This window comes from Poecilia formosa, unplaced genomic scaffold (assembly GCF_000485575.1).
Source record: "Poecilia formosa unplaced genomic scaffold, Poecilia_formosa-5.1.2 Scaffold140, whole genome shotgun sequence".
NCBI classification, from domain to species: domain Eukaryota; kingdom Metazoa; phylum Chordata; class Actinopteri; order Cyprinodontiformes; family Poeciliidae; genus Poecilia; species Poecilia formosa.
In genome coordinates, this window is record NW_006800079.1 from 1 (window position 1) to 144,179 (window position 144,179).

The 144,179-nt window shown below is 37.4% G+C and overlaps 5 protein-coding genes across 6 annotated transcripts; all 5 read left to right on the plus strand.

Moving 5' to 3' along the window:
* Nucleotides 1-5,000: 5,000 nt before the first annotated feature.
* On the plus strand, nucleotides 5,001-83,663 carry stxbp5l (syntaxin binding protein 5L; the record flags this gene model as incomplete). The annotated part of the gene is made up of 28 exons (XM_016676711.1): nucleotides 5,001-5,096; nucleotides 10,193-10,293; nucleotides 16,879-17,013; nucleotides 24,740-24,803; nucleotides 31,207-31,290; nucleotides 32,725-32,848; nucleotides 36,579-36,654; nucleotides 36,877-37,031; nucleotides 37,465-37,537; nucleotides 38,379-38,526; nucleotides 39,261-39,328; nucleotides 39,977-40,017; nucleotides 40,341-40,555; nucleotides 40,715-40,890; nucleotides 41,160-41,285; nucleotides 43,843-43,994; nucleotides 47,129-47,197; nucleotides 50,982-51,047; nucleotides 57,331-57,435; nucleotides 62,430-62,483; nucleotides 65,537-65,716; nucleotides 73,381-73,482; nucleotides 75,076-75,315; nucleotides 76,324-76,687; nucleotides 78,030-78,195; nucleotides 78,623-78,734; nucleotides 78,912-79,132; nucleotides 80,388-83,663. Coding segments are annotated over 28 exons (3,555 nt in total), but the record flags the coding sequence as incomplete, so codon positions are not given.
* A 1,305-nt stretch (nucleotides 83,664-84,968) lies between these two features.
* poglut2 (protein O-glucosyltransferase 2) lies at nucleotides 84,969-97,484 on the plus strand. 2 transcript variants are annotated; one of them, XM_016676722.1, is made up of 10 exons: nucleotides 84,969-85,431; nucleotides 86,487-86,692; nucleotides 86,814-87,019; nucleotides 87,679-87,756; nucleotides 87,914-88,086; nucleotides 88,999-89,236; nucleotides 89,835-90,044; nucleotides 90,800-90,889; nucleotides 90,997-91,182; nucleotides 97,474-97,484. In XM_016676722.1, exons 1-9 carry the CDS (start codon nucleotides 85,244-85,246, stop codon nucleotides 91,162-91,164), a joined length of 1,557 nt encoding a protein of 518 aa, XP_016532208.1. In that variant the 5' UTR covers nucleotides 84,969-85,243; the 3' UTR covers nucleotides 91,165-91,182; nucleotides 97,474-97,484. The 2 variants fall into 2 exon arrangements, with proteins under 2 accessions (XP_016532208.1, XP_007562750.1); XM_007562688.2 differs by lacking the exon at nucleotides 97,474-97,484 and adding an exon at nucleotides 91,518-91,661 and having other exon boundaries at nucleotides 84,970-85,431; nucleotides 90,997-91,101.
* tex30 (testis expressed 30) lies at nucleotides 91,757-94,407 on the plus strand. The gene is made up of 5 exons (XM_007562690.2): nucleotides 91,757-92,074; nucleotides 92,243-92,479; nucleotides 92,995-93,046; nucleotides 93,154-93,368; nucleotides 94,185-94,407. The coding sequence occupies exons 1-5, from the start codon at nucleotides 92,006-92,008 to the stop codon at nucleotides 94,353-94,355; spliced, it is 744 nt and encodes a 247-aa protein (XP_007562752.2). The 5' UTR covers nucleotides 91,757-92,005; the 3' UTR covers nucleotides 94,356-94,407.
* Nucleotides 95,216-100,400, plus strand: rmp64 (ribonuclease MRP subunit p64). The gene is made up of 9 exons (XM_007562692.2): nucleotides 95,216-95,436; nucleotides 95,571-95,725; nucleotides 95,876-95,964; nucleotides 96,358-96,486; nucleotides 96,624-96,701; nucleotides 98,273-98,565; nucleotides 98,692-98,732; nucleotides 99,269-99,480; nucleotides 99,579-100,400. The coding sequence occupies exons 1-9, from the start codon at nucleotides 95,349-95,351 to the stop codon at nucleotides 99,910-99,912; spliced, it is 1,419 nt and encodes a 472-aa protein (XP_007562754.1). The 5' UTR covers nucleotides 95,216-95,348; the 3' UTR covers nucleotides 99,913-100,400.
* Nucleotides 100,401-101,958: 1,558 nt separating this feature from the next.
* On the plus strand, nucleotides 101,959-116,559 carry ralba (v-ral simian leukemia viral oncogene homolog Ba (ras related)). Its single transcript, XM_007562693.2, has 5 exons — nucleotides 101,959-102,081; nucleotides 111,731-111,944; nucleotides 112,786-112,994; nucleotides 113,448-113,625; nucleotides 115,100-116,559. Exons 2-5 carry the CDS (start codon nucleotides 111,831-111,833, stop codon nucleotides 115,220-115,222), a joined length of 624 nt encoding a protein of 207 aa, XP_007562755.1. The 5' UTR covers nucleotides 101,959-102,081; nucleotides 111,731-111,830; the 3' UTR covers nucleotides 115,223-116,559.
* The last annotated feature ends 27,620 nt before the right edge of the window (nucleotides 116,560-144,179 follow it).

Consider the following 144,179-nt stretch of genomic DNA (forward strand, 5'->3'; position numbering starts at 1 on the left):
ACGACAACGTATGGGCAGATGGTTTTCAGTGCTTTTCACAATTATATATGATATGGTGCCTTCAAAATCAGAACCACATCTGTCAATACTTTTTAGGAGTGTTTCCCATTTTTTAGCATTAGGTCTGTGGTCAGTATCTTGGCTTGTGTTATAAATTTTGAGACTGAATTTTCAATAGCTCAGTAAAAAGGGATTGCACATTTCCAAGTTTTAAAACTGATTCTCAATTGGATTTGCACTTTGACTGGACCACTCTTTGAAACACTTGAAAAGGATTTGCTGTAAACTCTCGTGTCCCTGGTTTTATACTTAAGGTTTCTTACTGAAGGGTGAGCCTCTGATTTGGTTGCACGTTTTTTTTTTTGCAGCCTCTTATACATTTCTTCCAGGATTGTCTCGTGTTTGGCTCCATTCATCTTCCTGTGCAGCACACTCGGTCTATAACTCATACATATTTGGTGTAAGGAGAGACACACAAGTTCAAGTTTTCAAGGGCATAGTTTTCAGACAATGTCATCAGCATATCTACTGTCTGCCACAGACAAATAAAATATGTACATTTTATAATTAAGATGTGGCAGTGAGATATTTAACTGAATTCTAACCATTGTATAACATAAGAAGTACCCATAAATTATATTAATAAATTATGGCAAAAACTAACCATTACCTGCATACTGATATGCAAAGAATCCTATAGGACCTGTTTTTAAATGGATACAAGCCAACCAATAAATTATTGATTGATGTTGGGTAATTGTTATGTTAATGGGCGAAGGTAGTTTATCAGATACAGTATCACTAATTTCTTACTTTAAGACCTGTGAGTAGTCCAAGCACCTTTTTTCTGTGCTTCCTCCTTCCCCCATATGCACACACAGTCTTGCTCTCTGTCTCTCTCCCCCCCTCTCTCTGTGCTGAGCACATCAGTATCTTGCCCAAGGACACATCCTCATGCACAGCGAGAAGTCAGAGATCAAACCACTGACCTTTTAATCAGTGGACCATCGCTCCGTCTCCTGGGACACACCCACCAAAGGCATGAATCCTGACTGTAACCTGAAATTGCAGGCTGTATTTTGAACCTTGAATGGTCGGAGAACATCCTCTCCGGTGCACTTGCAATCTGTTGTCTGGTTCAGCAGTTAAGCATATCTTAGGCAATGGCTGCTGCTGGTGGAGATATGATATAGTGGAGGATTCTGGCCCGTTGACTTTAGATCACATTGTAAAAGTGTGGCAAGGTGTACATTCTGCTCCTTCGACCTTATTTTATGGCTGTATGCTGATAATGCGTTACACTGAAGCTTGAGACATTTAGCTGGACAAAAGTACATAGTTTCATCACTTATAACTAGTAAATATTGCTGAAACAGGCACATTAGCATTAGAAAATCATTTCCAGAGCAATACAGGGGCTACATTTCCTTCTGGTGTTGAATAAATCTGCCTTTTCCCAATATTCCTGCTTTCTTTTAGCAGAAAGCATTTTCCTAGAGTAAGTTTTTTTTTTTTTTTAATACATAATATATTTTTTACCCTGTCAGTCAAGTGAGCATATATTTGATTACAGCTCAGACAATCACCTTGCCTTGAGCCATTTGAAAGGTGTAATAGGCATCCAGTGATGTTAAACAAGGTTGACAGAAATCTCTTTGGGAAAAAGGGGAGGGTGAGTCGACCAGCCACATCATTCAGCGTGTTTTGTAATAGAACACTACAGTTCATACGCTCACAAAATAACAGGGCACAAAACTAATATTCTGTCCTGCTCATAAAATGAGAAAACAATTTGGGTTTCTTTATAAATGGAAAAAGATGGATAATTGCCAACACATTATTTGGGATGAAATTAAAATGCCACCACATTTCTTGTCAAAGTGAAGTCAGTCTTATGAAGTGCCACCTATACCTAAATGAATAATATTTGGTTCATTACTTCTTTGTTGTAATAATCTTGTATGTCTTTCAAAAGTCTGTTTATTTATTTTTATTATTTTGTAAGGAAAATACATTAGTAGGTTGAGCAGCACAGTTGAGTACGTGGGTTGCATCCATGAAAAAAAAAAAAATCAAGTCTAACTGCAATCAGATTAAGAAAAAGAAAATTAAGATTTTAGTCTGCAAACTACAATTTTAATCATGTATTCAAATTATGTTTTGTTCCAGTGATTGAATAAAATAAGAACCAAGTACAGTCAATTGCAAGTAGTTGTTTGAAAGTGATTTGTCGTTCTTATTCAAAAATAATGAATGCCTAAAAATGTTGGTTGCCAGGTGTAGTTTGTGTGTCGCTGCTCTTGAGTGAGATCCAACAAGCCCAGTTTTCATATTATGTCGTTTTCTCCTGCTGATTTTCACCTGTTTTGAAATATGTTTGTTGAAACATCGAGAACTTCCTCTAGTCTCCAGTGGTCTATCCAGGATAAATTTAATCCAATTTTGTTTGTCCCTCAAAAATCTTTTTAAACACATTTAGTGAATATAGCATTCTTCTTTCATATACGATGTCACTTCACATACTAGAAAAATAAGTCAAATAATAATAGAAAATGTGAAAAGGCCTGAAAACATATTGTAGTAATTGTAATGCTGAAAGTATTAATATATTGTTTTGTGTCGATGCAACAACTATACAACAAAGAAGATTTTGGATGATTACGTTTTATTTTAAAAAGTTGTGGACTGGTTTGATGCAAACCTACAAAGTTAGTGTGCATTCACACCAGCCCTGATTGGTCCACTTGAATCAAACTGTGGTTCTGTTGCCTACAAACTAGCTCATTTGGGGAGGTTTGAATGCATAATTGGACTCTAATGTGGACCAAAAAGCGACATCTGGTCCTGCCTAAAATCCTAGGTCTCACTCTGGTGTGGTACATATGTAAGCTTGGCACATATATATGTGAATGCCAAGTATGCAAGAGACTTCTGGAAAAGCAGGAAGCAGAATATAGTGCAGGGCTTTCTGGGTAAACAACCAAAACAAATGCAAGAATTTAGCGCTAGTAGGACAAATGGCTCATGGTGTTTTAAAAAAGAGACATTTTACACTGACAACACTCCATTTTCGCTTACATTTTGTGATGAAGGAAGTTGAGCTCAAGTCTTCCGCAGAGGTTTTCATGTTGTTTCCTTCAGTGATTCCTGGTGCAATGCCCCCACAGGCGTTGGGGTAAATACATTTTGCAAAGGGTTTGTTTGACGGTGTGAAAGCAAATCACACCAGCTGAAAATGTAACAAATGTGACAATTTTGGTTTCCAATAAACCAAGCTGTAAAAACACTCTGGGTTGCACTATTTAGGGAGGTCAGGGAAAATGGCCTGAATACATATACAAACTTTGCCACACAGATTTTCAGATTTTTTTCCACAATCATGTGCTACTCTGTGTTAGTCTCTTCAATAAAATACATTACAAGTCAAAGCTGTGAAGGTGGAATTTAAAAACAAAGTAACAAAGACATCTGCCTCAACACAAGTTCAAGTCCGTCTATTTCACTCAAAGGTTTCACAAGCAGCCTTTTGTTGAGGGCCCCATTATCTGTGCAGCTGTAATGTTAAGCAGGGATGAATCACAGCTTCAAAAGCACAATGTTTAACCCTCATTTTCTTAAATTAAAGGCTTTTTCAATGCACAGCCCAGAATTGCCAGAATGACAGGAACAAAGTGTACCTTTAGTGTCCCGGGTGCAGCAGAGAGGGAGGAACATGTTGCTTTTTCTCTTTGCTCTTGCAACCAGTTCTGCTCTTTTTACTGCACAATATCAAATCATGTTTCTTTTTTTTTCTGATCTAGGTGGTATAGAAAAATGCATGGCTTCAATTTGATTTAAAAAATATATATTTAAGATGAATAAAAAGCTTCTCAAAATAATTTGACAATTTAATTTGACAGTTCATATGGCCAGCGATGCAAATTAAGAAAGATATCACATATAATTTGATATTTCTTTTCAAAACTGTAAGATTTAAGAATATTGCCAACACAGGGAAGGGTCATAATTCTTGTTTTAGCTTTTGTGAAAGATGTTGGAGCTGAAAAATAGAATCGGTTAATATTTTTTCTCATTACAAGAAAAGACTAGAACGCCTTTTCCAACAATAAAGCCAGAAATTACAACCACATTTTGGTGCTGCTTCATATCAACTAATGGCACAGAAAGGCCAACAGTTCTAAGCTTCAGACCTAAAACTAAATGTGTATGTACTGTCAGGGTGTGCAGACACAGGTTCCTGTATTTGAGTGAAACTAAAAAAAGGAATCAATCTAATATTTTGTTCTCGGTGAACCAGACAGACGGCAGGAGCACACAGAGAGCAGGTGCAGGTAAAACGTTCCCATACATCATACTATAATATTTCCCTTCCAACATGCATCACAGTTTGATGTATTTTTCCTTTCTGAATTAAGGTTTCTGAGACATCCCCAACCCCCCGAGCTAATAGATGAGGCTCAGGTTTTTATCTGGCCTAGATTATCTCCTCATGAGAAAATATGGTTGTTATCAGACTATTGTTTGCCTTGGACTGTTGCAGCCTCATTGGACAATAAAGTCTAAAGAACATCTTTTCTAAGAAATGGAGGAAGGAACACTTTAAACTTTTAAGAAGGTTTAAAATGTGAAATACAGAAAATGGAGGATCAGTTGGCAAACAAAAAGCCTCAAATATGGATAATTCCTGCAAGTTGTTTCCTTAAAGGTAATTATCATCTATAAAATTCAGTTTTTTGCAAACAGCTGTGAGTTTACTGTGAATACAAAAATGTACTGTTTGAAAACAAAACATTGTAAAAAGCCAGAGCAACTTTCAGGAAACGGCATTCTCTCAACACAGCTATGGTGTACCTCCATATGAAAATTTGTTACAATTTACATGTGAAGTGCTTTAATCAGTAAAGCTGATTTTGTCTTTTCTTCTTTTTTTTTTGTGGAAGTGCTGAAACAGGCTTCTGTCATTTCTTAAGCGAATATTACAACATAATAGTCCTTGACTCTTTGGTGCCGTCAGACTGGGCCGACCAGGGGTGGACTGCTACTGTCAACATGAGAGCGGAGCAGCTGTTCTTCAACTTCAGTTCCTCATCAATGAGGTAAGCCTGAATCTGTGAGAATGTATTCAAAAATTTATGATTTTTAGTCATTTTTTCTTACAAACATATGATACAAGCCGTGAGTCCTATTTGTCTTATCCATAAACCTCAAGGTGTGTGTGGACAGTATTCATTTTGTTGGCACACAAACGTGAGCAGAATACTTCAGGTGGGTTTGGTGTGAAACCTTATTAGAGAGCCTGAAAAAAGCATAATTTAGAAAAATGCTTCATTTGAAAGGAAATGTTGGTAATATTCGTTGATGAATAATAGCAATCCCTTTCACCACTGAGTTTCTGTTTTGCACAGCACTAGCATGAGTTTTTTTTTTGTTGTTTTTTTTCTTTTTACCATGCTGCATGAACAGATTCAAAATTTTGAATGTGACGCATCAGGTTCTTCAGTTGCCATTGAGTCTTTGGAGCCATAGTTTGACAGACGTATCTGGAATGTAAAATAAAAACGTCCTTGCTCTAAGCCAAGTTTATGCAGACGACATTTTAAGTGATAATTCATGAAACTGTTCTACAGATGAGCTGGTGTGGGATGATACATTCTACTGAGCTTGGTTTTGTTTTTGCAAAGCGCTGTTGCAATGTTATGAATGATGATGCGTTTTTCTTACAACTTATTTTCTTTTCTAGAAAAGGGCGTGGTGTACTAGCAGTAGATTCTTTAAATCCTTTAAGTTTAATGTTTCTTGGTTGTCCATCAGGCCACCACCTAAAACTTGTTGTGCTCCCCAGGAAACACCTGAACCATTTTTGCTTTGTTATCCAACTAAAAGTGTTTAAACACCACATGCATCAGTAGACAGTCATCCTGCCGTCGGTTCATAGCTGTTCTTCCATTTGGACCACTTTTGATGAACCTCATCCACTGCAGACTGGGAACACCACTTAAACACTGATGTTATAGAACGACTCTGATTCGTTCTTCTTCCAATCACAGTTTTGTACTCAAGCGTATATCCACCCCAGCAGGAGCAGGAATAAAGAGATAAATAGTGTTACTCACTTGCCTTGTGGGTAGTCACATTGTTATGCCAGATCTGTGTACAATGAACTAGCCTTCAAAAGAATCATATTGACAAACATTTGCTCAAAAGCAGAACAATCTGCCGTAAGCTCGTTAAGGACAATTCTTGTTCAGTAACAATCAGATTCTGGTTTGTACGTAAAATGTATCTCTATTTTTTTCTGCTTTTTCATTCTGCTGTAATCTTCACCCTTTCTTTATAGAGGGTATATTTTGCCTTCTCCTTCATCACTCACTGGCCTGCTTGTGATGCGTCTGTGGCAAATTGAAATGGATGGTAAAAGAAGAGAGAGTAGTTTGTGTGCTCTCTGACAGGTAGTGACTTTGGATGTGGGTGTGACATTGCGTGTGAAAATCTAAGCACTCAAGTCTGTGGAGAAGAGCAACGGAGCACGTCTTGTTGAAACAATGCACATAGACCAGCATTTTGGTCTCAGGTGGATTTAAGAAATGCTACCATATACACAAACTTTCCTTACCATGCTGTGTCATACTGTTTCCTTCCACCCAACTTTCTGTTAGGATAGAGCACACTGTGACCTTTAGAAGCTCTCTCTCAATCCATGAAGTCAGCCGTTTGACACAAGATGGTGTAGGCCATCATAAATACACATACAGTATATATAAGCTGTATAGTTTTCTGGTTTTGCTGCTCATTATAATATTGCTGTAAGCATACATGCACCATCCATGTAGCTGCTCACCTTTCTTTTTGTTGCCATCACAATAATTACACACTGGCAGTCAGGTAGATTGTGCCCTGTCAGCTGCTCATGTTCTTGTTCTCCTGCCTGACATATTTTCTTTGTGAGATGGTTTTGCACCTTCTTCAAATCCATACACTCTTGTCTTCTTTGCATAATGTGGTTATGGCTCACAGGAACATTTCAAAGATTAATTCTGAATATACTGATTAAATGTATTGAGACCGGGAATCGCTGAGAATCAATATGTTGGCTAAACATCTAAAAAGGAGTGCATTGAAACTAGAACTCTTTTCCAAAAGTAATTTGGATCATTCCTAATGTCGAACCACATTGCAGGATGTTGATTTGACTGTATGCATTCAAAATTTTCCTAAGAAAAGTACACCTCAAGCAGACCCTCAGCTATGCGGATAATGCCACTCGAAAGACATTTTCTCTCTGAAAGTTTGCACATCCATTTGACAAATCCATTCTGCCGTAATTGGAAATGACTAATTCCTTCAATGCAGAACAGCTTTAATCCAACCCCAGGGGAGCAATTACATGAGATGCAGAAAAGAAAATGAGTCGCTTTGAATGGAAAGCTGTTGGTAAGGTAAAGTTATACAAACAAGTTAATTTTCTGAACTTGCTAGCATCCAAATCATTCTGTATATAGAAAAAAGGGAAGGCTATTTTCTATAACCTTAGTTGTATTTCACAAAAATCTTTGAAAGAACTATGAACACCAGGAAAAAACAAAGTAAACAGTCAGGAGGGAAAGACGTTCAGTACTGTAGTAGTACTTGTATTTTTGGAGGATAGGTGTAAATAATCTTCTTAAAAACAATTTTAACAAGTTATTGTTAAACTTCTTTTCTGCTTCCCATACAATAATGGATTTGGAGAATCAGTGGGATATGTCACCAATGTGGAAATCAGTTGGAAGCAGTCCATGCAACATTACAGTCCTTAATCCTGTGATTAGGTTTGTAATCTAAAGCTAATTCTCCCTGGGCTCCAGTCTTTACGGCGATGCTCTGCAGGCACAGCCTCAGTGGGAATTCAACTGTAATCTCAATTTTCTTCAAATGTTGGGCTGACACCAGTGTTTTCTCCAGTATGATGTGTCATTTCACTTCTTTGCTTAGTGCAGATCCTGTAAATATTTGCTGGCCTAATTGCATTTTTCTTTTTTTTTACTCTTGAATGCAGTGGAGTCAAACAAATCCATGCCAGCTCCCAAAGGGAAATTTTTATTGTAATTGCAAATATAATATACATGATTAGAAGAAACAGGACAAGGAAACTGGATTGTGCATTTCCTCTGTAGAATTAAAAAGGAAATTAATGCAGAGTGGTATTACCTCCAACGTTCTTGATGTAGCAGAGCTGAAGGATGTGGCAGGTATTGCGGTCCATTATGCTGAGCAGCTTGGACACCACTCTTATTTATATAACCAGAACTACAGGTTGTGGGGGAGTACCAATGACAAAGCAAGCTGTTTTTGTCTGTTTGTTCTGTTTCTTTGAGCAACGATGCAGACCCAAAAGATTAGGGGTAAAAAATAAAAATAAAAATAAAAATCTCTCTACCGGGGACTGATAAGAGATGAGTTATAAAAAATAAAATAAAATAAAAGAAGACTCTGCTCTTTGCCTTCATGCTTCATATCTTGGCGATAACGTTTTCTTTTAAGATCAAATATGTGTTTTGATTCTTTTCATTCCCTCTAAAATGTGACTGACTGCAAAGTCATTTGAGTATTTCTGTAGCTGAAAGAACTCAAAGTTGTGCTGGATATCTTATTTCTGTGGTCTGAGGAGAAACTGTTGCATATGCGGTGCTGCTGTTTTCTCATTTGCACAACTTTTGGACACCACAAACTGTGATCTGTCAGAAAAACAATAATCTAGATGTTCTGGAGATACTAGCTGCATTATTTGGATCTTTTCTCATTGCAGGTTATATATATTATCTTAAAAAACACTAGAGTCACTGATCTTTAAATGTGCTGCACATTTCCTTAGTGTTACTTTTAGCATCCTGTAGCAGTCTTTTTTTGTTTGTTTGTTTTGAAAGGTGAGTGTGAATGAATTAACTATCATATAAAGCTAAACACCAACAACCTAAGCATGAGCTCTTGAAGCACAGTTTCTTTGTTTCATGTGAAAAATTTCAAAAGGAAAATTCTGGGAACCGTTTTTGCAAAACGAAATTTGGACAACACTGAGCTAGTAACAGTTACTGCTGGGTGTCATGCCATGCTCCATTATAGGGTTGGAGCTTGGAGCTGTGAATGACATCCAAAAAAATGTTAAAATTTGTTCCAGTTCCAGGTTTAAAGGCTGTCAGGATTTTCTGATATGATGTTTACTACCTGAGAAGAGAGCACTAAGTGATGATTTACTGTGATGCAAATCTAAATTAAAGGGGAATCTGTTTTTTTTTGTTTGTTTGTTTTTTACATTGTGGTAACCAGGAGTTTTTTATTGCTTTGTAGCTTTATTACATTTTGAGATCACAATCTTAGTGAATCATTAGTGTTTATGCAAAATTATCTTTTTGCATGTTTTTGCATTTCCATCTGATCTCTAATGCTTCTAGAAACAGTCCAAATGCTAAACATAAGGTATGCACCATCATAGTATCTATGGAGCCACAAACACTCATGTTGGCTACCTCTGCCAGCTATCAATCTGTCTCATCAGTTTTCTTTAGGTGGTCAGCGGAGCAAAGTTCAAACAGGGACCCTCAAATCCAGGGCTTGAGGTCCGGCTTTCTGCAGCTTTTAGATGCGCCCCTGGTTCAGCTTTCTTAAATCAAATGGCTTAATTAGCTCCTCAGTATGCAGTCAAGTTCTCCAGAGTCCTGCTAATGACCTCATTATAGGACTCAGGTTTGTTGAAGCTGAGACCCATCTAGAAGCTGTAAGACCCCTGGATTCTAGATTCCTGTACTTTTACAGGTTTTGGAGTTGTTTAGAAGTAACCCCAAGAGACCAACAATCAGATACCAACTCAAGGTTGCATAGATACTCAACCTGGGTTGGAGCAATCAAATGGATACATATTTAACAATGGTGAACGTTTAGATGGCTGGTAGTTACTGACACAGCATTGCATCCCATAAATACAAACATTTCCAGCTTTAGCTTAAATCTTTAAACTGGGCTAAACATCATGTCCATCTGACATCCTTTCACCTTGAGGATTTCTTCACTTTTCCACTTATATCAAAGTAGCATTGTGTCTACTACAATTATTGGAATTATTACTCATAATGACTAACAGAACCTCACTTCAAGCAAACCAAATTCTTTCATAAGTCAAATTTCTTTTCTGCTAAAATGTCTTCTCTTTTTCTTTCAGGGGGCGCTGGTCACAGCCTGTGCAGACGACACACTACACCTGTGGAATCTGCGCCAGAGACGACCGGCAGTCTTGCATTCACTCAAATTCAACAGAGAGAGGTACGCAAAAATTCAGCTGGATTGACAGACACCTGATCTGCACACACAGATACCAACACTGAGTGAACACACACGCCACACCTTACACTTTGTGAAAAAGGAACGTACCTGTCTGAGTAATTCAGTCCAGTGGCCAAAGACTTCTTCTGATCTGACTCCCATTACACAGCTGACCTGTCCGTACCCATCATGCTGTACCAGAAGATTATTCTACCAGTCTTGCTGCTGTGGCCAAATGAATGATTTTAGGTTTGACTCTATGAGAGATATGGCCCATACAGGTATGGTAGTGACAAAACCCCAGAGTTGTTTTTGCATTTTAACCCTGGAACCACATGAAACCATTTTTACCTGAGTGCTGCACACTGCCTTCATGTAGGAGAGATTGTAGAGCAAAAACCAAACAAAAAAATATATATTGGTAATGGCAGCCTGGTCATTCTGTGCATGGTGGTGCATGACTTCAATTTGATTTATTATTAAGGGTCAAATGTGCAACTTTGTAAACGTGGTGGTTCTGCCAGGGATTTTTTTTCGCTGTGTGATGGAACTGAGTGGCTTTCTCCTCCTACAGAGGAGCAAAGTTTTGCCCTAAAGTTCCTGTAAGAGTTTATTTCAGATGCTGTTATGCCTGATATCTCTGCAGGGTCATGAGGGTAATAGAGAGAGGATGTTGCTGCTGTGTTACTTTTACCCAAGATATAAGGTTACACATGTAATGCTAAAATACAAAACCATTGCAGAATCCTTACAGATTAGTCAAAACGATCAAAACCTTTTTATGATTTAAATTTAAAGAAGGCATACAAGTAAAGCTTTTACTGTGACCTACTTTGTTTGTCTTTAAATAACTTTGGTTTTTCTTCATCTGAGATGAAGTTTCTAAAACCTGCTCACCTTGCATCTAAAGCAAACGTGTCTTTCAAGATTTAAATGTCAAACCTCCTCTCACCTTCTGAATATGAAGTATCCTCTCATGTGAAAGTCAATATGCACGGGATTTAATCCCTGATTTTTTTTTTTATGAGTCAGTCAATTTATAGCAGCTTAATGTGAGCACTCTCCGCCTTCACCTTACGGTAGCAGCCTGGTCTCTGTTCCCACTGTTAAACATTAACTCAATTCTCTTTTCATAATCTTTTATCATCCAAGGTTTTCATCTACAAACATAAAATTAACCCACTTGAAACTACAAAACATCCAACAGCCTCCAATTATCAAGCTGTTCTCATTGTTTTGTGTAAGCGTTTTACGGTCTCCTAAATATCATAATAGGACGGCACAATAAAAATAAAAACTGTTCAGCCTGTCGTTTAGTCCATGGAGGGTCTGGTTTAGGTCTTCTTGGGTGAATATCAACTCTGATCCTAAAGGCCACACTACCCTAGGTGTCAAATTGACATTGACCAATTTGTGATAATCCATGATCTTATTTGAAAGTTCTTTACTCAAAAATTTGGTAGAAGTTTATATAAATTAGATTTATTGGAAAGAAAAGTGTGGAATTGGTGGCAATGCTTTGCAGGGAAGCTGAGGTGAAAAACAGAATTAATTGGTAACTTTATGCTACAGCCTTCACAACCAGTAAAACCACAAGGAGCTTAAAAGTAAAAGTAAAGACTTAGAAGGAGAAGGATAACGGGGAAGAAAATGTGTAGATGGTGAGGAAACGGCTTTGGACGTACCGACACCGGAGCATTGTTGGAGGATGACCGGTGAAGCAGCAAAAAGATTACAGGGTAGTCTTGATCTGGTGAAAGAGGAACCGATGAAATGGGTTATGAAACATGTTTACTTAACCAAGCTAAAAAAGCAACTCAGTTATGCAGGAAAATGTTGGTGATAACATTCTGGGATAGTGCAGCTTTTATGCACTAATGTTGTTGTTTTTTTCTGACTTTTTTCAGTTCCAGAGACCTTTTGATGTCTTTGAAATGCTGCTGTATGTCCTTGTGTCAGAGGAAAGGACATTTAATGAAAATGGTGCTGAATTTGTCGAACAGTGGATGCAATTTTTTTTTCAACAGAGTGCAGGGTCACAAAGTCACTGTGGGTGTTGAATTTCTTTCAGCAAAGAAATCTGCTCTCAAAATCCAATAACTCTTAACAGCAGTTTGCTGATTATTGGAATTATTTTAAAATAGGTGACCTTTAGAAAGATGTGCTGCAAAAATTTTTTAGCATTGAGCAAAGAAAATGAATGGCCAACATATTCAGTGGGTTTTTTTTCCCAGTGTTTTTTGTACTTATTTGTGGCTTTTTTTATTTTTATTTTACCAAATTCCCAACCTGGACACACAACAGAATATGTTATAGGTCAACAGAGAACAAAATATGAAACTTTTTCATTCTGAAAGTCAACCAACTTTCTCACTGAGTAGTTCTCTCCTGGATAGACACATCCATTTTCAGTTCATGATGCCACTTTCATGATGCTCTTGAAGACTGAGACTGTGTTGAGAGTCAAAGTCATCACTGACTCTGCCAACAGTGCTTACAGGGGTGCAATGGTTCATGTTTTCATACCTAACCGTCATGGTCCATAAATTACCCAAGCATATCTGAATTTTCTATCTTTGATAGATTGTCTAAATCTATCTTCATACCTTCATACCTTATTATGAAGGTAGAGAAATAACATTTCTAAAGTTCTCAACAATAACAGCGATGCAAAAATAACTCATAATGATGACATGCATTATGAGTTATTTTTGTGATTAGCAGTCCACAAACTTTTTCTGGCACTACAGCATAATATGTGGAAGTATGGCAAGCCATTGCATCATATATTTTTTTCAATTTCCAATGCTAAATAGGTAGCATATCTCTGTTATTAGATCATAAGGAAAAACCTATAATTTGGTCTATGCTTTTTTTTCTGTTCTACAAAAACATCACATTAAAATTGAGGTAATCAATATTTGTGTGTACTATGACACCTCTATTTGAAAGGTAACCGGGGCATGGCTTTTTAGGAAGTACAGTACAAGGAAGCTGGTCAGAGTTAATGGGAAGATGACTTGAGCCAAATAATCAGCGATCCTTCAGGAAAACATGTTATTGGCTACAAAAATTTGAAACTTGGTCAGAGAATAACCTTCCATGAAGATAATGGCAAGTCCAGATTAAAAGATGAATGGCGAGGATCTGCTTTAATTTGTGAAAAACAATTTAGGGATCATCTGTGTAGATATGTAATACATATAAGCTACCTTCTCTAATACAGTGGTAAATATTTTCTGAAGTGATTTCCATCAAATCAGACGTCTTTGACCTGGCTCTGGTGCAAAATGGTAGGAGGCAGAGCCACTTGCTCACAGCGGAGGTGCACTGAATCACCATCTAAGACAAAAGAAGGGAAAAGGCATCATGAGTCACCCACTAGAGGCAGAGCAGCGCCTCTCCAGTTAGCTCTGTGTCTCTGGGCTGAACCTCTGACAATTAGCACCCTAGCACCCTACTGGGACCCAAAACAATAATGTCTGAAGAATTGTTTTGTGACAACTGTCTGCCAGCAGCTTGTGCCTGGCAATCTCCAGTGACTGGCATGCTGCTGTCAAAAAAAAAAAAGAAAACGCAACTGAGCACAATCCACACAAAATTGACTTTTGCAATACATGACACACAGGACAGTTTCTATTGTGTTCCTCTCGGCAAAAATGAGCTGTTTTAGCTGATGTAGTCATCATCATGGCACATGTCTGTTGGTTAATGATACAGTAAGTCTTTGTGGGATTCCTTTAGCAGTTGTCACAAGTCACGCAGAGCAGATGGCAAGGTTGCCAATTCCCTGGGTGATGCAACCAAACCACTTAATCTCTACATCTGTTTACTCCATTAAGGGTATTTGCTTCTCAACTGGTCTCACAGAGCCTAGTCAAAAGGCAGCTGTCTTCTTTGGTTGTTATTAACCCAGTTGTGGTACCTTGTTCCTCTACTTTGTGTCTTTTACTAGCACAAGTGAGTTGCTTGATATTTTGGATTATTATCTTACTGAAAGTTTCAGTGATGACCCATTTTCAGTTTTCTTCAAGATAACACCATTTTTTTTTTAACTTAAAATCTATTCTAACAAAATGTCCAAGTTTGTTGGAAGAGACGCATCATCACATCTCTCCCACAGTACTTTACAATGACCAACTGCCACTTTTTCACATGTACCTTGAGTGTGTGTTAATGAAACCTTCAGCCTTTAGTGTGTTTTCTGATATACCAGCGTATTAGAAAAACAGATCATTATGTAATACTAAATATATGAAAAATTCAGGTTTGATTTCTCAGAAATTGTGTGTATATGTCTATGCTAGTACAATAAAACATTTTGGAGGTGTTACACAGTGAGGACAACATTGTAGGAGAGTTAATGATCTATGTGGTTAACTATAGGATGTAGTGAACAGAGCCAACAAGGCCTCACCTGAACCCACAGCCAAGGTGAGAACCATAGAAATGTTATTTATATTAATATTGTTCCCATTCCAAGGTAAATGCCTGTTTATTTGCCACGTTAGAAACAGTAAAGTTTAAAAGTCTTGATACTTTTGGAAGTGTCCCCTCTGGCTTGTTTTTATGTAACAGGATTACTCAAAATAATTCAAGAACACCATGAAAAATCTTTTTAAAGTAAGTAAGAAATTTGTATTTTCTAGAAGGCATAAGATTGTCTAATCCTCTGTTTTGTAAAAGGAAATTCTGCTCCCCCCCCCTGCCAGTTCTGATATTGTCATCACCTTAAGCTCCTAAAATCCTTATTGAATTGTCTGCCATCTCATTTGTCTTTTATCAAATAATCCGACTGCTCACAGGGTGAGTGGATGTTGGGCTGAAGCCCAATGAGCATCCCTCCCACCCCCTTTCTGCTACCACACGCACGTACACACACACACACACACACACACACTCCACCCCTAGGCTTCTGTAAAGTAATCAGCATAGACATGTATAACCGTCTGCTGATCTTTTTTTATATGGGGAAGATGATACAACTCATTGGCAGAATAACTGTTTTATCAACTCTGTTTGATAAACATAGTAATCAAAAACATAAGCAACAAAGGCCTGTGTCTGAGTTTATATGATCCCAATAGAATGTATATGGAAGTCATGATGCAAAACCCATGACTGCAGGTTTCCAAATTATCATAGACCACTGGGATCCATTATAACTGACTGAGGGCAATTGTCAAAGTAAACATGGGGAGGAAAGTTCTGGCCTTTGCAAAATCCTATATTTCCAAACTCCATCCTCATGGTGAAACATGTTGACGGCATCATGCTGTTGGAATATCGATGCTTCTTTTTAATGGGGACAGGTAAGCTGGTGAGAGCCAGAGGGAAGATATATGAAAGAAGAAAGATAACCTGTTGGAGGCTGTGAAATACTTAAACCCGGGTGACGGTTCACACTTACTTCACCTATGGAGCCACAGCTACATTAGTGATTGTTATAAGAGCTAAACCCATTGAAATGGTCAAATATTTGTGAAGTCTATTTCTTTTTAAATCTAAAACTAAACTCTTTGAGAAAATTACTTGTGGAGCAGTTGGTGTCTCTGAAATGAAGAGTAACATACAATTTTAACAAATGCATGTAGAGAGGTGCATGTAACGTATAAATGTTGAAAGACTGTACTGCTTTTATGGCATAAGACATCCTCAGTAGGAGTGACAACATATAGAGGAGGAAAAGCAGCGTCTGGCAATGAAACTTGTATTCTAAATAAAACCTTGATACAGAATGACTCATGGTTTGGCTTGTGGAAATGAGTCATCGTAAGATGTGTTTGAATGATATAGATAAAGTTAAGTTTAACTTTTTTTTAAATTCAGTAGTTGTTTCTTTGATTAAATAGACCTAGAGGTTTGGCAACTTTTTTTTGTTTGTTTGTTTTGTTCCTTTGTTCAAGCTTGTAGCTTTGAGCTCCAGAATTGTGCATCCTTGACTGAAATCAGGAAATTTGAGGGGGGGAAAAAAAGCATGGAAGACAAAAACTGCCAGCACAAGGTCACTGAAAAGGCAGGTGAAAGATACCATTTAATGATGTCCAGCTGGAAATGTCAAACTCTGGCATCAGTGTAGCATACACCAGGACTAAAGTAGTGAATTGAGAAGTCTCCAGCTCAAGTCTGAGTTCGTTTAGTGCAGATCAGCTAACATGTTGTACAGACAAAAGACACTTGTACTGCATTTGTACTTTCACAGAATTCAGCAACAGTTCCTTCCCAGATGGTCTTTGTAGAAAATGTGCTCAGTCACTTCTTTTGTTTTTAATCCAACAAAAAACTAAACAGATTTTTAATTGCATGGTTTTTTTTAATGGTTTTTAAAAAATGTTTAATCTACTTTGAAAATAATGAAAGTGATAATAATTTACCTTTAAAGGCTGATTTGTTTAATTTAGTTTTTATTTGAAAGGAAATGGGTTAAACTTGCTTTTTTGTGGGTTCTTATAGATGTAATTACAATAAAGACCAACAAAACTGGACCAGTAAAAACTACTGTCAGTCATGTTATTGACTTACAGACTTTTACCCTTCTGTCTGATTTTCTGACCCTTGGTCAATGTCCCACCCTTTGTTCCCCAGGATCACCTTTTGCCACCTGCCCTTTCAGAGTAAATGGCTGTACGTGGGGACGGAGCGTGGAAACACACACATCGTCAACATTGAGTCTTTTATTTTGTCTGGATATGTCATCATGTGGAACAAGGCCATAGAACTGTAAGTATCAAGCGTTTCAAACACCACCGTTAACGGTGATAACATTGTTATTATGGTGTCAGCAGAGATTTTTTAATTGTTAGGATAATGATACATGTGGAGCTGGAGACAGTAATGGTTAAGGTGGTTTGTTGGTTGCTAAGTATTGATTGTAAATGACAATATTTTTGCTTTTGGCTTTAAAAAAAAAACAGGCAGCCATTCAAGACCTTTAAATTTAGCTAAATTGCTGTTGAGCATCTTGTGACATAAAATTACTTTTTAAAATTAGGAGCTGTTACTGGTGACTGCATACTGGGCAGTTAAGTGACCACACAGAGTTATGAAAATAATTATTAAAAATAGCAGTTATAATATTAACCTCTTTTTCTAACTCATCTCACTTTACATATCTCATACACCCACAGAATAAGTACACCATGAATATACAAACCAGCCTAAAGTGCACTCATTATTAAGTACATTTTTCTTAAACTAATATTTAATAATCTTGTGAGTCATCGTTACTTAAAATGCAAGGGTTTACTCATCTGACATTTACTTTTGTTTGTGTACGGCTGGCTGTGCAGACTGGCAGCCTACATGCAGTAAGCTGCAGATTGACAACTAAAAGCACAAGAAAACAACTGGCGCTCAGTTGCATTGTACGCCCATTTTTTTCTTGGCTTCACCCACCTATGTGCCACTCTTCTGGTGTTACCCTGACAAGTCACCCTGCCGCAGTGTCAGTCATAAGTCTTTTTACAAACCATGTTGTATGTCAGCCCAAACTAAAGTGAGCAGTTTTAACACTGATGTGTTTGTGTGGGAGGCCTGACTGCCAATCAGTTTGCAGGGCTGGGGTGTTAGACGCCGAGTGTTGTTAATCTGTTCTTTTGTAGATCTGGAAGAAACAAAGCAAAAATAATTTCTTTTCAAACAGTTCAAGTTTGTGGTTGGATGACTGACCCCATCAGGATTTTCTGTCCCTGGCCATAATTAAGTCGAGTCAAGTTTATTTGTATAGTACAAAACATTTTATTTTTAATTCAGATATATGTATTAAGAAACCTTGAACCATTATCTTAATGCTTTATGATTATGCACAACTTTGCATTATTAAAAAAAAATCAGTTAAAAAAATTATGTTTATGGTTGTAATATGATGTGAAAAAGTTCAAGGTGTGCAATTACTTATTTTGCAATAAGTAATTGCAAAATTACTTATTGCAAAATAAGTAATTTTGCAATACTTTGGTGGTTTAAAAAAAACTTTAAACCACCAGCTATCAAAATACTCAGTAAGGCGTTGTTCAACTGTGGGGATGCAAACATATTTAACGATTATGGACACATCATAAATAAATAAAAACCCAAAGACAGTTTTTAAAGAACAACAGATTTGACAATGTCACTAGTTTGTTTATTGTTCCTCATGAGGCAGCAGGGCATTCATCCACCTCAGTGGAGAATCATTTTCTCTTTATTAAACATAAACTAATCTATTCTATATTTTACATTTCCCAGCACTTTCTAAGCTAGAGTTCATGAGAAGTATAACCAGAAGATAATCATTCTTCTCCTATCAGTATACAGAGGGACTTGGGAAATTCATTGTTTGTAATGGAACGCTTTCCACAAAACATGAATAAGGATGAGCCAGGGCTTTGTTTTTTTTCAACTGTGGATCATTTAGTGAGCAGGAGAGAAATTGTTCAGACTTTTTCAAATAAGTGTGAGTAACATGTACATGTTACTCACACTTTTGTGTGTTGTCTGTGCGCTCGGAGTGTTTGTTTGTGTAACACCCGTTCACAGATGGATTAATTTAATTCAAACTGAAGTGTGCACTCTTGAAAAGAGTCTGTTATAGCAACAATCCAACAGGGACTGCGGCGCCAAAATGGGAGGACCTGGCTCTCATTGAAATTCAAATAGCTTTGCAACATATTTAATGCCCAATTTCATCTCCAGGAAATTCGTTCCAAAATGAGATGTAAAAAATTAGATGCAGGGAGGAATGGGAGAACACAGCAGCCCACTCGGCTACATGTTATAGATCCTAATAATAAGTGGAATTGTGTTTACGCCTTGCATTGTGTAATCAACACTGGCATGTCTAGCTTTGTGCTGCAAGGATAGTGAAAACAAACAATAGGCTTTCAGCAACTTCCTGATGCTGTAATAAAGAGAAAGAAAGTGGTCATGCCACATAAAATATAATTCATGTCAGGTTGAGGGTGTAGAAAGATTACTGTCTTGACTGGGTTTTTAAAGATAAAGCGTCAAATCATGCACTTTGCAAAGGTCTAAGTACATTTCTTTTTGCATCAATTCTTATGAAAAAGTATGATGTCTGTCATTTTTTTCTGTGATGTTTTGAGTTGAGTTTAATGGTTATTATTCTACCACGACTTCCTGCACAGTGACTGTCTAACGCTATTCTTTTTACAAAATCCCTCTCAATCTAAATAAATCAAAACATCTATAACCATAAACAGTGTTTTCCTCTAAAATAAATGATCTATTTTCAGCCATTTCATCCAAATCTGAATGCTTTAGATATACGTCACATGCTGGGCAACCTGAAGCGAAGCCTTCTCACATGGGATATAAAATAAATATATGTGGTTGTGTGAATGTATTGTGTTCTTGACATGTTTGCTGCTGACTATTTCCTGCCCTGTCTAGCTCCCTTTCAGCTGTCATTTTGATTATTTACCCTCATCTAACCATGATTGGTTGCCATGGTTCCGCCGGACCTGGTGGAGATAAACATGTCCTTGCATGACATTTGTTTGAAAATAATTGAATACTTACAATATCTATTTAAATCCACTCCTTTCCTCTCACTTTCCAGCATGTGCTGGGGCATGCTTTATTTCCATTTTTTGATTCCCAAGGCCACAAAATGCTGCATTGTTTAACAGTTGCTGGTTTCTTTGGCAACACCATTTCTCAACAGACACTGGGACACCAGCAGCGTTCTTAAAAGCTTTTAGGAGGACTGATATGGTAATCTGTTCATTAGACAAAGCCATCTGGACAAATTTAGTTCTTACACAATACATTGCCAGAAATTAAATCAAAATTTTAAATTTTTATGTTAATTTATTCTATTTAAGGCTTCTGGCTATGCAGTACGACGAGTCAGAAGGCTGGCTGGTTAAACAAGGTGTCAAAAAGTATAAACGGACATTTCTGTGGTTAAGAATCAGTCAGTAAGTCAGTCAGTAAATTAATTTAAATTTATTTGAAGAGAACATTTTATTCAAATGAGTGTAAGACATGAGTTTTGTATGTATTATAAAGATACTGACATCCTATTCGCACACATGGAATCACCAAGTTAAGCACATTTGAAACAAAAATCAAAAAAGTAAAATACTAGACAAGTTGTGACAACACAATAAAATGAAACATGGAAATGTGAAAACAAAAACATTAAAAAGACCAAACTAAATGTAAAATAACCATTACAAAATAGATCATAATATTTAACTTGTAAAGGCTGATAAATAATAAGTTATTTATCAGCTAAAAAATTTATTATTTATTATGCTATTAATTGAGCATATAAGGCTCAATTAAAAACGTAACTAATATATGTTAAAGTTCATCTATAATACAGTAGCTTCATTAGCTGGTTGTTTCATGTTTTTTTATATATCTTTAACTAGGGGATTTTAGAGATTATTTTTAATTGGGTACATGGAGGAATTATTGTGGCCTTAGATCCTCTCCACTTCTGAAAACAAACATAACAAAACAATTACAAATTAATGTTGGAGCTTAGCAATACTGTCTCATGCTGAAATTAAATGAGTGTTGACAACCAAAGCCACTATGTAACATTTAATTGTTTTCATTAATTTATGTGATAAACTTTAGCTGGGAAAAAAAGGAAAATCACTCCTGTGTATGTTGAGGTACCATCACATCATGGCCTTCAGTTTATGTTATGATTTTTCATACAATAAACCGCTACTCTTTTCCTACGCTTTGAACCATGCGGCTTATAGCCCGGTGCGGCTTTTCTGTGATTTTTTTTCTTCAACCGCCAGGGGGCGCATGAGCAGGAAGTGAATCATTGGAAGTCAACATTGGAAATCAAAGAAGAGAGTGCTGATTTTCATTTAGAACAAGCACATGCTAGGATCGGGCACAACGATGTTTTCAAACTCATACCCCCCTCATCATGGGAACAACACGAAGAAGTTCATATGATGCCGCTTTTAAGTTGAAGGCTATCGATCTGGCAGTACAGGAGGGGAAATAGAGCCACTGCATGTAAGTTTGGCGTGAACGAACCCATGGTTCGGCGTTGGCAATGTAAGGCTGCGTCCTTAATAGCAGATTTATTAAGGACGCAGCCCTCCGCTTTGCAGCCCTCTGCTGCATCCTTGTGGAAAACCGAGAGCAGCGGAGATACCACAGGCTTATAGCCCAGTGCGGCTTTAGATATGTAGTTTAAACTTTGTGGGTGTAGCTTATAGTGAGGTGCGCTCTATAGTCTGGAAAATACGGTACCCCTCCCATTGTCAAGGCACTCCACAGGGTGCCGTCAGATGAGACAATTCCTGTAATAAACAGCAATAGTTGGTTGCAGGGCCCAATTATATATTAAGTAGTGACAAAGTGTTATACATATAAAAATATATTAATTTAAGAAATAAAAAAGGAAAATTTTAAGAAAAAGGGTGAAAAATTAAAAAAGTGAAATGAAAGGAGGACACTCGCAGAACTAAAAACCTGTAAAACGAATGCTTGTTGTTACTCTGAAATCATAAATTGTGACTTCTAAATCAGAATTGCCAACCTGAACAACTCCTGAAGTCTGAGGTTTGGTTTGGACAGTTAGCAGACCTTGAACTGCCTAAGTTATGTAGGTAAGATGAACAAAAACAACACTTGTTCACTTATTCTTCAAATGGCCCCAATGCCAGCAAACTCTGCAAGTGAGCAGAGAGATTACCTTTTACAAAGATGTTTGTTTTGTTCCTGTATGACAGACACTTGCTGAGCTAGCAAACTGAAGAGTAGCAAAAATATCTGTTATAAAGCATTTCTACTGTCTCAGTGTCCTCTTATCAGATGAAGTGGGCCAGTATGCTTTGACTTAAAAGTGTTTTTCAAAGTAAGTTATTTGCTTGTATCACTTACAGTAATTAGCCTGAATGCTGACCACAACAATTAGCAAATCCCATTGGTTTTCTCACGTACAGCTGCACCATGGCTGAGGCAGAAGTGACAGTCTGAATGCACTAAGGGAGATGAACAGGGGCAAGTGTGATGGATACTAAATGGAAGCAGGTGTGGGGGTAAAAATGCAGAACAATGGAAACAAAGTCAGTAACAGAGCAAACAAAGTTAAAACACCAAAGGAACTAAGCACAAACTATGAGGACTATTTCAGTCCCCCAGATTGAGAAGATTCCCCTTAAATGTCTACATTTAAAACTCCATGATCACATCAGGATTCACACACACCTACATGATTAAAGACTCTTGTCTGTTAGAGCCAAATCAACATGTTTTTAAAGAAATTCTCAACCTTTTAGCCTGTTGTTTATCCTCTTCATAGTTGTATTCAGCAAGCATTTTTTCATAAATCTAATCTTTTTTTTTTTTATCTTTTGGCTTATTATCTGCTGCTTTACTTTTGTACAAATTTCAAAGCTTGGCCTTGGCAGTTGTCGGAAAAAACTTAATCACAAAGTCACTAATTTCTTGGCAACCCACCTGAAATTCTCATATCCGACTCTTCAGTGTGAAGGCTTTCAGCAGCCAAAGAGCACAGCCTTCTGTATACAAAAGCAAGCATTAGTCCTGAGTCATGGCCATGGAAAATCCAATAAGTACAGAGAACATTTTTTCCTCTGCGTCAATATTTTTTCATAAATAAACTCTAAGATAACTTTGTATCATCAGTTGACCCTAATGGATGTCTATCTGTGAGCAGGTAGTTATGGCAGGTGATTTACTTAGCCTTTATGAAAAGGTGTAGATCAGTATATAGTAAGTATTTCAATTTATGTGTTTTTGTTGTGGAGCACTTGTGTAGTGGGATTATGAGCAAATAGTTAATTTAATGTAAACTCAGTACTTTTCCTCTTAAGGCCTTGGAAGTTTGTCAGAGATTGTTGGTGAAAAACAATATGAAGACTAAATAACTGATAGAACTGAGATAAAATTGTGGAGAAAGCAGAAAAAAAATCCATAGAGATTTTCTAACTATCATCAGAAAGATTGAATAGGTCTATGGTAAGAGATGGTCATTCACCTACACTGGTGAGCATTAATCAAAGAAGCAGCCAAATGGTCGGTTACTCTGAAGGACCGTTTCAACAGACTGGGTAGATTTGTTGACGGGTAAACCAAGTACTTGCATTTTAAAGATCTCACCTTTATGTAAAATTCATAAGCAAAAAGCTGCTGTTGAAAGGCTATAAAAAGACCCAGTTGCAGCTCTCCACAAGCAATGAGGGGCTCGTGAAAATCATGTGAAAGAAGGTTCTCTGATCAGAAAAGGCTAAAACGGACCGTCATCTAACATCTACAGCTCTTTGTTTGGTGGAAAACCAACATTTTAGCCTACCCTGAACGCGCCATCTGCACTGTGAAACATGGCGGTGTCGGCGCAGTATTATAGGTTTGCTTTTTTAGCAGGGACAGACAAGCTGCTCAGAGTAGATGGGGATTTGTGTGGAGCTGAACAAAGAGAAATCCTGGGAGAAAACCTGTTAGATGCAGCAAAAAAAGAGACTTGACTGGGTTGAGGTTCACCTACCAGCAGGACAGTAATACTAAACATGCAGCTAAAGTCGTGACATTGTTTGTTTCCTGATGCTCTCCAAAATCTTCTGAGGCCTTTGCACATTAGCTTTAGCTTTTTATACATACAGGTCACTCTTTGCTGCTAAACAGGGCTGAATACACATGCACCAATCCATTTTCTTTAAGTTTTTTTGTTGTAAAATATCGACTATGTTCCTTCCACTTTACAACTACATGCTTGTTAATGTTGGTCACTCACATTAGATCCCAATAAAATACTCTAATATATCTGATTGTAATGTAACAATATGGGAAAAAGCCAAAGGTCTCCTTATACGCTTGCAAGGAAATGTACGTTTAGTTAATTATGCAAAGTGCCCCAATTTAGATCAGTGTATAAAGTGGTACAATTATTATTAGGTTAAATATACCAAATCTTGGTGCATCATTTTTGTATTTCAGACAGTATAATGGGAACCAGAACATAGGTGTAAATGGTTCCTAGATTGCATGTCACTGTGCAGCTTTCATTGGCACGTAATAAAAAGAAATGCACTCTGGAAAGCACATTACATGTATTACTGCACAAAAGGGTAATTTACTAAATGTAGCTGTCAGCTGGATTTTTATTACAAGAAAATTACAGTTATAACACACCACCTTTTAAAGTGCATATGTGCTCCCCTCGCTGCTTTTTTTCTCTCAGTGCTCTCTAAATATCAGTAATTTTTTATTTATTTATTTTTTTCCCCAGAGAATGCCTATGAATGTCATAGTTTTTAGCAGCAATAGTTTTTACCTCATTTTTAGCAACCACTTGTACTCCAGCTTGTATAGGTAAAAGAAAAAAAAAATGCAAACATAATTACTTGATTCTGGGGGGGGAGGGGGAACGTTATCCTGTAATGTTGTTTTTGCAGCACTACAGAAGATGTCTGTGTTTCATACATCATCTTTCTTCTCATCTTAGATCAACTAAAACTCACCCAGGTCCTGTAGTTCATCTGAGTGACAGCCCAAAGGACGAAGGCAAGGTGAGTAGGTGGACAACAGAAAATCAGCAACATCTTCTGGTTTCTTTTACTCAAACTCTTGGTGGCTCCTTCCTTCTCCCACTGCTACACTCTTTGTTAAACTTCTCTTAACCCCACATCCCCTGGTATGCCTTTTATTTCGACTTTTGTGTTTGCTCTCTTCTTTTTCCTCTCGTCTTATAACTTATGCTCACAGAAGAATAGAAGTGCAAAGAATGCGTGGCTTTACCTGCTTGAGCAGATTTGTATTTCAATCCTAATTAAGGAGGACTGCAGAGTGTCATGCGGGGTAGTTTTTACAGAAAGTTTGCAGCATATTAAGTTCTACAATAAACTTAGAATAATTTGGATACAGGCAGACTTAACAAGGTGCGTTTCTGCATTCAGAAAATGTATCCACATTACAATAACACTGCAGTTAAATCTCTCTCTATATAATTATATATATATATACACACACACACATATATAGATATATTCATGCTGCTTGACCTGATGCACCAGATGGTTAGTCACTGAGAACCATCTGGAAAGATTTTGCTGTGAACTGCTTAGAAAAGAGCAGGCATGTCCAAGAAAACACTGGGCAGGTGATTGGATTTAGAGAGAAAACATGTTTTCTACCAAGAAAAGCAGCCTGGCTGTTCTTTCCTCCTCCAATCAAGACGCATAGCTGTGATTTATCTGACACTCACCTCCGCAGGGGCCGGGCATCTGAGCTGGACTCCAAGAAATTAAACTTTTATAATAAATATGCAATTTAGGTTCAAAACAAAATTTAAACATGTTATTTGTTGTGCTGTGTTAATATGTGATTGCTTTATTTTTTTCGTTGTGAATGATGGCTTGAGCTTCTTCTTTACTCCATAACAATAGGTGTTGGATTAAAGTCTTGCCCAGATGCAATCTTTCAATAAAATCCTACAACCAAAGAAGTACTTAAAGATAAATTCTAAATTCTTAATTTGGTCAAGTATTGTGCTCAGAAATGTAATTTTACATTCCACAAAGGTGTTTCTTAGTTATTCATGGCCCAATGGGAAACTATGCGATAAAATAAGTTTCGCAGTATCAGGTTATTTGCTCAATAACTTAAAGCATAAATATGTAAAATGATCTAAATCCTTTTATTTACAATAGAAAATCAACATCTATTCCTGCTTTTTTCTATTTTTCTTCATTGCATCAGATAACAGCAGTCATTTATGGTTACCTCTCCTGTAGAATTGGTCTACCATGTATTTGTTTGACAGTAAATATTCTTATTCTTCTATTTAATATAAAAATATAATTTCTGTCTCTTTATGGTTCCCACTGTTTCTTTGCTCTCTGGTTTGCAGAATTTGTCCACTTGCTATTGGTATGCTAAAGCAGCACTTCAGATTTTACAGTGAACATCTGTTACAAAAAGTACAACCTTTAAAATGACCTTCTGTTTTTGTTTAGTCACCTTAAATTGAATGCATTTCTTGTGACTGAGATAGATTTACCTCTATTAGATGTCCGTAGATAATTAATTTTATTATTTGAATTGCTTCTCAAGTACATGAAACAGCTCATTCACCTGCATTCACTTACTGTTTGTATCTGTCCCCATCAAGATTAGAATAACAATTAATACACGTCATAGGCAGCATTGCTGTACTTGTAAAAATAAAGACCTCAGTTTGTTTTAGCCACAGCAATGCTTCTCTGTTGCTGTCTTAGAAATGTTCTGTCAGATTTCAGACAGGAGACACCGGCAGTCTGAGGATGAAAGCAGACAATCATAAACACCATGAATACACTCGGATACAGTCACACCCTGCTGTCCTTGGGTTCTTTATATAGAAACACTTGGGTTGTAGCAGGCTCATCCTCATTTATTAGTCAGGTTTATCTGATAAGTAGTTGGCTTGTCTGCTCAGGTAGACAACTGGAAGTCTGCAGCTTTACAGACATGCCTCTAGGTTGCAAACTTTAGTTTTAGAACTGCTCTACCTTTACAGGAGTGATGGAGTTGCATGGCTGTGCAGGTGAATTTATGCTCCTTATAAGCAAGAGAAAAGCGTAGGATCTCTCGTTCAACCAAGTGAATGGCATCTCGTTAGAGAACTTTAAACTGTAGGCATGGTTTGATGGAAATTGTAACAATTTTGAAACTAACTTCAACACTTTGGTGTGCTATCATACCAGTAACAGCCTCTGTCTGTTCTTGAATATAGATGTCTGAAAATGACAAGTCTGACTCAAAAAAAAAATACTTTGCTTTGTGGAGAGCAAATTTTTTTCTGGCACACTGATTTGATTCTAATGCTTTTTTCCTATAATGAGTTTTCAGCTGATGAAATCTCCACTAAGCGGAAAGAAAATTACTGCATAGTCAGTTCAGTTTTCCCTCTTGCTGTAGTGTTATCCTCTTTTCAAAATGACAGCAGCTGGCTTTGAGTTTCTATTCTGTTTTTGTTTTCTTTTTCAAATTAAAATTTTTTGTACTCCCATCTCCTGTGTAGATGGGATATTTCCTGTGTGGTTCGGCTACAGTAATTTCCTGTGTTTGCTTAAAACAACACATTTTCCATGTTAGTCAATTGTCCTACAGCTGTCATCTGTTTGTCCTTACCTTTGCTGTGCATATATGCTCACTGCGCGTCAGACACACTTGCTAAATCATCTACAAACAGTTGAAAGAATTGTGTGCTTTCTTGTCATCGGGTTCTGTTTTATTTATTTTTTCTTTTGGTGTCAGTTTGCCCTTGGAAATTTGCACCCAGTTTATTTGGCTGTTTTCTAAAATGTGGACTTCCCAGACATTGAGTTCTGTCTGCCTACTTGGACCGCCGTGGCGTTTGTTGCGACGGTTTCTTTGAATTTTCAGACAGTCTGAATTACGTCAACAACTTGCCTCCAATCTCAAAGTCAAACTGATATAAACACGGTAAACAGCCATTCATCATGCTAAATTAGGTCTGCTGTCAAACATCACATACCTCTGAGAACATATTGTGCAGTATTGATTCTCTATCTGCATATTGACAGTGTGTCTTCATTCTCCTTTACTTTTCGATGTTGCTAATGTAAAACGTCAAGGTTGCAGGATGTTTCTTAAGGGCAGCTTTTATTCTCAGCTTCACACGCCCATTTCCATATTTGAGATGTCACACTGTGTGTCTGCTCAGCAGGAGAGCCATTTCCGCCCGCTGTCTGTGCTCCTCCCAGCGCCGCTGATCTCCTTCTCCTGTCATCTGTGATCAGACGGCATCAATCTGCTCTTACCTTTTGTATAGTGCGTGCAGAATTTTGTACCCATACATGTGGAGAAGAAATTAGGTGTTGTTTCAGGTCCAAAAGGTCCTACCTTCCTTTGAAGTAGTTTTACATGTGATATATATTACAGTATAAATATGTACAATATCTGTGATTAAAAAAAAAACTGTACAGTCATTGGGATTCCTTTGTTTCCATCAAAAAACAACAAACATGGTGGAGTTAACAGTGTGATGCCTCATCTCTAGGGTCAGTGCGGCTCGGTACACTATTTTACAATCTGGCGTATTCAGGGGAGCGTTCCCACCACCAGTTGGACTTTCACTGGTCAGCAGGAGATCCAGTGATCTCCTGGATTTATCTTATCTTTGGTGGATTAGACGGAAGAACATTTCATCTTATCCACATAATATCTGAAAGTTTTTAGACCTCTTGCATTATCTTATCCCAAATAAAACCACTTCAATCTTTAATTAATTTGTCTTAGAGGTTTGGAGATGCTGACTTCAGAACCACAACCTTTTGGGTTCTCAGAATGACAAAAAGGTTCAGAATCTCTCCTTTTTTCATCTGAGAAACACTAGGATGGATTAGGCTCATCAGAAACGGAGCATAAGATCAACCTTCAAAGCTGTGGGTGTTCAACAAGTAAACCTTTTAGAACCGCTGCTTTCCACCATATCTTAGTAATACATGACTTGAATGTTTTAAAGATGATTAGTAAAATTTGCATGCAGATGATGCTATGATATATCTAAATGTGAGACTACAGTGGGCTGCAGCAGTCTTGAACAAACAAATGGCTGATATCTTACAGGGAACCATTTTGTGTCCAAGTTGCACCTGAAGTGCTATTTTATGCATCATTATCTTTCTTTTAACTCTTACTTTATCACTAGTTTTACATAAAGGTGTTTATACAGGTAGTTTTAAAAGTTAACATTTTAAAAGTATAACCAAAGACTGTCTCTAATAAAAATTTGACCAGAGGACTTAATGTTTTATGTTCCATCTTTAATTAGAAAAATCTACTCTGACTCTCCAGAATTGTTGAGAACCTTCAAGGTCTTTGGAATTAAAGTTAAATCAGCGTCTTGATAAACTTAATGTCTCATATTTAAAATATGCTTCATAGAACATATCAAAGGTGGCAAATATTAAAGTCTTTGCATAAATTTTAGTAATCTGGTACCACCATGTAAACTCTTAGTATAACTCAATCCTTCTTATCAACATACAGTCTGATAATGTGAAACCTACATCAATAAAACATCAAATCAAAGTAATGCTACTTTATTTTTCAATTGTATGAAAACAGTTGTTAAATTCTTGATGCTTAGGTTAACCAATTTCTTTCTAACATTTAAAGTGAGTGGTTTTATTCAGTCTCATCCAGTCATTTAAAACAATTCTCTAAAATAAAAAAAGGACTTTAACTTATAAGCTATACTATCGTTTTTTTAATGGTTTTATTTTTTTAATTTATCTCACTGTTGGAAAAGTTTTAATTAGTTATTCTTAACTTCATGTTTTTATGGTGTTTGAATATAGCACGATGCAGAGATCCAGTTCCTTTAGCCTTTCTCTAAAGGAGAAAGACGAGAGAACATGATGTTAAAGTAAGGCACAAGTGTATCAATCTTAATAAGTAACATAATAAGAGTCTGTCTACTGGTTTAAACTTACCCATCTCAAGGCACAACTGGAATTGTATTGAGTAATAAAACAAAAAAGCAGATATCTGAGCAATTAGAGCAAAAACGTTTTGACCTTTAGTTTTTTTTTTTTTACTTCAGTGTTGAGCTTCTATGATTGGACTCTGACATTTGTAAAGATTTAGTACTACATTCATGTAATTCCCTCTTCTTGTAGTACATTAAACCCGAAGGCTACTTTTTAACTTAAACTGAATATATTGTGAAAGAGGCTTTTATGTAAAATTTTTGAGCAGATCTGAAATTGGCGTTGCACTCATGTTTTTAAAATGTATAAATCAACTAAAAAAGTTTTCTAATATTTAAACAGCAAATGTGTTTTCATTATCCTGTCAATTTGATTGTAAAGATGTCCTTTTAAGTTTTAAACATGCGTATCTTCACAGTTGACGAATGTGTAAAAAAAGGCCTAAAAGAAAGAAGCTGAGGACAAAGCAGCTGAAAATATGGGAGAAAGTTGTGAAGAGTGATGGCCATGGGTGCATGTGCAAAATTGAACTTGGGCATCAGTGCATAACACAATGGCCACCCGAGAATGAAGAAGGAATAGAGAAGTCTCTAGCTCAAATGTGAGCTCGTCAAACCACGATTTATATGGTTATTTGTGCAATAAGCAGGAGAACGACATCAGTAGGAATTCTGTCTGAGAACAGTAGCCTTGAGACTAACGGGGAATTAAAAGCATGCTGTGGTGAGCTCTGCCTACTTGTTTTTTTAATTTGTGAGATAAACTTGAATTCACAAAAGACAGCTTAATTCAGCATTCAGACAACATTCTGCTCTGGTTCTAAAGAAAATAGTTTCTCTGATTTGCACTGTTAACGATGCGTTTTCTCTGAACAAGTGTGTCAACAGAATACTTGCGTCAATGAGCCAGGCAGTGGTTGCTGAAAACATGCTAACAATTTATGGAAGCTACTTAATGGCTCATTTTTGTATGTCATTTTTTAATGTTTTATTGGTTCAACTGCAATGAAGTTGAAAACCTTTCTTTAATTTCAAAGCACAAAGTGTTTTGAATTGAAAGAATTCAAATTCAAGAGGAAATGCTCACCATCTTCATTTTTACAAATGTGTGTATAAAACAAACTTTTGTGTGTTGTGTTACCAGTTGTATGTTTATTTGGCTCATTCCTATTACAAAGTTCTTTCTTGCTAAACAAAATGGTCCAGTTTCCACTTTGAATAATAATTTAACATGTATAAACTTGACACATGGTGGTGAAGGTTCATTTTTTTATAATGGCTTGTCTCCACAGTCTCTCAGTGTATCATAGCAGCTCTATTTAAAATGACTTATCTGCTTTAAACAGCTGAAACGTTGATCGATATGTGTTGTGTGTCGTATCAAGAGTTATAGGTTTTCTAGTTAAAAAAAGATGAAATATGCCCTTTAAAGTTTTATGATTTTGTATTTCACTTCTTGTCACTCCTCTCTGCAGCTCCTTGTAGGATTTGAGGGAGGAACCATTGTGCAGTGGGACCTCCGGGCCAAGAAGGCCGACTTCAGAATCTACTATGATGAGGTTTGTTCCATTCCTTGCTTTAATACACTGATAGAAACTGCACTTATGTGACATTTTATTTCTAAAGAAATTAAAACAAAAACATGAAAGGCAACTTCTTAAAAGAATGTCAGAGTTTATTAGCTACATTTTGTTGGAATTGTTTTCTTTAGAAGTAAAAAATAAATAAAAATAAAAAAATACCCACCTTAATTAACAATGCAACTAGTTGTTAAAACTTAATTTGTCGAAATAAACTAGTTTCAAAAGAAAAGTGCCATTTCCTTTTATTGACATTTTACTCAGAAAGACAGTGGCTATTGATAAAAAAAAAGCCGCTAGTCATCATTTCTTCTTCTTATTAAGTGAAACAATTTAAGCTTTTTGCCTGCCAATACTTTTAAAGTCAACAAAGTGCAGCACAATTAAGATGTCTGAGCAGCATCAAATGGTATTGGCTTCAACAAGTCTGTCAGCATCCAATTACCGTTTCTTCAAAGAGTTGTAATTGGAAGGATTGGAGCCTGCAAATGCTCCTGCCATTGAAGTTGTCCTTTTAAAGCTTACACAGTCCTTTCAGCTGTCATAGGTGAAGACCCAGAGAGTAGTGAAGGATATAAGCATTTACCTTCTTTATGGTGTGTAATCGTCACAACTTGTTTGCCATGTTGATGTTAGTCTGAAGAGACTTTCCGGTAAAACGCAAATACTTTCACGTAAAAATGGAACAGAACTGTCATCACAACGTAACAGACATTTCAGCAAGCTCAGATTGTAATACAGATATTAAAATTATCTTAAAGGTTAAAGATATGCTAGAGTTGATACAGGTCAGCCAAAGTGGTACATGTATAATCTGCTGTCTTCTAAAGAATGTAAAAACACTGATTTTCAAAGAAACTGGGGTTTGTTTACAATTTAAGCTAAGCATTTAAATTGTTATTGAATCAAATAAATATGTATGTTGTTTGTGTTGTCCTACCAAATTTTACTTGAATCTTTTTTTTGTTTTTTTCATTTCTAATCTAAAGCCAGGCATCCTTAGAGCCATATTCCCCTTGGTATTGTCACTTTGTGCACTTCCACTTATGCTGCCACTCTTATCTCCTCTTTCATTAGGAGAGCTTTCTGTGGCTCATCGTCAATGTAGCATAAAAGTTGTGTCTCACACCTACTGAGTTAAAAATGAATTTTTAAAAAATTGGACTACTAAAGAGTAAACAGCTAAATTATCCTTTGGGTTCACCCAGAACAATTTGTGAGGAGGGCAATTGCAGGAATGCTGTAAGCTCCTAAGTAAAGCACGGTGGCACTAAGTGTGATTTAACAAGAAATGGATAAAGCAGACTGTTTGCAGACCACATATATATCTATGTCTGTCTTTAGGGAAATGTGAAAAGAAAGACTTGATTTTATGGAAGTAAAATATTATTTTGCTCTGTCTGATTGGTACAGGCTATCCATTCAGTCAGTTGGCATCATGAAGGGAAGCAGTTTATGTGCAGTCACTCAGACGGCAGCCTGACGCTATGGAACCTCAGAAACACTACCAAGCCATTCCAGGTCACCTTTCCTCACGGTGAGATATCCACTCATTCCACTTCTCAAATTCCAGAAAAAAACATGCAGCTCGCCTGTTGCCTGTGTGCCTTGCATTGCAAAGGTGTTTATATCCCCTGACGTTTTTACCATTTCACTATGAGCTGCAATGTATTTTTGAGGATTACACAAAGCAGTGCATTATTTTGAAGTGGAAGGAAAAATGATGCATGGTTTTCTAAAATCTTTACAAATAAAAACCAGAAATGTGTGATGTGCCTGTTCATAAAATGTCCACAGTACCTTTAATAAATTACATGCTGCCAGTTTGCTTCTCAGATCAACCACTTGGTGAATGTAGTATTGCTCTAGGTGATTTAATCTCTGTATTAATATAGTTGTGTTGTGAAGCCCTGAAACGTTTAGAGTACACCTGCAAATCTACAGAGATGTGGCCATCCACTTAAACTAATAGAGTGGGCAAGGAAAGCATTAATCAGAGGAGCAGCCAAGAGGCCTGTGGTATCTCTGGAGAAACTGCAGAGATTCACAGCTCAGGTGGGAGAATTTGTTTACAGAGTAACTATTAGTCATATACTCAAGTATCTGGTCCCTGTGGAAGAGTGGCAAGAAGAATAAGCCATGTTTGGAAGGAATGCACAAAAAGTTGTTTGCAGTTTGGCACAAGTCAGTAGGAGGACATGTCAGGCTTGTTAAAGAAGGTAGAGATGGAGGTAGAATCCTATTGTGAAACATGGCAGTGGCAGCAACATACTGTGAGATTGCTTTTCTCTAGCAGGGAGGTAGAGATGGAGGTAGAATCCTATTGTGAAACATGGCAGTGGCAGCAACATACTGTGAGATTGCTTTTCTCTAGCAGGGATGGGGAAGCTTGTGAGAGCGGTTGGGGAAAATGGATGGAGCTAAATACAGAGCAATACTGGAAGGATGTAAATTAAAGGGCACAAAACACTCGAGATTAAGGAATAGGGTAACTTTTAAGCAGTATGTGAATGGATGGTGGTTGGTGTTGATGAGATGCCAGATTGTTTTTGTTAGATATTTGGAAAACTGTGTTTCCCTTTCCTTCTGTTTTACAATTATTTGCTACTTTTTGTTAGTGTAGAAACAGAAATACAATCAAAAACAGTGTATAAGTTTGTAAAAAACTGTATATTGCAAAAGCAACAAATGTATATAGCTTTAAACCTACAAAGCTCTTTGTAAATGAAAACCTTTCATTGCACTGAGGGACCTGAAAGATGCAGATTCAAAAATATTTAACATATTTGTGAACACGTAAAAAACTGCCGTATACACATCAACAAATTGATTTTTATGAAAGTAAGATTAGAATATTATGATCATATGAATTCATGATTAGAATAGTAACCAAATCCTATTTTCTTTTTTATGCTGTTTGTGATGAACATTTTAACAATGTGTGTGTTTGTGTGTTTAAGCATGCGAGTGAAAGAATGAAATTAGCCGTAAACTCACTCTAATTGAACCAGACTAATTTTCACTTCCTCAAAGAAAGAAAGAAAACCTTCAGAATCAGATCGCTGTGAAATCTTAAGCAGTGGTTCAGCTGAGTGATTTCCATATTACGCTTGAAAGATTTCAAATGTATTCTCTTGCTTTAAATTTTCCTTTCCTGGCTTTGTTTACTGCCGGGACATCTTGACCTTGTCAGATTTCCCTTTCCTCACCGAGAGCTGTGAGATAACAGAAAGTTGAAGCAGAAAGGAAAGATGAGAAGGTGAGAAGGTAAACATCGGAAGGATGTTTTTGGACCCAAGTGAATTCTTAATTTTATTTTGTTTTATTTCATCAAAGATGATCTTAATATATGGTATATTGTGTAGGTCTGACCTGAAAGATCTCAGTAGGTAAGAACAATGTCAATGATTTGAAAACCAGACAGGCAGATCTGGAGAGTCCAGAGACCCAAGATTTTGAATGACGAGACAGCTAGAACTCAACAACCTGGACTCGAAGGGTATCTGGAGAGGCTGGAGAAAATTGAGGGGAATCACGCTGTGGGTGGAGTTACGGTACACTGCAGGTGACTGTCATTGCTAGGCAATGCAGAAGACCAAAACTGTGGGTGGAACTGCAGAAAAGACACTCAGACAAGTGATTCAGTCCAACTGATTACAGCAAAAGGCTCAATGAAAGAGAGCAAAAACAAAACCCAGAGAGAGCAATGCTACACAGAAACTAAAGCTCTCCGCCTGGAGCCTTCCTTTCTTTCTGAAGGTTTGCTCCGGGACTGGTTCCAGCTGAGGGCCAGCAGACTGTGGGCTCCCTGACAGGGAACTGGTGAGCAGAGGGGTGGCCAACTGGAAGTCAGCATTCAAGTCTTAATTCAAGATGTGGTGTTGATGCTGAATAAACAGACTCTCACAGTTTACAAAGAAAAGGGCACACTTTGCCTTTAAAGAGCACTCTGTGTATTTTACTCTCACAGGCTTGAGCTTATATTGTTGTATGCTCTGGGACTGGTGGTATAAAAGAGAAGATGGTCTCATTGCTGCCTTAATTATGTTACACAGTCTGGTAAGAATTTGTCTTGACATGTTACTGATTAGTTTTGAGTTGATTTTAAGAATTTAAATTAAAACTGATTAAAAACTAGATGCAAAATTCTAATACAAGATATGTTTGGCAAAATAATTTCTCAGGTTGCCTTCTGGTTATGCTTTATTTACAGTCTTTTGTTATATAGAAAGTGATTTATCCAAGCAAATCTTCTCTAGTTTAGGCTTTTGAAAACTTTAGGCTTTCTAAATAGAATTTACTATATCAGAAAGTCAGCAAAATTCCTGAAATGTTTCCCAGTTGCCATAATCAACTGTTTTTTGTTTTTTTTTTAGCATTTCCATGTCAGCATTTAGGAGGTAATTAGCTAAATAATGAGGGACACCATAGTGTGTGCAATTCACACAAAGAAATTTGTAAACAGAGCTTGTAAATTTGTGAGTGTAAAACATTTTAGACCCAACATGGAGTAAAGAATAATTAATACACACTTTCTGCCAACATGTCTGACTAGATGGATTTAGGAAAAAGGTTTTACACTCATTTCCAACTGGTTTGACAATTTCACGATGTCGCAACCTTGACATTATTAGTTAAAAGTATAATAAATCTGTAAAAATATCATTATTTTATTCAGCTCTTGTCCAATTGGACATTTAATCCATGTCACCATATTCAACTTGATATTACAGGCTGTAGAAATTCTCATGCTTTCAGTTTTTCACAAAAGCTTGGCTTTTGTTCATCGTTCTGTTCCCATGAAATACAACTCAAGGCCTCGCTGAATTCAAGCTGAGATAATTCCTCTTTGAGTAAACTGCCAAATCATTTCATTATAAGAACTGGAAGGAAAATAGCTTTTTGTATTGCAGTGACTGTTACAGTGATCTGTCATTCCACCAAATAAAAAAAAAGAAAGAAATGGAAACATTTGTGTTGAAATCTTTTTATGACTTTACTGGCAAGACATGTTACTCAGCCTATGTCAGCAACAGAGGACAGAACTATCAATGTGAAATAGTGTGTACACCAATAGAGAGAAAAGTCAACTAAATAGTCAACAAAGTAAATAGTGATGAAGCAACCCATGTATTTAGGCTAATCTGGAATGTCTGAGAAAATATCCATAAAAATCGGATGGCTAATCTCCTGGAAAGAGATTATTAGTTTCAGTTAATTGGAAGTGACTATTACATCTTCATTTTTTTTTTTCCCCACTCATTTAGGAAAGATACAGAAGGACGGGAGAAAGGAGTCCTGCAAACCAATACTCAAAGTAGAGTACAAGACCTCAAGGAGCAGGTATGAGAATTAATTATTGATTAAAGTAACTCCTCATTAAACGTGTTGTGTTTCATTTGTTCTATCTTATTACTTCTGCTGTGAATTCAGTATTTTGAAACTGAATCCATGTGATGTGATCTACGTATGCATAATTGGATACAATGATTAGATAGTCATTTTTGGCTTCTGCTAACACAGACCATGCAAAGTTACTAAATATAAATTCTTCTTCTCCAACAGCGAGCCTTTTGTTATCTTCTCTGGTGGTCTTTCATACGACAAGGCGGGCCGGCGGCCTGCTTTAACCATCATGCATGGCAAGGCCATCACGGTTCTGGAAATGGACTATCCTATTGTGGAGTTCATGGTCCTCTGCGAAACTCCCTACAACAACGGTACAACTTTCCTTCAGCTCTGTTCAGATGTTTTAAAGCCATGATGACATCATTTGTTGGCATCCACAAGACGTTTGAAAATGTCAGAATAGAATCTTTATGAAGCTTCTACACATTAATTAGCCAACATCAGACATCTCAATACACTGTGAAAACAGGGTTACTATGATAAACACGTCGTGGGTCAAATGTGGATCAGTACCGTCCTGGATTGATAGATTCAACCCAGGTATTAGAGTTTAGAGTTTCCAGGTATTCATCATCGGAGAATTTTCCGGAAGTAAATAAAACACATTCATATTTTCCGAATGATTTATGCTTTTGATGCAACATTTCTTTCTCTGCTTTCATAATGTTTGTAAGTACTTTAATGTTATCCTAAAAGTGATTAAGGAAGATTAATTGGATCTAAATGGTACCATTTGCCTTGCAGAAGTCCAGGACCCTTATGCGGTGGTGGTGCTGTTGGAGAAGGACTTGATTGTGGTGGATCTGACACAAAGCAAGTAGGTGCTTCCCAAACTGCAAAGACCTCCACCTCAAAACATTTTTTTTGCAATATTCAACATGATAAAAGAAGAAAAGCATTAAAAGTTTCACCTAAGGCTGAGCTTCAAAACATAAGAAAGCTCTTTAGCCCTCTCAGACTGATCAGTCAGTCCATCAGTCTATCAAAAATGTGTTCAAGCAAATTTCTTACTTCAATGGAAACACTTTTGTATGAGAACTTTTCAAGTTTTAAGATAAGAATTGTTGTGAATGTGGCCTCAGATGTTCTAATCCAAATACCTTGCTTTCAGGGTGAAAACTCTACCACCTGGGTTAATTAACCTCTAAAGGGTGATGTGAAGATAAAAGCTGCTGATGAAAAATGTTAACAGATTATCACCTAAGCCCTCAGAGTACATTTGAATAGTAGATCAACACTTCAGTATAAATTAGTTTGCTCAGTAAATTAGATTTCATAATTACAGCAGTCAGATATAAATGTCTCCTGACGGTTGTAGTGGTAGCACAAACAGATTGTATTACACATTCTTATTGATCAGCAGGAAGTTCTGTTTAAGCTGACACACTGCTAATAGAAGTCTATTCAATAAGTAAATAAAGTTTTTTGCTGTGCTTTGCTGTGACGAACTTAATTTCTGAGTCATGTGTTTTAATATTTAGATTTTGTTGTAGACGTGTTAAAATTTACTGTTGACAAAATGGTTTGAGATCAGAGATCTTATTTTACTGACTTTGTAAAATACCAGTTTCTGTCCTCTGTAGTTTACAGTGCTTCATATTTTGTTTTCTCTTATTCTAATATCACATTATGACATTTAACATTCTTGTGTCTTTCAGCTTTCCTGTGTTTGAGAACCCATATCCCATGGATATCCATGAGTCTCCTGTTACCTGCACAGCTTATTTTGCAGATTGCCCACCAGACATTATCCCCATTCTCTACTCAATAGGAGCTAAAAACAAGAAGACTGGCTATAGCCACAAGGTGCAGAAGGTTTATTATCAAAATGAAACTTTAAGAAAGATCTCTGTTTTCTTTGTTGTTGTTTTAGCATAGTTGTTGTTAGATCTCTTTAGTATTTTATTTAAAGGCATTCAATGTACATTTTAAATTTTACTAGCAGCAGAGGTGACTTCACACTGGGTGTAAACACGGTGTTTAATATTTTTTTTTATTTTATTTTTGTAGATGTCAAATTTCTTTAGTCGTAAACACAAGTCTGAGTAAAATGTAGAGCATTTCCTTAACTCTGAGATTTCTGAGAGGCTGTTAACATTTCCAAATCCAGTATGTTCTATCCCATGTAGAAGCTAAAAGATAGGATGTTCAGTCTTCCTGTTATCTGCCGATATATCACTCTCTGTTTAAAAGTATTAACATCAGACATGGCTTTGCAAAAAATGTGGTTTCTTTTTAACATATTTTTATGCTTCCTCTGACTTCACTTTCATAAAATAACCAACACTGACACTAAAAACAGCTTAGTTTCTATTCAGTTATTTGTTTTCCATTTATTCAGACATGGGAATAATTGCCTGAGGAAATGTGATGGATTATCACCAAGCTCTGTTTAATTTTAATTCACTCACTTTTAAATTGAAGAGTGCAAATCTACATATTTTGTCAAATGAACATTTATTTAATAAAAATATTATTGGGACCACCGTTGGTCAGCAGTGAAAATATGCAGATTTTATAATGATTTTATTTGTTTTAAGGAATGGCCAATTGGTGGCGGAACATGGACATTAGGCTCTCACACTTATCCAGAAATAATCATCACAGGGTAAGTTGGAAATACTGGAATGAGATTATAAAAAAAAACAAAAACATGTATTTCTGGGATGCCTGGCAGCCTTTGTCAGCTATAAAATAAATCCAAAGGAGTAACTTTACACACCCGTGTTATAAGTAATGTCTGAATAGCATTGATTTAACACGTGTGAAGTGAGTCCATGCAAACCAAGCTCAGGAGAAAACGGCACTACCCACAATGCTTTTTACAGGACTGACAGACATGTTAACTTGTTAGGCTTGGACACAGGAGGGTGCCTGCTTCTGAGCGTCAGCCGAGTCGAGTCTTTGATGCCGATATGGAGATGCTTTCTGTGAAGAGCACAGTGTGAAAAATCTTAAAATCTCAGATCATAGCGACACTTGGCCTCAGAAAAACCTCAGAATTAAATTTTTATTTCTCATCCAACAGAATAAAAATAGCTGTGCTACAGATCTAAAGAGAGCAATTTACAAAAATATTGATGAATCATTAACTTAGGGAAGTTTGGTTAGTTCTGAAGCGGTAGCTGCTAAAGTGTCTTTAGGGGCGGCAATTTGTGGTGTTGAAATATAAAATGAGATTTTAAGATTTACATCTGTTGACAGATTTCTCAGTTGTTCAGAAAAATAACAGTTTTTTTTTTTCCTTTTTGTTCAGACATGCTGATGGGTCAATAAAATTTTGGGATGCATCTGCATGTAAGTCCCTTCTCTAATAATCTTCCTGAAATATTGTTTAGAGATCATCTCAGGTTCTTTGTGACACACCACAATCCAATAAGCAATACGAGTTCCCCCAATGCGTCACTTCCATTTTGCCACAGGCTTAAAAAAGAGGACACCAAAGCAAATTAATAGCACTCTCATGATAGGGGAAGCTGCACAGCTAATTAGGCACATTGCCTAGAGTCATATCAAAGCTATTAGCAGAAACAGACATAAAATAGCATATGAAAATGGGGTCTTACCAAAGAGAAAAGAAATATTCAGTGTATTCCTGTTCTTCAAATTTGTTTCAAAAGTCACACTACAGATGTTGTACAAGCTGAAGACCTCCAAAGTGTTTGAGAAGCCAAAGCCAGGTGAGGGCCGGGCTGCTGAGCTGGGGGAGGAAGACCCTTTTGCTGTTCAGATGGTTAGCTGGTGCCCTCATAGTCGCATCTTCTGTGTGGTCGGCATCTCGGCTCACATTATTCTGTATCGCTTCAGCAAATATGATGCCAACACTCAGATAGTGGTGAGTAGAACTAAGAATCTGAACCAGCATGATCGCAAACTGATTATCTGGTGCCCTGCATAAATGTTAAGTCTGAAGCGCTGGAATCACCGGCTCTGCGGTCGCCGTAGCTGCAGGTTTGTGGATTCATTCATCTTTCTGCACCACTGTCGTTTCTAGTCCTTAGAAGTGCGCTTGCAGTGTGAGCCGGAGGATATTATCACTCCATCTGAGAATGAAAACAATCCCTGCTTCTCAGAGCCAGGCTCCCACTCACCCCAACCCCACCACCAATACCCGGTTAGCCCTGGCAGCAGGACACCAGACGGTGCTAGAGACAGCATCCCCTGCCTCAAGTAAGAGCTCAGCTCACACACTGCAAACACAAAACATCAGGTAATTCCTGACTTGTGTAAGAAAATACTTACTAAAAAAAGACCAGTTAAAAATAAAGTGCATTTTTTTCAGTGTATTTTTTTTTCCGCATGCAAGGACATAATTGAAGCCAGAAACAACAAAAGTTTTAATAGCAGATATAAACACCTAACTGTTGAGTGCAATTCCCTTCCTTCTTTCTGTGCTGGGTACCTAACCAACCTGCCTCTCTCCTTTGTACCTGTTGTAGAGTAAAGGATAAAATGGTCCGGGTCCCTCCTGGCTATCAGTCAGACTTGGTCATCCAGCTGCTGTGGGTGGATGGTGAACCGCCACAGCAAATCACCAGTCTGGACCTCAATTCTGCATATGGGCTGTAAGTTTGTCTGCTGGTCTATCTGTGCAACTGATATTTTGTGGACTGAGTAAATCTACTATCCACGGACAAATGGAGTCCTTGCAAGAAGTTTGTGTAGACTTGGCAATAGCTTGAATGTTATAATATTAGAAATTTGCTGGTTTGTTTGAACTCTTTGTTTGAGCAGAAAAGACATACAGTCTACAACATGAGTGATTTTAGAAGCAAGTGCCTAAGTTAGAATGTGTTTTGGATTGTTTCTTATTCAAAAGGGGTCAACGTGATGCATACTGATTAAAATATTTACTCCCACACTAAATGTTCAGATGAATGCCTTTTCAAGTTGCAGTGGACCAGTTAGTTTTTATTTGCATCACAAATATTTCTTCATCCATCCATCATGCTAGTAGAGAGACCCTCACGTCCCTCTCCTTAGCCACTTGGGCCAGCTCCTCTGTGGGAATCCCAAGGTGTTCCCAGAGAGCAGTTCCTCCAGGATGTCCTGGGTTTTCTTGCAGATGACTGCAAGTTAGACTACATTAACATTTAAATACCTCTATAACTTGTTGTTTTTCCCATCCTATAGTTTTATTCTTATGATGGACGGCATGGTTTACTTTTCAGGGGCTGAAACAAAACAATTGTTTCTTAGTTTCGAATTCTGCCAAGAAGGGAACATTTAGCTAAGGCTAAATCCTAAACCTAGAGTAAATGCAGTCTATTCCAAGCACACATGGTGTTGTGTATGCATAGTCCTGCCCATCTGTCTGGTTGTTTCTGTCCTTTCTTTGGGCCAGTTTCAGCACATAAAAGCAGGTTTTTATGTATTCTGGTTATATAAGGTTGTATGAGGTTCCAAAGGGCATAAAATAAACATTAACAGAAACGGCTAGCACATTTAAGCATTCAGGAACTGTTTGTTAAGCAATGACCTAGCAATGTTAATTATGCAGCATGCTGTTCTGACAGACATTGAAGATAAGTTTGGATATGAAAACTTATATGTACTTCTGCTGTCATTGATTAGGATAATGCAAGTGTCCTTAATTGTAAAAACAGGAGTTTATAAAATAATTTGCATCATTTTTAAAATTATATTAAAAAAAAAACATATTTGGGAGCATTGCTCTAATATAAAATAAAATAATGTGGATGTGTATATGCAGCAACTGCACACCTCTTTCCTGTTTCCTTTAAAGAATGCTTAATTGCTTTTCTTTGAAAAGAACCTCTGCTATCAAAATCAGTAAAGTCACAGCTCGGTTTAAAAAGCCCAGTGAAGGCCATTGCATTTTTGTTTGAATTTCTCATTTGAAGCTTTCCATAATTTAAAATAGCTGCCAGAGATTTATTTATTTTGTCGTCTTTAGCTGGCTTTTTCCATGAATGCAAACTCTCCTTCTTAGACGTACACAAAAAAAGAGTATATCTTTAGCTTTCTAGATTAAATATTTTTAGCTTTGCGTTAATTGAAGTAGTGAAAGACTAAATATAATTTACTTGACTTCCAAAAACAAATTAGTTTCTTTGTTGTAGACAATTGTTTTATAAATGAAAGAAGCTTTAAACAGTATTGATGATATTAGTCCTGTTTTTGTGGGACTGCTTGCTTCTTCTGTAAACTTCTTTTTATATTGTTTGACATTCCTGTTATTCCTTTAAAAACCACCATATAACTTTATTCAGTTTATTTATACAGCACAGAGTCAAAAAATGTCTTCTCAAAGCATTTTACAGGGGAAAAAGTGTACTTGAGTCATCAACTGATAAGCAGTATTTTCTTTGTGGAACAATTAAAGATTGAGTGAAACCCAGAAGCACTGGGCCATCAGTACTGTCTACAGAAGGCAAAGAAAAGAAATGAACAAATGTGACGGCAATAATAACTGCAGTTAATGCCTTAAAGAGGAGCACACAGTAACACTGTAAAAAAATGGTTAATGAGTCCTCCAATAGCCTAAAGTTATAGCAGGATAACTAAGAAGATACCACAGGGAAACCTAAGCCAAACTAACTGATTTATTTATTTTTTTTTTAAGTTTGAAGCCTACTTTTAAAAGTGTGCCTGACAAAAAAAAAATGTCCACAAGGGACAAGCCTAAAAACTGAAAGGTTCCTACTTAAAATATATGGGTTTTGAGTCCCATAAACTTGTGAATGGATACGAGCAAGAATTATTTTTATTTTATTTATTTTTTACCTTTTCAAAAGTATTACGTGTCCCTACTATAGAAAAATGAAAAACATTGTCTCATCCTGCATGTACAAGGACAAAGTTCGGCTATCGAGTTTCTCCTGCTCAGTCATGCCTGACGCTCCAGAGTCGGGGCGCAACAGGTGGCTGTGAATCTTCTGGGAAATCGGGCATTAATATTGAAATCACAGCAGCGCCAGCGGTGTGCGATAAAGACGGGCTTTTGTTGTCAGTAATTGCATCAAAATGTCACCGATAATTTCCCAGTGTTTGGAAGTCCTCCATGTTCCACCTTTTGTCAGTGAGAGAAACCTTGTCAAATAGGCTAAAGCATGAATATGTTTTTGATTTTGTGGTTCCTCTGTGTGTTTGTGCATCCAGATTGGCGTTTGGGAACTGTAACGGTCTTGCAGTGGTTGACTACTTACAAAAAACTGTTATATTGTGCATTTCGACACTGGATCTATACGGAGCCACCGATCCCTATCAGCGCCTTACTCGTTCCCCCCGTAGGAACAGGCAGTCCACCTCAGGTAGCACACACAAGCACATCTGTCTTGCTATGTAAACCTGCCCATTGATGCACTTACCAGGCACCTAAACAATTAACTGTCAACAAAGCGATCCAGCACTCTGTCTTTCTGTCTCAATTTTCTGAGTTTCTGTCCTCTCTTTTTTTCTTCTATTGCTTTTACTCTTTTTTTTACATTTATCTAAATTGTTTCTGTTAACATTTAAAATGCTTGAAGGTGCTAGCATGCAAAGCTAACTCATTTTAGATTAATATTTTGAAATACTTTAGCTCAGTGCTTTGTTTTATTCCCAGTAAATTTCACAGCTCATTTGACTAAGCTCTAGTGATGAAAGCAGAAATGTGTAACCTCCTGTAACTAATCTATCCTAACCTAAACCTCTATGTTTTCTCACTTTTTCTTATATTTGTTACACAGTTCACATTTTATGAAGGATATTAACATCAGGCATTTGTCGATAGCAAGTTCCTCTCCTATGCTAACTAAAATGAATAAAATCAATGCCATGTAGAATCATTTTCAATAAAAAATACTATTGAAAAGTTCATTTCAAATTACTAAGCAAAACACATTTTATAGATTATTTACACAGACTGATGTTTTCAAGCCTTTATTTCTGCTAATTATGATTTATTTTTTTTGCATTCAGCTAATAAGACATTTTATAGAAAAGAAGGTTAGGATATGACATCAGACTAATAAAAACATTAATACATTAAAGTGGGGCTGATGAAAAGTGTTTAATACCGCCTTCAAGCTTATTTTCATCAGATGTTGTTAATCTGACAAAAAAAGATTCATTGAAAAGCTCATAATAATGCAGAAACCTAAAAGCCTTCACAGTACGCCCCAAAACACTTCTGCTTTGAATTGTTTTACAATGGCATATTTCACAATTGATTAAAAAACGTCAAAACCAGTAGAAAATCCAATTCTTTTTGACATGAACAGCCTCTATCAAACAGCACTGCTCTTCTTTACCTCTTTCCTTCTTTCCTGTCACACACGGCAAACAAAAACACTTACCACATTGTTATGAGGTGCATGTTAACAAGTTATGTGTCATCTAACATTGACATTTAATATGCATGTTGTCATTTGGTCTCTCTGTTTGCTCTGTTTTAAGTCCTGCTTGAGCATAGATCTGTAGTCAAAAGCCACAGAGGTCTTTTTGTACTTCCTAACCCCCGCCTCCCTTTTCTCTGCTCCCTACGTCGGCTGGCGATGGCCTCTGAACCCAGTTATTCATACCTTAATGTGTTGTAGCAATTTTCAACATTCAGAACGTATTGTGAAGAATAAGTCCTGACCTTAAACTAGCCTTAGTTTCAAACTGTCCAGCAATTTAATATGTATCTAAGTAGAAACAAATAGTATGAGACAATGTGCATGTTGTTAGAAACTGAACTGAGGAGAGTAAAAAAAACAAAAAAAAAAACACAGAAAAGATTTGAAGTCTTAGGATCCAATTTTTTTCCCAATAGCTTTTTTCAAAGTCTTTAAATTGACTTTGGCAAAAATCTTTATGAATTGATTTAGAATCGAGAAAAAACATCCAGATTTTGTTTGTAGTGGATACAAAGGGTTTTCAGTTCTGAAGTCATTACAAAGTGAATATCAACGGAATAAAAAAAAATGTATATATCAAAATGTTAGTCGCCATAATGACCAGCTGTTCCTGTAGCTCAACTGTCTTTATTAAAGTTACGTTCTGTCTTTCACAACACATTTTTAGCTGTTCCCACCACTCATATATATATCTGTAAAATAGACTGTAAGCATAAATATTATGCAAATTGCAATTCTGATGCTTTGATCTGTTGTTTTACTGAGCCAAAAAGCTTTAATGCTTTTTGAGTTCTTTCAGTGTGATAACCTTGAGTATCAAAATGTAAAACATGCTCAAATTGCTTTCCTTTTAAATTTATAAAAATATGTTTTTCTCCTGCTGCTAAAACAATGGAACTGTATAATTATGTTTACTGCTAAAAATAACTCTTTCATGTTGTTTTATACACACAGATTGAAACCAAAAATATAAACTTGTCATTCTTGTCTTTATAGAATAATACTTGGAGTACAAGCTAATATTTGCTGGATAATCAGTTGCAGGCTACAAGACAGTCAGCTGATTAAGAAACAGTTTGACTGAATTAAATTATTACTAAAATAAAAAGGGAAACAAAAGTATTCTGTAAAAGACTTATTGCTAGTTATCACAAATGCTTGATGGCAGTTTTGACAAAAGATGGCACAACTGTCATTGGTTATATAGTGCTTTTTCCCTAATAAATAAAAGTGTTAATTAAAAACAATGTTTTGTATTTACTCAGGTGAACTTTCTGATATCAAAAGTAGATAATATAATTAAATTAAAAATGTAAATGTCAAAAAAAAGCAAAAAACATCAAATACAGTTGGAAAGGAGAAAACACTTTCTTACTGCACTGTGTATTCAACAATAACAATCCCAAGGAATACACTTGGAAACCGTGCATCTAGTTTGAAATATTGCTTTTAAATTAAGTACTTTATGTTGCTACTTTATTAATTAACTGGAGTTACCTTGTCATTACTGAGGTAAAGTTTAGCCACAAAGTGCAATGTTTTTATTTACAAAGCAATTAGTTTCCGCAACAAGAGATTTATTTTATGTCTGGCTCTCAGTAATGATATCTCTCCTGCTAACACAGTGGTTTTTGAGCAAATTACCTATCAGCATCAGCATTTCTGGAGTTTGCCGGAGCCGCCGGTATATCTTGTCTGTCCTCCCCTGACACTAACTCAGTTGCTGCTTGCTCTCACTTTCTTTTCCACTCTAAGCCTGTGTGTTCTTCTCTCCCCCCCCTCCTCCCTCCCTTCCTCCTCCCTGCCTTTCTCCCTAAAAATATGTTTTCTCCCTCTTGACATCACTCCTTTATCTTCTCTCCTTCTGCCATTTCTCACCCTACTCGCAATGCTATCACTCACTCGCTCTCTTCCCTCCCTCCTATCTCATGTCTTGTCTTGAATCTCTTCCCACATCTCTTCCTCCTCTCCCCTTCATCCCTTCTCCTCCTCCTCCTGCCCCCTCCTCCTCCACCTATTGGTGACTCTGTGGCTGCTGATGTGGGCATGTGGGGCCTGCCTGACAGAGCATTGCATGCGCGGCCTGTCTAACTTTTATTCAGATTCAAAGAAAAGGATCCGTACATCCTATCAGAGTAAGTCGGGCCTTCCTACAGTAAAGGCTGGCGTGAAAGAACTCTGTGAATGTGTGTGAGTGGAGGGGGTTGGCTGGGTGGGTGAGTCTCTAATAGGTTTTTTGTGGAGAGGACAGACATAGGAACAGATTTGGACACATTCCGAAGCAACAAGTTGAAGAAATAGTCTAAAACCTATTTTTCAGCATAATAGCAAATCCGAAAGAAAATTGTGCCATGTGACTTTCAAAGGCATTCCTGGGCCTTGAATCTTTTGTGACATTATCGGCACAAACTTCAATGTGTTTTGTTGAGGGATTTATCTGATAGACCCGGACAAAACGGTGCATAATTGTGATCTCGAAAGAAAATGTAATTTGTGTTTCAATAAAAATCTGAAAAGTGTGGTATGCATTTGTATTCGCCCCTAAGAACCATAGCTTGGAGAATCAGATTCTTATAGCTTTTCACCTCCAGACACTGACCAGAATTTTTTCTGCCATGGTTTGTCAAAAATTAAATTCTTGTGTATTTCTTGTAGCTTTCGTTCGACACTGACTTTCTTTTTATCCTCTCTAACACATAGGCCAGATATGAGTGCATAAGTTACTATATTGATTCCTCCAGAGCCCCAAGGAAGTCTCTTCTGCTTCTTTGAATAATAATATCCTTGCCTAGCCAATCAGTTTTGATGGACAAACATGTCTGTATAGGTCTTAAAGTTGTGCTTTTTCCTTTCCATTTTTAGAAAATTGACTTAACTTTGATAGAAGATTTCCAAAACTTTGAATATTGGTTTATAAGCCAATCACTGATTAGTTTACTTCTGGAATCTGCTGGTTGCACTTACTTTTATTTTGGGATGTCAGAGTAAAGGAGGCTCAGTGCAAATGCATGCCACATTTTAGATTTTTATGTCTGAAAATTTTTGGAAACGTTACACTTAAGCCCAAAATTATTCTCAAAAATGATACTCCTTAAAGTGTTTAAGTTAACCCATATGGTCAGTTTGACTAGAAGTCATATTATCTGGGAATCCTGCCAGAGTCTCCAGCTGACGCTGATCAAACCTAAGTAGTCATTAAGAAGAGTGTAAATCATTTTTGAAATGCCATTTTTAATAAGCTCTAAAGAAAAACTGAAATTGTTCTTTTCCAACTTTTGTTTTATTATCTTTTGAGAGATATCTGTTTAATTTAACATCAGGCTCCATGTTTTTGATTAAAGGAAAATAACTTTGGGCTTAATTGTGTGTTTTCATTCCACTTGACAAAGGTATGTTACTCTCTGTTGCTCTATCACATAAAATCCTAGTGAAATACATTGAGGGTTTTCGTTGCAACAAGCCAAATGGGAAACCTTTTAAGGAGTAGGAATCTTTGTGAAAGCCACTGCAGAGGACTACTTCAGTTTCAGTCATGTCTAAATTATGTTCTTTGCAGGAAAGAGAGAAAGAAAAAGTCTTGAGTTTAGCAAGAGCAAATTATAAATATTCTAGGCTTCAAGTGATGTATATTTTAACTACATTAAACTTTGAAACTTGAATTGTTCCTGCACTGGATTGAAATTTATGTGTATGATTTATTCTTTGTGGGATACAGTTTGACATAAATTCTTGATCTATCCAATAAAAATGTTTTACTGAAACCTTTCAGTCGAACTGTCTGTCAAGTCTTTAGACATTCACTGAGACAAAATTAGACGGTTTGTTAGAACTTTTGACTGAGTGGGAAATAATTTAATTATTGGAAATTTGTGACGACTCAGTGAGGCTTTTAATGAGCCCACAGCGAATGCATATCACACAGCAAACCTTGACAGTGAGATCAGGGTGTAGTTATGTGAGCAGATGTGGTTTGTTTTGATTTTTTTTTTTTTTTGAAAGAGAAATGACTGCATTTTGACCTGTGCTTGCTGCATGCAATCAGATTTTGATTGGACTTGTGTTTGGTTTGTGTTTTGTTTGTTTGTCTAGGTCACTTTAAAGTGTGATTTGCACTACGTGCTATATAAACTAAATTAAGTCCACATTTACATCTCGGTGTAATTTTTTTGCGCCAAAAGTAGTTCCCTATTTTAATCAGGCTGTAGTGCAGGTCACACTGACAATCAGCCACTCTGATCCTTGTGGAGAAAATGTAGTCCCCGTTAACATAAAATTAAAGTTTCAACCAGCACTAAAAAAAAACTTGATTTTAATGTCATTTATTTATTGACAATAATTATATTCAATAAGTACTTTTATATTTATTGGCATCACTGATAAGGAGGTGTAGACCTATACACATTGGAAAATTTGTAGAAAAATTCAACTTTTAGACGAGGTAAAGTGTATTTGTATAGCATACTTCAGCAACAAGTCAATCCAATGTGCTTTAAGCTGATTTATTTAAAGGGGGGGGAAATCCCACATTAAGAAATAATTGGTTTTAACAAAAGCACAGCAACATTATTGTCACCCTGCTGTTAAGGCTTAATTGTTACCTCCTAGTGTCCTCTACTGTCCACTCCACTTCATGGCGTAATTCCATCACCCACCCACAGATACCTCTCTGAGGACAGCCACATGCAGCATAATTTCAAGTATCATGTTGGATATGCGCACCAACAGGGACAATAATAGTCAGTGTCAGAGGGTAGAGACAAACACACAGCAGATAATAAAAACAAAGAATCAGATCATAGTCAGAAAAAACCCCAACAAATCTTGTTTTTAAGAAATGCAGTGGGGAGAGAACAGCTGCTTTCACAGTGTGGAGCATTGATTTCTCAGAGGAAACAAGGATTCAGACACTGTATTCACATTCTGGTCCGAAATCACTTTGTTTTTTCTTGTAATTATTTTCTTGTTCTCTTCTGTGGAAACACTGAAACCAGTGCATTTTCAGCTCCTAAGGGATTGTATTGAAAGCTGTCCATCTCTGAGGGGAACGCCATTGTTTAGCTAAGTTTAAAATGGTCAAAATAGGATGGATGCTTGTCTGCAGTGACTTGTGTGCACAGGGACAAACAGGTTTGTCAAGCCCTTGATACTTTGTAGAACCCGTTTCCCCAGGTCAGTGCAAAGTCTTCTCCCCGTGAGATTTCACAAAGTTGGAGCACACAGAGTCCGATACTGACGTGTTTTCACTATTTCTCTAGATCATCAAAAATCCCTGGTCCTCTCTGATGCTTACTTCTGTCCACTTGATTCCATTGGTTTTCTTTGGGATTTAGGCTTAAGGACTGTGATGTCAGTTGAGGAAAGTTAGACTTTCTGTGTTGGTTTGGTCATATATTTTGAACAGTTATCTTGTTGAACGATTGAGTGACAGTCTTGCTCTTTTTTGCATGCCCCGGTGTTTCAGAGTTCATGAGGTGATGTGTTTAAACAGATGTTCCCAGGGTCTTTGGAAGAGATGCAGGCCCACAGCATCACAGCTCCTCCATTAATTGTGATACTAAAGTGCTTTCACACATATTCAACCTTTTTTTTTCAGATGCAACCCACTTGGAGCATTTTCAGAATAGATTATAGAGTAAAGAGTTATAGAGTTAAGCAAATGTTTTAAGGTGAGGATGGATTGGACATCATTCAGATAAATGGTTGCATTCAAATCACAAAGTAGACATTTCTATAGCATTTCTATCCCTACATCTACAGTAGAGGTGCCAATAAATAAGTATAAATATCTCTTTTAAAAGTTTTGTGTGGCTGATACAAATTTGCTTTTTTAATGATTCATCTGTATTAATAAAATGCTTACAGAAAGTTTTGACTGAATGTGTGTCTTCTCTTCCTCTTGGCTGTGATTGGCTGTGGCAGGCCTTACTGAACTCACTGACAACCAGCAGTCCATAGACATGGAAAGAAGCAAGTCGCCCACTTCAGGTAACCTACCCACACATGCCTACACACACACACACACACACACGCAACACAGCTGGACTTGCATCTACCTAGTTCTTGCTCAAAGTTTGCATCTGTTTCATTGCTTGCACTTTGAAACTATGCTGGGTTGCTGTTGACTTTTAACTTGTATTACAGCCCTCGGCCACTTCACCCATCACATGAGCATCTTCACTTGATGAGCGTGGCAGCTGTTTAAAATGGCAGCTCACGTTCTGTGGGATTAGCTGGAAGTCTTTGATTAAAAAGTCACAAAGGTGATGGAAGTGGAGTAGAATATCTGATGTGTTTTTCCACAACCGCAGCTGTTATTTTCTTTCATTTCTTTAATCCAGCAGAATTATGTTTCCACAAAGGTAAGAAAGCAAAAAAGTCCCCCAATCATCTTTTCATCCTCTTTCTATGTGCATCTTTGACTTGTCATCTGAAGTTGATAGAGCATCTAGCAGCTGTGGTTATAATCACGTTTTTGAAGGTGGGCTGGTAAGGTCTCAGTTTATATAACCCTCTTTTTTCTTTGAGCTGTTTTAGTCCTATTTATACTGTATCATTTAAAAACTCTTCTAATCTCCTGTCTATTAAGTGTTTGCTGGCGTCTGAGAGGGAGCTGCTTGTTTTAGATTATACAGGATCTATGATGAAAGAGGTTTGCCTTCTGAAAGGTGTAATTGTGTAACGATCCATATATCCCAGCAGTCTGTGTATGCATACAGGTGATGTTCTATTCATTATCTTGTCTCTTTCATTAGAAACATGACACCGTACAGAAAAGCAGGGTCAAACCACTGACGTGGGCTACTGAATGTTTTTGCGGTATGGATGTTTGATTAAAGTACTCGGTGGCTTGATTGCAGTTTGTTGAGTTTTTGCATGTTGGAGAGAAAAAAGGGGGTGCATTGTGGAGGTGCTTTTGTGTTAGTCATAACGAGACATTTTACTTCGGGACTTAAAGGTCAGAATGGTTTTGTCAGTGGATGTGACTGTGGTAAAGAGACTAACAGGCTTGCTCATTTTGTTAAAACAGGACTTTCTTAACTTTAAATATTTGACCTGCCTTAACATTATGACCACTGATAGATAAATGAACATTATGAGTAACAGAAAACAAGATTCTGTGACTTAAAAGTATCAGACTTTGATACTTAGAAACATATTTATTGCTTTTCTTAGTTTCAAGTAATTGTTGTCAAACACAGGCAAAATGATGATGAGGAATATGAAGAAAATGCCTGATTGTAGGTGTCATTGAGAATGGAATCATATAAAATGGACTGATCAGCAGGGATGAGAATGAATATTAGGAAATATAATACAGAGTAATGTGATGCCACCCAATAAAGTGGTGTGTCATCAAAAAAATCTATTTTTGAGAGCCTGTTTCAGCAATGATGCTGCTTCTATAATCTCTGTCAGTGAGAAATCCTTTCTAATATTTGCCTTGATGGCCAATTTATTCCAGTCTGATTCTTCTTTTTGATGAGACAAGGAACAATTTAAGAATCTTTTCACATCTCAGGAAATTGCACTCAATTTCTGAGACCTTTCAACAGATAGTGGTTAATTTAAAACTTTGGCTGTCTGTGAGGTTATGTCCAGCAATTTCTTGGGAACCGCTAAGGAGAGTTGAGGATGTTTTGGACTGAAAATGTTACATCAACGAAATAAGAGAGAGTTGCAGTAAAATCTAGTTTGTTCTCCCAGATACAGGTTCGCCAAGGCGGACCTCTGTGTGACAGGATTGAGTCATTGTTTATCAAACATGTGAATGTGGATAACTTAAAGGTATCGTTATGTGTAGGTTGTCGATATATTTCACTTTGCAGAGAAATTAGACTTTTGGGAATTGTGCCATGATGGGAACCTTTTATTTCATTCTGAAAAAGCGTAGTGTTTTGACGACCAGCCATCAGGACCACAGCTGCTGCCCTCCTGCCCAGCTGCCAACACCTCATCTTTGCACCTGTCCAAACAGGTGATGATCCTGCTTGGCTTTGAGGCATGTTGTTTTGTTAGATTCTATCCTGACAGACCCCCACAGATCTGGGCCTTTAAATCACTTTAAAAGGGGCCACTCACCTGACACAATTTTCAGCGTCAAAACTTCAGCTTTTCTTCCCTCCGCTGTCCTCAGAAAGCCAAGGGTGCAGTTATCTCTTCAAGGCCTCTTTTTGGTAGTGCTCTGTTTTGGGGGGCAAGTGTGCTGTATAGTTCTAGCTTATCTGATGTTGTGGCCGGTTCCAAAATGGCAGACCCTGAGGGGCTTACTCAGAAAGAACGAGCTGGCATCAACTCTGGCAGCTGTGGCTTGAGTGTTCAACTGGTCACCCACCAATTGGAAGGTTGTCGGCTCAGTACGGCCCGTTAAATTGTCCTTCATGCTTCAAAGTGTCTTCTGGCAAGACACTGAGCCCTGCATTACCCTAATATGCTCATCAGCATGTACGTGTGTGTATAATAAATAACAGTGCTGCATGTGGAGAATAACAATAAGAATATGAAGCAGTGTGTTACAGGTTTACTGGGAAACGAACAGTAGTAGCACGTTGACAGTCATTAAAAAGGAAAACATTTGCCAATTGAAAGGTTGGCAGTTTGATCTCAGTCGGCCCACTCCACATCTCAGGGTGTCCAACTGGAACGAAGAAACTGGAATCTCTTGATTAGGGTATAATGCATAAATTAGACTATGAAATGTCTGCCCTTTCAGTTGTCTAGCAGATCAGAAGTGGATAGGGAGAAACTTCTCTGTCAATTGACGGGTTGGTGGTCTTCTCAGTCTTCCCACTCCATGTACTGAGGTGTCCTTGGGCTAAGCTCCTAATCTGTTGGTTTGTGTGAAGTAGCAGGAGAAATCTCAGCGTCTGTTCTTCAATTTTCTAAAAAGGTTTTTTCCCAATTTTCAAATGTATGCTGTTTTTGTGTTTCGACATGTTTAAGTGGCTCGGATCATCAAACAAATTTCTGTCAATAATAATTGTAAATTGATGATATTTATCTGAAAATCTAATTGCCACCTAAACTGTTAAAGAAGTGCTATGGTGCATTTGAGGTAACTTGCAAATTTGAACTTTCTATGGAAGAATTTTGGCCCTTTTTTCTTTGATTGAGCCACATTGGAGTTGTTTTTAATGACAAACAGGCTGCTTAAGGTCTTTCAACCTTAAGCAGCCTGTTTTCACATGTGTACTCACCAGCCTTGCCTTCTGTTGAGACCACAAGGACAAAATAACGTGTCTAGGACAAGATGTTCTTTTCTTTTGTGATACCACGTCTTTCACAGCTGTCTCGTCGTCTAGGTCACGGACATTCACTGTAACAACAGGCTTGTCATTGGTTAATGAAAAGAAGACATGATGTATGTATAGATGGATGAAAAGCACAGGTATATGTATGTAGGACATGACACTGCGTGAACATCTCTGATTCACATTTTGTCGATAGGAGAGCATACGCATAAAGCAGATAAAGACCATTTTATACCATTAGAATTACAGGATGAAAATTAATATGATCACCTTAAGAATTATTTCCCCTGCATCTCCATACCTGTTGCAAATTAATTGAAGAATGATTAAAAAAAACACACAGAAACGTGTTATTGTTCCAGTGATATTAGACGGCACAGCTGTGCTCTGCTTGGCAGACTGAGAGTTCACGGCCTGTTTTCTCTGGATGAATACACACTGCCACTCTTCTTGGTGGCTATTAGATGCTACTTCTCTGCCCCTGGCAAACCAGGTTTGCTGTGTCTGCTCAAAGCCGTACACACCCTCAGACAGCTTATTAGGCAAGTCAGCAATTGTCCTTATTCACCCCATGTGTCGGTAACTCCAAGCGTAGTTGTAGATTTCTTCTTAACAAATCTTCATCTCTCTGTTCTGACATTTTTCTTATCTTTCTGTTGCCATAAGATGCAGTAATTGGCATGTCCGCTGACTGCACATTGTCTCCCTCCACACCTTGTACATTATGCCTCTTCTTACTTCCAGGGGTCAGTGGTTTTGGAGTTATGTGTTACCTTTTTTCTTGTGAATTTCAAGCCACAAGTACCCATTGTAGGGTTTATAGCCGACCCTCAGTCAGTCTAATAAGGTGGGACGTGGCTGATGGGAACTGGACCTAGAAGGATAAATTCAGCAGAAGTCCTTCAAACCTGAAACTTCCATGCAATTAATTGTGAGAAACCTCAGACCACTTAATAATAATAGAACAAAACAACTATGCAGAATTATATCAAAGTAAGATATTTTGCTGAAACTCAACAATCCAAGGAAAAAATTTTCATTTTCCTCAAATATACACTGTTTCAAAGTTATAATAATTTTATTACCAAGAGAAAAACTTTGGAAAAGGATTAAAAAATAGAGTTTTGAGAAAATAAAGACTCTATCCATCAAGAATAAATCCCATTTTATCAACCGTTTCATGAGAATAAGTAAATATTTTACTCCACCTGTAAGTCAATCATTGTATATCAGGGCACTCAGCCCTCCCTCCCTGTCGCACTGACTCCATTTGAAGTGTGACAGTACACATAAATCAATGTCTCTATTTCCATAACAAAGATAAAAAATGCTAATTGAACATTTTTGTTTTCTTCTTTTAAACAGAAAATATATTTTAAGAGAAACATGGAGAGAAAAACACCATTATATTATAATATAACATAGTTATACCATCAATATGGTACAACTATATTGATGTTATACCATGTTGGTATAACATCAATATGGTATAACTATATTATATTAGTTAGATGCTTACTAATATAATCCCTGTCTATTGTGATGGATGGCAGAGACGGTTTGAATTTCTTCCTTCTCTCTCAGCATCCATGAAGCCTCCTGTTCAACTTCTGAGGGATTTGGGGTCAGAGGTCAGGCATTGTTTGAGCTTTCGAGATGCTAGCCAGCATCTCCCAGGTAGACAAAGCATACCTCGTTGCCATGGATACATATCGTAGTAGCTGTCCAAAAGTGGCACATCATCCAAAACCAGAGGGAATAATCGTCCAAACATACAACACCTGCACCAAAAATTTAACCAATGTTTGAAAAACAAAGCAGCACAAACATAACACAGCTGCTATCATGAGAGGCGCAAGTCATGTCAGTCCAGCCTTCATGCAAAATAAGTCAGTCCAGAGTAAACCGGCTTCTCTGAATGTGAAAATACAAAACAAATAGACAATGAGACATTGACATAACATCTTTGTATGGCATGTTTTGAATTCTGTGTAGTAGTTTCTGGTTGGATCCTGGTCTAAAACTAATGATATAACATACTAAAAATATGCAATAAATACACTGTCTTGGTATAATCAATGACCTATTAGTTTTCCTTAGAGTACCATTACTGAGATGGTTGTACGCAAATACATTGCATTACTGAATCTCTAAAAAATTACCTGAAATGATCTTTGAATGCCACAGCATTAGGAACAAAACATTAATATACAAAGAAGAAACATGATTGACGATAAGGTAAATATTACATTGTCTAGTTGTAAAATGGGGTTATATGGTTTGTAATTTTTTTTCATGTTGGAATTTGCAAACATTAAGATAAGTATTTCTAAAAAAAAAAAATTCTCCTTTGACAAAATCTACGTGTGATTTTGAATTTAATGTCTTACATTTTACTTTCAGTAGTTTTATATATGAATAAGTAATAATTACTATGGTTAATGTGACGCTTACTGTATCAGCTGTACAAATCTTTGTCATTGTTTCCACAGGATCCAGTTAGTTATACTTTTTGCAGTCAAAATGACTTTAGATATCAGACTAACAAATATAAGTACAGCTGAGGAAAAGATGCATTGTTTATTAAATAACTTGGGCTAGAAACATGGCAATACTCGTTTGGTTTATTTTTAATGTTTGTGGATATAGCACTACGACGACTGTGTTAAAAATGTTTAAATATGTTTGTGCTATAGTTGGTTTATCACATAAAATATTTACATTAAAGTAGTGGTGTTATAAGTAGTTGTGGCTGGTGGTAGTTTTTGTTCTACTTGTGGTAGTATTGATAGTCCTTTCATTGTTATGCTGGGAGCAAATCAAGACTGCTGAGAGGTCAGCTGTTGATGGAATAGAATATTTCCTAAATATCTCATTAACGCCTTTGTTTTTATACCTTCAGATATGATTCCTGTCTATTACCTGCAAAGTTTCTCTTCTCCCCAGTTCACCCAATGTGTTTGTCTCTCCCCTGATTCCCTCAAAAGTCTGTGTCTGTTCTGTTGGCTCTCCTGTTTCAGTTCATTACCCAACCTCCCTTCACAATGATCCACGCATCCTGCCAGAGCCTGTGGCCAGTCTGAGAGCCAGCCACTGCAGTCCAGTCTTTTACTTACTGGACAATGGTAAGATGAGGGATGACTCACGGATCTTGGCCTCTTCACGGACACCTGCTTGTGGTTTTTGTTCTGTGGCAAACATGTAATACGTGAGGAAGATGGGATCATTAGTTTTAGGATGGTGGTTGTTTCAGTGTTCACCTTGCATGCTTGCTATGCTTCAACACTGTGAGCAGCCCTACTAACAGGATAGCAGAAATCGAATTATTTCAATTACCTTTGACATAATTAAACACTATTAGAGGATGAAAAATGGAGAGAAAAAAATACAGTGAATCCCTTCAGAAGTACAGATTCCCCTTGAACTTTTGAACATTTGGCACTTTACATTCAAAACTGCAAAATATTTTATAGAATTTTGTATGATTATCAGCACAAAATAGCACATAATTATGAAGCAGAATAAAAAAAAATGCATTTTTTCATTTCATTTGTTTACTAAAAGGAAAAACAAATAATGTAATGTGCATTTATATTCTCTGCCTTGTTAGACCATTAATCAGAGAAGCAGCAAAGTGTCATGTGGTAGGTGTGTATGAGCTGCAGAGATCCACGGCTCTGGTGGAAGATAATTATTGTTAGTGGTGCCTTACAAAAAGAGGGTCTAATGAGAACAGAGAGGGGGATAGACATTACAGTCAGGTGAGTCAATCAATACAAGGCTGCAGGTGATAATAAACGTTTGGAGATGTTTGGGAGCCAAGAAGAGCACAGCTCCCAGAACCGGTTCTCTGAAAAGAGCTGAACTTCCCTTCACTAATGTGAAAGGATGAGGACTAGTCAAATGACACAAAGATGTAACTTTATGACAAACATGACAAATGCCATGTCTGGCAGAAAACTAACACTACACTTGCATCGAAACAGGCCTCCTCTCTCTTCCTAAACGCTGTAGTGGCAGAATAATAGTGTGGAGATGCAATTCTTTGGTGAGAACAAGAAAGCTTGTCAGAGTTAATGTGTTAATAAGGGCAATTCTGCAAGAAAACCTTTTAGATGCACAAAAACATGAGACTGTGGCAAAGGTTCACATTTCCGTAGGAAAATGACCCCATACATACACCCGCATGGCTTGGACCTTATGGTAGTAAGGTCAGTAGAAACCATGACCTAAACCCAGTTAAGAATTTCCAGAAATATTTGAAAATTGATATTCACAGACACTCTTCATCCAGTATGACTAAGCTTTAGCTATATTTCAAAGAAGAATGGATGTGCAAAACTCTTGGGAACGTACCCAAAAAGATTTGCAGCTGTGATTGCAGCAACAAGGTTCTAAATGCAAATGCACAACACAATGTTAGCGTTTTACACCACATTGTTTTATTGTATCACCTAAAGTACCATTAATATGAACATAGTTTGTGGTTGTAAGGTGACAAAATGAGAAAAAGTTTAGGGATTGCATCTCTTTGCAAAGCACTGTGAAACTTCTGACTTCTGCAGCACTCTAGTTATGGAAATACCACAGAGACATAGGGAACATTATGTAGGTTTTGAGATAAATCTATACTTTTTTATGATTCAGCAGGAAAAACTTAATCAGACCTTCCATAGCCATCATTGGTGACAACAGAACGACTCATGAACGAGCTTGCTTGCAGTGTAAACAAGCACGGTGTTGCTGGGAAGAAAGTGTGTCTGGCTGTTTTTTCAGTGTGCTCCATGCTTTGTGTGGATGATTGCTGGGCGGTGTCATTGTCTCCGCTGCTCCACATGCAGTGATGTTTGCCGTATGCACCAGCCCTGGGCTTTGACCTTGGATCCCTCCTCACTCTCCAATGCTGTGACGCAGGTGGGCTTAAGAAGAAGAGGAAGGGGTTGCATTCCAGTTGGATACTGCTCCTATGTGGCATTATTCAACGTGCCTCCTCTAGAGTCACTCATCTTTGCCACTGAAAGGCGACAAGCTCCTTTCCCGAGCCATAGTGCTCGGGGTCTTTGTCTGTGTGTCAATAAACTCACATACTTATCTTGTTGTCCTCTTGGCTAACATTCATCATCGCCTTGTCTTGTCTCTAACTAACTGCATGGAGCCCGCTGAGTGGCCAATTGCAGGGCTGATGAATATTAACACAGCTTGCCCTGTTTGTCAGTTTAGCAATGTGTGTTTTAGTCCCATGTATTAGCCTCATATGTGATGTCAGCATCCCATTTTTATAGATTTACGGTATGTAATTCAGAACAGTGATTATTAGTCTGTCATTGAGGAATCAGGACAGGATAAGTGGAAATTATCATTATTCAGTTAAGACACAAAAAGTCTACTTTTTGTAGAGTAGACGTTTTTAAGAGCCACTGTATGTGGCTGTAAACTGATGGCTTGTCTGTGTGGAAAGATAAAATGTCGACTTTCGCCTAGTGCAAAAAAAGGAAGAAAAAACTGTTGAGCACTGCCAGAGCATTTTGGAGAACAGTTAAATGTTTATCTTTCGCCTTGAGCAAATGTTTTATATTTGTAAAGAGAAAGCAAGTAATAGCAGGGTCAGAAAAATAACTTTAAAGATGGTTTTTGCTGTAGGGCAACCAGTGGAAAATCATTTGTTGTGCAATTTCTTCACATAGAGATATGCAAATGAGTGAGAAAAGACGGCTGACATCACATTTGAAGCATTTGCTCCAAAAACTGCTGTTGTTTAAAGTGACATGAAATCACCATGACATGGTGAACAATTTAACACAAAAATTACCATGTATTCCATACAACTGACGTTCACTGAAAAAAATATTTGTTGTTTCTCTACTTCTCTAACCAATCATACACTGTGTCTCATAAAAAATATTCACCTTATTTGCTGTTAGTTGAGCTTTGTTGCATTTAATCATATCTAACTAAGAATCAGATTAAGTACGGAGTCCATTTAAGATCTGATTCACTAATTTTGTAGTGTTGTGTGAATTTAATCTTGCTCATGGCAAGAGTTGGGGTCTGATTGTGACACCAGTTACAGTAGATCCTCCAAACTTAAATCTGTTTTGTGTATTGATAACTAATTACTATGCCCACTGTTGTTAAGATGAAAGAACCACCTGAAAATTTCAATTAAGAAATTTGAGAGATGGAAGAAAAAGACTCTTTCAGTCCACATACATGCATAAGTAGCATATTCATGATCACACTTTTGGAATGTTTTTCTTCCCTAGCTTCTAGTAATGCTCCCTTCCCCCTTAAAACTGTGATAAGTTCAATTTCCAAGACAAAGAAAAGAAAATAAGGGGGCTGATATTTTGTGAAGCATTGCAAACTCAATGAATATACAATAATGAAACCTCATCATGATGCTACCACCACCATACCTTCTGGATCTCTTGTATTTAGTGCCATACCCCAAATCCAATATAGCTCAAAGCTGTTTTGCAAGCAAAACAATGCAAAAGAAACAGAGAAGGTGAATATTTTTGCGAGACACGATATGTTTAACATACATGCAATGTAAAGACACCGTCTTAAAAACTCACTGCAATCAATTAAAAGGCTTACTCTTAATTTTACACTGATTGGCCCCTTGGCTCATCAGATCAGCCCCACTTGTTTGTTCTGATTAACATGATTTCATGAGGTGTTGAGCGAAGGAGCAATTGCACAGTGAGAACTGTCTGTGTGCAACAGGTTTAATATGAGAATAGTTTTTCTGTTATTGTATCTCTTACATTCAGTATTCCATATTGCTGCTGCAGCATCTGATCCTTAATATATATGAAAAACATAAGAGCTCGTCTGTTATCTCATTAGTAGCATTAATCTGAAGGTCTGCACTCAATGTTGGAAAAAATCCAATGAAGTGAGTCAGAAATGGACTCTTTAAATTATGCCCTCATACATTTCTAATTTATTCTGTATAATTAGAATTTTTTTTTTCCCAGTATTTTCCAGAAGATGATATCTTTGGAGTATCAGGTAACACTGAACTGGAGGTAAATCTTTGGACGAAAGCATCTTGAGAAAACTCCACCCACCATGCATAAACTGGAGTTTACTTTTGTCAAAATTTTAACACTAGTGTTTTTTTTTTGTATAATTTCTAGGCCCTGGTAATCCTCCTATGCTGCACTCTTTGTTTCTTTGGCATTTAACAGCAGAAGGATTGAAACCTGAGTCCACTTCTTTTTCACAAAGAAATCTATCGGCTCCTTTGATTTTTTTTTTTATCTCTTTTTGCCCTCCTCCAATAATTTGAAAACAAAGATGAAATGAAAATAAACAGAAAAAATTTGAAATTCATGGTCATGCCATTTTTCTTCTGGTCATTAAAATTAGCAGGCATCATATAAAAACCATTTTCTGTCTTCCACGTGTTAACTAAACCATTCAGAAGAAATAAGTAAATAATAATCAGTTTTTCTTGTTTATTTTTTCTTCTTTTTGAGATGGAACTGACTTTTAGCACCTCAACTTCAACCTTTACAGTTCTCTACTTACTGTAAAATGCTTGCAAAATGTTTCACTGCGCTGTTTCAGTTGCCTTCAGTGTCTGACTGTGACTGTTGTATCGGCACCATGGGGTGTCATTCTGTTTATTTCTGCCTCCATGTGAGACATTCCAGGCCTCTGAAAATAAAAAGCACTAGATATGAATGTATTTTATTTTAAATACTCGAAATAAACTAAACAAATGGATGTTAAGTAATTCAATGTTGGGTGAAAGTGATCGTTTCACCCAACAGAGAGCGGTTTTCTACCACCACATCAGTCTTGGGTGTTACCAATATGCAGAACAATGTGAACAATGGCCTGGGAAAACCTTAGAGCATGCATCTTGCCTGCCTTATGCGACTGCACAAATCTGCATGCACTGGTTCCTTCTTCATTTGACTGAGTTATGTTTCATTAAGTTTTCTGTTTTTTTTTTTTTGTTTTGTTTGTTTTTTGGACTTTGTTTCTCATTATTTAACACAGATTACATCAGCTTTGTTTTCTTCTTATTTATTTAATTCCTTTATTTACTTATTTTCATTTGAAGGGATTAACCGGTTGTTTGTTTCCTATTCTTTTGTTTCAGTAAAGGGACCCGGCAGAAAGTTAAGTCTGCCCACAGATCTTAAGACTGATCTTGGTACGGTAGGCGAAAGCCAGCAGTTTTCACTTGATTTCCTTTAAGTTGTTTATTTTCTTTTTTTCTCAAAGATTTTAGGCTTTTCTGTTGCTTAAGAACTTATTTTTTTATTCTTCTCACTACTTTTTCCGTTTCCTTATGACTTTCTCTGTTTTTTTTTCAACCAGCCCATAAGACTGTTGGCCTGAGGTGTCTGTCTATTTTGGCCCTTTGACGTGTTTTGATTTCATTTGAATCTACTTTGTCTGTTTATTCTACATTTTGCAAGTGTTTATAAAGGTGATTTTGTAACTCATACTCATATTCAAAGTTGAGGCTTTCTATCGCTTTTACCATGATTGGACCATCTTCTGGTTTTCCTCAATCTTTCCTTCATCGACAACCGTTGCTTTTCAGTATTGGATCACTCGCTGCCCTTTCTCATTGTAACTGGATCATTTCTCTCTCAAACAGTTCTTCCTTCATTTTGACTGGATCACCTACATTACAGATACAACGCGTCCACCCCCGCATGCATCTCTAACTGCTACACATCATGATCTCGGGTTTCCCTTGCTGTCCTTCTGCAGTATGACATGGGCTGTCCACACTGACAATTTCTGCTTTTCAACATAAAACGTGCCTGTCCCTACTTATTCTTTAACTGTCTTCATTACAAACTTTTTTTTAATGCAGGTACAGTAATATTATTTTCAGCAATGGTAAGAGTGAAACTTTTTATGCCAGAATAAAAAATGTTCAAACCGTTTTGTTTTTTTAGTAAAAAAAAATTACCGTCTTGTTGGTGTTTCTCCTTGACAACAAGTAGGAACTTTTTTCATGCATCACATTACAACCACACAATTTAATCTATTTCATTGGGATTTTATGGAACAGACAAACACAAAGTTGTAGATGAAGTGGAGGGAAAATGATGCATGGTTTTAATTTTTTTTATAAAGTAAGAAAAGTGTTAATAAAAAGCAAACAGTATTGTGCAAACAAAAAAAACAAAAAAACACAACAGATAGATGAAGGTTAACATTTGTGAGAAGTTAAAAACATTGTTGGGTTATAAAACATTAAACAGCCTTAAAGAGTAAAATGAAATATTTTGGCCTTCATGCGAAATGCAATGGTGGTGAAAAACTATATATATATATATATATATATATATATATATATATATATATATGACTGTCAAAAACATTTCTGTAAACAGATTGGAGTAAGGGAATCCAAATCGGATACAATATTCAGGTTTTCATTTGCAAAAAATCTGAATATAATTTATCACTTTCGTTGCACTGATCTGCTTGACCTTGTGTTGGTCTGTCATAAAAAAATCCTGGTAAAATGCAATAAAATTGTGGTTGAAGCAAGTCAAAATATGAAAAAGGTCAATAGGGTATACAATTTTTGTCGTCTTAAAGAAAAGGAGCAACTTTGTAGTTGGAAAAATTGATGCAGTCTGTCAGATGGAACATTTTCTGATTTGTGTGGATGTGTGTAAATGTTTATTTTCAGTAGATTTGTGGATCAGTGTGCTCTGGATAAGGTAAAGATCATTTTGGTTAACTAAGGGTTTCAAACACAACATCTGGAGACAGGCAAGTGTTACTGCATCCCTGTTTGAAAACACACAGGCAGATAGACATGAATACTATCATGTGACTTCCCATTAGCCCCATTTTACATGCTGAGGAAAAAAACTCCCTGTACCACATTTGTCCATCCTGCTGTGAACCCATGTGAGTGTTGCACGTGGATTGGGTGGCACCCCAGAGTTTTTCATCTTCACTTTGAAATTGGATTATTTCTGCCAAAAGCACCTGAATGGGAAACTAGATCTGAAAAGGCAGACATATGAAAGAGACCAGAAAACAGGACACAGTGTGTACTGCTTTTAGCAATTAGCATAGTGCTGTTTGTCCTCAAGCTTCATAAAAGTCTGGACCAGAATATCGGAGAGAGAAGGAGAAAAGTAATAAAGGCAGGCAATTCCATCAGACATTCCCATCAACCCCAAATGCTTTTAACCTTGGTTTTATTATAAGGATGTCGTTTAAGAAGGGCATTGCTTTATTTATTTTTTCTCTGAGGAAAAGAGAGAACAGACACACAAAGGCACGGGTATCATGGGGCTGTTAATTATGATGATCCCGACAGGATCTGTGTCTGTTTAACACTGAACATCAGAATCCACCCAATCCAAACTGCCCTGCTTTCTTTTTTGTTGCCTCATTAATAGGGTTTAGTTCTAAACAAATTATTTTATTCTCCGATGCTCAGTCCCGTAGGCCCGCTCCATTAAATAAAGACAAAGCCAGCAACAAATGCGGTCCCTATGGGGAAAACATGCAAAGCCACGATTCCAGCGTGGAACAAGTGTTTTCATGTGAGCACCATCTGTGACTCTGTATCCACTCCAACTAAAATAATTTGCACAGGAATAACAGAGCAGATATTAAAGGTTTATTATGAGCTTAGCTGGTAATGTCTTAAGGCTTGTGATTAGATGAAGAAATTAACAACTTCTGCTAAAAACAGAATTTGCCGACAGTGATAAAAACACAAAGTGGAGATGAAATATCCCTGTTTTTTGTGTGTTTTTATTTATTTTTTTAAATCTCTTTACTGGCACAGAGTCGAGGAAGCTGCACTTACAAATTTCACTCTGCATTTTCCTTTTCCTTTCTTTGGACACAGCATCTCTTTCTTCTCCTTGCACATACTTACCTTCAAACCTCTCTTCAGCCCTTCGCCACGCACTCACCCCCCTGTCCTTCACTGTCATTTTCCTACTTGACAATCAGGTTTTATTCTTCTTACACTGCAACATATCCATCTTCATTGGCCCTGGAGCGTACTTGCCTTTCCATTCTAGAAACAAAAAGACACATTCTCCAAACTGCTTCCTAATGGCAATTCAAAAAGGCCAATTGATGTTTTGATTTCGCTTCCTACTTTCAGACCTATAAAGATGGATGTTGCAGCTGTGGATTACAATATGTTGGACAAATTTATCATTTCCCTCCGTTCTATTGTTTGCTAATGCTTTGCCGTTGTTACAGATCATGTCAATGGACATTGCACTAGTCCCACCTCTCAGCCCTGCTCGGCGGGGAAGCCTCGCATTCCAATGGGTCCCGAAGGGCCACGGCTAACCCGCAGAGGCCCTGGCCGACCACCCTTCCGAAAGGCCCAGTCTGCTGCTTGCATGGAGATCTCTTTGCCTGTGTCCCACACTGAAGGTGTGTGCTTGTCTTCCCAACTCCCATCCTTAAAACCGTCATAACATAACCCACCCCTAACATTTCTAATGAGTTGCATGTTACCCTCTGTCCCTTTGGTAAGTGAACTGTGGCCTGATACATAGTTAACACAAGGCAAGCATGTGCTAATGCAAGATGGCACCCTGGTTTTTGTACTCCTCAAAAGGAGAGAGCACATGGTCTCATAATCAAATAAACAACAACTAATTATTTGCAGCAAAAAAGTAATGGTCAAGTCAAAAATGTGCTTAGGAAAGTTGGCTACCACTCTGATTGTACGCAGTATATTAGTTGTTCGGTTCCACTTCACACAAGAATAAGACAATAGCAAAAGGGACAAAAGCCTTAAAAACTGAGCTAAGACTGACGAGAATAACACACACACCTCCAAACTGTGCATATGGGCAGAGTCCTTGAACTGGAGTTTAATTTCAATACATTTTGTTCAAATAAAAAAAGTATATATTGATGACTCAAAGAGAACCAAAGGAATCGTACTATATAATAAGGATAATGAAGAACAAAAAGGAGGAGAAAAATTCCAAGCAGCAGTTAATAGGGTTTATAATACAACACAATGGTGGCAATAGCAATAATAGTTACAATAACCACAGCGTAGTAGGAAAGAGTGATCACTAAAAAAATAATAATAAAAACACTTCAAGTTTTGCATACATGATTTTTCTTTTCTAACTACATTTGTGGAAATATGCACACAGAGTTCTGCATCAGGTAAAACTTATTGGGAATAACAATAACATGACAGCGGTGGTAGAGCACTGGAGATGTTTGCTCCTGCACAGTAAAGTTGGAACTGTTGATAAAAGCACAGGGACCTCATATAATAACAGGGAGATTTAAACAAAATAATCTAGTGAAGATATAGCATTAATAGAAATGGAATTAATAGAGTGGCCAGAAAAGTCACATAGAGAAATGCTTAAAAAACCCCCAAAAGAGTCATGTTACCTTAACACTGAAATGAGGTTTGAAGAGAATGAAATTGTCTCTTTTGACTGATGTTCTGCATTCAACAGAGCAGAGCAGTCTTAATCTGGTGTGCAGTGACTGGGAAAATATGTTCATCCATCAGCTGAATTACTTGTTGTAATAATATGAGAAGCATTTTTTTTTTTTGCAAGAAACTCTTTTTGAGCTATTAATTTTATTATGTGCAACAGGATTTCTGCACCTTGCATTAGCATCACCTCTCAACAATTTGACTGCAAGCTCGGCCTCTTTCAAATGCAAGAAACAACCCTTGCATTGTGTGCTTTTGAACTGTTGCTTGTGTCAACCATGTTCCAGGCCTGTAAGTTGTGCAATGTAAAGTGAATTTGCAAGATAAGTTATTTTTTTTCACAACATCTTTTTTTTTTCTCTTCAAAATCCAAAATATCTTATGCTTGTTATCATAACTTTCAACTTACAGCATCACTGATGTGTTTTAAGGGATCTCAACGTACTTTTCCAGATAGGTTAGAGGTTGGTGATGTGATATTTTAATTCCCTTTCTTCACTCAGTTACAATTTCTACGTTAACGGAAAAATGGTGTAGCCACCATACCATGATGTATATTCTGTGTAAATATGTTTTTAGCGATATGACTGAAACAGAAACATGTTTTCGAGAGTGTAAATGGGTGTCTGAGTAATCATTGGTTCAAATATTTTATATACACTGCATTAAAAAAGTGTTCCAACCCATGTCAACATTTAGTTAGATTGTAACCTCAAACTTCAATGGATTTTATGTGATAGAGCAGCAAAAAGTAGCACATAATTGTTTAAGTATAAATACAGATGTCTTGTAAAGTCATCTAAATTTAGAGAACATTGGGGATAACGTTGGGCACACATTTACAGCATAGTTAGGCAGGAAAGAACATTCTGAGCTTCTAACATCTCACTGTGCCTTGCTAAATGACTCCAAACAGTTTTTGGCCTTTAAGCAAGGCTCCATGGTTGGTGAGAAATTTCCCTGAAAATAATTCTGATTACAGGGGTTGCTCATCTTCAGTAGGATCAGGAAAGATGGTTAGAGTTGCAGTAAGACGGGCTGAGCTAAATTTAGGGCAACCTTCCTAATGCATGTAAGAGGCCTGGAGTAGGATACAGGATTACTTTCTTACAGCATAATTACCTTAAATTACAGTTATAGCTACAACGAAACATAAGGATGAGAGAACCTTCTCTCTACATCCAGTCTGACTGAAACCACTTCTTTTTTTTTTTTCTATTTATTTTTATCTATGTACTGTTTTGTCTTGGTGAATCACAAAGCTCCAAACAAAACCTACTGAAGTTTTTACAGTTGTCTCAAAATTAAGACAGACACCATCAGATAATTGTCTTAGCAAAGTCTGTGTCTTCTGTTCAGTGTTGTTGTTCACCATGTAAAGGGAGACATGACTCAGTTTACATTCAAAAAATGTCCCTTTATCGCTTACTAAGCAAATGGCAGCAAAACCATGCGCTGTCAAATCCAAGATGAAAATGTTGGGTTTTTTTTCTAGCAACATAATTTCTGAGGTATGGGCAACAGGACTGACACATAAAAATGTCTTCTCAGCTAAGACTGCATCATTTAATTACAAGCTGCGTGTGAGTTCTTGTACTTAGTCTGTCACTGCCAGGCAGCAGAGAGGAAGAGATGTTTCTGGAAATCCTTGGCGTCGTCTTAGTTGAATAATCAACAATTTATGGTGATGTTGAGCATTTTTACATTTATTCAACTGGAATCAAATATAATTTTCTCAAAAAAAAGAGTCGCACAGAGAGAGGTTGATTTGGTTGGCTGATGCTAGGAAAAATTACACATTCCAAGGAAAATGCAAGTTCAAAGAAAAGATTTAAACTGGCTATCCATAAAATTGACTGAAGCCTGACTGACCTTATTGTGGAAGTTGTTGTGACAAACTGCTGTGTGCTACTTTAAAGTTCAAAAATATCTTACTGTGCAGCTGTAATTCAGCCCAGTGCATTATCTTGAAGTAAAGCCAGCCAACCTAAAACAACGAGTTGATTTCGGAGTGCATTGATGCAACGTGTAATCCCTCCATTGATCGTAAACTTTCAAAAGTCTCTGGCAGTGTGGGTCGGCCAATCCCATTTCACTCTTGGACCTATTTTCACTTTTATTCTGAGCTCTCTCAGATCAACAAAAAGTCTCAGTCAAGTCACGAAAGGCAGATCTCTCCACAGGAGACTCAACAGTGTGACAGCCGCCGAAATGTCACCGCTACTGTTGCCACCCTGCACGCACATCAAGCATAAAGTAAGAGCAGAAGTTGGTCAGTTAGAGGTTAAATTGCATTCTCAAATCCCTCATTCTTCAAATCCTTGCTGGTCTTCAAAGCTGTAACGATTTGCATTCAGTCTGTTTGTAAGCTCCATGAATGCTTTCAGGAGTCTTCACAGCTAATGAAAGTACATTCTACCAACCAGAGTAAAGTGCTGTTTGTTGCAGTCAAAGCTGAGCTCTTTTGTATCACTTCTGCAAGTCACACTGCTATCTTCATCAACCTCATTATACAAGAGTGACCTGGAACCAGGAGGGAAGCAGTTCTTCATTACCATAAGCTAAATGTTTTATTAAAGTTGTTCTCTTGGCTACAGGTGCATTACCAGTGAGAGCAACGCTGTCAACAGAGGAAATCACTTCTTTTCACACTTGATTTCAAGCATTTATGACCTCTGATAATTGCTGTTTGACAGACGGCTTGAGAAATATGGCATAACATTTTATAATAATGTGAATGATAAGCAGTACCATATCACCCTACCTCAACCTGGATGTCGAGATGTAACAACATTTAAAGTTGGCCTATTTCGTGGCTTATAACAAGTTATTTACAGCCTATTTCAAAAGGTTTTCTTACTTTTATACATCTTACATTCATGTTTTTTTGCAAATCTTCTAAGGCAGATCAGTGCAAGCATGGAAAATGTCACAAATCTATCGCCACCTGATAGCAACAGTTCATACTTGACTATGTTCAAATTTCTAATACTCTTGTCTGGTATTGGCTATTAGCAAAATTCTGGCTGGTGTTCAGGCAAAGTAAGCTCTTCTGAATACTGCTTGTAAGTTGAACCCTTCAAAGCAATCAAGTCCTATGAACTTTAACTTGGTATGGCACTTTCTGTTTCCTTTGAATCCAAATATGAAATAACATGGAGGGACATTTCTTTAAGCCAATGACCACAAGGCTGGAGGCAGATTCATGTTTTTTTTTTTTCTTGCTACTACAAACTGTGATCATGATAAAAGAGGTAAACAACATCTTTGAAGCTCAGTGTTGTAACAAAGAGGGGCATCTTGGGGACACAAAGTCTCCATAACAACCATAACAGGCTCTTGGTTGTTTGTGAGTGATGCCAAAAAAATAGCACTAACATTGCAAATATAAATTTGTGGAGTTTGCTAAGTTTACTGGGACTCCAACTGGAACCCTCTGCTTTTGCCAGAGAAAGACTAAGCTTCTTGACAACAAACACTCCAGGTGGGTTTGGTAGGAAACAAAAGATAGACATGTGAAAAGAAACCTCATGCTCTCTGTTGAGAATGGTGGAGAATCTCTGAAACTGTGGAACCGTTTTTCTCCCTAATAGATTATTCAAGTGAAAATGGGTCGTCATTATGTCTTTCAACAGGATATTGATACAAAACAATCACAGACATAAAATTAGCCTATCAGCGTCTTAGTCCACATGAAGTCCGGTAGAAAACCTACAGGAGCTAAAGATAAAAGAACATAAAACATGCGAGACTATACAACTGCAATAAAAGATGGATTTATTTTAAGACTTTTTTTATGCATCTCCACTAGGGGTGCTATCACAATTTTCTCTGAAAAACTTTTTTTTTTTTTTCTTTCACACGCTGCAACTTCTTTTAATTAGCCTTTCAATTGCTGGCTCACCTTTGCTTATACTGTATTGGTTACCTACCTTTGGGACTGTTGTGTATCAGCTGCGCTGGGTTACCACGGCGAAGAGACAGCAGGATAACTGAAATAATTAAAGGTCAGAAAACAGTGCGAGAAATGAGGCTGATGTTAATGAGGCCTACATGCCAGGCCTTGAGACAGAGGAGGGAAATGGCAGGGGAAGCCCGACTGAACGTACAGTGAACATTTCTACAGCACCAACTCTAATTTGAGCGCAAATGTATTAAATATTAACAATCCAATTTATAGTTCAGTACTTTGTATGTCTAATTAGTTGGTGAGTCTTGTTTACAATTAGTGAAGCTCACGTACAGCACATTTTTTAGCTGAATCACAACGCAGTGTTGTGGCTCACTTAACTTCAAACAAATATAAGATTGATTGGCCTGCTTCTACTCTTACCCATACTCTTGCTGCTTCTTTTGCTCTTTAAGTTGTTACAAATTGAAGACAAAGTCTTTACCAGTTAGGCATTGAAATTTGACACGTCTGTGTACCCCCATGAAAAAAACAAATAGAATTAGGCATTGTCTCCAGTCTTTCGTCCATGTCTCTATTATGTGTTGCAGGTGTACGTGTACATAGCACTGTTTAGCTCTTGTCTGTCTCACCTCCTCTATACCGCCTAGCCTGTCTATGCCTCCCTGTAAGGGGCCCCAAGGGGTCCCTGTGTCCTGTCAGAACACCACTGTGCCTGACTTTCATTAGCCAGCACCCCACAGGCTCTGTCACGCAGCGTAAACACACCCCAGTGACACACGGCGAAAGCAGGCTGCCGCCGCCCAGACAGAGGTCTATTGTATGCTCACGGATGCCTGCTGCAGCGTACAGCACTGTTTCAGAGATAGCAGAGGTTTCGGAGAAAAAAAGAGAGCAATTATTTACCCACATGTTTTGTTGTATCTTTCCACATAGATGCATGAGTGAACTTTTAACTAGTTTGGAAACTGAAATTCAGTATACACGTATTTTGAAATAACGTTAATTACAGATTATTTGATCAGCAATTTTGTATCCAATTTCTGATCACCAATTTAGTTCTGACTTGCTGATGTTAGCCGATTCATCTTTCAAAGGTTTAAATAGCAAAAATAGATTTAACAATAAAACATTGGTTCCTCACCAGTAGCCCAAATGTAAAGAGCTGCTCTACTCAATGAAAACTTACCAATACAATAAAATCCCTTTGGATATAGTGCAGAATTACATCATCTGTCCTTTACAAATGAGGCTACAGCTGACTTGCCTTTTTGCAGGTTTTGAATGACTCTTGAGGAAAAAATAGGCTCATTCAAAACACATGAAGTAAGAACAGTAAAGCAAAGTCCAAATTAATATTTGAGAGAAAAATGTTATGTAAGGTGTTACACTATTTATTCAGTTGTTTATTTATAGCTTCAATGGAGAGTTAAAGCAGCCTTTCTACTCAGAAATATTTTTTATATACATTTGGAGCAGCTTTACACCACGTCTAAGTGAGAGCGGGTGACCTGTGGTTCTCAACTCTGCAGTTAAACAGTTTCAAAAATGTTTCAACATTTTAAACTACTTGAAATCTTACATTATAGATAAGCATGATTATCACAGTTTTCTATTTATGTGTGTCTGCTAACTGAAAGACAATCTGTCAGAGCTTAGCTATGATGCATTCACTGATCCTAAAACAATACGATTGTTGAGTTCATAACCAGCTGCTCCAGCATCAAGGAAGATCAAGATGATTTGTCAGTTCAACTACAGTTCCAGATTCATCTCTGGATGCATCTTTAAAATGCACAGATAGAATAGAATAGAATAATTATTTATTCTATTAATTGGTAGCTGTGTGTTTTCAACTGACCAGCAAAGTGACTGGCAACTCACAATATCAAACAAAACTTTTAGCTGAGTTATGGAGTGATTGGAATCAGTCGACTTGATCTGATTGAAACTCAAAAATACAACTCAAAATTATCCATTTTAAAATCACAAGTGAGGTGCTTAAAGTGATAAAAGGAACTCTTTGATAGAAACTTATATGCACATGCGTGGAACAAGATTTAAAACACATAAAAAAAGACTTCACATATTACAATAAGGTCGCCTATACTTAGCTTTCAACCTCTGCTTAGTATAAGATACACCAACATTTGTAAATGTTGGCAGAATATTAAAATGTCCGAGTTAAGGTAAGGGTCAGAGTTCCTTAGGGAATAATCACAGAGAGTGTGGTTTTAGTAATATCAACCAAAATAATTGCAAATTCTCCATCTCTAATTTAAAATCATGTCCACTACAATTTTGTCATGCAATAGTTTTGTTCAGAATCTGTTCATCTGTCACAGTGTCCTGCTTGCAGTGTCTGTTCCCCACGACACTTGAGCTTAAACATGAGCACGTTGTTAAGCATAAAGAGTCAGAAGACGTGAAGATGCATTGTTTGGTCACTAGAAACCGAGCTCGGATCACCCATCTTTTACTGCTACTCTTTCACTGCCGTATACTTTTGAAGAAATGTTTTCCACGCTCAGTTGCTTTCTTTTCTTCTCTTCCTTTTTGTTGTTCTCTGGAACCGTTGTTCATCCGTCCATCTCGTCTGTTGCGTTGCTGCTCTTGTTTGTTTGTGCGCACTGGTGTGTGTACGTGTTTCTCTGGGCCATGACGGGGATGTGGTTTTCTTCTACGGGGTTCATGTTGTTGGGGGACAATTAGGGCATGCATCAAGGAGGGCAATGCTTCAGCAGTTACACGGAGTCACTATGTACTCCCATGACGAGCACCACACCACCGCCGCGTACTGCTGGAACGAGAGAGGTAAGGGGGCTTCGGCAGACACACAAACACACCTACCGCTGTCCTGCTGACTTGTTTGCGTCCGTCCGTCAGTCAGAATGTCAACTCGTCTTGTGGCCCTGTGTCATCTGAACATGCCTTCAGCTGCGTCATCTTGTCTTGGACGATGTACGAACTGGGTGGGTCATGTCATCTTTATAGAAGAGCAGCTAAATCTTTCACAGGCTTTTTGCTTGGTACTGCTTTTATGGCCAAGGGAGATCTCCTCTTTTTGTTTCGTTTTAGGTTGTGTTTAATCAACAAGGAGAGCTTGGGTATTCTGGGGTTTAAAGATCCAATGTTCAACTTTTTTTTCGATAAAAGCACTTTGGAAAATTATTCGTAACCCTTGACCTTTTCCACATTTTGTCCCATTATCACCAGAAAACATCATTGTATTTTACTGTGTTTTACGTAATGCAACAAAACAAAGTTGCACACGATTGTGAAATGAAAGGAAGCTGTTTTTCAAACTTTTTGTTTACCAAAAAAGTTAAATCTGCAGAGTGAAACTGGTTTGAAAACCATGTAAGCTTTTTCTTCAATAAGTTTAATGATTGTGTTGGCCTGACAAAATCTTGACAAAATGCATTGATGTTCTTGGTTTGAATTGGACAAAAGGTGGTAAAGGTTTAAGGAATAAAATATTTTAATGGCACGGGTAGTACAAATCTATGTAAAAGATAATTACGTAGATTGGATATTTTGCCATCACAATACTGTAAAGTGCTGAAAAACAGTTGCAGCCTTTTAATATCCGTTTAGATTCGATTAATCTGTTTGATAAGCGTACACCAGGCTCTGCACCTATCTGTACTTGCTTTTCCATAAAGCCTCCACTTTTTGTAACATCAGTCTAAGAGTGCAGTACTGAACGTCTCTTGGCTCTGAATTATTCAGAAATGCAGCAATACGGAAATACTTTCATGATGGAAGCTTTAAGCACACAATGAAGGAGTGGGACGCAGAATGCCGAGATGGAGTTAAAGAAGCTTTTGAAATTGGTGCAGTTTGTAGAGTGTAAGTGTGTGTGGGTTTGCGTGTCTTGCCAGATGGAGTCCTGCCAGTGACTAAGGACTAGTATGATGTCAATAAAGTTAAAGCATAAATGTGTATGTGTTTCTTCATGTGTGCGGGTGTTTATGTTTCAGGTAGAGGTGGTGTTTCTGTCCAGGTGTCTTTACTGTGAATATTCACTTTGCTTCTAAGTGTTTGACATCCATTCACAGGCATTTTTGTTGCAGTGTTTTGCATCACTTAGTCAAGAAATGAGCCATGTTTGAGTTTTAAAAATGTTTCGACCATGCTTATCACTCCTTTTCCTTCCTGTATGCCCTTTTTCTTTTTAACCGCTTGTCCTGCCATACCTCCTTTCTGTTGTGCTGCCATTCCTCCCCACTAATCTTTCACCAACTCTTGTAAAAAAAAAAAAAAAAAACGTTTTCCACAACTTTACCTTATGTTTCTTTCCCTCTTGCTCCTCTTCTCCCCATCATTGCTTCCCATATGTCTCCTCATTCTTTGTTTCCACCGTGCCTGTGTGTTCGGCCATTGTTCTTGCCGCCGCTGCTACAGAGAGTCGTGAAAACTCCTTCAGCCGCTCTCGCAGTTCCAGCGTGTCTAGCATTGACAGGGACACCAAAGAAGCTATCACCACACTGCAGTTTGGAGAGTCCTATGGACGCAAGAGTGATGCCCTGCCCACACCATGTCTGTGGGTAGGGACTAGCTTAGGAGTGGTCATCCTTATCCCACTATCGATCCCCACTGACCACGAGGAGAGGATGGAGGACCCTGTCACTGTTGGCCCTAGTGGTAAGCACCAGCACTTCTAGGTTTTTACTGACAAAGTGTAGCTCATGGACTGTTTTTATTTGTGTTGTTTTAAAAGAGGAAAAATATGTATGTGAATAATAAGTGGAAAAGCCTTACTGGCATTACAGCAATCAAACTCTTGCTGTAATGCAAGAGTTAATTTTACATCATTAAAGTGCTCAAATTAAAGGTTGTTGCATTTTCCCTGTTTTTTTTTTTTTTTCTCAGAATGGTATTTTAATAAAAATAGTGTAAGGGAACTGAACAAACTGTGTTTCTCTGTTTTTCTTTGTTTGTTGTTTTCCTCTTAAATTGTGTGATTACATGCCCATCTACTCTAAAACCTCTCAAAATACCATGTTTCTGCAAAAGAGGCCCTTTTAGTATAATGGCAGGATATTTTCTGCAGACTTAAGTGCTCCACATTTCACTCTTAGAACAATGTAAGTCAAACACAGCAAGCATAGGTAGCTCATTTATTTAAATTGGATTTAATCTGTAGTGGAAGATAACTTTTACAGGAATTTATCATTCTTGATCTTGTAAATTACTGCCATCACTCAAGAGTTCAAACGGGTTTGCTGCTTCGCCGTTTACTTTGAACAAGATTAAATAGCAGCAGGCAAACATGCACTAGTCGTCCTTATTCCTCTGAAGTAAAACAGAAACCTTGTGTAAAGTAATGGCTTTCTAAAGAATTGGCTGTCTTAAGTAAAACAGCTGAAACAAACTTGTTTTTACAATCTATGTTTTTCAGTTGTCCAAATCTTGAAGACATCAGTCTGGTCATAAGTGTAACTAAGAAAACATTAGCAGCTGTCGGTAAAAATACTGGCAATCGTGTAATCATATGTGCATTTCTTAAGCTTATTTATGAAATCTAAACTTTAAATTACTTTAACAGATATTGTTATGGATCCAACAGCTCCATAGCTTCTACATTTGCAGCCTTGAAAATTGTGGACCACTTGACTCTTATCTCTTGTTTGTCCTTTCCAAACTTCCCAGGAGCAGTCCAAATGTTAAAAGGCTCTGTGCTTCGCTTTGGTTTCTTGGACTGCAATGGAGCTCTAATTCAGAGCCCATATGAGGTATGGCGGGACCTGAATGCCCCAGAGGACCCTGACAGACCACGGAGGCGCAAGCTGGTCCACTTTTCCCCGTCCTCTTCCCAGGATGCCTTTGGAGAGGGACATTTGGCCGTGGTGTGCTCTGAGAGGCAGGCTAAAGTCTTCTTGATGCCCTCACAGTCATGCCTCTTTGTCCACAACATCACAGAGTCGTCCTTTGTGCTTCGAGCTGATGTGGTATCTCTGTGCAACAGTGTGTGCCTGGCCTGCTTCTGCGCTAACGGACACGTCATGACACTCAGGTAAGATTGATCTGCAGCACTCAGAGTGCTGCATGTGTAAGATGTACACGTAAACCAAAATGTAAGAAAAAGGATCATTTAGAAAGGTTCTTACCAGTAAAAGTCTGAAAAGCACAGCACGCATTCCCAGCTATCTTGAATCAGCACTTTTTGCGGATATCATGCTTTTAAATCCTTCCTTTTCACATTTAAATAATTTACTCGTGCTGTACATAAAGCTGTCTGAATGTCTCATTATACGAGCTCCACAAGCCCCTTTTGTATCCCTGTTCTGATTTGTGCCTGAGAGCGACTCACTTCGGTGTGGTTTCTTTAAATGCAGCTTAAGCATTTATTTACAATGATCTAGCTGCACAGAATTTTACCATCCATCTTTACATGTTAAAGCCAGAATTGCTACCAAAATTTCAACGAACAAGTCTTTTAGACAAGGTATCAACACAGTTGTAAGAACCTTCGAAGATGTTCTGATGCTATGGAACAATGTGATGAATTGTGTGGGTTAATCTGAACATCCAACATCTGAACACTTCGATCCACTTGTAGTTTCGGGCTCCTTGAACTTAGACTTCAAAATTGCTGCAAGAAATAAAACTGGAAGTGTCACAAAATTGGTTAGCCAGAAGTTAATGGCCTTTTTTTTTTTGGCAGTTCTGAAGCAAATGCTGTGTTTTATTGGTCGGAGAAAAGTGCAACAGAGAAACTGAACAGATGGAAAAAAATCTGAAAATATAAAGATATCTACACAGCATCAGAGAAAAATTCAACTTTTCTGCATTCCTATGGACTCCAAGTACACAACAAAATGCATCCAAGAACTAAAAAATTGGATGTTGCATGATGTGTCTTCTTTAAGTCTTATTGGAATTGTCTTGTAATAATCTTCTCACATCAAAATAGGGAGATTTTTTTGTCAAGTCCAGATGAGAACTGCTAAAATTAACTGCATAGTTACAGTCAGATTGAGATACCAACATTTACAAATATACTCGATTGATTCCGCTCAATATTTTTCATTTAAAGCGCCTGATCTGATGCATTTCAGACATGAATATTAAAACAGAATTCGTCTGGATATGCATTGACTTTCTAGTCTTCTCTCGTGCACTTTGTAGATATAATGTTCTCAAAGTTGAGAAAATCTGCTTCGAGAAATTACTCTTCACTACTCAGCTGGAAGCAAATTGGTTTTATTTGAATATCTGATTTCCTTTTCACTGCTGGGCATAAAGTTAGCTCTCACTTCCCATTTGGTTTTTTGTTTAGAAAGTAACTCATATGATCTAAGTGTTCACCAGGTGTCTAATGTGTCTCTCATTCACTCCTGTCATTCGTCTCGCAGTTTGCCCAGCTTAAGGCCGCTGATGGATGTCAATTACCTGCCTCTGACAGACATGCGCATAGCAAGAACCTTTTGTTTCACCAATGAGGGGCAGGCACTGTATCTCAGCTCCCCGACAGAAATCCAGAGAATTACATACAGCCAGGAAATGTGTGACAACCTGCAGGTGAGCACTGTGGTTCTGTGCATAGGTATGTATCTTTTGGTTGGGAAAAGCAGCGGCGCTGTGAAGGAGCTGTATCCATTATTCATGGCCCTGTTAAAGCCCGGGGCGGACGGCGGGATTAGGCGTCAGATGTCACTTTGGTTATACATGGTGCAAACTTCAAAGGATTGAACATTTATATGGTTTTACTGTGTAAATGTGTTCATTTAAATATGAGCATCATCATAGATATTTATTGTTCAGAGCTGACGTTCCACACTTGCAGCACATGGATGTGGATTAAGTCATGTGATGTTTCCATAGTGCCATCTAGAGGCAGAGGTGGTCACAGTGTCATTACTGATGTGTTGGCGTTGTACCTCTAAAAAAAATGGCTGAAATATGAGTCTTAAAGTTTTAATTTTTGCTCTCTATTTGTTCATTTCAGGAAATGCTTGGGGAACTGTTTACTCCAATAGAAACACCAGAAGCTCAAAACAGAGGATTTTTAAAGGGCTTCTTTGGAGGAAACGCCCATACTTTCGACAGAGAGGAGCTTTGTGCGTCTTTTTATTATTTAATCATAACTTATCATGCATTGCATCTAGAAACCTAACTTATTCATTAACAATAAGACAACATGAGACAATTAACCCTTTCAAGATTAATTCAACAGCTAAAATACACAGAGGGATAACAGTTTATGAAAATGTCATTTTGCCTGATGTGGTTCCCAGTTGGTGAGGCAGCAGCTGGGAAGGCTTCTCGGAGTCTGGCACAGCACATCCCCGGCCAGGGAGGTGTAGAAGGCATGAAGGTGGCGGCGAGTGGAGCGGTGGGGGAGCTGGCTCGGGCTCGCATCGCTCTGGATGAGAGAGGCCAGAGGCTGGGGGAGCTGGAGGAGCGGACCGCCCTGATGATGACCAGTGCAGAAACTTTCTCCAAACATGCGCATGAGGTGAGGATAGAAGACAATATTTATGTTTAAGGGTCCACAGTGAAGGCAGCCATACTGTCAGTAATGTTTCATAGGTCTGCACGACGTTTCGGTTTTACTGCTTGCTTTTTTTGCCACATTTCTCTCACCTCTCTTTATTTAATAATTATCACAATGTTCTCATGCCCATGAGCTTCGGTATCTCAAACACAAAAAATATATATATATTTTTTAACATCAGGGAGAGAGAAATCCATCCAGTTTGAATGAGTAGTATTTGAAATGTAATATTCTACCAAATATTCCTTTCAAGCACCTTGTTCCAACTGTGATATTATGCACATTAGTACTACAATTATAACTGCAAATTTCTGCATTCTTATTCATTTTCACTTCAGTAACAGATATTCCAACCTAGAAGGTGTTACTGCAAGATTTTAATTCAGTGTTTTAACAACATACCACCTCAAACATGGATTGCTTCATCATTTTTGTCTAAAGTCTTGATTCAAAGCACAGAACTACAAACTTGAATAATCTAATGAATTGCTCCTGCAGATGATGTATTATTGCAGAGCAATTACCTGAATGCTATGCTACTGCTAGCATATTTATTCTGATTTGACTTTTTTTTTAGACGAAGAAAATGTGCATTTACATCCCGCTCTCATTGTGCAATCAGCTAGTTGAGGCTTCAGAGACGTCTCATTTGACTTTTACCACAGGTTGAGGAAACTAATGAATACTGAAGGGTGTGAGTGATTTAGCATGGGAGAAGGGCCCACAGCAGCACTCTGTGGTGGTTGGGAAGAGCAGGAATGATACGTGGTTTCATGTCAGAGATTTCATAAGCCACAAGATCTATTAGTTGATTTATTTATTTATTTATTTATTTATAAAAGTTTATAAGGAGCTGCAGCAGCCAAAACAGTCATTCATTTACAGTCTCTCTTGTAAAGGTTGAAAAACACTTGGCTCGTTAGAGGGAACCCAAGAAAATCATATCTTTTGCAAGAAGTGATTTATTTATTTATTTTTTTATGGATTGCAGGAAATACGGTTTGCAAGCTAACATTGGTATGACTGACTTGGACTTGCATTGCTGTTGGCCCCGACAGCTGCTGTTTTCAAATTATTGGCAAAATCCTTTTATGATGACAAAAACAAGCTCCCCCATGTTGAGGAAAAAGTAACCAAATTCATTGGCGGCTCAGCTACTGTTTATTTTAACTCTTTGATTTATTAACCAACAGCGTATGACTCTGTCTTTTTGCAGATGATGCTGAAGTGTAAGGACAAGAAGTGGTACCAGTTCTAACATCGGGACGGCGGGATGAGGCTGCCACTGGCCTATCAAGAACTTCATGCTGCGACTGGACTTTCACATGTGAAATGAAAGCAATCAGAAGAGACAGAAGAGTGACTTTGTCTTTACAGCTTTTAGAACTAGCTGTGTGTACTTCAGTGTCACTTTGCTGAAGGACGAGAGCAGGTTTATTCCTCGTCTAGACGGGAGGTAATACGGACAGTTGGGGACAGTTTGACGGTCTAAAGAAAGAACTTGAAATATCCAACAATGTGGTGTGAGTGTGTGTATGCGTGTTTGTCTGAGTGTGAGCTTGTATGGTTGGGATTTCTGGATCTTACTGTGTAGATACTCAAAAGTTATGAAACCAACAAGAAATGCATGAAACAGCAATGGATGAGTATTAAAAAATATCCAACTGCCATATTAAAAAGCAGCATGCTAATTTAAGAGGAGATTTAAAATGATTAAAAAAAGAACTTTTATTTATGATGTAAGCCAACGACAGAAACTATGAAAAACTTTATATTTTTGAGATACTGGCAAAAAAAGAAAAAAAAAAACAACTATATCTAAAAAGGGAATCGTATAACTGCATTGCTATTAAGCCAAAACTTGTGTTACTTTCCCTTTTTTAATTTTCATTTATGGTTAATTTTATTAGTCTTTTTATTAGTCTAAGCAAATATTACTTAATACAATATAAATGCACATAAATAACTATCTACACAGACTTGGAATAATGTAATATTCAAACTTTCTTCTAACTTCATTTACTCTGGGCTGCACAATGCAAATTTAAATAAGTAGTAATAACACTTAACTCTGCAAAGTCTGATCACCCTAACGTGTTTTCACTGTTTGAGCTGCTGCTACTCTCAAATACATTGGATGACAAAGACGGACAACTCCATACTCAAAAGGTGTGTAAAAACAGCAACTGAAGTGACATAGATGAGGACAGTGTATTCTGAATCGTGTGTTTATATCTGTTGTACAAACCTATATACAGTTTGTGTGCCATAAAAAGCAAGTAGGAGGAATCTTTTCACTGGAAGCTTAAGCAAGACGAGGTCATTAGCGGGAGCGATAGATCTTAAAGAATTACACATGAAGTTTTTCGTAGAGGGCATATCAAAATTCATTTCCTTTTTTTCTTTAAACAATATATATGAGGGCAGTGGAGGTTTTTGAAATGGGTGAATTTGCAGGACTGCATCCGGTTGAAGGGTGGCACTAGCACTTGGGAGGAAAAACTATTCTCTAATCCATCTATTGCATACCAACTGGTTTTATTATTGCTTATCTGCATGTTTATTCAATTGGGACTCAGGATCAACAGAGAAAATATGTCCCTGTATCGTGGGTAGAGAAAGACTCTTAGGTTGGCACCTGGATCACAACTTTTAATTTGGTCCACAATGAAGAATTTTCTTTTCTTTAAATTAGTACTGAATGTATTTTGTAATTTCTTTTTCTTTTCTTTTTTTTAAATACGAATAATTTCAACCGGTCAAACTTTGAAGGTTTATTAATCTACATGAGCGGTAGATTTAAGACACATTAAAACCTTTATTCTGTTTATGAAAACACAAAAATGTAATTATTTTATCTTTTTTTCCTTTTCTTACATTTTGGCACTGAAACATAAAAATCTGGAGCCAGAAGGAAAGGGACTCGCGCAGGTCACCTTTAATGCAAGTAAACAAAGGCGTTTTTTAATGTAGGTCTTTAACAGCCTCTGTTGGATGTCAAAGTTTAGCAAGTCTTTGGGTTGTGTGTGTGCGTGCGTGTGTGTGTGTGTGTTCAAGAAAGATTTCAAATATTACTTTTTTTTTCTGTCAAAGCAATCAAAAAATGTGCCCTCCCATCTTTTCAGTGTTAAACCCAAATAGGCATTTACTCGCAACCCAGGACGGCGTGCGTTGTGATTTTCAGTTTTTCCGATAAAAGTGAGTTGAGATCACATCAGTTTCATCTCTGCCGTCTGTGAGTAGTGTATCTGTAAACAGTTCAGGGGAAATAACAGATTTTTTTTTTTTTTTTAGTGATGTTCAAATGTTGAGTCAGTGAAGAAAAATATGTATATGTGTAAAACATTTGCAGAAATTTCAACTGGAGGCAAAAATGGTTGTTTTTTTCTTTCTTTTCAATATTGTTCTTACTGACTATGATATCCTTGTGTCGCAGTCAAATATTTGATGGTTACAGCCTCTTCACTGATGGCTTATGTATTTTTAAAAGCAACTAATGTTTTATGATACATAGTCGTGTATCAAATTGTGATTGTGTTGTACGTCAGTGGGTAGCCACACGACACAGACTAACAGCGTCAAACAAGAAGGATATTTTGTACTTGTGAACTCGTCCGTATTTTGAACTGACATGAAAAAAAAAAAAATCCAAGGGTACCAACTTTGATCACTCGCGTGTTTTTTATCCTTTGGAGCATCACCACATCGAGGGTAAAATAAATTGCCTCGGTCAAGTAGAGGCCGGTTTCACATCCAAGATGAGACGTACATTAAATGCATTTAAAATCTGTAAAACAAAGATCCACAAGTAAATCGGTAATTTCCACCAGATTTGTCGGGCTGCTGAGACATTCCTTAGACTCAAATGGCCTGCATACAAACATAAACTAACCTAAACATTCTGAGCTTTCACAGTGGAGCTACATGAATAAAAAGAAAAAAACACCATGATTTTGATTCAATAATACATCATCCTCTTATCTCTGTACCGTCAGTGACATTTGTGTTCTGTGCAGTTCTTTCAGTGGCAGAGAATACGCATAAAAAGAAAACAAAACCAAAATTCAGAAGGAAAAACAAAAACTAAAAAAAATCTGACTTCTGTTGACAGGGTGTTTTGTTAAGCTTTTTTTTCCTGTTTTTGGTTTGTATGTTTTCAGTTTTTATATTAACTGTACAGTTTAACTTTGGGTGAAAGGTGAAACATACAAAAAATGATTTCTGTATTTGTTCTACCTGTTACTGCTGGTACTATACTATCTGGTATTCTGGCTCTGTCTAAATCACTGGAACTATGTAGTTCTTCACAATGTAGTATGCTGAAATGGCATTTTTTGGTTTTCTCAATAATGGCAACAACGTTTGTCTTATTTCAATGGATTCCACTTTTTGTTCTTGATATATTCTAGTGTAATAGAAATAACTTGATAAAAAAGGTCTGAAAATATGTTGATGCAAAAGCAAAACTGAAATAAACATTGATTGATGTACACACTGGAAATCTCTGTTCCTTTGGCCTCTAATGCTGTCATGCTCTTTTATCAGAGTACAGGAAATGTAATTTTAGGAGTGAAACATTAAGGAAAGCAATTACATTTACACTTAGAACCGTTTTATTTGAAAATATATATTTTAAAAAATATTCTGTCTGACTGCTGATTCAAGTGGAACAAATTTGTATTATGTTCCATTTGTACTCAGAAAAAAATTGACATTTAAACAGCTTGAAGCTCAAAACATAAATTGTAACTCTCCTTTAAGTCAGAGATACAATTATAGAAGTTGGTGGCTCACCTTTGACTCCAATATGGCTCCTGCAAATACCAGAGAAAATTATGGTTACAGTAAACGGCTTAATTACTCTTTTGTGTCTCACTAAATCCATCATGTTGATAGTAGAGTTTGACCGTCATTAGTGAAAATGTTATGTTTGAATGCACTACATAGGGGAAAAAACATTTTCATCTTGTTTTGCTAATTGTAGTTATTCTGGTCACTGAGCAGAACAACTAGCAAATCCCCAACGTTTTTGCATGAAATACTGTTAAATTGAGGTTAATACTAAGTCTAAGCTCTTAATTTTTTAGCAAAATGTAGTGCAGCAATGCAGAAGATATTTTGCTAATACAGCTCAAAGAGCCATGTGTCTGTTATAAACATATTTTGTCTGTTTTGATGCTAAGATCAAATCTTAGGCTCAATGGTTACCTTCCAGCAAGATTGTCCTGGATTTAAATTCTGCCCTCGTCTCTTTTTTGCATGTATCTTTTGGTGGTTTTGTGGTTTCCAGCTACTTTGGCTCTGGTCCAGAGGATGACAGTTTGTTTACTTTGTCTCTGTAAATTGTAAGATGTTAATCTGCATGGTTCTTTGATCTGTGTATCTCTATGTTGCACAATGATGAACTCGCAACCTGTCCAGGGTTTATCCTGGCTCTCGTCAAATCACCATTTGAGTTAAATAAGAACCGCATAGACAAGTTGACATAGATAATGAATAGATATGCTTTTTATATTAGTTTTTTAATATTGTTTGATAATGTCTCTGAAGGTCATTAGATTGACAATTTTTCCTATTTCAAAACATTGTTTTTTTCCCCCTATTCCATTCTATAGATAAACTCCTCCTGCGCCGCTGTAGCTGTGTCATGTGCCGGGCAATATAAAAAGAGCAGACCTAGCCAATTATATTTTATTTTACTTCCGCGTTTCTCTCCAATCATGTTCTTGTTTAGTATTTTGTTGCTCCTGAAGCCAATTGTTGCTACAGTTCCTCGAAGCCTCAACCAATAGGAGCTCCTCCCTGCCAGGTCTGAGCCCGCCTCCCAGGTTTATTTAGCAGATTCCCGAAGTTTAGCTGAACTGCAAGAAAATACTTGTAAAGCAGAAATAATATGAAGTTTATTTTAAACAGACATTAAATATTAGCAATGCCGCTGCTGCCTGGAGCATTTGCAGATGGAAACAGAACATATTAAGACACGATCCTTGTGTTTCTCATCTTTTGGTGGGCTTCAGCAGAAGACGGCAGTGAGAAAAAAGGCTCGACCGAAAGAAAAGAAGACCTGGCGTTATGTCTGTTCGACTGTTGCTGCTGCTGGTTTTTAGTCTGGAGGTGTTCAGGTGTGAGCTATCCGGAGAAAAGGTTGGCTCGGTCATCAGCGCTGCTAAAACGTTGGTGTGGGGACCAGGGCTGGAGGCGGACATCGTCCTCCCTGCTCGATTCTTTTATATTCAGGCGGTGGACAGCTCAGGGAAAAAGTGAGTAAATCTGGCCTGGTCTGCGTATGTTGTTCTCCCTCCCTCAATCCCAAGTAATGGATGTTTTTTTAATGTGAAACATTGAAAGTTTTCCTATTTTTTTAATAGTTTGCCGTCAACCGTCCTCCAAAAATAAATAACTAAAAATCGATTTTTGGAAGTTGTTTCCAAACAAGAGTGCAGACAAGTACAACTCAGTTTAGTTTAGTTATATAGCGATGTTTTATAATAGATGTATGGCCCTTTACAGAAAGCAGTTTCGGTTTGGACCCAATCGGACAGAATTCTAAATCAAGTCGACTCAATCTATTTTAAGTCCAGTTCTTAAAGTAAGGGTCGAGGCCCAGCTGTGGATCAGAACACTTAATGGTCTGTAAACCATTTGCATTTAAAGAGAACTGTAACATCCTGCTACAACAACTGGTACAATATCTGAGAATATATCAAATATCTTTAAAAAAATAAATAAATAAAAAAAAACGGAGTAGCATATAATCATCAAACACATTTTAATATTAGGTAAAGATATCCCGGGCAAATATTTCAAATATTGACTTCACTTCTGGCTGAAAAAAAGCATTTATTCTCTCTGCTCTGATAATAGTTATCAAAACTGGAAAAAGCTGCTACTGTATACAGTAACAGCTTTTTATACAAGCTGTATACAGTTTTTTATACAAGACTTTTTATACAAGACTGTATACAGTCTGCATGTAACACTAAATATATTTAGTGTTGCATGCAGACTGTCTCATCTGTTTACAGTTTCTATTTTCCCTGTTTGCTAAAGTAAAAAAGTTGAAACTTAGAACTAGAGAGAACACATGGAGCTGACCTTCAGGCAGTTTCGTCACACATCTTTTGTCCTCTGAGGGAAAAAAAACAAACAAACTTTAAAGGTTTCACATTTAGGGTGTGTTCTCTGTTTAGCTGTATCATTTTCACTCATTTTGCGCAGAGAGCAACAGTAGATATCAGATTTAATTTTAAGCAGGCAGTGTAATCTTAAACTATTTCCAATCATAAATGATCTCTCTGTATCCTGATGCTTTTAGTTTAACTTCGTCGCCTGGAGAGAAGACTTTTGAGGTAAAGATGGTCTCCCCAACAGAGCAGTTTACCAGGATCTGGATTCAAGTTCTTGATCGTCGGGATGGGTCGTTCTTGGTCCGCTACAGGATGTACGCCACCTATACTGACCTGCGCATCCATGTTCTGCTGAAAGCCCAGCATGTTGCCAAGTCACCCTATATTCTCCAAGGTAGAAAGCTGTTCAAGTTGTCATAACAATGTGTGTCAAAAGATTACATTTTTGAAGTGGAACTTCAACATTGTTGCTATGACACAGGGTGAAAAAGCATGAATGTGTCTCTCCTTCCCAGGCCGAGTGTACCACGAAGGCTGTGACTGTCCTCAGCCAAGTGGTTCTGTATGGGAGAAAAACATGCGCTGTCCTGAGTCCTTCGCCCAGATAAGCAGGGATCTCTCCCTTTATGCGAGTGTCGATCCAGATCTGAACGCACAGGAGATCCCAAAGCGCTTTGGGCAGCGCCAAAGCCTCTGTCATTACACAATTAAAGAAAACAAGGTACTTGGAAACATGTAATTATAAAAATTATACAAATTATAACTCACAGGTTCAATAAAAGAACAGTTAAAAAAAAATCCTAAATGCATCCCCTTTACCCCTTAAGCTTTATTCAGATTTTGTAAAATTGCATTCACAAACATCAGTGTACCTGATTGAGATTTTATGAGATTAATCAACGCAAGTTGACCCATCATTCTAAAGTGTCACTCCCAACATGGCATCTTTTCAGAAATCGAATGGGTTTTTTGTTTTATAAATGAGCCCAGATTAACTTAAAAATCAATCTGAAATGCAAAAGAGGTTAGGGTGACTTATTTTTGCCAAAGGGTTTCCCCCAGGAAACTTGCGAAGCCTGGTGGTTGGAGCACTCGGGCAGTCATCCAGTGGCCCACCGTGTTTTTGAGTTAAAAATTGTTTAAAGTTGACAGGAAACTTGAAAATATCACTTGATAATTATGTGTTATTGGAAGATTGATGCCTGAACACCAACTATAAAATCTTAAAAATGCAAACATTAAAAAAACAAAAGATACGTGTAAATAACTTAAGCAATACTTAGCCTGGTGGGGACACAAGTAAAGCCTGGGGGCCCGCCAAGCTTATAATGTACTGGGGGAAACCCTGCTTCTTCATTTTGTCCTTCCTTCTCCCTCCAGGTGTATGTGAAAACATTTGGAGAACATGTCGGCTTTAGAATCTTCATGGATGCCATCTTACTCTCGCTCACAAGAAAGGTGAGCTTTAAAGTGAATAACCTAATACCCTTCAATTTAGAATATTGATCCTATCGAATGTGATGCTTCTCTTCTGCAAGGCTTTCATCATGAATATATATATGAGAACATCAGACAGGAGCTGAATCATTGATATTCTATAAGGGTGTGTTTGCAGGTTCGACTCCCTGATGTTGAGTTCTTTGTAAATCTGGGTGACTGGCCCCTGGAGAAGAGGAAACCCACTGATAAGCTCCATCCTATCTTTTCTTGGTGTGGCTCAAACAACACCAGAGATATCGTCATGCCCACTTACGACCTGACTGAGTCGGTTCTAGAGAGCATGGGAAGGTAGGGCCTTTGAATCAATGTGCGTATTAAGTGTTGCTTAGCACCAGAGTGAGTAGTATAATTCAGTCTCATTCAGCAAAACCTTACAGGATTATTATTATTATTATTATTATTATTATTATTAGACACAATCAGCAATTTATGCAGGTGAACTTGGAGTGCACTCCAGGAGCTTTTTGAAAATGAAGCCTCTGCTGGTTTCGCTCAAGGGAATTTCTCTCATAAACTAAAATCAAAGGAAGTAATTTGTCTCTTCTTCCTGCCCTTGCAAAGATTTAAAAATAGACCAGCAGAAAACTCCTCCATTAGAACAGGCACCCTGTCCTTCAGTGCCTTGCCAGAGTTTTTACAACCCAGGAACTTTTTTTATTTGCATTTAAAATCTCTAACTTCGATGTATTTAATGTGATAGACCAATAGAACATTTTTTTACAGATAAGTCTGAAAAAAATGTGACATGCATTTGCAGTCTGCACCTGTTAATACATTGCAAAACTGACACTGATTGCAGCAGGAACACACAAAACAAACCCCACTGTTTATACTGATGAGACTTATTATTATTTAAATGGAAAAGCAGAATATCAACGTTTAAAATTTGCTTTTTTGAAAGATTAGATTTTAGGTCGCATCAATTAAATGAGTAGATTTTATTCATTTTGTGTCTACAGGAGACTTCATTTGCTTATAAAATGTTTCTATATAAATTATTGCCTGTAATGTTTCTGCCGATTTATCACAATGACTTGGACTCTTATTTTATGCAAGAAGCACAGCCTGCAAATTTTATTTTGCTTTTTTAAGACACTGAGTTTGGCCAAACAGAAGTATATTTTGTCACACAGTTAGATTATTACCCTCTGGAACAGCAGGAGGTTTGACTTCAACTCTGTATTTTCCTGCACCGGACAGAGTGAGCCTGGACATGATGTCGGTCCAGGCCAACACGGGGCCGCCGTGGCCGGAGAAGAACGCCACGGCCTTCTGGAGGGGCCGGGACAGCCGCCAGGAGCGCCTACAGCTGGTCAAGCTGTCTAGAGCTCGCCCCGACTTTATAGATGCTGCTTTCACGAACTTCTTCTTCTTCAAACATGATGAGAGTCTCTACGGCCCCCTGGTCAAACACGTCTCTTTCTTTGATTTCTTCAAGGTGAGAGTGGTGAAGCTGCATGAAGACACGTCGTCTCTGTGCAATATGTCCTGAAACCAATTAGTCATATCTTTAAAGTTACTATGCAGGAATACTAGTTGCCAAGTTAAGTACAACTTTAGATGCAGAAACAGTCAGTAAAAGTATGGAAAAGGAACACAAGGAGTATGGAAACATAAATTCCCCTTATTCCAAAGTTCTTTTTTGTGTCTTCCTTCTTTATGTCCTTCAGTTTTTGTGTCCTTTCCTCCTACTTTGTGAGCTTCTTCATTTTCCTTGTCTTTGCCTCCTTTTGTCATTCATTGTGCCCTTGTGTCATATTTTTCTTTTCTTGTATCCATTTTTTCATTTTCATTCTTGTCCTTTCTTCCTTCCTGTATATGTTAGTGCCTGGCATTTGTAGATCCCATAAGTTAAAAACTAGCCTAATATAAAAATGTCTGCCCTCTTCAGGAAGTTTTTGAATTTATATTTAAAAACGGGCAGAAGTGGAGAGAGAAGTATGGAATACCTACATGTAAACTATTTAGAAACTAATTTCTCTTCAGGAAGGTAATTATCTCACTTAATTTATTTCTCTCTTCTTCTTCACCTACAGTACAAGTATCAGATAAACATTGATGGGACAGTAGCAGCCTACCGTCTGCCGTACCTGCTGGCAGGAGACAGTGTGGTCTTAAAGCAGGACTCCAGCTACTACGAGCATTTCTACAACGAGCTGCGGCCGTGGGAGCATTACATCCCGATAAAAGCAAACCTGGGTGACCTGCTGGAAAAGATCAAGTGGGCCCGAGACCACGATGACGAGGTGATCATATGTTGGATGATTATGGTCACTAAAACTGAACTGGTGTCGTTATGAACAACCATTTCACACACAGATTTTTTTATTTTCTTTCTATTATCAAGAGAGCACACATTGTTACTTTTCAAGCAGAACCACCTACAGAATCCACTGTTAAAATCCCAACTGGACGAACAGAGTAATGGAAAAATGCAGGCCTCATTATATCTGTTAAATAATGGTCACATTATTTTTGCATTATCAGATTTCTTCAGTTTGCTGTGTAATACTGTAGGCAGTCCATTTAAGAATACATTATTCATGAGTATGAATTTATTGACTCGCTGAGTTTATTTTATGCCTCTCCGAGTTAACTATATATAAATCTATCAACAGGAGCTCATCAATTATACAATCCTTAGTGAAGTATTCATACCTCTTGAAATGGAATCATGATATAACCACAAACTGCTGTATATTTCGGCATGATTTTGTGTACAAAATATAATCTGTCACTCAGGGGGCTTGGATACAAATGCAGAGTACACTTAGTCAGATTTTAGTTTGTAAAGAAGGTACAAATAGTTCACGTTCCTGTAATTTAACAAATAAGTTGAGATGCATTGTTTTTCTTTCATTTCAGGCTTGCTGGGTGTGTATTTTCTTTTAGGTTTTATATGTTTTAAAAGCATTAAATTCAACATGTGACCTATTGATTTTCCAGGGCGTAATTCCTCCTTGTGGTTCTGTTTTTTTTTAAAACACTCATCTTTTTGCAGGCAAGGAAAATTGCCCTTTCAGGTCAGCAGTTTGCCCGCAGTCATTTAATGGGAGATAGGATATTCTGTTACTACTACACGCTTTTCAAGGTATCACTGCTGTATTTTTCCTTTACCCTTGCTGTTATACCAACCTGAATAAATCATGTTGGTTGTAAACAATATTCATAAAATAATTTTTGCTGTGCTTCATGAAGGAGTATTCCAGACTGCAGATCACAGAGCCTAAGGTTCGGGAGGGCATGGAGTTTGTAGAGCAACCTAAAGATGACTTGTTTCCATGTTCCTGCGACCGGACAGTGGTAAGGGATCTCAGCACGTTTCCTTTATACCAGGGCTGCTTAGAACAAGTGTTAAACGGCTAAAACATATTTACCAACAATGTACTTGTTTAAATGTGTGATTGCTTTATTGAAAAACGTCTTTCTTCCCTCCATTAAATGGATCCTCTGTTGGCCAAAGTGATTCATTGTTATTAACTCACTTTAAAGTTTAAGAAACTAGATTTTCAGTTAAATTTATCTTTTTTGTAATAGTATTATACTATTGCTTCCAGTAACATACTTTCATTTTAAAGTATCTGGCTCCCTCTGCTGTGCATGAGTTGCCACCGCACTACATTTTATTTTATTTTTTTTACTAATGCGGTTCATCAAGTAGTCCTGAAAGGACAAACATGAGTGTTTCTTTTACTGTTTCACTGTTCTCCCTTTTTCAGGCAAAAGATGAACTTTGATCTTACACCATAGGAAGACCAATGCGTCATATCTGAAATTGCCAAGAGATTTTTTGAAGTTATGATTTATTTGTTTATTATGAGATGAATGTCACTTTTTTATATAATTAAAATTCTTCTTTTTTACATTTCTGTGTTTTTTTTTTTATTTCCTTGCCTTTATTCAGCATTTACACATTGGTGCTACATTCACATAAAATCACTGTAAAAGTATTATTAGCCCTGTGTTCATGTTTTGCATGTTGCATACAGAAACATCATAGTTTCCCCATTTTTTTAAATTGTCTTATGTGATGAACCGACACAGATAAGCGGATAGTTTTGAAATTAAAGGAAAATTCTACATTTTCTACGTGTTTTACGAAACATAGCAGCAGTCCAGACCTGAATTCAATATGTGGCACTATTCCAAAATTTATGTTCAGATAGGCAAAAACTGAATAATTGTAAATGCCACTCCTGAGCGCTAGATGGCACTCATTTTCAGTCATTTTGAAGACTACAGAGAAGAACCGCCTGCAATGGACAAGTTTAATGAGGTAAATGTTAAAATAACATACGAATTAAAAATAGAAGTCGTTTTCAAGCAGTTTAGGCTGAAAGAATTCACACGGAGAGACTGCAGATGAGGATACACAGACTGTACGTCATGGAAGAGTGCAGTGAACTGTCCAGATGAATGACTTGCTTTTAAACGTATCTTTCAGGAACTTGTAAAAGTACCGTTCGGGACAAAGAGTCTGGACGCAGTCTTGTGTGTTCCAGCGTCACTGAATGATGTTCGGACAGCCGTCATACTAACACACGGTGCGGGAGGAGACATGAACTTCAAACATTTAGTTTCTCTTGCACGCGCTCTGGCATCAGACGGTTTACTCTGCCTCCGTTTCACATGCAAAGGCTTGAACTTGGCTTATAGAGTTAAAGCTTATAATGCTGTCTGGGTAAGTATTTATTGTTTCTGTTCAAAGAAAACTGCTGCAAAATTAAAGAAAAAATCAGGCTTGTGAGCTATTTTGACACTTGTTGAACAGAATTTTATAGTTTTTCAGTTTTGTCTTTCTCCTCCCTCCCCAAAAAACAAGCCTCTATGCAAAAATCCTTATAATGAAATTGCATAAGGCAAACTGCAGAATCAATTCAAAAGAGTTAAGTAAAAAAATAAAGTAGAATGTGACTTTTGTTTCAAGTAGTGAATAGAAACTGTTTTAAACTGTTTGCTTCAGTTAAATGTAGAAATATGTCAACTAGTGTGAATTTGACATACAGTTTGCAATAGCAGCTGATCAGATCTTTCTTGTGTCTCTTGTGATATCATTGACTGGAATTCATATAAGGCAAAATGTACATTTGCTATCGGTGTGCATTTTAAGAAATTTGCATGTTGTGAAATCCTGCTGTTGTTTTAATTGCAAAGTCCTCATTTAAATAAAAGAAACACTCATATTTGTCCTTTCAGGACTACTTGAAAACCTTGGAGAGGTTCACGTTGAAAAACATATTTTTTGGAGGTAAATAGAAAATGCCTCCTGTCCATGCTGATTTCCATTGATAATAGCTTCTTTGTGTTTTAGACAAACTACTGCACTAAATGGGATTCCTTTCATGATAAAATCAGGCAGGTCAATGGGATGCCGTGCGGCTGCAGCCCTCACCAGGCAGCTGAGCGATGAGTCTGAGGACGCAGTGCAGGGTGTCATCTGCCTCTCTTTCCCCCTGCACCCACCAGGAAAGACGCACTCCCGTCATCAGCGGAGTGAAGATTTAAAAATGTTGCCTGGGAGTGTTTGTGTGCTGTTTGTGTCTGGCACTGAGGACACAATGTGCAACGGGGTGAGGGTGAAAATGTTCTGCATTGGATGAGGAAATGGATTTACATTTGTAGATTTTATTTTTTTTCACATTTGCTTTTGTTCTCCTTTTTTAATGTCCTGCCACAACATTTCAATCTGTTTCAGTCTGGATTTTGTACTGTTCCATTGCAACATCTTCATTCTGCATACTGCTATAGGTTTCATTTTTCAATATGGAGGTTAACGCATAGCCAGAAATGCAATAAAATATTTTGAGATGTTCTATGTCTCAAAATATGGGAAAACTGAACAAAATTATTGAAAAAAATGACTTGCTGTGTTTGGGACCTCAAATTGTCCCGACATGTTCCTGTAGCGCTTCCTAAATCTGTGGGCAGATACAGTTGTTTCTCTTAGATATTTGCTGATGTTTTTCCCAGCTTGCCGTTGTGTCAACACACATTTGTTGGTCATTTTGCTGATCACCACTTAAGTGCATTTTAGTATCATCTGTCTGCTACATCTACTTTTTTCAATTCTACAGAAGCAGTAAGACTGGGCTTAGTTTTTTCCATTGAGCTTATATTCTAAAGTAAAATATTTTATGACTGTAGTTTATGTATTCATACACATAAACCATCCCTCTTGCACGCAGAGCAGCTTATTTCATTCCACCATTTCTTCTCTACTGGTTTCACAGACTTCTCTGTTTTTTTTTTTTTTCAACATTTATAATTCTGTTAAGTCTCCTTTTTAACCCTGCCTCTCTTTGATCAGTGTTTGCCAGGTGTGTACTTGAAGATTCAATGACATATCAGGCCACAGTGGTGACTTTCCTTCTTTTTTCTTTGCTCAGGACCTTTTTAATGAGGTGCTAAAAGATATGAAAGCCGAGGCTGAAGTTTTCTGGCTACAAGGAGGCAGCCACGGTCTGACTGTGAAAGGAAGGCCTGAGGATTCTGTAATGGATGAAGTGAACTTAAAAGTCCTCCAGTGGATAAAGGACAAAACAACATTGGGGAATTAACATTTGGTGTTTGTTTCAATGTGCTGTTAAATAAAGGATATCACTACTTAAATGTGCATAAATGACTTAATACTGCTTGCCGCATCATGTAATCATGAATTAAGATACATTTCTTTTTCAGTGTAGTTTTCAAAACAGACTTTTTTCTCTGATATAGTAAGTAAATAATAGTGCACAAGGAGAAGAAAATACATTTTAATGCAAGGTATGTAAGAACTTAAAGTTCAGGCTGTTACCACAGTATATTCTATTAGGGTTAGTTTACTATTATAATATTACAGTAAACTTTGCCTGCAGTACTTAATAGGTTATAATTTCCACAAAATAAATTTAAATAATTGAATTAAGCCAGTCCCTTCCCGCTTAAAGACAAAAAAGACTAGAAATCACACGTCCAGTTGAGTGCAGTAAAGATGAAGCAGTGGTAATGAAGCTGTAAGAAAAATTACTTGGAGAAAGTGAGGCAGATAAAAGCAGTAAGAGTGAAATAACACACTAGTTCAATATGTGATTAGGTAGAAAAGATGATCTGTATCTTCATTAAATTATCTATAGAACGGATAAGAATGATCAATTGTGGAGATCAAAACTACATTTTTTAAGTGACTTTTTAAGATATCCATTTAAATGTTTTACTCCTCAACTGTACAAAGTTGCCTATTGGAAAAATACAAAGAATAGACAAAGATGTTATTGTAGATAATAACTGTACATGCGTTAATGAATGAAATTATTTTAAAATAAAATATAAAAACTCATTTTTAGGTATGCATTATTTTTATATGATGTCTATTAGCAATGAGAATGCAAATTTATATAATTAGTTTTTTAGATTTTGATACGCAGTCTATTTTAGGGCAAGAAAATGCGAGTACAGTAGTTCGTACCGTGGAGAGTTAATATTGTGGCGGCTCCTTTAAGGCCAACTCTGACGTCACCGTTGTTGGAAAAGCTATTGGCTATTCCACTTCCGCACATTTCAAGCAGAGGAACATGGCAGAGGAACAGCTTTGGAACAGGGTAAACATTCCGTATCCCTGTGCAACTTCAGTCGTCCGCATAAAAGTTGCTCCAGAAACAGGTTTGAACGTCCAAACAGAAAATGTTTCAGCTTGTTGTGTGCTCATTCTTAAAGACACATGAAGCGAAATTATACCTAACCCTAACCACGTGCTGTTGCCGGGATATTGACAATCTACCATTTATGTTTTGCAGTTAAACTCTTCAAAGACCTGCTGCTGAAAAACGACGAGGTCCTGAAGCTCCTTCACAGTAAGCTACTGCAGACGGAGATTCGGCTTCTCTACGATCTGATGCACATCCTGAACAACAGCTACAGGGGGAACAAGACCTTCAAGGGCTTACAGCAGGTGAAAACTGCAGGCAGAAACCCCACGTTATGCTTCATTGTGTCACATTTTCTTTTTTCAAGTCTCAGAATGTCGAGCAGCAATAGCAGTTTCAGACTTTCCAATCTTAACCTGAATTTCTACATGAGCTTGTCTATTTCTGTCCTACAGGTTGAACAATGTGTAAACAGACTGAAGACTATGAAGCTTGATGCTGCTCTTCAGGGGCTAATAGAACTATGTCCCAATCAGATTCAAATGTAAGTTTTAACTAATTATTGTTGTAAATATAGCTATCATTAACACACAAGTCAGATGTGTTACAAAACACAATGCAGTTTTTACAATTCTTTGTCTGCATTTTTTTCAGCCATGAGAAATGTGGGATTAATGGCTAATCCTCTTATTATAACTCCTTAATTGTGATTTTTTAAACCAAAATTGTGCTGCCCTAACAGAACACTATGAGAAAATTATAAATAATAGGGAGTATTGAAGATAAAATCTACACTCAGTTAGTTGTCATTTCATTGTGAAGCCAAAATCCCATGATCATTTGTGCTCCCCACTCTCTGGTGTCTGCAAAGCCATTTTGTTTACAATATTGCAGCTGCATGTACAGTCTCTAATTACAGTTTCTTCATGGGTTTTAGGGCATTGTGCAGCAAGAAGGGAGACTGTGACGTTCCAAGTCAACCCATGCTGGAGTGGACCTGTCTGAAAGTGCTGGGAGCTGGCAAGCTGCTGAGCTGCACTCTGTCTCGCTGCAGCAGAGCTTTCATGTATCCTACTTAGCAGTTCACGCTCTTCTGTAGATCAGGTTTTAATGTTATTTTTATTAGACCCAAAAGAGGGTTTGTGATGCATCTTGGAACATCTCTGTCAGAGTTAGCTTGTCTTTAACAGATTAATTTTTCAGATTAGCAAAGCGGCAGATGAAATGGGAGGAGTTTCTCATCCTGAATATAGTGCTAACCAGCATGCTGAGTCGTTTATGGTAAGTAGCTACTTTATTTTTTTTTTCATATTTGCAGCTTTAGTTAGATGCGGGAGATAGAGCAGCACAAAAATAACTTTAATTCTGCTTTTTAGAATGATTTGACTCAGAAGTCAAAGGTTGAAACCATCAGATTTCAGGGATCCTTCCTGTTTCTTTGACCAGAAATTAGAAACTATGTGCGACATTAACAATATGTAGCATGATGCCATCACAACAAACATTTTAATTAAAATAAAATAATAAATGGAATTATTTTTCAATCAGTGGATACTCAGACTTGATGTAGTGCAGACTGCTGTAGAAGAGCCTTCCTGCCCATTACCATCTACGTGTCTTTACAAGTTCGGTAATATGAAATAAAACTTTTCATTCCTCTGGGATTAATTAGGTATTTTGAATTGTATATAAAACACTTCAATTCAAAGGAAACAAGTTCATAAGTTGTTGTTTTTTTAATAAAACAGTACCAATATTTTACCCTGGATAGACTTGAGAAATCCATATTTGGTTTGAATAAAGTGATTTTAAATGTTATTCTTCCCTTCTTGCTCCCCACCAGTCTTTGGCACTGACTGTGTTAATATGACCATATAATTATTACTTCTGCTTGTGTTGGAATTCAACAAACATTGGAACTAAATACTTCTCGTTCAGGAAGCAGACATGTTTTCAGAAATTATATTTTTTCCAAAACTGTATATGATCACTAGACCGAAAATGATATAACAAAAAACATTGTGATGTATTTTTGATGTACTGCCATAGTAAGAAAACTGTTCTCAGTATATTAGTTGGTGACATATTTATGTGTTCTTGCAGTTAGCAGTTAGTTTAAATATTGCAAAGTGTTTTTTTTTTACTAGGGTACTTTCTGCAGTACAGTTTGGTTCCACTTTAACAAGCATTGAACAATAATGTAGCCTGATGTCTGCTGATAACTGTTTACTCAACACACTCGGCCATCTTAAGTCAGTAATCCTTACTTGTATGATTCAGTGAAAACTGATGTATCAGATTCGAGAAGAAGTGTCCCATTTCTTTAGAGGATATTTTAATCACTTATTGCATTAAATGCTAAGGAATTGGGAGATATTTGGGGGTAAGGATAACTCTAAGAAATCTGATTTGGACTAAGTAGCCAGTGGTAAATGTTATAAATGAACTGTAACAACAGTGACTGAAAGCAAACATTACCGGTGATTACTTGTGGAGAAATTTGATGATGGATGTGACAGAAATGGAAGCCATCCAAATACCTCCTGGCGCAGAGTCTCTCCTCTGTGGGGCTGTAAAGTTTATAGCTCATACACTGCTCCACTGTGCTTGGATCTGTGATTGATTTCTGCAAAGCAGGAGTATATAAAAGCTATTTCTGCCAATTCTGTCAGCCATTTTTATTGGAGCTAATTGATGCTGCAGGAAAAGACTTTTTCCTGTGAAACTGCATTCCTGGCTTTAGGCTGCTGTGTATTGTACATAATATACAAAAGAATTTTGTTTGGGTGGCCTTTTGGAAACGCTTTCTCTTTTCATATAAAATGACTGATCTGGTTCTTTTGCTTCATCAGGGTGTTTTTTCGTGGTTTACTGGTCAGCCTTTGCAATCTTTACCAGTGGCTCCTGGAACTCCTGAAAGCTGTAGCCCAAGCCAAACCCATGCCCTTCCTCACCGACACGGTCTTGCCAGCAGATATGGCTGAGTTCCTGGGTCCCTCTGATGCTTTAGTGCTCAAGAAGCACCCGGCGTTTCACGCTTGTCCTAAAACAAAATGCCAAACAACAAAGAAAGCTAAAGTCAAAAACAATAAACAGCAGATGGCCTTTAAAGAAGACCTTGGGAAGGCTGTTGAAAGAAAAACAGGTAAGAAGTCACTTGATTATTCAAGACCAGAGCAAGCAATTTGACAAACCAATTATCTCCATTTATCAGGTGTTTGCAAAATTTCTCTCCTCCTAACCAATTGTTATGCAAAAAATCAATTTGCAGGTGTCGGTTTTGATGTTGACGACAAGCCTTTTATCTTCAAGGTCAGTATGATAACCAAGATGTTTATTCCTTTAACATGTGCCATATACAGCTGATTTTTTTCACAGAAAACTTTAACAAAATTGAAAATTGAATTCAAGTGAATTTAGTACATTTATATTAAAAAATCCCCTATTTATATATTTGTACACAAAAATTGTGGCAAAAAAAACAAGATGTAAGGACTTTTAATTAGGAATTCATGGCTTCCTGTGGTCAATTTGTCTTAGTTACTTCTTAAAATGGGAAAGACTAGAGAACACCTTTGGTCTGGATACTTCTTACTTCTTGTGTCAGAAATGAGCTTTTTATTTAAACTTCCCAGTCTCCACAGTCAAAGTAATAACAAAAAAATAAATACAAATTGGAACTGTAAAAAATGAAGCTGCAATAGAAACCATGTTTATCTTCTGACAAGACAGTGAGCAGACTGACTTTTTTTTGTGCGACTAAATTTATTTCAAGTATTTCAAGTATTAAATACTATCAAGTATTTATTTGTCCTTATTTACCTTATTGTCTCATTTTGATCTCAAAGGGCAAGACTGTCTCAAAATTGAGCAACAAGGTCAAGAAACAAGAGTTCAAGAAACAAGTGAGTGAGGCTACTACATTTGCACTCCTGGCTGCCAATCTGGAGGAGATAATTCAGTGGTGCGGATCTGAAAGAATGAAGAGGACAAAACGTCTCCTTACATTCCTGCATATAAAGTGCCAACAGATGAAGTGTCTCGAAGCAGAAGGACACAAGTAAGATGAATAAAACATAAAATTGTTCAGCCATGACTTTCAACTTCTGTGACACATTTTGAATGCTAACTGTGCTCATTATCTGCCCTTTTACTCAGTGTTCAGAGGAAGCTTCGGGTTTTCAGACGAAAAGTGTGCCAGGCTGTATCTCCCCAGGGATCAGCAGTGAGGACTTTTCGTTTTACGGCCGTAACGAAGAGGATCACTGGCCGAAGAAGTCATTCTGTTTCACTCTGGAAAAGATTTATGTTATCTAGAGCCAGGACTAGTTTTAAGAGGACAGTACTGCTTGGACAGCAAAAAGACTCTGGGCCAGTGGTGTATTTTAAAGATGTCGGGAAAAGCAAGGCTTCCAACAGGAGAGCATTACAGATTAATAACCCAGATAGCAATGAAGACATAGATGACATATTTGCAACTGCAGGCTTGTAATGCTTCATAAACCAAGACGAGACTAATGAGTTGACAACATTGAGTGAAGGTCAATCATCAGGTCAGTAATCGTTGTGTGAATTGCATTTATGCTAAGTGTTGTATTAGAACAGATGCATTTACATTTTACACCTGTTATATCGCTGCACCTCATCACACAGGATACAGATGCATTTCTGTAATTTTGTATGTGAATTCTGTTTTATTCTGAATTTTTGGAACGTAGTAGGTTAATAGATAGTATTCAAATGCCTAGAATATGATGAAAATGTTAAGGAAACAAGAAATCTGCATATACTATGTCTCCGTGTTAAAATGGACCACGTAAAGTACAAACCAAATGCTAAGGAGCTCTGGCCAAGACAAATTCCAGAAGTTCTCAGCTGTACTATTGAGGCTGGTGGTACCAAGTATTGAGTTGAATACAAATACATGTCATACTTTTCAGATTTGTATTTGTAAATAAAAATAAACTGCATAAATATGCCCTACTTTGTGTTATTCTGTTACAATAATCCAAATAAAATACTTTGAGATGTGCAGTTGCATCGTAACAAAAGGTTAAAGTTCAAAAGTCATGAATACGTTTGGAAGGCGCTACCAAACAATGGGTCTTGCGTCTTTTTATTGTTGTCTGTTACAGCTCATAAACTCGTATCTGGAAAACTTATGTCTCACATTTCCTTTTACGATCAAACGTCTAGAATGCTCTGTTGTAGCTTTGCAATAAAAACTCTCATTGTAAATTACAGAATCTACTCTATCATTAGCTGCTTTATTAATGCTCTTAATCTAATCTTAAAACTCATGAGATCCTGCAATTCAGATTATGTTAAATGTAATGATACGTTTTCTGGACGAGAACTCCGTCACCACTGTCGTGCCTCTAACCAATTAATTGGTAGCTCTTTTAAACCTGTAATTTTAACAGTTTTTAGATCTTTATAAAAATAAAAAAACAAGGCTATTGTCTTAATGTGTTAACCTTTATCCAAAGATCAAGGTTCAATCATAAAGTTAGGATTTTATTGCTGCACTGAGTTTTGAGTGCATATTAAGCTAAAACACGACACTGCTTTATTATCTTCTCCAAAAATACAGGTTTTGTTTCACTTTCTGGAAGCTGGTTCTGTTTTCTGTCCTAAAATGTAAAAAGAAAAATGCAATGTATGCCAAGTTTAGAATTTTTTACATTTTATTTATTTTATAAGATTAGAAGGATTAAAATGTCTATGATGAAATATTTGCATAAGAGCATCATAGTGCTAAAATGTTTATAAGATTAAAAAAGTATCTGACGTAAGCCTTGCCATCGGAGGCTATTTTGTCTGGATTCAGTATGGACCAAGTATTACACATGCTCTCAGATTCAAAAATTTGATTCATGGGTCTAAGCAGGCCCTGCGACAGACTGGTGACATGTCCAGGGTGTACCCCACCTCTCGCCCGGAACGTTAGACACCAGCAACCCTCCCACCCCACTAAGGGACAAGAGTGTACAGCAAATGGAGGGTGGATGGATGGATGGGTCTAAGCAGAACTTAGAAGTAAGTGTTTGCAGGTATTGTTGGTCTCTGTTTATCTCTTGACCGTGTGAAGAACTGGCTGTCTTTGAAAGGTCTCTTCTACTGGTGCTGCATTGTATGTCTTTAGTTTCATACAATATTGCAGTGATTTTGGACATTTTACTTTTTACCCTTTTTACATAGTACAATTTTGAATCAATTATCCATCCTTAGTTCCTTCCTTAGTTGTTTTTCCAAGGTGAAATTGAAAAAAAAAAACAAACAAAAAAAACCTTCAGAACAAGATTTAAAAACCACAAGATCTGTTTCTTGGTTGTTTTGCATTTGTGTTGTATTTTTTTTATTTTTTATTTTCGATTAAGTGGTTTAAGAAGTTGGTTGGACGATGTTTCTCACAGTCCCACACAGTTCTAACAATTTTGCTTGCATGTTTTTTTATAAGATACAAAAACCACAAACCGGGTTCTTTAACTGGAGCAAGGGCAGATGCGTCACTTCCTGTCATCTGTTGTTTTTACTTCCGTAAGGTGGGGCTTTTGTTACGGGAGCGGTTTGTATTTGGAGAACCAATGCGTCGGTCTGCGCTGGAAAAGCAGTCAGCTAGATAGCATCAACCAAGGGCAGTCATTGGAACTACGCTTCGGTAAGGCGTCCGAATCTTCTTATTTCGGTAAAGTAGTTGTACTATTATGTGCTTATTAGCATGGCTCTTGAAATAACGTTACCAGACGTTTTTAAGGACAAAGCGAGTGACTGCTGGAGGCAAAGTGCTCAGCGTTTAAGGGAATATGGGTGTTTAAAAACTGGTAGTTACCAGATTAACGTGATGAAATCGTCACGTTGTGGTGGTTGTCAAACTTTTTTTCTAAATAGAAAACCCGATTAATAGTAGAATAATACCAGCACCATTGATTGAGTTCACGCTAGCATAACTGATTTGGACATTTTCCCTCGATCTGTTAGCACTTAATTTTCTTTTTCTGACTTGTAAAAAATACTCCGAATGAACGTTTATGTTTACTTCATTACGCTGCGGTTTGGAACTACTGTTTATTTTTCTTTAACAATAACGGTATTCGCAACTGTTAAAGCCCGAGTTGGGTGAACTACTCTTTTTAATATTAACAAACTTGTGAGTTCCTCATAATATAAGTACGTCAATAATATCTCCCATCATTAAATGTCTGAATAAGCAGCACCTTGGTCATAATTGTTACTGCTGTAAAGTTTTGCCACTATGAAGACACACCCAAACTAGCTCATGTGTTCTTCTGCTGATGTTGTAAATCTGTTGGTATCTTCAGACGAGGCAACCTGATCTTTAGGTCTTACGTTCGTCTTTTCCTCTCTTAAAGGACGCAGAGTCATAAAGATCCAAAGCCAGTTCGGTCAGTTGCTAGATGATAGTTTACATATAAACAGTGTAATGTCGAGATGCGGGTTGGTTTTTCCTTCTCTGTTTTTGAGTAAGAAAGAGGGGTGTATAGGACGGTGTTAGCAAAGCACCACGCTTCCATCTCGATATTAATGACAGGTCCATTTAGGTAGCAGGGGAAGTGAAATGTGTGTTTCCTTTTCCAGATAACTGGCTGCATAAACGTGTTGTTTTAGGATCTGCTTTGGAATGAAACATGCAGTCATCCCCCCATAAACAGAATGCTGAGCCCAGCACATTTGCAGCATTTTCAGGGAAACCAGCTTAAGAATTGGTTGGCAGTTTTGTAGGGTTTTGCCCTGCCTTTTAAGAAGCTAATGCAGACTGTTGGGTATTTTTTCTTCTCACAGCAAATAGCATTTGTGGGTTTTACTCATTCCCAACCCCCCTGCGATTAGATTCAAATGTTACTTCTAACACAGTGCTTACTCAGCAATGAAACACAATGGATATATCAGATTACTAACTTTTTTTGATTCTACAAAGGTGCCTATGTTTTAGTCTAGGACTTTTTTGCTGTTACTTAAAAGCATTGCGTAGGCATTTCAGAGTATACATTAACACACACGTCCACACGAGCCTTTTAGTTAAAAATGGCCAAATAGTTTTAAATGATTTCTGTTTAAGCCACAATGTTCTCTTAACTCAGCATGGGTTTTGGTTTGGTAGACATCTGCCTACTGTCTTTGTTTTACTCTGTAGCTTGTTAGAGCATGATAGACATTTTTTCCCCCTTCACGTCTCTTTAGTCGGTCAGGATGGCTCATGTCCAGACCTCACCATCTTTATGTTTCTGAGGTGGGTAGTAAATAATGACATTTACTTAAGTAATGTTTTTTGGGAGGAAAACAAATGTTTTCGTAGTAATTTTACTACACTGTACTTTATTATACTTTTACTTGAGTAGAATGAAGTATCGCTTCAGTAAAATTTCTGGCTACCCTATTCAGTGCGAGTCATTTCAGAGAGTGAAGACCGGACATATTTTAACCAAAAATACATGAGGCACACCTACAGTTTATATTAAAATGAAACCTCTTGTTTGTCCACAAATATCATGCAGCTTTGCTGTTTTCATGTTATTTTCCATCTGCCTGCTGTGCCATTTGTAGGTCAAAAAGATACAACAAACACTATCACTGAAAGTACTGTTGAGTTGAGCAGCAGTGTGTCACTTGTTGCCACCACAGTGTGTGCAATAAAGACATTTACAAGCAGATCACACTTGCATCACAACTGTCAAACGAATAGTTCAGATTTTTAAACAAAGTTCTAATAAGCACACAATAGCTTAACATGAGTAGATGGCTCTTTTTGTGTCTCTTTTCCTGTAGCCTGAAGCTATTTTCAAAAACATCTCCCACCTCAAACTTGTCATAGTAATTCCTGACACAATTTTATTCTTTTTCATACACCTGGCATACAGTTAACAAATACCACATTCCATACAGTCACTTTTGTAGTTCAAACACTACATTGCTGTGATTTTGTATACGATATATAATTTTATCTTTTTTTTTTTTTGCATTGTTGTTCTGCTAATATTCTATGCAGAAATTAAATAAAAACGCACAGAAAAATGACTAATTACCTTTGCATTTAATGTGATTGAGTGAGTGACTAAATGAGACTTGAATTATGATGATTCTGACACTCAGCTGATGCATTGTTAGCTTTAGCTTCAGCTCATTTTTGATGATGAAAGCAGATGAGGATGTAAGGAACTAGCAATACACAGCGGAGCATCCTGTTTCCCCCAAGGAAGAGGAACAAGTTATGCAAATGTACATTTGTAAAAACGTTCAGCCTTTTTTAAAAAAAATTATCTTTATATTATTTATATTCGTAAATTCTCTTCAACTCAGTACTGGCAGCTGCTGTTGGTGGGCATGTTTGCCAAGCTGTGACAGACGCTACCTGTGGCAATTGTTTGCCTTTTAAAATGCAGCTTTGTTTCAGCGTGATGGAAACTTCTGTTAGTGTCAGAAATTTTAGATCTACTTTCACTGAATTTATGCTATTTTTTTTCTTCCATGGTTCATATGCAACTTGTGATTCTTTTTCTTAAATTTTAAATAATATTTTCTCGTAATTGCATTCGTTGCATCCTAATCGGCAGCAGGAGAGTTTCCAGTTTTAGAGCTCTCATTAATGTAGGGACACCTGGAGTCTCTCAGATCACAACCCCCTCTTTCCTCAGTCTCTCACTCTCTGAATACGCTATAATCAAGGCCATCGTTTCACTGACCAACACCGAGTGGGTTGTCTCTACTCACAAACCTGATGGTGTGTGTATTTATGTAAATGCTCAGGCCAAATAAAGATATATGAATTTACACAACAATCTGATGCCCTGGCTAATCAGTGCAAATCACTCTTTTTATTGTTTTAGTAAAATTCAGAGCACTTTTAATGACTTGTAATCCTCTAATTGAATTTAAAAACATTTGAATTGAAATGCTTTTGTTTTGGGGAATCTGAAAGCAGACAGCACACAGTGATTATTGTCGACCTCACCCATTGTCAAATTTCTACCTTAAATTTCAAACATATATATCTGTATAAAAGTGGCAAAATGAAGGGTGGAGAAAGCATTAAACAGCATGAAATTAAGCCTGTTAACAAGAGACAATGTTATTTTTAAACTAGAATGATGAATTACCCTATACTGGTTGCCATCATGATCACTCTCTGTTTCTATTTTCTCAATTTAAAGTGGAAAAATTATTCCAGTTTTGCTGAATTAACCTTTCAATAAAAATTTGTATTTGTCTTCTTTTCAAATAACGTAAAGCAATGCTTTAATAATATGTAATTCTTTTTTTTATTGCATATATAGGCATTGTTCTTTATGTGACAATAAATTTCTACTAGTACTGCTAGAATTTACCTTTTAAAAAATTTCTAGACGCGTAGTGATCTGACTTAAATTCAGAATCCAGGTATTAATGTGGGGAATTTAATTTAATTTTGTACATTAAAATTTTGTACATTTAATCAGATCCAAATTTATTAAGGTGCTATGCAGAGCCACAAACTTTGACTTCTCATAAAATAACTGGACTTTACACAGAAAGATCCATAAAAAAATAAAATGGAATATTTTTTTTATCTGTAAAATACAAAATCATACATGGAGCATGTATAAAATATTAAGGATTATTAATTCTGATCAACCCTCTAATGCTCACCTGCATTACTGAATAACCTGTCCTGTTGTTTTTAGCACAACATGGTAGGTTGTTCAGAAAACAACCCAATAAAATTGACCTTGAAGGGGAATACATGCATGGGCACCTACTGTAAGTGAGTTAAACACACTTTGAGTCAATAAATCATTTTTCCTTTTTTCTGCTTCTATTCTGGGACAAGGACACAAAAAGAATTACTTTGTGAAACTATAGGTGTCATCCCTATGCATAGGTGGTGGTATGCAACTTAACCTTTAAGGAGATGGTAAATGGGCAGCTGGCTGCTGGTCAGCAGTAATGAAATGATTTTTGAACAAACAGTGGTTAAAAAAAATCAACATACCCCTGTTAAAATGCCTTTACTTTGCTGCATAGTAATGAGAAAATGCTGATTAATTTCAGAGCTTCCCATCTCTGTGGGCCATAACATATAGACATACCAATTACCAATGGAAAACAAAACAAAACAAAAAAACAACTTAAATAAAGTGAAGTGGGTGTCTTCAGAAGTGACCACCAAATTCAAGATCATCTTAAATACGGGACAGTACTTTAGCAATAACCTTAAAGTTTTCTGACTGAGAAAAAAAAAAACATCCAAATGAAGCTCAGCTATTCCAAGAAGCTTTTCTTGACTTTTTGTTAGTTGCATGTCGCTGCAAATATCGTACTCCTCAAAAAGCTCCCAAAGCATCACTTGCAAATAAAATAGTTCAATTAATTTTTTAAATAAGAAAATAAACACCAAAACTATGCCAATTAAGGAGTTCGAGTTAGAACATATTTATAGACAAATATTGCATCTGAAATGCAATATTGTTTGCACAGTTTTGGCTTAATTACTACTATGAGGGTGGAGTTTGTTCTGCAGATGATCTCTAATAGAGTCTGTTAACTCCATTTAATGATTAATCGACTACCAAATTAGTTGACAAATATTTCAGTAATTGATTAATCACGATTAATCCAATTGTTTCAACCCTAGAAAAGACTTAATTTGTTTTATTGGGAACAGTTTAGACAGTACCTCATTTTTACCTTGAAGATATTTTCATATTAAATAAAACAGGAAGTGTTTTAAATAGAGATTGGTTTGAAAAAGAAAAGCAGCCCACTTAGTGTTGCTGCAGTGGGGAGGATTCTGACACAGGGAGGATTTAAGGTCTCAGTTGCCCAGTTTTGTCAAAGGCTTCTCTGTACACTCCCACAGGCAAATACTTGTTAGTATGCATTGTAGGACGAAAATGGGCTCCTATCTGCTGTAGCTGTCTTTTTAAGTATAGTAAATCATTTCCTGATCTCCACAGGCGGTGACTGTTATAACTGCTACATATGAAGAACCAAACAGACTTCTGCAAAGCCACCTGCAGGGCTTCACGCTTAAATTCTGCACTGTTTGTTGCACTGTGATAAAGGAGTCGTAGTCTTGAAACCTGGTCTGGGGTCGTGGAACGTCTTACCCATTCTTACTCTCCCCTCATTACTGTGACTCTGTCAGGTTATTGTTTTGGCACAGCAAGATGAGAGAACCAGGTTTATCCTTCAGCTCCTGGAGTTAATTTTGAGACTTGTAGCAAATAAAGACAAAATACTAAAAAGATGATTTACTGTTTGGTTTATAGATGTAACAAGAGTAATGCATACATGAAGGAGAGCAAAGAGGTTCTCTGGAAAAATATATGTGTATGTGTGTATATATGTATGTATGTATATATATATATATATATATATATATATATAAAATTGAGATTTCAACATAAACTTTTTGCTCCAATTAGTAATTAAATGTTTCTGCTCACTTGGTAAGTTGTCAGTGTTGAGATTTAGTTTTCCATCTTTGAGGGTGAGGTGAGCAGGTGATCTGATCACAAACCTCAGTTTGAAGGTTCAGTAGAAGGACAGAAGAAATCAAATGAGGTTCAGACGTCTATTTACTACATCAATGCATACATGGCACAGACACAATAACCATGAATGTGACCTAATTTGTTGAGATTCAAGGCTAAGGTAGATACCAGAACTAAACTAAGACTGTTTTGTGACTACATAGTTTGTAGCAATAATCCTGTAAAAGATGATTTTGTAAGAAATAAGTCTTCCTCTACCCTATTTGTAGTGTTGTACATAATTGACTTAACCATAATATTTGTTGTAAGTTGTTTGATGCAACTCTCATCAATCTTGAAAGGTAATAATGCAACACCTGTGTGAGAGAGACCAAGCTACTGTTCATAAATGACACAGTTAAAGTCAAGATGGTGGATATTCTTTGACCATACCAATGTACAGGCAGTCATGCTTATGAGCAATGAATGCTGTCCAAATTGTTTTCAAAGTTAGGTGATTATTTTCACTTCATACTAGAGGTGCACCAATAATTCGGCCATGATTTTCTGAATATTGGGAGATTTTGATCAGCTTATACTTAAATTTGAAGCTGATTTTATCCACAGAAAATCAGCCACTGTCCTCTGTTACTCTGCATTGAGGGATGTTTGACTGACCCGCCCAAAAGATAATGTTTGCACATTCACAGTAAACAATAGTGGCCCCACTGGTGCCAACTCAGCACCTTTCTTGCTATTTTTTAGCAGCATTTCAGACAAAACAATTAAAATCAGCAGGTCAGACTTTTTGAAGATCTGCGATCAGCCAGAAAACTGCAATCGGTGCACCCGTACTTCGTACTTAAATGACCAAAGGTTGCATCAAGAAACACTTGGTTAAGTGGTGGGCAAGTACATTTTTCTGTTAGTGAAAAATCTGCTTAGTTGCAGGCATTTCTATGCTGAATCCTGGAAAAGGTAGTTTTAGTTTCACCCATGTCTTAAAATAAACACCAGTTGAAGATTGGGTGGTTCTCGGAAGGGCTTGCTAATAAATGTCTGCTGTCCACATTGCAATGGTGTCATCTATTTTTCAGAAGCCTAGCAACCAAAGTGGTTTGTTACACTTCACCCCTCCCTTTTCACAAACCCTGATCCTCTTTAAAGGGCTTGCACCAAACATGTGAGACTTGCCAGAATACTGGCTTATCTTGACTTTGAGCATTTCTGAGAGCGTGTTGCTGTAATGTTGGAGGTTTTGGTTAAATTAGTTTATTGAGTTCAGTTTAATGTTAATTCCTTCCTAGTTTTTCCTTCTGTGCTTGTGCACAGGGAAGTGGGTTACATGTGAATAATTAAAACGGTGACCCGTATACATAAATGCTGAATTCTGCAAGTTCCACAAGAAGGTGTGTAAATGTGTTTATGTGGGCATTCTTCATATCAACTATTCCACTGACCTGGTTTGGGATAACAAAGACAGGAAGAGCAAAGGTCAGGCTTCATTCCCTGATTAGGGAAAGTGGAACCATGATGCCACTTCCTCAGATGCTGTTATCTGTTAAAAATGGCCAAACTTCTCACATTATGTGGCCCATTCAGAGATATTTTTTTTAGGTTTTATTTGATTTTTAGGGCTTGTTTCCTTCTGTTTGCAATGACAAGTTTAAGTGGAAATTCTAAGGTATTTTCAAAAGACTTTCTCCTCTTAGTCTTGTCTCCTGAAGAGAGTGTTGCTGGTTTCAAGCAGAAATGTTTACTGTTAGGGAGGAGCAGATTATGAATACTGCTATGAATCAGCTCAGTGCTTCCATTAGCATGACATCCTGAGAGGAGGGAAGGATCTCTCTCTACAGAGACGGACAGAGAGAAAATGTTAAAGATAAGGTACTAAACATATTAGGAGGGGCTAGAAGAGTCTAACATTATTAACTTACAGAGGTGTTTGTGTCAAAGTTGCTTTTTTAGAGCGATTTTTATGCTCTGGTATTTCGTTTTGGACTTGTGCTTTTGGCTATACATTGTTGCTGGATGGCTCAGTTGGTATTCTGTGCACTGATATAGATGACAGAAGTGGCATCAATCCAGAGCAAGGTAAACACATGATGGTGTTAAGTCTTTGTATTAGATCAGCTCACACAACAGATTGAATAAGGCTTTTTATCAGAGCACAGGACCCAGGAGGACTTTATTTTACTGAGTGTTCTCTATTAGGTTTGCAAGATACAACATGTTAATATAAAAGTGGTCACCTGGAGACCAAACACTGGTACATTCTTGCTAAGTTAATAGATTAGCTGCATTTACTGGTTAAAGATGCTACTAATATTACTCTGAGTTCTTCCTCCTCATATTTTTATTCTGCCAACAGATTAGTTCAAGTCAGTGGCTTTCTTTTTTTCAAAATATACAACACTTGTACAGATGGGACCGGTAACTAGATAATTTTAAACTGGACACGTATAAATTAAGCAATAGAACAATTCGGAATAGAGGTAAATTTGATTGGCCGTGAAATTCAAACAAAGAATCCTTTTCGTTAACACACTTTGTCATACCTACGCTTCACCAGGCCACGCTAACACCAACAGTTTTCAGGGTGGTAGGTTACTGAGTGAAAAAAGATTCAAGGTTAGCTATTTCTAAAATGATGCAAGGTGTTTTTAAAAATGAAGTTAAAGGAAGCTATAAATAGAAACGGTACTTTCTACGTCACAAGACGTTTTCATTGAGGCTGCGAGACAGAGCAAGACTTTTAATAGATAACGGAAAGACTAGAGACTTCTTTTGTTATTATGACCACAATAGAATAAAAGAAGCATAAAAAAACAACATGCAGCAAAAGCTGAACTGGGATATTATAATGTATTCTTTAAAAGCTTGTAGTCTGTAAAATGTTTACACTGCAAAAACAACAAAAAATTAAAATACTTGAGATAAATTCAGTATATTGTTGTGAGGTGGATTTTTCTATCCATCTGTTTATATCTTCAACCTAAATGAAAGAAAATTACCGCATCAACTAAAGTAAGATAAATATTTTTGTTGGCTTTTTAAGGCTGTCAAAACAGAAACCGCACTTGGCAAACAAACTCAGCAGGAAATGAAGGTTAAAGCACACATGAAATGATTGGACTTCTAATTGCTAAAGGAACAATGTGAAGAGTGTGTTTTATCCAGCTGTAATGTGACAGTAATGCAGACATAATCACAGTTTTAAATAACTGCAGAAATATGAAAAGTAGAAGCTTGGTTTCCAGCTCTCAGCGCATTCAAACCTTGAGATACTTTCCATTTTAATTGAAGCTCAGATGAGACATTTAAGGCATCTGCGGTGGAGTCCGTTAGCACTCCGTTTAAAAGTTATATCTGACAGGAATGGGAGATACAGAAGCAGGCAAAAAGCAATTGACTCTGAGCTTTCACCTACTCAGGGCAGGGCCCTTATAAAGCAGATAGATGGCCAGTCAGTTCTTCTTCTTTTTTTTTTTTTTTTTCGTTTTTAATGGCTCTAGCACATGATGCTCTGTTTTAATGCTTTCGTAAATTCAGCCTTGCCGTGGAGAATGATGGCTTCATTACTCCTGATCAGTTGCAATGACCTTTTGATGGGCAACTTTATAAAGTTCTCGGATTCATGAGTAGGCAATTTGGCACTTTAAAGGGTGCGGTGGGTGTTAAGATTCAAGATTTGTTGGAACTCAGCCTAGAGCCTTGGCACAGAGCGCTGCTATCTGTTAAGTAACAACTGCCATCTGCCCATCCGCTTCTCCCATGTTCCCTCCTTATTGATGTTATCCACTGTACACACTGCTAAGTTTCCTCTCTTGTCATTCACAGGTCGCTGTCGTGGGCGAGTGTGTGCATGTGTGTGTGACTGCGTGCGCGAGTGTGCACATGTGTTTGAGTGTGTGAGAAGGACTCGGAGAAAAATCCAGTGATGGCTGCCAATAAAGGTAAAAACCAGAGTTCTCTGGCACTGCACAAGGTGATAATGGTGGGAAGTGGAGGTGTGGGGAAGTCCGCCCTCACGCTGCAATTCATGTATGATGAGGTGAGTTGATACTACACACACCTGGTCTACACGCAAACTCCTATCTGATCAGTTAACCACGGTTCCCTTTGTTTAATTGGTCTCCTGGGAAACGCTGTTAAAATGAGATGAGGGCTCCCAGAACGACTACATAGGAGAGGCTAAAAACACTTTAATAAGACCAGTAGCTCAAACTTCCTTTGAAATCATATGATCTTTTTTACATATTACAACCACAAACTGCTTTGTAATTTAATGCTATTTGATCTGAAGTGTGCAAGTGAAAGGGGAGGGTGCATTCACACCCAATTTGTTTGCCTGGAAAGTCCAGTTCATTTGGGGAGGTGTGAATGCACAATTGAACTCTGGCCCGCCTAAAAACCTGGGTCTGTGTCATGTTGAGGTGAACTCTGGAAAAGTTAGAAACGTTTGCTGTACATTTACAACGGTTTAATGGCCCAGACACACACACTCATCCAGGTAAGAATCTATTCTGCTATTCACAGATGGTCTCCATTCAGTGTGTCTCAAATTGAGCTGTTTTGGTAAAAATTTCAAAATGAATGGCCTCTTTTGTAAAGGTGGTGGTGTCACCCTCACTGCAGTAACAATGATTCTGCAAAGTAATGACTTTGGGATGTAAATACAAGTGCATGTCAAACCTTTCATATTTTAATCTGTAAAATACATTACATTGTGTTGGTGATTTCCATAAAATCCAAAGAAAACATGTTGAATTTTATGACTGGAATCTGAAAAAGTTGACAGGTTGTTTAGATCTGGTGTTCTGCATCCTTGTGCAAACACACATACAGTCTTCAAAACGCAAGAAAATAAATTGCCTTAATGTTCTCCTTCTCAGTTTGTCGAAGACTACGAACCCACTAAGGCGGATAGCTACAGGAAGAAGGTAGTGCTGGACGGGGAGGAAGTCCAGATCGACATCCTGGACACAGCTGGCCAGGAGGACTATGCTGCTATCAGGGATAATTATTTTCGCAGCGGGGAGGGCTTCCTGCTGGTTTTCTCCATCACAGAGCACGAGTCCTTCAGTGCCACTGATGAGTTCAGGTAATGATGCAGTGAGGCAAACGCGTAAATGTGGCATCTGTTGAAGGTCCGCAACTTTGATGAGATGTAAATTAGATTACATGTCGCTATATTGGTAATGACTGTGATCACTGAAATGACTCAATTACATTTTTTCTACTTCTTGATCATGACATTCTTTTAGACAAGTTTGGTTTAGGATTAAATTAATAGCTTTTTTTCAATATCAGTTCTGAGGAATTGACAAAGATTTGCTTGAATCTGATCCAAAAAAAAATATAAAAAATGCAACAAAACTGTTACATGCAGTCCAACGTGGATTTGTTTTGCAGGGAAGAAAATAACCCTCTATATTTCAAAAACAATGATGTTCCTGCTAAATGTTAAATAATTGTACCTATTATTTGCAAAGTACAAAAACAGTATTCGACAACCCTTGCACTTGCTTATTGGGTTTTTGTTTTGTGCTTGCAGGGAGCAGATCCTGCGAGTGAAGGCGGAGGAGGACAAGATCCCTCTCCTGGTGGTTGGCAACAAGTCGGATCTGGAGGATCGTCGGCAGGTGTCTGGTGATGAGGCGCGCGGGAAGGCTGAGGAGTGGGGGGTCCAGTATGTAGAGACGTCTGCCAAAACTAGAGCCAACGTGGATAAGGTGCCAATGCTCACTCACTGCATTACTGAATAGAAAAAGGCTAAAATTATAATCAACAGCATTGATATTGACTGGTTAGTAAAACAACACAGCCTGCTCAGGTAGCCAGACTGTTGTCAGCCACTTCATAGGCATAATTTACCGAAACCAGAGTTATATAAATACAAATCTCAAATGACCAAAATGAACATTTTTCATAGTCAGAGGTCCATGTATTATAGTCCATACATACAACATACAGTTGTACTCAAAATAATTCAAGAATCTTGTAAATTAATAAAATAAAATAAATGCTAATATAAAGTTACAACTCTCTTTCAATTTAACAAAAACAATAAACTCCTCCACAGAATTTGTCGGTAAGCAAAGAAATCAGGATCTGCAGTAAGATCTGTTTTAAAATCCATGCCACTAAGAGTGCGTTCGCTGTTGGATTGTGTTGTTTTGTTTCATGGATCAAACAAGAATTCTACTTGCAGCTTGATAAAATGGTCATAGAGCTTTTATTCTTCTTTTTCTTGACTCAAAAGTTTGAGAAAATTTCTCTTCAAAAAGCCTCTCCTTGCTCTCAATGCTTTGTCGTACCGACAGTCTCTTGGTAAATTAAGCACATCACACTTGTGTTGGTTGGAGGGAGAATGAACGCATAAAAATGCAGTCCATTTTCCTTTCACTGCAAATTTGGAATGTGCTGTTTTCTACTGCTGGGGAGGTTTCAACTAGAAAACCGCTCCCAAAGTGAAAGTAAAAATGTGCCGCTGGTGTTGCAGCAGTAATGACAGATTGACATGGAGATGACGGTCCTGCTTGCTTTATTATATGGCTGGCATTTAGTTGTCTTCTTATTATTAGGGAAACAGAACACAGAATTTTACACTTCCAACTTGATTCTTTGAAAAATATATATTTCTAGCAAAAATTGACAAAAAATTGACAAATTTGGAATCTAACAAAGGTTAACTTAATCTGGTCCTAAAGTTCAAAAAGTGGCCAAAAATAATCATATCAAAAACCCTCACATTGTCACACTGGACATTTGACTAAAAGAATCACAACATGTGCAAATTTAATAGTTATTTACAAATTTAGGTTATAAACTGGATTAAGTTTTTTTTTTTTTTTTTAAAGAAAAAAACTAAATCAGTTAATTAATAAACGTAAATGGCCACCAAACACTCCGGAAAAGTTGGCATTTACGTTCTGACGACAATGTTTACAAACAGCAAAATTAATTTTTTCTGTCAGTGAAGCTTGCTCCATATGACCAACGACAAACCCTAACCCATTCACTCTTTGGAAAATTTTGGTGATTATGACACCATGAATTTGTAAAACCTTGGTGCAACTTGCTAACATGAACCACTCGTATCCAACTTGTAAATTCTGTACAGTACCGAATTTTAAAGATTTACTTGTTAGATTTTTTTACCTGACTCCCAAACATGTGACAAGTAGCTACTCATTTTCCCTCCAGGTATTCTTCGACCTGATGCGTGAAGTGCGTGGCAAGAAAATGACTGAAAACAAGGACAAAAACGGGAAAGGAAAGAACAAGAAGAGCAAGAAGAGTTTCAGAGAGAGATGCTGTTTACTTTGAGCTCTTCATGGACCTAAATATAAGCCACAACACACATCTGTATTGCCGGGGAACAAAGCAGATGTCTTTCATTGTCATTTAAATGGGAAATTGATAATTATTTTTGTAATGGCTTGTGATAGATTAGTCTCTACAACAATCTCAACCACTTTGTTGCCAATTTTACGTACTAAAACTGGAAGATGACCACTGTTGTTACTGTGACTTAAACTGCAGTGCTTGATGGCTCACACTAAGCTAATGACCAAACTGCCAGTGACACTAACTATGCTGCTCAAGAATTTCTCCACTGTTTAACGCTGAATAATGCCTTTGAATTTCAGTAAACAACGCGTTAAATTTCCGAAGCCAGTCGTAACCTTATCATGCAGACCTCTTGTTTCTGTGTTTGTCAAACTGTAGGAACTATAATGCTGCTGTCTGTCATGTTTGTCCATTAATGATGACATTTACTGCTTTGCCAAGGTCTCATCCATTTGGTCTGTTCAGACTTATCCTTTCTACTTGGCTGCTTTGAATTGATAAACATTTCAAATTATTATTTTTTTTTCTCTGAGTGCGTAAGCTTTATCTTTCCCCAAGACTTTGTGACTTTTGTGCCCACAGATGATTCCCAAGGTAGTGGAATCCAATTAGAGGATTTGTGGCCAAACAGGGTTATTTCATATTCCTTTCTAATTTCTTGCCTCGGTAGGATTACAAAATGTCAGAGAGATTCTTTGTAGTTCTGGAGGTAAAAAGCTGCAGAATTTTGGGGACTGAAAAACTCATTAATTAATTCTTTGTGCAGATGTGATGCGATATATTTACTAGTTTATCACAAACAGAAGAAAGCATCCTTGTACTCCGACCTTTCTAGTAGTGCAGATTTGCATTTCTTGTTTCTTTCACAGGAATGCCGATGTTCTGCCATTTTGACGACAATCTTCAATAATGACATGCCTGCTTTGTGGTCAATAGTTTAATTGCAGGAAATCAGAGGCTCTTTACATTTTAATAACATGCATTTCATTGCCAATTCATAGGAAGGGGGTTTCGTTCACAGTGGACACTTTTAAATAGTTTGTGCCAACCAAACTGCAAATCGAACCATGTTTGTACACTATGTATGTGCTCTAACAGAGCAATTTGTCTGAACTATACTACCTTACTGTGTCCTTGAGCAAAGCTTTGCATCTTAACTCATGTTTAATCAAGTGCTGTGGTGAGTGAGATGTTTCTACCACTGCCTAAGCCATTCTTTGTAACATGCCTTCTTTGTTTTATGCATTCTACTGTGAATATGCTTCAGTCTCCTTGCAGCATGAAAGCTGCAAAATAAATGTTTCTTTTCTTTATTCTTGACCTTTTATGTTTTTATTATTTAAAACGAGTTTTAGGTTTTAATCATGGCCAATTCGTGAAACCAATACTTAAATGAAATAAAGTCATTTACCACCATTTCTGCTTGGTGTTGCACATCCTCCTCTCCTGGTGGGTGTGTGCATTTAAAATTCTATCCAAAAAAGTATTAACACAAACTTTAGGAAAAAAAATTAATTTAATTCATCTATTAGGTGACTGTATTCATTTTTTTACTAAATAAAATTAACTGAACTAATTTCCTTCAGAAGTCAGCTAATTAATTACAGAGCTCACTTGTGTGGAATTTTAAGTCAGGAAACAATGCTGGACATTTGGCACTATGAAAACCAAAGAGCACACAGAGTGCACGACAGATAAGTTAGGTTACAGAACGATATCCAAAGCTTATAATTTTTCAGAGAGCACTGTTTAATATCTTATCCAAAATGGAAATGGTAAGGTACAAATTCAAACCTACAAAGACAAGGCCATGAACCTAAAATGACTGGCCAGATTAGAGTTGTAAGAGCTGCCGAGAATCACAACCCTGCTGGACGAATCGGTCTGCTGGATGGTTTAGTGATGCTCACATCTAGTTTTTACACAGCAGTGGGAAGGAAAAAAATATATAAAACAATGTGATGGTGACGAGTGTTGATGCTTTTCCCCATTCGAGAATGAGAAGCTGAAAGGCTGTTAGTCTGCACAACACTTGAGACTTGAGAGGAGGGTCACCTTCAGTAGCAACAGTAAACATGCAACCAGAGCTGCAATGGAACGGGTTGGATCAAAGTATGTTGTGCTAGGATAGATTAGTCAGTCCAAAATGTAGATGAGAATCTGTAGCAAAACATTAACGTTGCTTTTTCACAAATGTTATAAATTTTGAACTGTTTTGCAAAGAAGAATGACCAAAAGTTTCTGTTTTTTGATGTTGAAATCTGGTTCAGTCATACTGCAAAAGACCTACAGCTGTGATTCCTGCAAAAGTTGTTTCTACAAAGTAGTGAGTCTGACTTTATTTGCTATTTAGGTATAATAATAATAATCAGTGCCGTTGAATTTAGGTTTATAAGAGTAAAGGGATCTGAATACAAATGCATTCCATGCATATAATATTTTCCTCTTTGCAATTGGGCTTTATTTTGTGTTGGTCTATTACATAAAATCCAAAGAAAAGGCCTTGAAGTTTGTGGCTGTAAAGTGACAAAATGTGAAGAAAGTTCAATACTTTTGCAAGCCTATGCAATGTTCTCATACACTTACATTAACCCTAAAGGACGAATGTCACTGCTGCCGTTCCTTATCTTCTTTGGACCAGTAACTTACATCATACGGCTTCCCAAGTCAAGTTGGGAGCCTGGGGCTTGTTTTCCTGATTGGTGACAATGATGTTTTACCAGCCTTTCTGTTAACCTCGCAACCTTCTGTCACATGGCAGACTGGTGTAAGATCAGCCGAAGCAAGGGCTCACATTTTCGAAGCCCAGGGAGCGTCTGGGTCAGTGAAGCTCATTTCACAGTGTGAAAACGGGGTTGACTACATCGCCCAGCCAAGACTCACTATAATGACATTTTTAAAATGGCTTTGGGTGTGAAGGATAAGAACATGCTTCCTTGGTGCTATGTAAATCGAAATGTTTGACCCATAATCTGATTGCACCTTCTTTGGAGTTAAATGTAGAGTAATCTGCTTGTATTTCAGTCTGCAGTACTCTTCATGATAAAAACATAAATAAGAGGGGTCTGAAAATCATCAAATTCCTGCTGTTTTTATTCTTTGGGGGCTGTTTACAAATCCGCCTGAAAGCAAGTTGTTTTTTTTTCTGACCTTGTTTTGCTTCATTCAAAAGCAACTCTTAAGGGATTTTAATTGATTTTGTGTGTTATTTTTTTACATTCTCTAAAAGTTGTCTTAATCTTTCCCAGCATCCTTTTTCTTTTTGCATCAAGGCAAGTTCTTTTTGGTTGCCAACACTTTAATATCCCCACCTGTCCTCAAATCAGTCCCCCATTGTATCTCCAATCTTTTATTCTTTATGGCAACAGAGATAAGACTTCCTCTCCAGTCTTGGGGGGAGAACTGTATGTTTAAAAGTATTGATCAGACAGGCCAACACCGGGGGAATTCTTAAATCAACGTTAACCTTTAAAAGAAAACGGCGCAGAGAGAGTTGCTGTGGGGATTTAAAGCTGTAACATCTATGAAAGCCACTGCTCCACTTTCACAGGATACTTCACATAAATACACTAATCCCCCCCCCTCACCATAATTTATATCACCAGTGAAACCTGCCGGGGGTAGGAAGCCTGTGGCAGAATTTCCACCAGAGAGGCTAAACATGTCACAGCGCAGATAAGCACATTTACCTGCCTGAAATTCACCTCTCTGGGCTCCCACTCCTCGCCCGCACCTCTAAGTAGGCAGATTAGGTGGTCTGTTAAACCCACAGGAAGGCACTTATTTAGAAATACATGAAAGGGCAAAGTGAGGCAGGCTAATGACCGATGCCATGTCACAGACATACTCTCGGGTCTTTTATCATTCTGCGGAGAGGGCCCCCGTCCTCTGAATAACCCTCATTATATCTGAGCTAATGTTGGGGATGAGGATGTTCAAGTGATAAAGCACCATCACAGTCCTTCATTATACAGAAAGAGAAACCGGCTCTATGGAATTGCGCTCGACCTATAAAATAAATGCAATGGACAGAGAATAACTCCTATTTTAGCGGTTGTGCCATTTCCTACCGTCTGCACATTGAGCCTTATGAGGGAGAACTTCTGTTCACTCTTTGGCCATGGGATGGCAGTCTTGCATCTCTCTACAGCCTGTGTGCTGTTTGCTGTTTTGTGCATCATTAGTGCTACCAGCTTCTCTTCCACCCCAAGGCTTCATTCATCTTGACTGAGGCTGACAGAATGACTAAATGTTTATCACCCCCTATTAAATCATGTCTTCTCGCAGAAATTAAGACTAAGTTTTCTTTATCTTTATAGCCCAATGTATGTGTATCATCACTGATAACACAAGGTTAACATTTTTGTTTAAATGTTAATGGAATGAATTAAGCTTTCCTCTGAGTGAGTGTGTGTTGAACATCCAAAACCATAAATAAGTATTAAATGTAAAACAAGACTCAGCGTTTTTTTTTTATTATTAAAAGTGTATTAAAGTGCTTATTGTTTAATTTTTGTACAGTGACTTGTAAATGTACTCCTAAGCCCTGAAGTTTTTCACATCTTTTCTCAAAACTACAAACTCTAATGCATTGAGATTTTGGTTGATAGACAAATATAATTAATGCTTAATTGCAAAGTGAAAGGGAAATGCACATAACTTTAAAAATAAAAATATCAAAAATGTTGTGTGTATTTGCATTTATACTTAATTACACTATTGTTGCCTTCACCTTTCCGGCTCTTTCTAGTTATTCCCTGATTTCTCTGGTTTCTCGTGTTCCTTTTTCCTGATGTTTCCGACATTTGGGACTGCCACATTGATCAGTCCCAAATCACTGGGACTGTTGCTCATCAATGGTCACAATGTCCAGTTGATTGGAGATTACTGCTTTGTCCATCTGTATCTGGAAGTGCCACAGGATCTTAGCTCGACAATTCTCCATCACCTGGGGAGGTGATTTCCACTGTGACCTACGGGTCTCCAGGTCGTATTCCGGCTATCCTGGCTGCTTGGCCCCTGGCGTTCCATGCATTCCTTTCCTGCTATGAGATGCTGGATTGTTTCTGGAGCCTCTTTGCATAGCTACACCTGGGATCTTTCCTGGTATGGTAGATCTGAGTTTCTGTTGCTCTGGTGCTCAAGACCTGCTCCTGTACTACAGTGATCAGTATTTCAGTTCTGTCTTTCGGTCCGGCCCCGTCTAGCCACTGGTAGGATTTGGTTATATCAGCCACTGCAGCTATCTGTGATAGGTACATCCCATGATGGTTCATTCAGCTCCTTCTCTTCCAGTTTCCATTGTCCATTGTACAGTCATATATGTGCATTTATTACTGTATTTAGTTCAATTTATCCTCCAGTTGTCTCTGACCAGCTTCACCGTTCCAGTAAAGGAAAGTCTCCTCACGTGATGTTGCTTCCACTTTGTTTTGACTTTGGATCTCGTCTTATCCAGAGAAGCTAAACATGTTTGCTGTGTCCTCTGAATGACTTGTGGCAGAATGTATCCTGAACTTCTCATGACTTGTTAGGTGCACAACTAATAGTTTCAATATAAACAGAGTAATGGATCTTTTCAGCTCCCCCAGAGTTACCGTTGACCTTTTCGCTGCTTCTTTGGTTAATTCTCTCTGCTCGTCCAGCCTGCCGATGTAGGTGAAGGCCATTTCTTGGTAGGTTTGAAGCTCAAAGGCCTGGGATATTGTTTTATGACATCACCCCGATTTAAATATCTCCACAACTTTATCCCTCACCTATATTATCCGATGTGTGCCTTGGTCTTCATAACGTTTTTGGCTTAGTCATTTTCTCTGACAAACCTTTGAGATTCATAGAGCAGTTCAATTTATTCTGACATTAAATTATATACACCCTTATTCTCCACTGTGCTGATTCCTGAAGGGAATTACTTGCTTTGGATCCTGTTCAGGAATGTCAGAGTAAAAGTGGATGAATACAAATGGCTTTTTCAGATTTTTATCATTAAACAGTCTTCACTTTCATTCTTCCACTTCACAAGTATGCACTACTTTGTGTTGACCTATTTACATGGAATCTGACAAAAACACTGTGAAATTCATGTTTTAACGAGACGCAAAGCGAAGAAGTTCAATGTGTGTGGAACCCTTTGCAACAACTGAAGCACAAATCATAAAAGTCAGTTGTGGCAGTGGCTCAGATGTCTGTCTCTTTAAGAATAAATTACTGCTGAATTAAAGTGAAGCATTCTCCTTCAGCTGAATTTTGTTTCCATAACAGCAAAACTATCAACAGCTCCCCACAACAGCACAAACACTGCATATGAAAAAAGCCTGTTTTGCACAGTGTCTTTTATTGCCTGGCACACATGCTATCTCTGGATGATCCCTTTGGAACAACTCTGCAGACATGGTCTTCACTCAGTCTCTGCAAAGAGTGTGTGCTGGGACAGATCCACAATGCTTAATATGGATCCACTACAATGCTATTGTATTAATGGAAACACTTTGCGTGGTTATGCTCTTCTCTGTTCAATAAATTAGGTGTTTAAAATGTTCAGAAAAGATTTCTAAGACATATTTTTCTGAAATGTTTGCTCATACTATATAATTGATGTAAGTTTATAATTGCCGCACTGATTTCCATCAGTCAATCATCATGTTCTTTCTACACATACGACGTTGTCTTGCCTATCTGGAAGTAAGGATGGGCAAAACAGACTTAAGGTTTTATCACAATATTTTGTGGTACTATTGTAATAACAATAAAAGTGATGCAAATAATTATTTACTGCTTCTTTCTTATGCAGCTGCATGGCTTTGACTGCATGCCACAGAAATCACAGCCCCACAAACACAAATTATGTTTGTGTTTATTTGTGTTTATTTGTGTTTATTTGTGATAAATTTGTGAAATTTATCTTATCACAAATGATAAGATAAATTTCTTATCATAATAAGAAATGTATCACAATTAATGATAAAACAATGAATACCCACATCTCTCTGGAAGTGCAGCATTTTTAACTCTCCCAGATCCTATCAAGGAGACCACTGTGGAGTAAAGGACTTCTGTCACAAGTTGTTCAGTTGAAAAAGACATAAGATTTTGCACTTTAAATTTCTTTTCAGTTTATGCCGTTGGATTTCTACTCTGTTAATGTGAAAAATCAAATATTGTTAAAATTAATTAAGCCTTTGGACACTAAACTGTCCGACATGTTTTATTATTTTTCAATTAACTGAGCAGCTTTTTGTGTTCAAATAAGATGAGGAACATTGAGTTGAATGTATAGTGTGTGTGAAAGTCGCATAAAGAGTTATTTTAAAGACACTTGTGGTCTATTCTTTCATCACATGGCAGACAATAACGTCATTTTATGCAAATTACTGCTGTCCTCCCATAATCACTAACAAACTCAATAGAGGAATCAGTGCAATCCTTCATTATGAGTTAATGAAAGAACCCATTGAGCAGCTCTATTTTAATCCAAAAACAAACAGGAGTTTACCATATGACATGTCATTTACTACATGAGCTCACACCAATCAGCTGACCTTATTGGACCTCATTGTGTTGGGATAAGTAATAATCTGAACTGTCCAAAACAAATCTTGTCAAGAATAAATGACCAAAATGACTGAAAGCCATGTTTCTTTACTTATGACTGCTGGGATGGGCTCTCCTACGCAACCCTGAACAGGACAAAATGGGTTTGGAAAAAGAAATAATGGAATTACCGTTTTGTAATTTATTAGAGATACAAATAAATACTGTTGCTTCTGGTTTACAGATTAATTGGAGCTGAGTGATTGGTCATTTATGATCAGCAGCGGTTCTTGCATAAATGGTGTCCTCATGCTTCTAATGTTAAAAATGCTGATTTCTAACATTAGAAGCACCTTACATTTGAGAGACATAAAGATGAACTTGCAAACACAGATACAGGTATAGATATAAACAAAAAGTGACGAAATTTGTGTTTGATTGGTGTTTTTTTTTCTTCATAATACTTGTTGACAATAAATGTTAAGCCATTGGAAAACTTGTTTATTTTCCCTTACATGGGGCCATATTTGCAATGAGCAGCATGAGGATGAAGTGCCAGGCTGTTGGAACTGTGACATGACCCAGAAGCCATATCATGCCACATTAAACACCACTGCTGTTCATAACAGTTATGAAGCACAGGAACTGGATCTTTAGCTTAGTTTTTATTTAGGATAAATCAGAAAATGCTTGTTTGTTTCTTTTACATAATATGACTGCTTTCTAATGTAAAAAGAAATGGATTCTAGATATTCTATAATGCATCATTTGTGCCAGTGTGTGAAGTTGTTTACTTTAAAGCAAGATTTTTTTTTTGCTATCATCAGTGCTTTGCAATCAGTTCCATTCCTTTTCAGTTTGTGTTCTGCGTCTTCAAATTTTGTACACTTTGTAATTTGTAGCTTTTCATGCAAGGGTGCCCATCTCCGATCCTCCTAACTCCAGAGAGCTACTATCCTGCAGCTTTTAGATGCACCTCTTCTCCAGCTCACCTGAGTAAAATAAATTGCTTGTTATCAGGCTACTGCAGAACTGCGTGACATGCTGATGAGGGAATTCAGGCATTCGGAGGGGTTTTGGGGCAAGAGTCGCAGGATGGAAACTCTCGAGGACTTTACTTGGGCACCCCTGTAATACAGCTCCAAAATTGCAACATTATTATTTATCTCTTAAATGTTGAGCTAGCTGCTGCATAGTTGATGCTTAATTGTAGAATGAAAGGGTATTTTTCATCAAAATGTGGTGCTCTTCAACTGTGCCTTTGCAACATGTGGAAATACTTTAACTTTTTCAATTGTAGGTCTGGTTGAATGATTCCTGTTATCTTGTGGAAAGGTGAACCTCTGCTTTAATCTCAAACATTTTGCTGGTTTTAAGAAGTTTTCCTTAAGAATTGCACTGTATTTATTATCATCCATCCTCCTTGATGCAGCTGAAGTTAATTATCCTGACAGCATGATGCTGCCACCACCATTATGTTGCTAGTATGTTCACGTTGCTTTGCAGGAATGCTAGTGGTGAGCTGTGAATGACATGTCTTATGAATTTCTTTCCCCCAAGTCTTGCAAAAAGTCCAGATTTGCAGAGTGCACAAGAAATGGTTTGTCTTGTTAATAGATTCTCCCACCTGAGCCGTGAATCTTCTCCAGACTTATCGTGGACCTCTTGACTGCTTTTGCAATTAATAACTTCCTTGGGCCCAATATAAGGGGCCCTCTATCTTGGCCCCTTATATTGGTTTTGGTTGTTTCCATACTATTCCCCATTTTGGGATGTTGGAATGAATAGTGTCACAACTTTTAAACTTTATTTACAACTTTACTCATTTTCTTTCCTGTGTGCTTTTACTATTTTTTGTATGTGTATTTACACTTAAATCAAAATGCACACAAGTACTCTGTTTAAATATAAAATAACTTCTAATGGCATTAATTGCAATGTATTGTATTTAGGGACATTATAGTAAATGGGGCTTATTGAATCCTAATGCATGCCACACATGTTAGATTTTCATTGATTAATGAAAACATTTTCTTCTGCCTTGATCTAAAATCTCAATTAAATATGCTATAGTTTGTGAATGTAATAAAAAACTGTTCAGAAGATATGAATATCAACAACAAACTTACATGAAGAAAGGTTGTTAATGCCTTACGCAATAATAAATACTGAATGTTGCTCGAAAAATATTTGCGTTACATACTGTTAGGAACTGATGGTAGAAGATCATCATCAGATCCATATCACCATATGTTACCAGCAGTAGCTTGCGCACATAACAATCTCGCCTCCTAGCTGATTGTTAACACCTTCTGCGGAGACCCGCAGTTTACAGTGTGAGTGTGAACGTGTAATTATAGACGCCATTTCCACTGTTAGCCGAATTTAATCTTTTACAGCCAGCCGCGGCCCGCTGTAAAAAAAAAAAAAGCAAAACAAACCTCACAGTTTACCTGGGTGACTGAGATTTAGTATTCTGCTCAGCTTGCAGTTTATGCAGCTAATACCTGGAGAATTAGAGATGTGCTGAATGCACCCACACATATTAAAGAAGCGAGGCAACTGATGCTATTTTCTGCTTGAGACACAGCGACCTGCAAACAGGTTAAATGTAGTGTGGCGTTATCGCTAGATACAAGCTTTGAGTCAACCTTCAACTCTATTCAGCATCAAAGATGAGCAGAGAGTGTCACACACTCTTCAAATGTGAATAAAAGCTCCATAATGCAGAGGATGTGCTGTTTTTCAAGGCGGGGGTTTAAAGGTCTGCTTCAATTTGCTGACAAGCATCATTGGCACCTGTAAGAGACATGAACCCTGTTTTGCTCTCATTTACAACTGTGTGGCTGCATTAAGCCTCAAGGTATCTGAGGTTTGCAATAAATCTTTTCCCACTGATGTTGTCAAGCTGACAGTACAATCCGTCAGCACTTCAGACGGGAAGCTGTTTATCATTCTTATCACTATCAGTATCTACAAGTGGTACACAGAGGAAAGGAACCTTGAGCACCTACTGTGAACATAGTTATGGGTGGAGGAAAAATATTCTAGTGTAATAAAACCCTCATTTTCGATGGTCGTTTAGCTTTGTGGATCGCTACGTCTAAATTACTCCTAGTTCTTTTTCTTTTTTTTTTTTTTTTTTTGTAATTTAAACGATTCATTGCTGTCAGCTACTTTATGCCCTGTATTTTGTTGAACAATGCAGGCCATTGAAAACCTTCCTGTGGCACACCAAAACAAAAAAAAGTATACTTTGGTCCTACTTTGGATCAATGTTGTAGTTTATAGGCACAGAGATTAGATCATCGTCACGCAGTCATCATATATCACATCATCATATATAATGCAGCCAGGTGAAAAAATATAACAACTTAAACCTTTACAAATTGTACCATTTTATAGGCACCACGTTCATATTATTTTGTGGTATTTTTCATGATAGACCAACACAACATAGCACATAAATGGAAGAGAATTGCGACTCTTATAACTTTTGTCCTTTTTTTCTTTTACCAGTAAGATCCTGAACATTGTGGCTCTGAGTGTCTATTTAGGTCCATGTTCTCTGACAGTGGAAGAATTTGCTGTGATCAAATGAGACCAAAGTGAAACTTTTTGCTCTCTGTGATGAAAATCTAATGCTGCGCGTCACCATGAAAAGACCATAGTTCAATTGAACGTAGTTGTGACAGCATCATGCTGTGAGGATTGTTCTCTTCTGGTCACAGTTGATGAAAGAACAGTTCTGGATGAGGCATTTTGTAACTCAAACCCAAAAAGGTTTGAATGAGGACTTTAATCAGTGTCTTGTTTTTGACACTGACTTTCTTAACTTCAGCTTTGACTTCTTTACTTTTAAAATATCAAGTTTACAGTTACAGTAGAGGTCTTACTGGGTCTGCTGGATTAGACAGTAAAGTACATCTGAGCATCTTTACTAACCTGTCATTTGCTATTTCAGCTACTAGAAAACAGATTTTCTTTGCAGTAAGCCACAATTTTTCTCACAACTAACGAACGTATACTACTAGCCAAGTGTTAAATACAGAGAATGAGAATAAATAACATACACAACTGAGTGAATAATCAAGAAATATGAACATTATGTGTCGTCACTGCTGGCAAGCAAGAGGAGTGAAATCTGCTCTGAGCTTGAACCTCTAGATGGTGATTCCATGGAGAATCCTACAAAGAGTCAGTGAAGATTTGAAGATGAAAACATCATCACACTCTAACACATCTTCCTGCAATCTTACTGTAACATGTAAGGCAGATTAAAGCGAAATAGACAATAATTACCCTTTCTGAATGCTCCCTCCTAACCACATGGCTCCTGCCAGTGGAGGATCTGTATGCTTAATTCATTAGAGACTATTTTTATTATAGAACAGCAGGATACCACAGTACTGCTCACATCATCTGCATGAGGCATATGGGCAATAATTGCATCAGGAACTTAAATTGTTTAAGTGTGTGTATATATATGTGCTTCAGCATTTCTTACCCAGTAAGGCCCATCTTTCCAACAAATACTACATTGTGAGGACCCTCTATTCCTTAGGCAACCTAAAGCCCATTTTCCATAGGAAGAAGTGCTGTTTTTTGGGTTAGGATTAGGTTTAGGACCAAGGCACGAGTTGAGCTTAGGTTAGGTTTAGGGTTAAGCAATGATTATGTAGAGGGTCACGGTTTGGCAATAGAAAACCCTGACACTCTACATAATAGGAAGTCAATGCAACGTCCTCATGAAGATAGAAAGACACAATGTGTGAATGTGTGTGTGCAGTGAAGAATTCAATTATTCCAAAAGATAGTGATGCAGAAGGATGTCTTGCTCCCTAACACAGCTGGGCTCTTGGTGCCAGCAATATAATTCTGTTGAACTTGACAGGTGACAGGTGTGAAAGCATGTGATCAGTGTGTTTATACAATATGCAGAAGTGTTTCCTTTAATTAGTCATTTAAAGTAAAATAAAATCACTTCACTACTTGTTGCACACATGTCTTTGTGTAGAATTTAATTGGCAGATTTGGAATGGTGATTCCTCAAATTATAACATCTCCTTTGGCGTTCTGCCTTTAGGCTCGCGCTGATGAGCCAAAATATTACGACACATTCTGCTCAATATGCCGCGAGCACTTTATCTGCTGCCAACACATATCAAACTGGCTGTGATGGAGTCCAGAACATCTCTGAAGGTGACCTTCAGCATTCAGGGAATTAGCTGTGCGGTAGTAGATATTTTAAGTCATGGAAGTTTGCAGGTGGGGTCGCTGAGGACCAAACATGCTTGACAACATCTAGAACAATCCTTTCACTAGTTCATGTCTCATCTCTGTACAGTTTACTGTCAGTGGGTACACACAGATAGATGAACTTATTTTAAAGAGTCTTTGACACAGTCCAGCCTTATTGATTTGGACGTTGATACGGTCTCTTCTGCCTGTTTCTTACATCTAGCAACAGTTCTCCTGGCCTTAAAATTTATTATTTTATCTCAAAATGATTCACTATATTAGGGCTATTGCACATGAGTTACACGGTGCAACAGTCACACCCTCTCAGGTGCATTCAAAGCTGCAGACACTCACATCTTTGCCTATTACTGTTTGTGTTATAGTATCAGCTCATTCAGATTGGATGGATTGAACTCTGATTTGTCCATTTTAATACATGGATATGCTGTGATCTAAACCTATTGTAGCCCTGGTTAGCCTCTAATTAGTTTCTATGAAAGTTTACCACAGCAACTTCCTTCACATGTTTATCATATTACCTACATGTCTTGTAGTATAATATAAATGGGACTTGTTATTACTTTCTTTCAACCATGGCTTTCTCATTGACGCATCTTGACAAATGTTAACTTGTCAAACACTTGATGTTTTTTACTGTTCCTTAGTCTTCATGAAGCGGTTTCTTCACTAATGTTCTCTTACATACCTCAGAGACCTTTACACTGAGATTAAATTAAGTAAAGTGACATAATCCGCTTTGGCTTATTGGAGTAAAAGGAGGCAAAAATAAAAAAATACACCTCACTTTCAAATGTGTATTTTCGTATATTTACAAAAACACAACCAAAACAGAAAACTATGCATCATTTCTACTACATCATATTCACTCAATACAAAAATCCCCATTAAAATAAAATTGTCATAACATGAGAAAATGTGAAAAAGTTTCAGTGGTAAAGATACTTTTGCAAGGCGTTACAATGTATTATCTCATACATTTTTAAGTGGTCCATGAAAAGCATGTATGGGTGTTTGCCTTAAAGGTGCTGACCCAGCCGGCCACTTGGGGATTAACCAAAGCTCTGACCTCCATTCTAATCAGCAGACTTGCTGTTTCCCCAATTACTGTGCTGCTGGTTGACCTTTTGTACAACCACCCTAATCTCCCTCAGGTATTTGGATGGGCTCAAAGAAACATAATATTTACATACCTTGTGCTGTGCGGCTTGGAGATCAGACTGCAATTGTGTAACAATTGTCCAGGACTAAAGGAAGATATCAAATAGCAAGTCAGAAATGATAGTGCTCCTTTGCAGGTAAAGTGTTTCCCATTCAGGTCTCATAGGATTCTGATCAAATAACAAGAAGCCCTCTGCTCCAGTTTGTATTGTTATGTCCAAAGTGATTTATCTCCACTGTTAGGGTGCATCGACTGAACTGTTCAGCTGAGCATAAAAGATTCAAGAATTCAGACTGAGTCTAAGATGCAGCAATGATAATAGCGTGCTGTGCCAGGCTTTATTCTCAATATCACCTGTATCTTAGTCTCTACCAGTCAAATGGACCAACGGGTCCTTTGTTTTCCTACATGAGGGAAAACAAAGGACTTACTATGTCAAAATGTTGTTCTGTAATTGTAAATGCACTGTAAAAAGTTTGATAAAAAAAAACAACTCTGGGAATGTTAATTTGTTTCAAAAGAGTGGGTGTCTAAATGTGACATCTTGTTAAATTTAACTACTCAACAAAATTAAAGAAATGCTTTGTGACAAATCTGACAATCTTCATCATGTAGACTCGACAATCTTTATATTTCCTTTAAACAATGAAGTAAAATTGTAAAATTTACAGTAAATTACTGGCAGCGGTGTTGCTGTAGCTACAGTGACTGTAACTCTTTACAGGATCCTAATTGTATTTTTGTGACAGTAATACTGTAATTCCGTTACAATTCTACTGTTATTTTGTCATTTTACTTTGCTTTTATTACAAATTTACTGAAATTTTACTACTATTTTACAGTGATTTAATGCAAATTTACTAGAATTTTGCTAAAATTTTAGTGAGTCTTTCTATTTTTTGTTTTAAATTGGTATTTTGTAATCGAAACCGTGGCATTCTTAGTCTAATGTCACACCTCCCATCTTAGACTAACTTATCATATAACATGCAATACACTGTAGACTCTTTACCACCAGGTTTCAAGTAACTTTAATTTGTATCTGTGGTTTCCACAACATTTTCAACACTTAATATGTTCAGGAGAATAGAAAATATGTGCCAAAGAGAGCCTAAGCAGAATACTGATTAGACAGTGGATTTAAGTGGGATTTATGGCAGGGATGAGCTCTTCATTTATTCCTTGTACTGCCACTGTTCTGTGTGTTGTCAGGCTTTGGGATGGGGCTTTGTCTCTGTCATGATGCGTCTACGTGTACCGCTTTCTTTTTTCAGCTACACTGGCTCTAGAGATCGGGATATGAGAAGATTGATTGACGATGTATCAATGCAACAACCTGTCCACAGATAAAAAAATGATAATATATCACTATCAAATTCTGCACATTCCTGATCAGAAGCAGGAAAATGGGCAACAGCTCACATATAGCATTTTGTACATAACCATGCATTTGATAAAGAACAGTGAAGAAAACATTATCTTTATTTACTGGTATTGCAAAATCTGGTTTATTAAAGATATTTTATCTTACTGCTAAAATTCTATCTATAATTGTTAAAAACTAACTTTAAATTATGTTTCTTTAAATGTGTCTTATGTTTAACAAAACTTGGTGCATTCACAATATGTTCATCTTCAAAACCTCAGTGATACATTCACACTGAGTGGAAACTATCAACCAAAATTGGGAACCCTCCCCCCTCAAAAGAACAAATTGCCAAATCATTTCTCAAACATTTAAAATTTCGAAGTAGCCGGTGAATGTCGGAGCAGCTCTGTTTGATGAATATCCATTTTAGGGCCATAGTGTTTACTGAAAAACACTCAAGAGTGTATCCCTTGAGGCACGTCATTTTAGAGCTCATTTTAGAGCTCATTTTCTGGCTGAGTGTGAATTTGAACTAAGGTAAATCAGGAAGTCGAGATGAGCAGCCCAGTCAAAGTAAAATAAAGGAAAACAGAGTGAAGCACGGAAGATAGTCGTAAAGACGGTTTCTTAGAAACTCCATTAGCCACCAGCTGTTTGCCTGTCTGTCATGCTGCTGCTGTGCAATCTGCACAGAATAACCTTGTTTATCCTACCTCTTCCCGTAACTTTATGACAGCATTCTTAATGATTAAAAAGAGCCTGAGGAACGGCAATGGAGATGCTGAAATGTGTCATCTTGACTGGTTTGTGACTGCATCTTCTCTTACATTTCACATTAATCACGGTTGGTATGATTTTTGCTGCTGTTGTCTGAAGCACAGGTGTTTGAAATCATGTCAGAAAAAGAAACTCAGAAAACATCTTAAACAATCATTTATTTTACGAAATGTGATGTACCATGGCTAAATCATGATACGTGATTATTTTTGTGAGCACACAGGTTACATTGCACACATTGAAGTTGTTTCATATGCTTTGTGCAAGTATTTCAGACTATCTTAGGTTGGAATAAGGTCAGCCTTAGAATGGCTTATTTCTAAACGTGCAACTTTCCATCATGAAATAACACACGGAACATGTTCATATTATTAGTGATTTTTGCCTAAAATCAAACTGTGAAACAACAAGACTGCAGTGGGTGGTAATCTATTGTTTTGGGTAAATCTGAAGTGACAGTAATTATGGTAATTACTCTGCCTTCAAGCAAAAAGTTCTTCAGCACTGAAACAGAAGCTATTTTTATATATTTTCTCCTTTTAGTAATTTTTTTTATTTTTTATTTTTTTAAGTGGACGTGAATGTTAGCTTAGGATGAGGAATTACTTCAAAGCCAACGCAGTCACCTAGGTTTTGTTAGGAACATTGTTCACCAAATGGCTTGATGGATTGAACTTGACTGGGCTGAAGTATAATTTGGAGCAATTCGAAATCCATGTAACTGAATTTCAGTCTTTCTGTACGGTTGGACTGATTTGGTCACATGTTTTTGTTTAAAAATTAGATTTGTTTATTTTGTTAAATGCTTTTGGATGACATTTATTATGTGGGCACAGTGCCCATGTAAATCAGTAGGTACTGTACACAGTTGGTGTTAAAATATGTTGCAGCACAAAAATGTCAACATTAGTAGCTAAGACAGCTGAATTAGAATGATCAAACCATAAAACTACTCTTTATCTTTGTTTCTGTTTAGTACCAGTAATTGAGATCTACGTGCCAAAAGAGTAGAGGTTTTAAAGTAATTTATTTGTCAAACTTCGAAATGTGATTTATAGTATCCGCTTTGGTATACTGCACGATAGATTTGTAAAAGCTCTATGATGGGTATCATTTATCCTTATTGGAGGGACATTTTATGCCAGCAACACACGCTGAATGTTTAGTCAGCTTTGCTAAACAAATGAACATGTTTTGACCTTACAATCCTGAAATGTTTTCTCTAAATACACCTCTGCTGCAGACAGTCATTTTTTCCCCTCATAAAGCATTCGGCATGTCTATGTGTTCATTTGGAAAAGTTTGCTATTAAATTTCTCTGTGAGAGCAATAAAAGGTTTTTGTTGAAAAATATTTTCCATGAAGAGCATATATGTAAGGGCATGACTACACATCATAAAGGCTCCGGCACTACCGGGTCTTTTGTAAAGGTCAAGTCAAGTCAAGCTGCGGGGATCATTTGTCTTTCTATCAAGCCCAGTAGAAATTCTCAAAGGCAATTTTCACACCACATTTCTTCACAATTTTCTTCCGGATGTTTTTAGTTGCCGCCAGCTGAATTATGACTCAGGACGTGATTGTGAGTAGAGCCCATAAATTAACTCATAAAATGCAAGACAGAAGTTGGAGGGTTGCAAGTTTTATTGCAGGTTCCCCCAACTCACACGTGCCCTTCGGCAAGACACTTAACTCCAAGTAGCCTGCTAATCTGTGTGTTGATACAGAAATGAGTGTGGCTGTGTGAGAGATGTTATATAGGTTCAGTCTGTCCGATTACAGGTTTACATATAGTCTTCATCAGGATGAATATAATATTAATTTATATATTTTGGTTGCTTTGCTAACAAGGTGGAATGATTATCAGGAATTTCAGTGATCAAAAATAATTTTGAGAAGTTTGTATGTATTGTGAATTTTCCCACCAATACCTAATAAAAACTAAAAGTTCTAAATGCACTCGTGTTAAAATGTGAATGGATGTTATTTGGTACATTAAACTGAAGGCAGTAAGTATTTTTTGTCATCAACAAGTCTTGGCATAATTCTGACTGGATGCTTTATTTGACCAGAAGTAAGAGAGCATATTTAAATTGGTTGGTTTTCTGGAACAAAAGTCATACATTTTTAGACCTCATCTGCAAGAAAAACAAAAATCTGTGCTTTTTTTTTTCTTTAATATCAAGTGATGAGTGCATAGGAAAAAAAAAATCCACACAGTTTTCATAAACTATTACTCGCAGCTTTTAAAAATTGTGTGGTTAAAAAAAAAGAAGGATTTTTGAACAGGATGGATGTGGAACAGAGGAGCCACCTGAAAGCACCACAGAAGAAAATAAGAGACTCCTTATGCTGTCTGTGCCTTCACTTAGCAGAACTCTCACGTCTCTCCCAAAGCACAGAACAGAACGGGGGATAAGAGGGAGAAAGTCTTCAGACATTGAGGAGTTCTCTTTCTTTCCTTTTCTTTTTTTTTTTGCTGATGTTTTGTTATGATGGATTGTGCAGACTGAGTGCCATGATGTGCGCGTCTCTGGGAGCGCTTGTGTTGTGACCAGTAGGGTCACTCATCGATTCCAAGCCATCTCTACTAAAGCACTAATAAGACACTTGGCATTTTCCCTGGTGTGATATTACTCCCTTTGTGGGCTTCCTCTACTCCTGCCAGTTATTGGAGAGAGTGGAAAAGTGTGTGTTTTTTATGTCTGTTGAAGTTTTGTTGTTTGTGTTTGTGGTCATACCCCCTGCCCCATGCATATGTGCTTGTGTGTGTGCGTGGTGGCATTTAAGTCTGTTACGTTCTGTTCAAGTGCAAAGCACAGATGCACACAGATTTGCGTGCGTGTCTGTACATACATATGTGCATATGCCATGAAATAACAGATTACATTATGTGAATTTAGATTAGTGGCAACATTACGCAAATCCTGATAGTAGGAGGAAGAAAGTCCACAGTGGGTAGAGGGATCAGATGGAAATGTCACCTTGGAAGCCACTCAAGACTCGCTGAGGCCTGATTGCCCAAGTGAGATCCGGAATGTCATCTGATTTGGAAGCAGAATCATCAGTGAACATGGTCTGATCCTTTCCTAAGGATAGAGATTAGTTGCAGTGTTGGAGATGAGATCAGCATCGCCAGATGGAGCATTTACTCCAGCAAGAACTTTGAGAAAGCCAAGTCAGGCTAACATGGAAGCTTGCAGGACTGTGTGTTTATTTGCTGCCAAATGTTTAGAAGCGTCATTATAATTAACAACATGAATAAATTGGGATGCGTGCTTCATTTATTTTACTGCAAGAATGGGCTAGCATGAGATTCTCATGGCATGGTAACCTTAAGTTGTATTAGTGCTCTCTCCCTCTCACTCTGTCTTCAGCCAGTGGTCATATTTTCCCATGTGGCCCTTTAGGAGAATTACTTGCCTGCCCTGGCATCGTGCTCTATACAGTGAGACAAAAGTATTGACAGACCCAGTCTCAAAGGGCCCCAGGACACAGCTTCTGTGCTCTTCCAAAGTTACCATAACAAAAAGTTATGAAAGCCTAACAGCAAAAAGACCAAAAGATTGAAAGTTTAAGAAATGTAAAATCTCACGGAGAGCATGTTGAAAATAAAGTCTAAGAAAGGAATTACAGCATTAAATAAAGTGAAAGAATACTGGACCAGAAATCAGTTCCCATTCTGTTATTTACTGATTTGACTGAACTTATTGCGCAGGAGTTTGGGACCAGAATTATTATTACAAATGACTTTGTGTTCAGCAACCTCCTTGCCTTCTTGTCACTCTTTCTTCACATCTTAATAAAATGACATTAAGCCTTTGAATGGTGGGACCTTTCTGAGGCTTTCAAACCAGAACGGGTCAAAACCCTGAAATGCCTTGATGCTGATAATTAACCAGTATCTGCTCTGTGGTGTTACTAAGTTCTGCTTGGTGAAATTTAGACTTTATAAATCTGTCATGTCTCCCACTTAGCATATTAACAGTTTGTCCAGCGGGGCGCACTTCAGTTTGTTTTGTGCACTTAAGCATCTTAACATGGTAGTTGGAAAATTTGAGTGCTGCAATTATGCTTGTAATCACTGAATAACAAAAGAAGAAGTACGTCAGGAAAGTGGAAAGTTATATAGATATTTAAAACACGAGTGTGCTTCAGCTTGTTTTTGTCTGACCGACTGAGCCGTAGTATGTCTGTATTTACCAAACCAACGAGCCACTTGCATGGGCATGGAAGAGATATACCTTAACCTATGAGTGAGGAGTCTCAAGGCCAACAACTTCCAAGCTAATAAATTTGTCTGAGGGAAAAAGGATGAGAAATAAAGGCCTTTAAATGTTCCTATTCCTCTCCACGTCAGAATGAATGGATGTTTCAGCAAGCAGTGCCACAAATTACCCCCAGAGAGAAAAACAGCTCAGCTCAGACAGCTGCAGCGTGGGGGATCCACTCCCTCTGGAGAAGTCATATTCAGACTGATAGGCTTGTGTGGAATTCAGTGAACCTGACTGCACCCTCCACCCACGGGGCTCCGCTCCTTCCACATTGGTGCAATCCAAACTCCTCGGGGGAATATTCCTTCCTCAGCTATCTTCAACATTTTCTTAGTTGTTCCTTTTTAGAGGTCCTGCTGCCAACTCAATTTCAGATGGCTTTTACACTTCAGCTACATGCCTCCTCCGTGCCCACGCTTGTGACTTCCAGTGAATCTCGGGGCAATGCATTCTATTAACCTATTTAGTTTTTTCCTTCCATTTGGTATGTAGAGTCAAACACAGCCTGTATCAGATTCTAAAGTGAAGCTTGAAGCCCCCAAGCTAACTGCCTGCGAGTGTCTCGCTGCCTACAAATCGCCTTTGCTCTTCATGTGTGTCCTGCATATGGGTTCAGTGTTGCCCTCTGCTCCACACTGGGCTTCATTAAATGATAGCAGCAACGATGGAGACGTTGTCGAGACAGAAATATAAAAATAGAGAAACTGAGTAGAAATCTTCACCTTTCACCTTTGAGTTTTTCACCAAGGATAAACTAGTGTGCACTGTTTTACTGTGTGCGTCCTTGAAATGAGAGATGTTAATTCCTCTCTAAAGAGAAGCATTCCAGCAAAAACAAAAGGTCAGCATGATTAATGATTAACATCACCATCAAAGGCTGGAGGCATGATTGTATCCATGTGCCAAGAAAAGGAACCAATGTGAATTAATTCACCAATTCTACCACAAAGAGAGGTCAAATATCCAATCAGAACTCAACCAAAAGCTTATAGATGGCTGCAGAAAGCAGGTGAGAATATTTAACCAGTTTGAATGCATGTATATAGCAAGTACTGAACAGTACCTAGTATAGATGGAAAAATAAATTCAAGTATACCAAGTAGATCTTAGTTTTGCATTTTCTGTTTTTCTGTTTTAGTACTTATTTTACCTTCTCCATCATTGACACTCCCAAATTTGACACATACTTTAGATGAATGAAGTAGATACAAAAACGATGGGGTCTATTATCTTGACATGTTTTAGATGCAATCTAAATCTGACTCATGATTGGAGAAATATGCTCTGTTCTAGAGGTTATGCTAGTGCAGGATACCCACACCATCTTCCCAGGTCCTGAAGAAATCCTTCGCTGTCTAACAGAGAGAGAGGAGAGTTCAGTTTAATTACAAAACATTTATATACTCTCCTATGAAGGCTGTTTTTTCCCCCCTCAGTTTATCTCACATTTACATTTGATTGAAGGTAACAAACGTTAATAGATTTTTTTGTGGGGAAAATGAAATATTAAAAATGTGAAATCACCTAAATGTATAGATCGGTTTCACTGCAATCTGCAAGGAAGTAACTAATTGAGCGCTTACCAGGATAATAGCCATTCAGCCCGTGATTTATATTCTCACTCTGCTACAAGGGCAAACATAAGTATTTGCAGCCTGATTGGTGTTTAATGTCTTTTGACGACTTCAGACAGCGGTAAAGGCAACGATCATTGCACATCTCAATAATGGCAATCATAAAAGCCGGCACCAAAGGAAAGGTCACTGTTAATGGCTGGCAGGCAATATTTTGTGTCACTCAAAGTGCCCAGCTTTGATAGTAAATCTCTCTAATAAGAGGAGCCTCGCCAGCAATTTCTTTAACTTAATTACCAGGTTGTTCCAGAGGCATGTGGTTGATATCACTGTGTGACATTTGAGGCCAAACAAGACAGAGTTCCGAGTCTCTCTTTTACTTTGACTTTACATCACATCCACTCATTCGCCGCCTATTTTCCACGTCTCCTTAGCCTGTCATTCTTATTCAGTTTCATTCCGTTTATTTATAAAAATGTAATCTCAGACGCTACCAGACCAACTGTCGAGAAACATAAACAGAACAAATCAATGAAGTTGTATAAGACGGATTCAAATGCAGTTCCATTTCAATTCTAGCTCTAATACAGTGGAGAAGAATGCAGTATATTGTTCCAGTTGGTGAAAAGTTATCTAATGGACCACAGCCAATTGCATCAACTCATTGATTTTGCAGCAATCCCTCATCTTGAGTGAGCATTTTGTGTATGTGACCAACTATAATTGACAACTACAGTTAAACCTTCATATCCTGTGGCCAAACAGATAGATGTGTTATAACATTGTTTTTCTTTCAGATTGGTGCACTTACAGAGTCCATAGCACATGCTGTGACACTTCACTGAATCATAAAAAACAAAAAATCAATTTGCTTAAAGGGTCAGCTATAGATTTTAGAGAGGAAGCAAGAAAACAAAAGGGTGGTTAGATATCGTTTTTAAATTGTCAAATATTCTGAGAGAAGTCAGCACTCTTGTGTGGAGCTTTGCTGCCTGTAGGTCTTAGAACGGCATTAAAAATAGGGGAATCTAAAAAGAAGGAAGATGACTTACAAAATCACATTTAACTTTAAAATTCAACTTTAAGGTTCAAGGATTTCTCAAAGATGCGAGACAAAATCAAAGCAACACTCCAGGTATGTTTTTGATGAGGGGAATAACGTTATAACGTGATATAAAGCTCAAGCAAGTTGATTTTATGTAATACCCCTATTTTAGTAAAAACTTGCTTTGTCAAATACACTTAATTGTCAACATAATTCTCCTTTATTTATTTCTAGAACCTTTTCTCAATCTGTGAGTCTCAGTCAGGAATAAAAAAAAAAGATTTCTCACTTTGACATATTAAACTTTTCAGTTGTTACTGAATGTTCTTAAAGCCGGGTTTGAGATGGCTAAAAGCAGAAATGTAGGTTTGTAAAATACAAAGTGACTAATAGGATTAGCAGGATGTTTATTTCACCCACACAAAGTAGTACCTCATATCTATTCAGCTTAAGTTTTCATAATTCTTTATATGGCAGTCAGACTTTTGCACTTTTGTCATCTGTACTCTTTCTGCTTTGACTTGATCATTTTCCAGACGGACGAACTCTTGGGTTGAAAGAAGGAACACTTACTTTTTACACAGCTGCATGTGAGAACCATGTGTTTCTTTCTTTTGTTGCTTTCTCTCTTTTCGCCTCACTACTCAAGCCTCTTGCCGTTCACAAAATCAGCAAATTTGTATGGAAGGGTTCCTATATTCTTTCAGTTCAGCCTGCGTAAGACTTTGTCCTGATTTTCTCATGAAAGACAGATGAAATAGATGAATGGTGAGCATTTTCGCAGGGCGAGTTCTGAACAACTTTGCTATCACCTAATTATCACACTTTTAGGAAAAAGTATCACTTCTCAGCAGCACTGGGCATCACAATGGTAAAGCTATTACAAACAGATGTGTGTGAATCTATTGCAAGCGATGGCTATGACATGTCAGACAGATGACAGCTCCAAAATGATTCTAATCGATTTTAACGAATCTCTCGGGTTTGTTTTAAAACCAACAAGACAGTAAACAGGTTCCCAATGAAAGATAGCAATGTTTTTTTTTTCATAACTGCCAGTGTTGGACATAATGGCTGTCTGTGACAGATTAAATAGGACGTAATGAGTCACAGAGCCTGAACTGCTTCCAAAGTGCCAATTTCATTTTCAGCCGGTATAACTGGCCACTGCCATTCATTTACTGACTGTATTTCATTATAAAACCAATTTTCCGTACTTTGAGAAAGTTTCAAGATCAGAATTTTATTCCACAAAATGAAGGCATTATTATGGTTAAACCTTATCTGAACTGTATGTAAAGAATAGATAATCTAATAATTTTCAACAAATGATAGGTGATAATACAGAGGAGCCTCTCAACATTTCCCCCGTTTCTTAATAAAATTAACATATAATAACCTTGAGCTTGCTAGAAAGGACAAGGTTAGACATTGTAAAATGTCAATGGGTATGAATCCTATATTAATTTTTGTCTATTAATAATATGCAGTAGAAAAATTATACAGCATAAAAGTTGCAATTTATTGTGGATTGTCTCTCATCAGCACAGAGCCAAAGTATAACTACAACCTTAAACATGATCAGAGATCCTCACTTATGTTTGGTTAAATGTTCTTTGGGAACTCGTACATTGACCACAGGATTTTCAAAACTGCAAAACCAACCTTCTGGTATAATTCCAGCTAAATGTTTATCAAAACTGTTTTTATCGGAAGTGGTAGGGCTCATCTTCTGGTTAGTTTCCTGCTAGGAATACAGCTTTTTACTATTATCCATAAAACGGTTGCAGTTAAGACCATTTCAGAAGTGTGTTTGGTCTTTGAACTGTTGGAATGCCCATCATGTCAGGCATCTGGCTCAAAATGCCCCCTACAGACCAAATATGGTTCAAACTGGTCTTAGACTGGAGACTGCTGGAGCTGCAGTGCCTCTGTCCACCACCAAGCAATTTGATATCAACATGGAGTGAAAAGTTATTGAAAGAAACTAAGAGGACAGAGTCTCTTGATCCAAAAAACCATGACGAAAACAATGTTTAGAGCAGTCAATACGTTTTTAAATTATATTAAAATAAATTATTAACTAAAAACCTGGGAGAAAGATTTCAAAATCTGAATTTGAGTGCTTAACTTTGATCTAAGAGGGGAGCATTTTGAAGTGGGGCATAGTGAAAGCCTCAGAACCATTTTTGCAATTAGTTACCGTAACTAGTTTCATTAAAACCACGCTGATTGAAGCCTGCAACCTAACCAAATGCTCGGCCTATTTTATTTACAACAAACTGACAGATGAAAACAAGCCTGATGTGCATTCTGTGGAGCTGTGACTCAAATATTTGATCAAATCTGTTGCAAGAAGCACAGCTTCTATTAAAGACATAGGAATCAAAAGAAGTCTAAAATGTTTACTTGTCTTTGATTTCTTCTCCTGCAGCTTTAAAGCCTCTGCATCAATTTGAAGATTGATGCAGAAGTTCACTGTCTTGTTTTTATGAGCATCTGTATAAATGCTAGAGTTAAATATGCCCTTCTGGAGACTTGTTTACAACCATTGCATTCCCTAAAAACTACAGGTTTGTGAGTTATTTTCTTCTAATTTTTGTTGAGCTGAAAAATAAAAACGTACCTTCTTATTAATTTGAGAAATAATTACTTTGCACTTGCAAGTACTCAGAGCATCGGAATGAAATTCCCCGATATCAATGAAATGTGACATTATAGCAAAAGTATTTACCAGATCTTGATGCAGTTGAACACTATGAATCCCACATCATAAATCCCAAAACACAGACACTGTTCAAAGTTCATCAACAGTGGAAAAACTTCAGAAGAGACCAGAATTTATCCTCTACAAAATCCCTTCTATTTCCTCACATTTAGATGAGTTTTTTTGTTTTTTGTTTTTGTTTTTCTGCTCAATATGGCATCATACTCTGCAAAAATAAAAAGATTTGAGATCTTTGGTGAGGTGGTGCAAAGCGTCTGAGAACAACAGGGATTGCACCTTAAAAGCTTTAGGTTGCAAATAATAAAGTTTGTAGTCTTTCTCTGTTAATGTCCTTCAGAGAGGGATGGAAAAAATTGCATTATAACTTGTCGCAGTAAACTCACGTGTCTTATATGTTTAACTTTCTCACATATATTCTGTAGTTTCATTTCTGACAGTCAGTTCACTGTTGCTCTTTTTACATGACAATATTTTTCAGAATTCAGTTGGTCTCCCAGTTTCCCCCCAGCAAACTCCAAAGTATGATTCCCACTGTGGAAAACATCATCTGTTTCCCCGTCTAATAGCGATCTACTGCGCCACGGTCATCTGCAGCTATAGAATGAATGGCTGGGAGCATTAAGCCTGACATTCTGACATTTCAAAATTGTATATCTTATCTTGATGACGTCTAAATTCCAGCTGACATTAAAGCTACCGCAACACAAGACACATTTAACAAATGTCTGAAAGAGAGACAGGTGGAAGGGAGATGGGTGTGCACCATTTTGCCCAATGAGCCTGGCGATTATCCAGCTGTAAAGGGCCATCAGCAGCGGCAGCCCTGACAAGCAACTGGATTAGTGAGAGATGCAATTAAGACCTCAATAGGGAATCTGCGTCTGACACACTCAGATAGGCTTGTAGCTTCCTTTCCACACATACATGCATTATACTCAGACTGTGAAGAGGAAAGCTCAACTTGAGTCACGTCAGTTGGCTTCCCCATCAATTTATTTATCTGTGTTTTGTTTGGAGCTGGTGGGGAGTCTGAATGCTTGGTTACTGGTAATTACCTACTGTATTCACTGTTGCAAACCAATTATCACATGCAAATGAATAAATATGGTATAGGGATTATCTCTGGAATAATGCATAAAGAAATAACAAAGATTAAGTGGAAGTGACACTCTGTATGCTGAAGAACAATCTTCAGTTGAAAGCGTATTTCACATTAGATATTCAATACGCAGACAAAAGAGAATAAAACCAATATACCCACTCAGGAGAAGGGGTTTATTTTGCATTTATTTTTAATTATTTACCAGGTCTTCCCTACTGTGTTTTCAGATAGTTTTGGTATGGAGAAAACAAAAAGGTTGGGAAGACATGGGCTATGGTGGTGAGCCTTTTGTGATAAAGTAGTTCTCATGTATAAATGTAGCTCAGTGGCCCAGAGAGGCAGTCGGCAAAAAAGGCTCAACGTTACAGAGAATGCACATTTAAAGACAAGGTTGCAGGGATTCATCAGCTGTTTCCTTATAGAATATATTTTTGTTATTTTGTATTATATACATAGTAAAAGAAATATGAGAAGTAAAACAATCCAGTGTTCATCAGTGATTATATACAATCCCAGATATTTATCTGAGTTGCATGTTACATATTCAATTAAGTTCAGTTTACATATTTATATACTACCAGTTCACAACAAATGCCTTATCAAAAGCAGATTTGATTTTAATGTGTAAATTTAGAATCAAATCAATTCAGGCATAAAGGCGCCTTCAAACTTAGTTATTCATCCCAATGCAATCCTAGTTAAAATTAGTAGTCGAACTTGACTAAAATACTTAAGCAAGTTAATTGAGGAGTCTTTAATGAATTAATTGCAATGAATGTTTATAGAAAACCATATATTGACAAAATAAGCAACTTTTTTCGATATCAAAAACAGCTTCCCTGCTGTACTGTTGAATAAATAGGCATATGAGCTTAATTACAAATTTATTTGTTATTTTTAATCAGTTATCTATGGTACTCAACCATCACACTGGTGCAAAGTGCCATCATACCCATTCAGCTTTCAAGTGTTCCAGGAAACCCTGGTCATTCGTGTAACTTAAAAATACTTGTTAATGTGAATAGTGGACACTGACATCAGTAAAGGGGACATGTCTGCTGCTTCAACATGTACAGTACATGTTAGTATTTTAGGCTTGAATAGCCTCAACTCCTTTTAGCACAACTTAAACACAACAATAATATTTTCCAGCATCTCATCAGGTCGTTTTTTTTTTTTTTTTAAAGCAAATATTAAGGCCCAGTGGGCCAAGAAAAAAAAAATCTTGTTTGTGTTTAGATGTGCAAAGCTTATAGAGAAACACCACAAAAGATGTGAACATGTAAATGCAGGAAAAGCATTGGCTCAGGAGGCCAAGTATTAATCTATGCCACACTTCTTAGTTTTTAGTTGTTGTTGTTTTTGCAAAAATTTTAAAAATCATTCATCATTTTTCTTCATTCATCAAAATCCGAATAAAATATATTTCATTTTATGGTTGTAATAGGACAAAATGTGATTTAACTGGACTAACTAATTTGTCAGACAGTGTTTAATTGAGTTATATTGTGCATCTGTTGTCCTCTCTTCTTCTTTAAATAACCATGTAGATACAATAGAAACAGGTGAAATGATCCTAGTCTGGCACTTTGCTCTGGGTTCTTAGCGTTGAGGCTTATTTGTGGTTTGGTGTCTGACAGTCAAATAGCTATCAGGCTCCTCTCTAGTGGAACCAGCTCCCTTTAGGTTCAGGAGGCAGACACCTTCTCTGCTTTTAAAATTAAGCTAAAAACTTCCTTTAGCTATGCTGCTCTAAGTCCAGCCTGCTGGGAGACCTCCCATGATGCTCTGAGCACCTCTCCTCTTTTTCACACTCCATGCATTTATATGACTCCTGAATGTCATTAACTGTGTTCCTTCTCTTTCCTGTAAACTGTAATTTCTACCCTTTTCCTTTTTGCATCCTTGCGTTACTTTCCATCTGCATCCCTGGCTCTGGCTGAGTATGTTTTCTTATCTGCTGTTCGCTAGCCTAAAACCCTGGCCAGTCTTCGCGTTTGTTCTCTCTCTTCTTTTCTCTCCTCCAGTGTCCTCTCACCCCATCCACTCCAGGCAGATGGCTGACCTTGCTGAGCCTGGTTCTGTCAGAGATTTCTTCTTATTAAAAGTGCTTTTT

Bases quoted from the DNA above. Each gene is read 5' to 3' on its own strand.
- ralba (XM_007562693.2), top strand. From the start codon at position 111,831: ATGGCTGCCAATAAAGGTAAAAACCAGAGTTCTCTGGCACTGCACAAG. The intron at 112,995-113,447 runs GTAATGATGCAG...TTGTGCTTGCAG, and splicing joins AGTGCCACTGATGAGTTCAG to GGAGCAGATCCTGCGAGTGA. The intron at 113,626-115,099 runs GTGCCAATGCTC...TTTTCCCTCCAG, and splicing joins CTAGAGCCAACGTGGATAAG to GTATTCTTCGACCTGATGCG.
- tex30 (XM_007562690.2), top strand. From the start codon at position 92,006: ATGGCACTCATTTTCAGTCATTTTGAAGACTACAGAGAAGAACCGCCT. The intron at 92,480-92,994 runs GTAAGTATTTAT...TTGTCCTTTCAG, and splicing joins AAGCTTATAATGCTGTCTGG to GACTACTTGAAAACCTTGGA. The intron at 93,047-93,153 runs GTAAATAGAAAA...TGATAAAATCAG, and splicing joins GAAAAACATATTTTTTGGAG to GCAGGTCAATGGGATGCCGT.
- rmp64 (XM_007562692.2), top strand. From the start codon at position 95,349: ATGGCAGAGGAACAGCTTTGGAACAGGGTAAACATTCCGTATCCCTGT. The intron at 95,726-95,875 runs GTGAAAACTGCA...TCTGTCCTACAG, and splicing joins CCTTCAAGGGCTTACAGCAG to GTTGAACAATGTGTAAACAG. The intron at 99,481-99,578 runs GTAAGATGAATA...CCTTTTACTCAG, and splicing joins CTCGAAGCAGAAGGACACAA to TGTTCAGAGGAAGCTTCGGG.
- poglut2 (XM_016676722.1), top strand. From the start codon at position 85,244: ATGTCTGTTCGACTGTTGCTGCTGCTGGTTTTTAGTCTGGAGGTGTTC. The intron at 86,693-86,813 runs GTAGAAAGCTGT...TCTCCTTCCCAG, and splicing joins GTCACCCTATATTCTCCAAG to GCCGAGTGTACCACGAAGGC. The intron at 90,045-90,799 runs GTGATCATATGT...ATCTTTTTGCAG, and splicing joins CCCGAGACCACGATGACGAG to GCAAGGAAAATTGCCCTTTC.